Source organism: Eleutherodactylus coqui, chromosome 9, assembly GCF_035609145.1.
Source record: "Eleutherodactylus coqui strain aEleCoq1 chromosome 9, aEleCoq1.hap1, whole genome shotgun sequence".
Lineage (NCBI taxonomy): Eukaryota > Metazoa > Chordata > Amphibia > Anura > Eleutherodactylidae > Eleutherodactylus > Eleutherodactylus coqui.
Genome location: NC_089845.1, coordinates 32,185,791 through 32,329,969, shown reverse-complemented (window position 1 = coordinate 32,329,969; position 144,179 = coordinate 32,185,791). Strand labels below are relative to the sequence as shown.

The window sequence follows — 144,179 nt, the reverse complement described above, 5'->3', positions numbered from 1 at the left end:
TGCGAGACCGCCGTACCTCAGCAAGCTTATGAAGCCTCGCAGAGCGCCACTCTTTACACCCCATCCCCACCGCTGAGGTCAGGAAATACCCCAAAAAAGCATGGGTGGAGGAGGGACACCAGGTATTATTGCTCCATATGCCCATTCCAAACAGCCTCCGTAATTACCCCTGTCTTCGGACATACCACACAGTTTACATTATTGGTTTTATCTAAGATTTAGGGAATGGCAAAATAAATGGGGTATGGGGGGGAGGGATTATTTTTAGAGAGTTTTTTTTTTTTCTGCACAAGTGAGCAATGGGACCTGGAATTTATTCAATTGTGCCCTGAAATCCAATAGGTGTTCCCTCCATTATAGGCCTAGCCATGTGTCCTATTAGTAGATTGGGGCTTCAGTGGGTATGTTTCTCAACAGGGGATCAGCAAGGGGATCCATTTTGGGGTGAAACTCTTTGTTCATGTGTGTGCTGTACAAAAAAAAGCAACGTGTTTTTAAAATGACACAATTGCCAAAAAAAAGGCGTAATTTTTTCCTTCTGCTTTGTTTCGATTCATTCAAAAACTGTGGGGTAAAAATACGTAGTACACCCCTAGATGAATTCGTTAAGGGGTCTAGTTTTCAAAATGGGGTCATTTGTGGGGGTTCTGTCGTTTTGGCTGCTTAAGGGGTCTACAAGTGGGCAATGGGGCCTAAAAGTACTTCAAGCAAAATGTCTGTTCTGAAAGCTACCGGCTGCGCCTTTCGGTTTGGGCCCTGTTGTGCATATGGACATAATATTAAGGCCACAATGGGTAGGTTTCTGAACACAGGAGAAACAGGGTATCCATTTTGGGGTGTAAATCCTCATTTTCATATGCACTCTAGAAAAAAAACTGCCCTTAAAATGGCATATTTGCAAGAATAAGAAATTTTATTTTTTCTCCTCTAAATTGCATTCACTTCTGAAAAAAACCTGTGGGGTCAAAATACTCCTGACACCCTCAGTCAATATTAGTATTAGTATAGGGGTGTAGTTTTTAAAATGGGGTCATTCGTGGGGGTATCAGACACCTATGAGCCTTTGCAATGTTGGCTTGGTGTAGGAAAACAAAGTGTTCCTCAAAATGTTGACAATTAATGTTTAATTTGTACGTCTTCTAAATGGTTAAAAAAAAAAACGAAAGCTTTTCCAATGAGCGTCCAGAATAAAGTAAACAGATGGAAATATATCTCTTATCAAAAAATCTGTACGGTATGTTTGCACATTTGATATGTTACAGTTGAAAATGTGAAAAAAGACAACTTTTTAAAAAGAATTTTCCGAATTTTAACGCTTTTAATAAATATACACAAATTCTATCGAACTATCTTTACCACCTAAGTGAAGTACAACATGTGGCGAAAAAAAACAATGTCAGAATCACTTGGATATGCAAAACCTTTACGGAGTTATTCTATGTTAAAGTGACACGTTAGATTTCCAAAATTTGGCTTGGTCATTAAGGTGCAAACAGGCTTGGTCACTAAGGGGTTAAGGACCAAGGGATTTTCATCATTGCATTGCAAGAGCTGTAAATTGTTGACAGTCCTATGAAGGCTTGTTTGTTTTGGGATGAGTTGTGCTTTTTAATGGCCCCACTCTGGGGTACATAGAATATGTTGTATGACTTCTATTAAACTGTTTTGGAGGGGAGGTGCATAGAAATAAAACAACGGTCCAGAAATCGCACCATTGGATTTGGTCTTTGCTTTTACAACATCCACCATTCGGCAAATATAATATAACTTTCTTATCTGGATCAGAACGATTCCTACGACACCAAGTTCATATAATCCTTACATTTTTTTACTTTTACACAATAAGAATATGTTTAAGAAAAAAAAAAACCATTGACTGCCTCGTCACATTCTAAGATCCATAATATTATTTTTCTGGCTTGTCTTTTTGCAGAAGAGTTGTAATTTTTAGTGGTACCAGCTTGAGGTAGAGGTGACTTTCGGATTGCTTTAGATTACATTTTCTGGGAGAGAAAAGAAAAACAGCAATTGTGGCATTAATTTTATAAGTTACGTTTACGATGTTTACCACGCGCGATAAATCACAATAGTTTCAGAGTCATTGCAAACAGGGCAACACGTAGGTGGTGTAGGTTTTAAAAATATATATACCGTATATACCGGCGTATAAGACGACTTTTGAACCCCGAAAAATCTGCTCTGCAGTCGGGGGTCGTCTTATGCGCCGGTAATATAAAAAAAAAAAAAAGTGTAAAAAAAAAAAAAAATTTATTACTCACCTCCCCCGGCGTTCTGTCGCGCTCCGGCAGGATGTCGCTCGCTCCGGCAGGCTGTCGCTCGCTCCTCGTCCCCGGCGCAGCATAGCTTTCGGAATGCGGGGCTTGAAATCCCCGCTTCCAGAAAGCTAATACACACGCCGGCAGCCATAACAGCATTGAATGGCTGTGATTGGCTGAAGGCGCACGTGTTAGCAAATCACACCCATTCAATGATGTCATTGAATAGTGTGATTGGCTGAAGCCACGTGCGCCTTAGCCAATCACAGCCATTCAATGATGTCATGGCTGCCGGCGTGTGTATTAGCTTTCTGGAAGCGGGGATTTCAAGCCCCGCATTCCGAAAGCTATGCTGCGCCGGGGACGAGGAGCCAGCGACAGCCTGCCGGAGCGAGCGACATCCTGCCGGAGCGCGACAGAACGCCGGGGGAGGTGAGTAATAAATTTATTTTTTTTCTCCACTGTATACCGGCGTATAAGGTGACAGTTGGGGGGTCGTCTTATACGCCCCGTCGCCTTATACGCCGGTATATACGGTATATTTTTTTTTTCAGATTCGGCTAGCCTATGGCAGAGGAAGCCGTGCTCTGAGTGAGCTCCCGTGGCAACGGCCCGAAAAAGCACCTTACCGGCATCAAAAGCAGGCACTGGAAGGCAAGATGGGACGCAAAAGAGCCCAGAGCAACCCGGGGCACCCGCTGGCATGAGATAGAGGAGGGCTGGAGCACTTTCTCCGGCCGCAAAGAGAAGCTCCAGACCGCGGCGCTGAATCCAAGATGGCGCCGGTGGGAGGAGTGAGCGCGCGAAACGGCGGCGCGCCGGCTGCGGAAGGAAGGGCTCAAGCAGGGGCTCAAGAGGAAAGGAATTCCGAGATGGAGGGAACCGAACAGGAGGCAGCGGGGGCAGAAGCAGCACAGCACTCCCCACCACAGATGCCCTGCACAAAGCAGCAGATGGAGACCAGCAAACAGCCACAGGAGCAGCTGCACACAGGTCAGATTGTACCCACTCACTCCGCAGCCCACAGTCATCCAGCACAGATCCCAGTGAGGGGGGGGGGGATGAGCGGGAGACAGCAGACCCTGACCCTGTGAGATACCCATCAGCAGCAATACCTCATAATAAGAGACTGTCACAGGACTAAATGCAAGCAGGGCAGTCCAGGCCCATATACCCCGCAGCCCACAGATATGCAGAGCAAGAGGTCAGCCGGAGGGGGGACAGGAGTGAGTCCAGCAGCCCTCCACATTCTCCCTACAAAAATTCACATACTTCCAGGCAAAGAAGCAGTCCCCAGCTCAGCCCTGCAGACAATAGCAACACAGGAGAAGATTGGGACTGGAGGGCCCATTTAAGATCCCTACCCACTAAAGGCGACTTGGATGGTGCCTTACACAAGTTGGAGGCGTCCCACAAGAGAGACATTGCAGCATTACAAAAAGATATAGTCCACGTGGGCCAGCGCCTGACTGAGGTGGAAGATCTCCAAGACAAAATTCTAGAAACCACCGAATCTCATAGAAAAGTTATCCAGACGCAGGCAGCGCAGATAGAAGAGTTGTTTGTGCACCTGGATGATTTAGAGAACCGCCACAGGAGGAACAATCTGCGTATCAGAGGCCTAAGCGAAAAGGTGGAAAATGATCAGTTAGAGGCCTGGGCCCAAAAATTTTTCTATGGCATCTTACAGAGACCGGCGGACAAATTTATTGAAATAGATAGGATCCACCGTACGCTGGGCCCGAGAGCTTTAGACCCGGCGAGACCACGTGACGTGCTGTGCAGGATCCACTTTTTCCAGGAAAAGGAAATGATAATGCGCAAAGCCAGAGAGGCCGGGGAACTGAATTTTCAGGGTACCCCCATCCTCCTCCTGCAGGACTTATCACGCCGTACACTGCAGCTTAGAAAAGCGCTGAAACCACTGCTATTAGTCCTGAGAGAGAAAGAAATCCAATATCAGTGGGGATATCCGTTCCAGCTGATGGCACGAAAAGGAAACAAAAGGGTCTCCTTCAGAGCCCTGGGGGACTTGCCGGGCTTTTTGGGTGCACTGGGACTCCCAATGGTAGCTCTCCCGGACTGGCCACGTCAAGAGGGGACATTAGCTGCCGCCCTTCACTCCCCCTGGCAGAAAGTGGGAGCCAAAGATAAACGCTGACACTAAAAGTCTAAGTTCAAAGTGATGTAATGCCTGCCTGTTTGTCGGGTTCTTGTTTCCTTTTTGTTCTAGGTCCCAGCATGGCAAGAACTCCTCGTTAAACGTCATTGTACCACGCCGGTAATATGCTAATTTCTTATTGCATAATTTATGACATTTGGCTGAAGCCGCTAGGGAAAGTGGCTCTGTTGTTGGTTACCACCCCCCCACCCCCACCCCCATAGGGGTTATAGCCTATGTGCTATATTGAAATGGTATTTCATACTATTCTGTTGTTTAGTTTGAGAGGCCCTAAGCCTCACACTTTACTGTTTTTTTCTTTTTCTCTCCCCCTCCCCCTCCTTCCCCCCCGACACCCCAAAGGGACGTGGATGCCGGGACCCTATAAGCACTTATCCGCCACTCCCCCTGATGGCTAATGTATCAATGTGTACTTTCAATGTCAAGGGTCTCAATACCCCAGAGAAAAGAAATCAGATCCTTTATCATCTGCATAGAAAGAGGATCATGGTCGCCATGTTGCAGGAGACCCATTTTAAGGCAGACAGTGTCCCACACTTCTCCTCTAGATACTACCCAAAATGGTTCCATGGCCCCCACCCTACGAAAAAGGCAGGCGGCGTCTCAATAGCGCTACATAAATCCCTGCAGCACACTGTGGTAGACCACGAGATAGACCCGATAGGACGCTACGTATTTGTCAAACTGAAAGTTACGGGGGGTAATATTAACATTCGCCAACTTTTACTTCCCCAACCAGGGTCAAGTTCCGTTCGGGATAGCCACCCTGAGAAAGCTGGACGCATTCGCAGCCGGATCCAAGGTGATACTGGGAGGGGACCTTAACCTGGTAATGGATCCGGACCTGGATACATCGGTGGGTAAGTCCCCCATCTCACACACAGCATGAAGGGCACTGAAACGGGAGTTAGAGAGAATGCACCTAACAGACATGTGGAGGATCTTGCACCCGGGTGTCAGGGACTACAGCTTCCACTCGGCAGCCCATAATAGTTATAGCCGCATTGACCACATTCTAATCTCCCATGACCTCCTAGACCAGAGGCCGACGTGTTCAATAGGACCCTTCCTCTGGTCGGACCACGCCCCAATATATGGGGAAGTGTCAGACCTAGGTAGACGGCCACGCTCGAACCTATGGAGACTCAATGAGAACCTCCTTAATGACCCACTTTGCGTCGAAGACATCAAAAAAACAATAGAGGACTTTGAGGCTACCAACAGTAATGACACTACAGACCCCCCGGTTAAATGGGAAGCGCTTAAGTGCGTAATAAGGGGAGTATTCATTTCGCATGGGGCTCGCCTTAAGAAAATTAGATCAGCCAAGCTACAGAGGTTATTGGGAGAGCTGAACACAAAGGAATCCCTCAATAAAGGCCACCCCTCGGACGTAACAAAGGCAGAAATCACAGTGATTCGCCATCAAATCCTACAAATACTAGATCAGAGGTCCTTGGGGGCCAGAGAAAGACTACGCAGATGCGCCTTTGAATACGGGGATAAAAGCGGAAGGTGGCTATCAAGAACACTACACCCGAGAGCCCCCATAAACCACATCCCCAAAATTCAGAAACCAGGGGGCGTAGCTCACGCGACCTCCGAGATACTGGAGGTGTTCCGCACTTACTACAACGACCTATATAACATCAAACAAGAAACAGAGGGACCCAACGAGGAGGAGGAGGCCACCCGGGTATATCTAAATAGCTTTGCCCCAAAATTAGCGGACACAGACGAGCTCGGGGACCTGGAGGAGGATTTCTCGACCCCTGAGCTAACTGGTCTAATAAAAGAACTTAAAGCGGGTAAGAGCCCGGGCCCAGACGGGTTCTCCTCCAAGTTCTACAAAATATTCAGAAACGAAATTACCCCATGGTTGCTGGGAGCGTTTAAAGCGGTGAATGGGGGTTGCGCCTTCCCGGCTCAGGCTATGCAGGCTCACATAGTGGTTCTGCCAAAACCGGGGAAAGACCCTGCAGTCTGTAGCAACTACAGGCCCATATCACTTTTAAATATTGACATCAAGCTCTACGCCAAGTTAATCACGACCCGCCTGCAACCTTTCATCCCGTAACTGATCCATAAGGATCAGACGGGGTTTGTCCCGGGAAGGGAGGGTAGAGACAATGTCATCAAATCCATATCCTTGATCTCGAGAGCGCGGGAGGCGGGGACCCCACTCTGTCTCATGGCTGTTGATGCCGAAAAGGCGTTTGACAGGGTGAGATGGAGCTTCTTAGAGGCATCCCTGCGGAGCATGGGACTGGGACCCCGTATGAGAGAGAGAATAAAGGCCTTGTACACGAAACCCACAGCTAGGGTGAGGGTTAATGGGGTATTGTCGGACTCCTTCCCTATCCATAACGGAACTAGACAGGGATGCCCACTGTCACCCACCCTCTATATCTTAACGATGGAACCATTAGCCAACACGATTAGAGGTAATGAATCCATCAGAGGCGTCAGAGCAGGACACGGGGAGCATAAATTATCCTTATTCGCCGATGACCTCCTGATTTACCTATCATGCCCAAGTGTCGGCATCCCAGTCTTATTACAAGAATTTAACAGATTCAGTAAAATTAGCAACTTTAAAATTAATCTCCAGAAGACAGAGATTCTGAACGTTACGGTCCCTCGGGCGGAAGAACAAAGGCTGAAAGGACAATTCCCATTTAGGTGGCAAAATAGCGCCATAAAATACTTAGGCATCCAGCTCCCCGCCGACCCCTCCCACATATTCAACCTAAATTACAAACCATTTCTAGAGAGACTAGACAAAGACCTAAAAAACTGGAACCCCTTGTTCCTGTCTTGGAGCAGCAGAATTAACGCGGTTAAGATGGTCTCGTTGCCAAGGTTCCTGTACCTTTGTCAGGCCTTCCCCATACGCCTAAACAGACAATATTTGATGCATATTCGCTCCTTAATCACCAAATTCGTTTGGCGAGGGCGCAGGCCCAGATTAAAGCACAGCACGCTAGTCAGAACCAAAGAGAGGGGAGGTTTAGGCCTCCCGGATTTCGCCCTGTATTATAAGGCCAATATAACTAGGTGCGTACTTGATCTCCTTAAGCTCAGCAAGTCCAAAATCTGGGTGGAGATAGAGGTAGATCTGGAGCCGAACCTGACCCAAGGGATGTTCTGGATCCCAGGAGGCCTACTTAGAGACTCGCCTAGGGTATCCCCGTTGCTGAGACTACTGTCGGAGGCATGGTCGGGCTTCAACAGACGAGACGGGCTGATCTCGATTCCGAGACCCCTCACCCCACTCCTGGCGAACCCACAATTCACAGCTTTCGAGCATAACAGAAACTTGCTACTAACCCCCATAATCCAGGTACCCCGAATAAGGGACATATTAGGTCACTCAGGGATCAAAACCTTAACAGACTTTTTCAAGGAGACTAGGGCCCCGCCGGGAGCCTGGATGCTCTACTTACAGTTGAGGGGCTCACTGGACGCCCTGGCACCCGGGTCGGGTCTACACAAGGTCCTCACTCCCTTCGAGAAGTTATGTACGTCTCCCGAGGCCCCGGGACACCTAATCTCCTGGCTATACAAGTTAATGCTGGATCGTGAGATGGGGGACGAACTCCCGAGGTACACGAGAGTATGGGAGGACGAGCTGGGGAAGGACTTCTCCGCTGACCTATGGCAAAAGTCTTTCACCTTAACACACAAGGTCACAGTACACTCAAAACTGCACGACCTCAACTACAAGGTCCTTTCCCAGTGGAATACAACACCGGAAATAATGCATAAAATGTTTCCCCAATCCCCCAACCAGTGCTGGAGATGCGCAAGTTGGAGGGGAAACATGGTACATATTTGGTGGGAATGCCCTCCGGTGGCGACATTATGAAGAGATGTAGAGGCTCTATACAACAGGCTGTGTGGTACGGTTGTTGAGTTCACACCCGAAATGGCACTATTATCTATATTTCGGGAACCCACGAGCCACGTTAAAAAAGGGCTCCTAAGATACTTCATACTGTCCGTAAGGCAGATCATCCCAAGATTTTGGCGGGCCACTTCGGGGCCCACAAGGATCCACTGGGTAGAAGCTATTAACACCTTGGCCAGATATGAGGAAATGAGGGCAGAGGAGGAGGTAACGGTGGAGAGGTTTTATGCAATATGGCGACCGTGACTGGACTTCAGACTGTCGTCTGGATTGGGGGATTGGATCTCCCGGTAGGCAAATTTGAAGCAGCCCCGGGGTTACCCGATAATGCCGCATATGGAGGCTAGGGAACTCAGGCCCTCTGCTGGGGCCGAGGAGGATGGCGGAACAGCTGGTGGTTAAGCTCGCCCACCCTGGTGTGACACAAGTCTTTGCTCGCTGAACAATTAACTGGACCTACAAAAGGAAGGTCATTACTCCTCCCCGAGGTGTCCACCTCCTCCCCCCCACCCATCCCCACCCACACCCCCTCCCAGCTCGTCAGAGCTATTCTATTGGTTAATCCCTCTTTCACCCTTTCCTTTTCTTTCTATCTCTCTTATCCACGCCTCCTGGACCCCTACCCGGAGGTGGGGAAAATTTTTGTCGGTTATAGAAAAGTTAAAAAAAATTTGTGAACGAAAGCGGATATGACAGTCTCCACGGATTCATATGAGTGGAGCAGTTAGTGGGTGCAACTTAAATATGCTCATGTTACAAGGATTGCATTGTCGAATGTACACCTAATGTTGGCACGATTTATTGTATGCTTTCATACTCCAATAAAAATCTTATTGACTAAAAATATATATTTTTATCCATTTAAGGCTGCTTTTACACGGCTGAGAAAATTGCTCATGCGTATGACCCCATTCAAAAGAACGGGGCTGATATTTGGGCTAGATCTCACAACATGCAAGTGTTGTGTTGTGAACATGAGAGATTTTTTCATCCCAGCTGGGGGGTTGGTTGGGGGGGGGGGGGGGAATCGCAGCATGTCCTACCTTTGGGCATTTCTTCTGAATGCCTCGCCGATCATTTTCAATAGGAAAACACATCACATGGCGTACGAGGTGCAGCGACCGTGATGCGAGATTTTCCATTGAAAACAATGGGAAAAACTTGCTGCTCCTCCGTGCCACACCAAAGCATCGCAACAGTACTGAAGTGATGGGAGGCATTTAGACAGCTTGGACTTGGCCAAAATGTGTGTATCTGGGGCAGGAAGTGGCTCAAAGATAGAAAGTAGAGGGTGGTAATAAATGGTTCTTGCTCTGATTGGGCCACCATTGCTAGTGGGGGCCACAGGGTTCAGTATTGGGCCCCATTCTGTTTAATATATTTATTAATGACCTGATAGAGGGGCTGCACAGTAAAATATCAATATTTGCAAAGGATACAAAATTATACAAGGTAATTAATACAACACAGTACAATATGCAGCTCCAAACTGACCATGACAAGCTGGGGGCCTGGGCTGAAAAATGGCAAATGAAGTTCAATATTGATAAATGTAAGGTTCTGCACATGGGCAGGAGAAACGGATGTCACCAATATACACTAAATGGGATACTGCTAGGGAAAAGTGATATGGAAAAAGACCTGGGTGTACTAGTGGATTATAGATTAAACTAGAGTAACCAATGCCAGTCAGCTGCTGCAAAAGCAAATAAAGTATTGGGGAGCATTAAAAGAGGTATAGGGGTGAGGGACGAGAACATTATCCTCCCACTATATAAGGCACTTGTCAGGCCTCACATGGAATACTGCACACAGTTCTGGTCACCGGTGCTCAGGAAAGATGTTACAGTGCTTGAGGGGGTTCAAAGAAGGGCAACTAAACTAATAAATGGAATGAAGGGACTGGAATACCCAGAGAGGCACCAAAACTGGAATTATTCACTTTGGAAAAAGACGGCTAAGGGGCGACCAAATAACTCTGTATAAATACATGAGGGGACAGTACAAGGATCTCTCCCATGATCTGTTTATACCCAGGACTGCGACGGTAACAAGAGGGCATCCGCTACGTCTAGAAGAAAGCAGGTTTCATCACCAACATAGAAGGGGCATCTGCCTTTTTTTTGCCTTCCTTTGGATGAACAGGAGGGAGGGGGAGGGGGGTTTCAAAACAGGCTGAACTAGATGGCCAGAGTATGCTAGGCTGAATGAAGACAATGTTACTTTATGTTACATTAATTATGGCTGTTTTTAATCCACACTAATATTATAAATATGAAAGTAACTGTTTGTCTGTCTTGTTACCTTTTCATGGCTAAATTGCTAAAGTGATTTTGATTAAATCTGGCAGGGAGATAGCTTGCATCCCGAGGAAGGACATTGGCTACATTTTATCCCAAAAATGTATAGAGTTCTCTAGGGAGCGCGACAACACAGTCAGATTTATTTGGTAATGCGCAGGCGCACCTCCACTCCACAGTTGGTGCCGTGAGGCAGAGGGTAAGAGTGTGCACATCATACACTATGCCTACACAAATGGGCAGACACGTGAGGGCAGACGTAGTTGCTGCCCATATGCGATTATTAAGCTAGCAGGGATACCAGAGTTACCCGGGATTAAAACTTGAACAAAAGATACATTAACATGGATTGAGATTTCAAATAAAATCTGTGTTGCCCATAACAATTCAAAGGGCTGCAATTCCCTCTAAAACTTTCATTTACGATGACGATCAATAAGGCTCAAGGGCAAACACTTAAGGTAGCAGGTGTACATTTAGAAAAACCATGTTTTTCTCATGGGCAACTGTATGTGGCGGCTCACATGTATACAGCCCACAAAACCTTTATATCCTAGCAATAGACGACAAGACCAAAAATGTCCAGAACTGCTGGCAGCATACTACAGTTACATTCCTTTCACTATTTCAACTTTTTATGTTTCAATATACAGCAAAACACAGATTAGATTAAAAAAAAATACAAATTCCACGCGGACAAAGTCGCAAGTAACAATCAAGTTATCAAATACAGAAGAAACGGGTTAATCACTCATTGCAAAATTTTTTTTTATTATTATAAGTGTTGCACCTTTAGTTTACGACTTCTTCCTTCCAGTCCAGTTACTACGCCCCATTTCACACGGTTGTCGATTAGTGGACAGGCATCCCTAATAATGCAGCACCGCACATCACACTCTTTTTCTAAAATCTACTTCTCAGCCTAATAAAATAGTGTAAAACTCTTCAAAATATAAATCCGTTAAAAAAACCTACAAATCTGATGCATCTTCACGATATATCAAAATCATCAGATCAACGGTACTCGGCTTTCTTCGGTGTAGGAGGCCATTCTGACAGAGCGGGGCGGACTTGGCAGAAGACTGCAAATCTACAGTAAAGGTCAATATGAGCAACCACTGGGTGAAATATTTGTCAGATCTTCGGAACGCAGACATGAATAATCACATAAAAAGCAAAGGCAGCCAACGCCGTGAGCATGTCTATTGTCTTATTAACACGTCATTATTGAGGCCATTCCATTAATAGCGGACTTGTTTAACATTGTTGTTAGGGAAGAAAAAAAACATCAAATCAAGAATCACATTTAGTAGAAAACATGTAATTATACTGATGTGGAGTAAAATCCTTACGTGCTCGTTCCAGGATTGGAACACCCTTAGAATACGTAATAAGAACTCCACCACTCGGTGAAGCAATGCTGCCCCCTAAGGCTCATCTCTGATGCACACAGCCTCAGCAGGTGGAATTTAGTTTGCATAGCACCAATTATTACTGATACAACACAGGTCTTAACGCTGCAGCCCCTTTAAATGACCTGAATAGTAGGAACATGTCTAAGTGCGATGCAAACGATAACCTGGAAACCGATTTAATATTTACACTATGTAACACTATGTTATGAGCTCTGCATACTAGAAGCCCAGTGAAACCTCACACACATGTAATATGGACATCAAAACAGGAATTTTAATAGTGTTCCCTAGGGTACAGGCACACGGGTGTAAAAAAAAAAAAAAAAAGTTGGCTCATATGCAACTTGCATCAGACAGAACTGGGACATCCCATCCATGTGCTGTTGTGTGCGGAATACACATTGTCCAAAAATCAGACAGTAGGACATTTGTAAATTATTTTTTTTTACTCGGAGGAAAAAAAAAACAAAAAAAACAAAAATTCCTATGCACATACACACATACAAATGATGTGTGTATGTATATAGGTTTAGTGGATAAGTTCTGTGTCCATCTCGTAGCCAGCAAGGTCTTCTGAAACGAGAAGACATTTGTAAGTATACTTGAATCCCCATAATGGGGTAGGGAGTGGAGATCTCCATATTGGGCCTTTTTAGCAGTTGGTGGCAAGCTATATATATCGATCGCTGCTGGTTTATAGCAAAGGTGCAGTCAAACATATTTAGCTCTATTTATTCCAAATTGTAAAAAGCAGTTTTAGCCTTGCTAGTCTTCATCAATACAAGATATGGCAAGCACGAATTTATGACTTTAGGGCAGGAACTGGTTCTTCATAGCTACTAATTAGAGATGAGCGAACGTGCTCGTTTAGGACAATTATTCGATCGAGCACCGCTTTTTTAGAGTAACTGCCTGCTCGGGCGAAAAGATTCGGGGGGTGCTGGGGTCGAGTGTGGGGGAGCTCTTTCTCGCTTCCCCCCCCACTCCCAACCGCAACCCCCTGCTCACCCCCGGCGCCCCCCGAATGTTTTTGCCTGATTAGGCAGTTACTCAAAAAAAGCGATGCTTGATCGAGTAATTGCTCTAAACGAGCACGTTCGCTCATCTCTACTACTAATCCATCCAGACTCATACAAAGCAATTACTGGGCTTATAAGAGTTGAATAGACAAAAAACCCTCTGGGGAGGTTTTAGAATAAAGTTTGATTTCCTACAGTATCAAAGATCTTAGAACGGTTTGTCCGATAACGTTCTATGGTGTGACCAAAAATTTTATATTCACCAGAATTACGGTAAATCAACCAAAACCCAGTAATCATTTGAGCCAGGGTTAACAAGGGGGGTGAATGCGTCTTACTGCTCATCTCCTCCATCCTTTAGCAGCCAAAAAAACCTAAACTTCTAAATATACACAAAGTATTAACTCCCTGATTGATGAGTGGTGATAACATAAAAGCTCCTGTACCAGGGCTCCCCACCCCTAAAGAGTCACTGTAGGCGATGCAAGGGTCGATCAGATAATAAAGGTCCTTTTACATGCAGCCGATAATCAGGTGCATGACAGTCCATTCCTGGTGAGTGGGCCATGGAAACGTCAGCAGCCAAGTTGACATCCAATTACTTCTCCACACAAACGATGCAATCTGTAACATGTAAGGCTGCATTCAGACGAACGCATATCGGCTCGGTTTTCACGCCGAGCCGATATACGTTGTCCTGGTGTGCAGGGGGGGGGGAAGGATGGAAGAGCCGGGAGCAGGAACTGAGCTCCGGCCCCCTCTCTGCCTCCTCTCCGCCCCTCTGCACTATTTGCAATGAGGAAAGGCGGGGCGGGGCTAATTCTCCCCACTTAGCCCCGCCCCCGGCCCGCCTCTCCCCATTGCAAATAGTGCAGAGGGGCGGAGAGGAGGCAGAGAGGGGGGCCAGAGCTCAGTTCCTGCTCCTGGCTCTTCCATCCTCCCCCCCCCCTGCACACCAGGACAACCTACATCGGCTCGGCGTGAAAACCAAGCCGATATACGTTTGTCTGAATGCAGCCTAAGGCAGTAACCAGCACCCATCAACATGATATATTGTCAATCAGCGCTCAGAAAATATATCCAAATAAAAGGCCCCCAGGCTGTGATTGTTCTTCCAAAATTCCTTTCCTAATTAAATTGGTCTTTTTTATGTCATATCTCTTCTAAAATATTTTAGACCTCCACATAGTCTACATTGAAAAAAATCATAAAAAGTTAATTAAGTTAACTTTAATGTCAAAAACCGATACAGATTCTCCGAACAATCGACATTAGATACCAATAACTATTACGTTTTATAAGACAAAAATTTTCACTTTCTTCAATCAATTCCCGTTTTCAGCCGTTACCGGATCCGGAGGCAGAATGTTCTAGAACTTTATGGTTCTGCCTGAAGAAGGCTTTTGAATTCTAAGATAAGACGGCCCTTCCTTTAAGCAGCACCCTGTGTTCTCTGTGGGGTCTGCAAGAAACAATATAACCTCTCACATCTATGTTTACAGGGGCCTCTTACATACTTAGACCATTTTCCCCTCAGCTTTTCCTTTTATATCTTTAATCTCTTTGAATTCTCTCCAAGTTCTATTTTTTTTGTTTTAAGTAACCTGGTGCCCAAAACTGTTGGGCATACCCAAACGAGGTCGCACCGTTATAAGAGGGGACACCACCACTTTCTTCTTTAAATCAAAAAAATCAAATCATGGTATTTGTATAGCGCCAACTTATTCCGCAGCGCTTCCAGGTAAATATTATTTATTACCCCCCACCAAGCTGGGTTCTCATTTTACCGACCTCGGAAGGATGGAAGGCTGAGTAAACCTTGAGCCGGCTACCTGATTCATGCGGGGATCGAACTTGCAACCTTCAGGTCGTAGGCGAGAGCTTACACTCTGCACCACACAAGGCTCTTTAAGAAGAATTACACCAAAATCCACTGGAATGTCACAGCGTACGGGCTTGTTCACATCTGTGTGCATATGACCCTCTGCTTTTGTAATAAATACGTAGTGAAAATAACCCATTGATTTCAATAGGTTCATTTGCATATTAACGGCATGCCCTGTTTTGCTGCGTATTATGCACCACAATAGGCCAATGGGCGAGGTTTCCTGTGTATTTGCGCAGCTCATCATGGAGCTCTTCTGCGTTCTTTTATGCATGTGCAGATACACCATATATTTGTGTAGACAAACAGGCAAAATACGCGGGCAGAAGTGGTTTCCACTTGTGTAAAGTCAATGCGGGCCAAAACATATTTACGCCCCTGTGAACAAGTCCTAATAGAGCCTGCTGCAGTTATTAAAGAGATCCCATCACCTAAAGCTACACTACAGCACATTAATACCATACAGAACTAGAGATGAGCGAGCGTACTCGGAAAAGCACTACTCGCTCGAGTAATTTGCTTTATCCCAGTATCGCTGTGCTCGTCCCTGAAGATTCGGGTGCCGCTGCGGCTGACAGGTGAGTCGCAGCGGGGAGCAGGGGAGAGCGGGCGGGAGAGAAAGATCTCCCCTCCGTTCCTCCCCGCTCTCCCCTGCAGCTCCCCGCTCCATGCCGGCACCCGAATCTTCAGGGACGAGCACAGCGATACTCGGATAAAGCAAATTACTGGAGCGAGTAGTGCTTTTCCGAGTACGCTCGCTCATCTGTATACAGAACCCAAACTGATGAGTTTTCAAAAATGAAAGAGATAAGCTAGTTTGTAATAAATATGATGTGATTTAGGCAAATGCGGTCATCACTTCAGGAGTGGATGCTTTCTTGGAAAACTCAGAACTTTCAAAGTCAGCCAAGTGTTCCGCATAGCAACAGTTTGCAGTGCAAGATCTCTCAAGTAATTCATGCTTTATTGATCAATTACGGCCTCATTAACCCCATAGTGACCAGGCTTTTTTGCTTTTTTCCATTTTTGTTTTTTCCTACTCCCTTTTAAAAAATCATAGCTCCTTAATTTATCCATCGACGTCACTGTATGAGGGCTTGTTTTTTGCGGGATGAGTTGTATTTTTCAATGGCACTATTTATTGTACCATATAATTTACTGAAAAACTTTAAAAAAATTCTTAGCGAAGAGAAATGGAAAAAAAACGACATTCCATTATCTTTCGGTGCGTCCTGTTTCTACAGCACACAAATTGCAACAAAAACGACCTGATATTTTTATTCTATGGGTCAGTACGATTGCTACGATACCAAACTTGTATAGTATTTTTTTTGCTGTAGTACTTTTTTTTTTTTTTTAAGATATTAAATTTTTTTCTATTATTTTCTGCGGTCATTTTGTGCGTGCAATACCTTTTTTATTTTTTCGTCGACGTAGTTGAGCAAGAGCTCATTTTGCTGCGGGATGTCCTGTAGTTTCCGATAGTAGCAATTTGGAATACATACAACTTTTTGATCGCTTTTTATGGCGTTTTTTCTGGGAGACAGGGTAACTAAAAAAGTGTATTTCTGGCGTTCTTTATTTTTTTTTTCAGACGACGTTCACCGTGCGGGAAAAATAATGCCCTACTTTGATAGATCGGACTTTTACGGACGCGGCGATACCAAATACATATTTTTATTTTATGATTTTGATTTTTTTTAATAATGGATATGGCAAAAGGGGGGTGATTTAAACTTTTATAACTTTTTATTTTTAACAATTAAAAAAAACTTTATTGATTTTTTTTTTACATTACAATGAAGTCCCCCTGGGGAACTTTAACATGCGATGCTTTTATCGCTCCTGCAGTATGATGTAATGCTATAGCATTACGTCATACTGCTTTTTTACAGGCAGTCTTTCAAGCCACCCTGTGTGGATGGCTTGATAGGCAGTCTGCTAAGGCAGCCCTGGGGCCATTCATTAGGCCCCCAGCTGCCATGACACCTGCACGGCTCCCCCGATCTCACCGCGGGGGGGGCCGTGCGGGACCCCCGAACAGCGTTCGGGGCATTTAAAGGGTTAATAGCCGCTTAATCGGCCAGACGCAGCTATTGCCCGCGGGTGTCAGCTGTAATAAAAGGCTGATGCCCGCGCTGTATGGAGGGAGATAGCGCCGCTACCTCCCTCCATACACGTCCTGCAACAGAAGGACGTAGTTTTACGATAGGGCTGTCACTAAGGGGTTAAAAATCAGTAAATAACTTGCAAGATCTCATGTAACTAAATGGTCTGGTGCCAAGTGAGACAAAACCAGTAGTGCCTGACTGACTTTCTTGAAAAAGCCAGTGAAGTTACAGGGCAGTATTCAGCCTTTTCTAAAAGGATCCAATTAGTTAGTAACATTTTATTAAGCGGCGGAGGTGGGGCTTAAGAGTCTAATTAAAACAATTACCAACTTTTTCTAAATACTACTCACATGGTTATGGTTGTTCACAGGTTTTGTACATTTCTGGAAGGCCATCTTTAAAAGTGGTTGTCCAGTGGGGGAAAAATATCCTAGAAGAGTGGACTGTGGGGTCCCACGGCCCCATTAAAAACAACAAGGCTGCGATATGAGATCATGAAGCTAGATAGCACATGCTGCGATTGGTTTCCTGCATCACAGTGCTATGAGGGACAACATCGCTCATTTTTATGACTCAGTTCAAAAGAACAGGGTTCATATTTGTGCATCTCGCAACGCACAAATCTCACACGATTTTCTCAGCCGTGTGAAACTGGCCCAAGTCTCCAGCCACGGACACCACCGTCAGCGCCCAAACAAGACATGGATTCGTAGCTGAAGACAACGCTGTCCCACTCTGTAGCAGTTCAGCTTCTTTGTTCATAATACTACTGTAAAACGGATGTGATGGTGGATGTCAAAGGCAGCAGATATAAAGGGCACGGTGAGACCAAATGTCCTTCAGCCAACGGCCTGGGAATAGTTTCAAAAGAACTAGGGGCCTGTAACGATGGGGTTATCTGTCTCTGGACACTGAATCAAACAGTTTGAGCTTGTCTGATGATCAGACGATCTTCTCTACTGCTGGGCTGTCAAGGGAATTCTGATCTCGGTCATGTTGTTTACATGCTCCCACACATCCACTGGTTCCAACACCTCCTAACAGTCTGGTCAGATGCTCCTCTCTACTGGTGGTCTGTCGGGGGAGTCCCAAGTCCGGTCACCTTGTGTGCCCCCATCCACGGATCTCAACACTTCCTTACAGTCTGGTCAGACGCTCCTCTCTACTGCTGGTCTGTAGGGGGCATCCTCTGCCCGGTCACCTTGTGTGCCCTCACACATCCACTGATCCCAAAACCTCCTAACAGTCTGGACAGAAAGGCCCGGTGGGGGACAATTCATCGCTACGACCATCCAGCTTCTCACATGCTAATAATGCGCCCCCCTCAGATTCTGGGAATGGGATGAAATCTCTTCTCTGCATCAGAGACGTTGAGTGGTCAACAAGGTCTACACAAATGGAAGAGGTCACTAGGAGCCTCGGAGAGCCTTTTATAGGCCAAGGGGAGTGGTACGGGGGTGGGGGGAGAATAACCACTTTTAGGGTCTCGGGTGACAAAGGAGTAAATCTAATTAAGCCACAACTTTAAATAATTTGTAGATCTGCCAAATATGTACCATATTGTTCACTTTATCAGACACACTGGCAAAAATATTTTTAACTCCCCCAGGGACAGTGTAGGGGAAAGTGCCGGGCGACAGAGCAGCAGAGGTCTGAAATACCGGAGCTCTGTGTCACAGCGGTGCTTGTTCAGGAGGAAGAGAAGCAGCCGAGGGGTGGAGGTGGGGAAGGAGCAGCAGTTCCCGCCGGTGCTCACCGCCAATCAGCGGCACGTATGGGCGGCAGTGGGGAGGAGAAAGAACTGGTAATTGACAGCACATTTGTCAGCATTTTCGGCACACTCGCTTTTTAAGACGCATTAACCCCCCCCCCCCCCCCCCCTTCCACTTTGGGGGAAAGAAAAGTGCATCTTATAAAGCGAAATACAGTAAATGTATGCCAAGTTTTACAGCAAAACAGTAACTTCTTCTAGAGAAGGGATTGTTATGCACACAACCTTTCAAGCGCTGCGGAATAAGTTGGTGCTATACAAATAAAGATTATTATTATTATTTATAGTTAAAGAGCTGCTTGCTGTAAAGATATAGATATATATAATTCCATCCATCTTTACAGCAAGCAGCCCTGCTGCAGTCCTTCAGGGATGGCTGTGGTAGGAATGAAGAGGAAGAAGTCTATTTTTCTAACAGATGTTGAATGCCAATTATAGTCTCCTTTCCCCCCCCCCCCCCTAAATAAAGGAGCGTCTGAGCAGCAGGGAGGTGGGTGAGAGCACAGGAGCTGCTGAGACTAAGGAGGGAAGGAGGAACATGCAGGCAGGAGGGCAAGATCGCCAAGGAAGAGGTCCCAACGCCGAGATGCTGCTGTCATCGGCTGCTGGAGAGGAGACTGTGGCTGCTGCTGACAAGGGCTGTTAACCCCTTAAGGACCAGACACTTTTTAGGGATTTTACCCATGTGGCGGTTTTACTGCTCTATTTTTTTTCCTTTAGCTACCAAAATTATTTTTGCTGCGTTTTTTTTTCCGTGACATATAGGACTATTTTTTTAATATCTTTTTCACTGACTTTTTTTTCCGTTTTTTAGTTTTTTTGGGGGTAAAATGCTAAAAAAAATGATTTTTTTAACATTTATAGTTTTTAAAAAATTTTTTTTTATATTTACACTAAAATAAAGTATGGAAATGGGTTCCTCTATTTATTTCGGACGTTTTGATATATAGTATGTATGGTTTTGGTTTATAGGGCGCATACGGTGACGGTTTTTGTTGGCGTCTGCTTTGTGTTATTCTTTTTTTATGTATGTTTTGTTGTTTTATTCTGTTGTTTTGTTTTACTTATGTATGTAATTGTGTTTTTTACTATCTGTGTCCCCCATGACGTCATATAAGACCTCTGGGGGACACTCACTTTTTTTTTTTTTTTAACTTTGACATTTTCCCACTGTAGCTGGGCAGTCCATAGGACCCTCAGTTACAGGGGATAGCAACCCCTATGGTGACATTAGTCACCTGCAGAGCTGCCAGGGTCTAGTCTGATCCTCCAGCTCTGCAGTAGCAGGGAATCCCGGGAGGTCACATGACCCCCCGAGGCTCCCGTAGTGAAAGAACTTCTTACTTTCACTTTGTCCCGACAGTGTTCATTGAACACTGTATATCGGGGAAGCAGAAGGCAGGAAGGGTTAAAAACCCCTCCTGCCTTCTGCTCCAGGGTATCAGCTGTCACTAACAGCTGATAACCCGTACCTGCCTCTGACTGATTGCAGAGACAGGAGGCTTAGAGCACCGCCGTATTTTTACGATCGGTGGTCTTTTAAGCCCAGCACCAGCCGCCGTATATATACAGTGGCTGGTCGTAAATGGGTTAAGTATATTCGGTGTGTGTGTAAGTGTGAGCGAGGTGCAAGTGAAGCAGAATTGAGTGACTAAGTGAGAGCAAGCAGTGTGTGAGCGTAAAAAAAAAAAAAAAGAAGTTGAGTTGTGTTGAGTGTGATCTAGGTAATCTCCACTACTTCCAAAGTAAATTGTAGGTCCCTATTAAGATGAGCTCCATGCCTGGCAATGCCATCCAGTGTGCTACTTGTGCAATGTATACATTCCTTGATCAGCCAATCGAGGGTGCATACTGTTGCGCAAGATGCGTGCTCGTCCATTGATAAAATGGAAAGGAGTTTGCTGCTGGGTTAGAGACGGAGGCGGACGGTAGTACGGAAGAGCAAGCAAGAAGCTGGGTGACAGATAGAAGGAGGGGTAGAGGGAAGAGAACCAGGGAGGCTAGTCCTGAACTGGCACAACCCAACAAGTTTGCAAAATTGGCAGATGAGGGGGATATGCCATTACAGAGCTAGCACCGCTGCAGCATGACATGCCCTCTGAATGCCAGGGAGATGACTGCTCCAGTGAGACGGGGACGGGGAGCGCAGGGTAGGCTAGACAGGTCCTAGTGGTGGGGGACTCAATTATAAGGGACACAGACAGGGCAATCTGCCACAAAGACTGGGATCGTCAAACGATGTGTTGTCTTCCCGGCGCTCGAGTTCGACACATCATGGATCGGATTGACAGATTACTGGGAGAGGCTGGTGAGGATCCAGCAGTCATGGTGCACATTGGCACCAATGAACCAATTAGAGATCAATGGAGGGCCCACAAAAACGATTTCAGGGACCTAGGATCCAAGCTTAGGGCGAGGACCTCCAAGGCAAATCTATTAAATATTTTCTTTTCAAGTGTGTTCACGAACGAAAAAGAAACGTCACACGAGATGCAGGGGGATGAAACGAACTCCCTGCTAAATATTGCATACCTAACACAGTAGGAAGTACAGAGCCGATTAAAAGAAGATATATATATTTAAGAACAAAACAAAAACCGATAAATTGCCAGGCCCAGATGGAAGACACCCAAGGGTTCTAAGGGAACTAAATGATGCGATCGGGTCCATAAATATAAGAAATAAAGGTCTAACTATCAAGTCTGGAATTGTACCATTGGATTGGCACATTGCCAATGTGGTTCTAATATACAAAAAGGGGTCCAAAAGAGCTTGGTAACTACAGGCCGGTAAGTCTCACTTCAATAACTGGAAAACTATTTGAGGGGTTTCTGAGAGACACCATCCTAGAATACCTCAAAGTTAGCAATGGAATAACTCCTCATCAGCATGGGTTCATGAGGGGTCAATCATGTCAGACCAATGTGATCAGCTTTTATGATGAAGTAAGCTCTAGGCTGGACCCGGGAGAGTCTATTGATCTCGTATATCTGGACTTCTCTAAAGCATTTGACACTGTGCCGCATAATAGGCTAATATACAAAATGAGACAGCTCGGATTGGGTGAAAACGTATCTGGGTAAAGAACTGGCTCAGAGATAGAAACCGGGGGCTGGGGGTGGTGGTGGTAATAAATGGATCATACTCTGATTGGGCAACGGTTGGTAGTGGGGTGCCACAGGGCTCAGTATTAGGCCCAAACTAATAAATGGAATGAGAGGAATGGAATACCCAGAGAGGCTATCAAAATTAGGATTATTCACCCTGGAAAAAAGACGGCTAAAGGGCGATCAAATAACTATGTATAAATACATGAGGGGACAATACAAGGATCTCTCCCATGATCTGTTTATACCCAGGACTGCGTCGGTAATAAGAGGGCATCCGCTGCGTCTAGAAGAAAGCAGGTTTCATCACCAACATAGAAGGGAGTTCTTTACTGTAAGAGCAGTGAGGCTGTGGAACACTCTGCCTGAGGATGTGGTGATGGGGAAATCCATAGGGGAGTTTAAGAGGGGACTAGACGCCTTTCTAGAGCGCTATGATATTACAGGATATAGACATTAGGTGGTCAGTGGACTGTTGATCCGGGTCTTACATTCAGGTAGGAACTATCAAAGGTTGATCCAGGGATTAGTCTGACTGCCATTATGGAGTCGGGAAGGAATTTTTCTCCCCGAATGGGCTAATTGGCTTCTGCCTCTTGTTTTTTTTTGCCTTCCTCTGGATCAACAAGGGGGTTGAAACAGGCTGAACTAGATGAGCATTGTCTCCCTTCAGCCTAACATACTAGAGCGCTATGATACTACAGGATATAGACATTAGGTGACCAGTGCGTTTATCTCAAATGTTGATCCAGGGATTACTCTGGCTGTCATTATGGAGTCAGGAAGGAATTTTTCTTCCTCTATAGGCGCTAATTGGCTTGCTGTTTTTCTTTTGCCTTCCTCTGGACCAGCAGTTTTTTTCTAACCCATTTGAAACCCTCTCAGAAAATATGTTTCTATCAGACGCAAGAGATATTTAAATGCGAAAAAGGCAGGTCGCTTCTGCACTTGGGTTTGTTACAGAAACTATATAAAAGAGCAAGTGCAAAAGTTTAATTGGCATTTATTAGATTAACAGGATAACCTCTATTCAAAAGTGGAAGTTGTGAGCCATTAGCCTGCTGTAAAACCCTCTCCTCGTTACCGTTTCTTCTCCGATTGTAGAATTGGTCCAGCAGGGATGGCTTCTATAACAATCAGGGCGGTAGCTGGTAAAATGTAGATATGTAAAGCTAGAAAAACCCATCAGGAGACGCCGAACGGCTGTCATCTGTTACATCGCGTCGTCCTCCCTTTTGTGTACGTCTGTTACACGGAAATAAAGTAACTGCTACATGTAAAACAGAAGTCGAGTGCCGCTGCTGCATGGGCTCAGCTGGTGAGCAATGCCAGGAACGACCCATCATTGGCAGGAAAAAGGTTGAACAGCGCCGATTTTTTTCAGATTGGAAGGATGAAACAGATCCTTAAAAATGGGAGAATTAGGATCAAATATGTTACCAATTGGAACAGTTAAATGCCAATATACAAAAATGTACAGCAAAGAATTAGAAATGTGTCTAAAAACAACTTCTACTTAATGGCAATTTTTGATTAACGCAGCCAATAAATGTGAAATGATGATAGTCCAGCATCGGTAATATGGCAGCTGTGAACTTTATACATCTTTCAGGTGCCTTGCACGCAGCAGGAGGCGGCCGCCACTTAGTATGCTTTCCAGAAACTTGCTGCAAACTAAATGAGGGGGAATCACCCCAAAAACAGCAGTCTGTGTATGGTTATTCTGGCTTTGGCTCACAAATCCAAGTCATTGTCCTAATGATTTTTTTTTTTTTAAGTCTGACATTGACTTGCAGGTATGCTGCCTTCCAATAGGTGGCGCTGCAGAGATATTCTTCCATATTCCTTATTTCCGTCATGGAAGCAGTCTCACGCAACTTAGAAAGACACGGATAATAAAGTTCTGATTCTCACATGCTACTCTTCAACTTTACAAATGTGTTTCACTCCCTCTTGAGGGGGCACAACACAAATTAAAATCCATGTTCTGGGGTCGCCAAGGGCCTGTGTGCCACACCATCATGTAGAGCACCCATGCCTTCCTAGCCAAGTATGCCATTTCTGCGCTATAGTACAGCAGTATTGAGATATTGCAGTGAATCAGTCTTTTTGACTACACCCTGTATGTTTATTAATGACCTGGTTGAAGGATTGCACAGTAAGATACCAATATTTACAGAGGATACAAAACTGTGTAAGGAGGAGGCAAGGTGCTATAAAATGGCTCTGGAGAAGTAGGGGGGTGGGGTGGATAGAAAAGTAGCAAAAGCAGGTTTAACATTGAAAAATGTAAGGTTATGCACATGGGCAGAGGAAATACAGGGTTATTAAAAAACGGAGCAGCAGCGGAGATTTAATTATAAAACAAACTACAGAATACAGGAACACAATCTGCACATCAATGAAAATAGGAGAAAATGGAACTTACTGGTATCTCATAGAACGAAAAACTTTAAACCTTCCCACTTTTTCTGAACCCGCTCAAGCTGTGATGTCTTACGAGTACCGTGCCCAAAACTGTACACAATATTCTGGTTCTAGGACAACCAGTGGGTAAAACTTGGGGAGGGGGGACAAAGAAATTGTACCCGGAATACCCCTTTAACAGTGGCAACCAGTGTCAGGCAGCTGCTGCCAAGGCAAATAGAATCATGGGGGACATCAAAAGAGGTCTGGGGGCGCATGACAAGAACATTGTTCTTCCTTCTTACAAGTCACTGGTCAGACCACACATGGAATATTGTGGACAGTTTGGGGCAGCGGTACTCAAGAAGGACATATTAGAGCTTGAGCGGGTACAAAGGCGGCAACTAAAGTAATAAATGGAATGGGCGGACTACAATACCCAAAGAGAGACTGTAACAAGGGGGCGCCCTCTACATCGAGAGGAAAGGTTTCATCACCAACATAGAAGGGGGTTCTTTACTGTAAGAGCAGTGAGACTGTGGAACTCTCTGCCTGAGGACGTGGTGATGGTGAACTCAATAAAAGAGTACAAGTGGAATCTGGACGCCTTTCTTGAGTGTTACAAGTTATATCACTGATTACTTCAGAAGGGTCGGTGATCCGGGGATTACTCTGATTGTCAGATTTGGAGTCAGGAAGGAATTTTTTTTCCCCCAAAAGTGAGGAAAATTGGCTTCTACCTCAGTGGAAGTTTCTGCCTTCCTCTGAAACAAAGCAGGAGAATAGGCTGCACTGGATGGACAGCTGTCTTTTTCAGCCTTACATACTATATTGCTAATTTTAAACAAATCGTCTTTATTTGTAAGGACACTCACAATGGACTCGAGCTCTGTATGAACTCTGGCTGGAAAGTTTAAACCATACTTACAGAAATAAAAAAATTAAATGCAGTCAAAACCATAAAATGGAGACTTTCCCGACTGCACCGAGTGTTCATATTGTTAATGGCTCTCACGACTCGTGACATCGGCAGCAGATTCAGCCGCACAAGCCGAGTCTTCATCTCGCTTTCCATCACTGCAGACAATGTTCTCAGGTTCCAGATCCCCGTCTCCTGCCTCATCCGGCTCTTCCTTCATACAACCAAGGTCCACATCCTCAGGGTCCTGCTGGTCTAGTGAGGCTGCAGGATCCAGAGATGCATCATCGGTAGCTTCCTTGTTCTTGAAGACGTCGACTCCAATCATACTCAAGTAATGCACTCTCTCGTTCTTTGGCACAAAGGAACGAATGGATGTTTTACCCCGCCACCCGCACAGAACTATGGGGCACTGAAGAGTCTCAGGTTTCCTAAAAACAGATGGCACTTGTGTTTTACATTACAAGACAGAATGTAGATTATAAAAAAAGAATGTAAATAGGTCATCATATTGGGGTACATAGGTGATAACTTTTCAAAATCCCCACCCCCACCCCTCCATGGAGGGGTTGAAGTTTTCTTACTGCTCTGGATCAGCATGATTACTGCGATACAGCTTGTAGAGATTAGATTTTCTACTACTTTTGCACAATAAAAAAAAAAATTTTGAATCTCCGTCATTTTAAGTAAAAGTAAAATAGCAGTACCGGAAATGTAAAACTCTACAGCATTCGCTATGCACGGTAAATAAAATATTTTCCATGCCTGGGTCGTTACGGACACAGTAATATCTATTACATATTGAGGTTCTGAAAGTTGGGGGGTATTTTACCCATTTGAAAAGTTTTGGATTAAAAAACAAACAAACAAAAAAAAACTTTATTGATACCATTTTGTTTCTCAAAGGGGCTTGAAGATACTATTGTTCAATCATTAGGATAGTACACTGCATTACTTAAGTACTGCGTTCTACTAAGCCTATGGCAGAAGCTTATTAAACTATGCAAGAGGCAAGGTCTAATGAGCAGAGTTACATGGCAGCCATGGAGTCCTTTGTCATGATTCAGGCTGCTATTGGAGTCTTTGGATCAAATAGAAGGAGCCCCTTTCCCCTTTCATCTGCTTACATGCTATTGACTGTGGTATGGAAGGGGTTAAACTGCCAGGATCTGAGGTTCTCTGGTCCTGGTGGTTAGAACAGGAGCTGGGCTGTCAGTAGTCAGCCAAGACAGCGCCTTGAAAAGATGTATGTGGTGGTTGAACGTTCATTAATAACAGTCGTAAAAAGGTGTATTGGGCGTCACTAAGGGGTTAAAGCAAGAAAAGTGCACATAACATGGACATGCATTACAAATTCGGGTTACTTACTGTGGATCTGGTTCATATTTCAGGATTATACTTCCCATAGCTGAAAAGATTAAAATAAAACAAATCACTCTAAAAGTTTACAGTCCAGTTCACTTCCAGCCAATGAGAACGGTTCAGCGCTGGAGGCCTACAAGCTTCTAAACAAGTCTTGTGGAACGTCTATGAAAAGAGGAGTTCTATCGCAATTAGGGAGCATTGTGGTTATACAAGAGATTGGCACGCCGACAACACTTGACATTGACAAGAAGTGCTGGATGTGGCAGGCAGGAGGAAAGCAAACCTAGATTTCCCTTTTAATCCCGGGGCCTTCTGCTGCAGAGTCTTTAAGCTCTTGAACACCATTGTGTTACACAACAGCCGGGACGGACAGGATTGAGAAGCCGCAGGAAAAAGAACTGCATTTTGAACATTTCACAATACTTTAAAGAGGAGTCAATTAACCTAATCAGTAAGTCTTTACCAAGTGGGAGGAAATCCACAGGAGACCATTCAACAGCTTGTTACCAATATTGCCCTAGGACGGATGTGAACTGAAGAGCACCGTGCTGCAATGTAACAATGCCGACCAACGCAATGCTACTACTCTGCTACATCGTCTTCTAACAAGCATATGTAACGCACGCCAGGGACGTAAAAACAGAATACAGAGGGGAACCGATACCAGACGGCTGGTCTGAACTGCAGAGGTATTGCTCCATCTCCCTTATTTGTATATTCCCCAGGGGAGCATGAATGGCCTTATAAGTCTCCACACTCACCTTCTAGGTGCTCTCCCCAAGAAGAAAAGATGGTGTTCCTGACCCATGTCAAGCCAGAAACCTACTGCACACCGAGGAGGGGCAAACACCCCGAAACAGCTGTCTGTGTACGGATTCTGGCTTGGATTTCAATTTCCAGTCATTGTTACAAGGTTTGTATAAAGAGTCTAACATTCACTTGCAAGAATGCTGCCTTCCAATAGGTGGCACTGCAGAGGTATTATTCCATCTCTCTTATTTGGAAACTAACCCAACATGGGTGGTCTCCTAGACGCCTAACTATGCGGGTGCAGATGCATTATGGGGTACAGGACACCATCATACATAGAGGAAATAGCGAGTGTCAAAGTTTGGCAAAAAGACCCATATGTGGATATCCTATTGCCCGCTGCATTCTAGCAGATAGATAGATAGATAGATAGATAGATAGATAGATAGATATTCTATCTATCTATCTATATATATATATATATATATATATATATATATTATATATATATGTCCGGATATTCAAAATGTCATATCTTGGCCGTATAATCTGTGGAAAAACTATATATATCTTGGTAGTGACAGGACGGCGGCTGTATTACACATTATATCATTTTGGTGTAGTGGCAGGTTTACAGGCCATCGTGCCCCGGCGTAGTTTGTCTGCTAGTGGAGGGTGTAACTGAGAACGAATATGAGAGGCACAGGAGGAGGAGAGGCACAGGAGGAGGAGAGGCACAGGAGGAGGAGAGGCACAGGAGGAGGAGAGGCACAGGAGGAGGAGAGGCACAGGAGGAGGAGAGGCACAGGAGGAGGAGAGGCACAGGAGGAGGAGAGGCACAGGAGGAGGAGAGGCACAGGAGGAGGAGAGGCGCAGGAGGAGGAGAGGCGCAGGAGGAGGAGAGGCACAGGAGGAGGAGAGGCGCTCTTCAGCAGCCGGGATAGTATCTCCAGAATGATGTCCAAGAACTCTAGTCTGCCACCCACATGGGCGGCTGGTGAAGCTGAGCCCATCCCTCCTGCTCTAAGGCGGAGCAGCATATAGAGGGAAAATATCTGACAAAGTCGAAGGGAAGCAGTCACATCCCCACAGCACCATGAACTGAGGGGAGCCGGATGAGCAAATCTTTTAGGCTTTACGGGTGACAGCGATCTCGCCATGAGAAAAAAACGCAGCAATATTGCATCTGTCTTCTGTGTGAGATTGCTGCATTTTCTCAAGGCGACATCACAATTTTGTGGCGCTCTTTTGCCAGGATTTGTGACATCTAAGCCCCATTCCATAAAAAAGCCCTAGCTACATGTAGAAAAAAAAAAACAAAAAAGCAACACCTGACCTCACAGGCGCTGTCCTCTCCAACGCACTTCTCCTCCTGAAGCTCCGGCACTTGTCTTTAGTCTTCTGCCAGCGCTTCCTGCTCAGGGGTTTCAAAGACCCCGCCTCCAGGAAGCGCTGGCTCTGATCAGTTCTCGAGCGCAGAGGCTCAGCCAATCACTGCAGCGCTCGATGAACCAATTACAGCCCTCGCAATCAGAGACAGTGCTTCCTGAAGGTGGGATTTTTGAAACCCCCTGACCAGGAAGCGCTGGCTGGAGACTACAAGCAAGTGCCGCAGAACTGCCGGAGGAAAAGAAGTGCGGCGGAGTGGACAGCGCCTGTTAGCTGGTGTATTTTTTTATTTTTTTTAAGTTACATGTAGCTAGGGTTTATTTTAGGGACAAACAGTAGGACTTCCTACTGTAAAAGTTGCATCGCACCGCACGAAAACTGCATTTTTGTGCGATGCAACAGAAATGAAGGCTCCATAGGGAAACATGGGCTACAAGACATTACAAATCTGGGCTGTATAGAGCTTGCCGCTATTTTGTATTCTCACATTGTCACTCATGTGAAAGAACCCAATAGAAACCATGGGCTCCTCATATATGCAATTTGTAACACTGTCGCATCGCGAGAGAATCGCACGATTTTGTCGCCCGTGCCAAAGTGGCCTTACTCTGACCCTCTGTGATCCAGCGGCACTGCAAAATGTTACCCTCTTCAGAGTTCTGTGCGTGCTTCTCTCATTGACTTGTATAACAGCATGCGCATGGGACTCTAAAGAGTCAGGTTTTTCAATGCGCAGGATTTTAAGAGGGTGACAGCGCTGGATCGGGCGAGTATAAAAAAAAACACCAGGCTTCCTGTGCCGTGACAGCACCATAACGTAGTTTACAGCGCTGTAGAGAGGCGACAGGTTGCATTTCAGCCTTACTCACACAGCCATATATACTTGACTAATGTAGCCTTGTTGAGGAAGATGGGGGGGGGGGGCGGGGGGGAAAGAAGAAAAAAATAAAAAATAAAAAAAATCGCAACCCTCTGAAGCATTGGTTTCCAATGTATTCATTCAGATCAGCAACTTCTAGCCATGTAAAGTCACCACTTTGAGATTAACACGACTTCGGCGACTGATTTTACACGCTGTGTGAAAAGATAGGTCTTGCCCTATCTTTTGCCAAGATACGCTGGAGGCTCCCATAGAAAAAAAGGGAGGGGGAGGGAGTTGAGTTGCGTTCAACGCCGGGAAAGGAGGACAGCTGACCCTATTTAACCATTACAAGTCATTCCGAGTATTTCGGCCAACCGAGAGATTTCCACACTGCAGCGTGTCTTTTCGCCGATACGCAGCAGCCGTCCGCATGAATGGACGGGAAAATGCGGCTAAAGCTCCGACCTGATAGCGGCTATTCCTTCATTCATACGATTTTAAGCCCCGATCGGCCGAGTGTAAACGCATATGGTCGTGTAAAGAGGCCTGAACCCCTAGAACATAGTATCATACAAACCCTCAACCATTCTAGTGGTCATTAGTGCTGATGCACCCAAGTGATCTGCAGGTGGTCCCACAGCCCCCCCTCTCCTAAGCCAAACAGCGCCATGAGCGAGCAGTGGGAGGGGCATGCCCCGGGCCCCCCTGACCCAGTCCAGTGGGCTCCGCTACATACAGGGACTAGTAAGACACCGGTTTTTACCAACCTAAATCCTTCGTCTGCTTTTGTGTTTCGCTGCAGAATTTACTCATGAAGGGATTTTCCTGAGTGAGAAGAATCTTGATATCATCTACAGAAACGGTCACAACTCTGGACCTTATGAAAGGATAAATCGTATAGATTCCCTGGAAATGGGGGGGAAAAAAAGACAAAAACATGAATATCTGGAGCGTTTACACGTCAAGGCGTGAGCTGCGCAGTAATAAAGCAGGTCGCTTCACTGCTGGAGAACATTTACATACATAGTCACGGACACATTACCTCCTGCGCGAGGCGGTAGGCGCAGCCGTACTGCTCCCCGTCATTATTCCGACACAGCACCTTTATACCAGTATTTATTACCTGAAAACGGAGGCAAAACGATATTTTAGATGGTGGCTCAGTCACCCCTTAGTAGATCTGCATTTTCCTTGGCACCTAGTTTGTAGCATACAGGTAATGGACCCGCTGCTCCTTGTGCAGGTACAGCTGTGTGTCACTTTATGCTTTAATGTCTCACGGGAGAAGGGGTTTTCCAGGCAGTGTTGGCTGTTGGTGCCGGGCTATACCAGGATTGGAAGCTGCTGCTCCGACCCGTGTGTAGTGGCCGGCGCTCATAATTGTAGGTCAGCTCTCAATGATTTCAATGAGAGCTGCACCTGCAATTACAAGCGTGGGCCACTACACACGGGTCGGAGCAACAGCTTCCACTCTGACCCTTTGTAGCCCGGTTGCCTGGAAAACCTCTTTAAGCATTGCACAGGATCCACTGTAATCAAGGGGATGTCTGTGTAACGCAGGAGCGGTCCGCCAGAGCGAGACAGGCCTTTTGTAACTGCACACTACCGTGGCCAAGAGATGGGGATCCCAAACAGGGGATCCACCTATATTAACCCTTTCCAATCCATTTATTTTTTCTCACCCATTCTCCCCAGCTCCAAATAAATTGCAGCTGGGGAGAATGGGTGAGAAAAAAATACATTTCCCTGCACCCTCCTGAACTGACAGAGTTCAGGAGGGTGCAGGTGCTCACTGCACCGTGGGGGATCTTGCTTACCTGTCCGGCGTCTTCCACATTCTCCTTCTGCCTCCCGGCTCGGCGATCATGTGACCGCTGGGGTCAGGTGGCATCCAGCGGTCACATGATCGCCGAGCCGGGAGACAGAAGGGAGAATGCGGAAGACACCGGACAGGTAAGCAGGTTCCCCCACGGTGCCGGCTCCCGGCTCGGCGTTCATGTGACCGCTGGGGGTCAGGTAACACCGGCGGTCACATGATCGCCGGCCGGAATCTCTAGGCATTGCATAGCGCTAATTGAGCGCTATATAATATGTAAAGGAGAAGGCAGAAAGGGTTAAAAACCCTTTCTGGCTTCTCCTCGGGGGTCCTCGATGAGGACCAGTGCAGAAGTGGATCTGCACCTGATGTGTCTGACGATCGGGTGCAGATCCACTCCTGCACTGCAGTGTCGGGCCTTCCCCGACATCGGAGCTGTGGAGGGAAATTATGATGTCGGGGCAGGCCCGACATTGGATTGGAAAGGGTTAAAAGTAGACTTGTATAATAGGACATATGGAAAGGTTTTTGTTTTTTTCTAAACTGGACAAGCCCTTTAACTACTGCAGTCCTGAGTGCCAAAACCTACAGTGACGGGGCTGGAGCACTGGCTTATGGATTAGGGTCGTTAGTAATGGATTAGTAAAAACACATTTAAAAATGACACTTCTATTAAAAGGTACCGTCAGGAATCTTACATAATGACTAGAGATGAGCGAGCGTACTTGGAAAAGCACTACTCGCTCGAGTAATTTGCTTTATCCGAGTATCGCTGTGCTCGTCCCTGAAGATTCGGGTGCCGGCACGGAGCGGGGAGCTGCAGGGGAGAGCGGGGAGGAACGGAGGTAAGATCTTTCTCTCCCTCTCTCCCGCCCGCTCTGCCCCGCTCCCCGCTGCGACTCACCTGTCAGCCGCAGCGGCACCCGAATCTTCAGACCCGAGCACAGCGATACTCGGATAAAGCACATTACTCGAGCGAGTAGTACTTATCCGAGTATGCTCGCTCATCTCTCATAATGACCTATTCTAGCCATTCAGTGTAATGCAGCCGGGAAGTCCTGATGCACGGATATCCATCTACAAGTCATATAACATGAACGCCCCCAGATGAAGTGCACACAGCCATGGGGGCTGCACTGAGCGCCGAGCAGCACGGCGGAGGTACTTCTGCAGACGTCTATAATGTGTGTTGTCAGCTCTGTACTGGTGAGCAGTAGGTGCGCGTCGGTCACGCTGACCTCACAGTCAGGCAGTAATCACCCAACAAAAAACAAGACAAATTGGCACTTCTCCAGGCACCGCTGAACCCGCCGCTCGTCTACAGTTAGAGGAACAAACAGTTACTGGTTTCATAAGGCAATAATCGCCATCCCATCAGGAGACTTTTTCCTTCTTTTAGTGTTTGCGACTAGAAAGTCATCCAAATGGTCTGTATAATGCAAAAATCAGAAAAAAAACAAAAAAATAAAATAAAAAACTAAAACCGGACGGTCATCTCAGAGCAGCACCATCTCCCAACTCGCCGGACTCGAGAAATCTCTGGCAGTGACAGCTGACAGCAGATGACTGCTTTTAGAGAACAGGCAGTAAAGACGAAGCAACCACTTTAACCCCTTAAGGAATTGTACCCATGCGGTGGTTTTACTGACAGTTTTTCCCCTTCAGCTACATTTTTATTGCATTTTTTTCCGTGACATGTAGCGCTATTTTTTAATATATTTTTTTCACAGATTTTGTTTTTTTCAGTTTTAAGGGCGCCTTCAGATGGCCGTATATCAGCCGGGGCGCCAATATACGGCGTCCCTCTCTGCAGGGGGAGGAGGCTGGTAGAGCCGGGAGCAGCCTCCTTCCGATATACGGCCGTCTGAAGGCACCCTAAGGTTGTGTTAAGAATAAAAAGCTTACACTAAAATAAAGTATGGGAATGAATTCCTCATTTGGTTTCCAATGTCTTGATATATAACGTGTGTAGTTTTGGATTACAGGATGCAGACGGCGACAGTTTACTTTAGATTTCATTCTGTAGTTTTTTTAGTTATTTTTGTAAGTATTCTTTTTACCATCCATGTCCCCTGTGATGTCATAGGAGACCTCTGGGGGTCATTTACATTGTATTTCTATCAAATTAAAGCCCCAGGACCAAGCGCCGTATATTTACCATGCTTCGTCCTTAAGGGGTTAAAGATGGTGACAAGTCTCCACAGGGAAGAAGTATGAAAGAATACCTTCATCTTCTCACTGTTGTGAAGCAGCACGTTCCTCAGCTCCTTGGAGACCATGTAGAGTTGCTTCTTCTTCCCTTCTTGGGTACGAGTCAAGAGATTTTGCTGTGGAAAAGACGGATCTAGGGCATAAAATTTCCTGCCAATGAAAACGTAATTAGACTTCCCAAAAAATGTTGTGAAAGAGAGAGAATGCATCACAATTACAGATCTGCTCAAAGCCTGCAAAGATGTCCTCCGACCGCAGCCCGATGTGGCCACGGCGCCAAGGCGGGCACAGCAAGTAAGACTGTTGGGCAACAAACGTGTGGACTTCAATAGGCTACTTGTTGATGTATATGGATTAAAAACCAACATTGCCCGCGGCCCCCCGCTCTACAAGTGCCTGCAGACACGGCCGCGGTGGGCCCATACATTGTACTGAAAGCTCCAGAGACCTCCGATATGCCCAGTAGGTGTTTTGGAGCTTGCAGTACACCACGCTTTGTATGCGGCCTTCTTCGCCATGTGAGGGCCGAGTGCTGCGGCAAGGTTTTCACGCAGGAAGCGCGGCAGAACAGACCCCCCCATTTGTCCTCGTTTTTTTATATGATTCTGCTGCAAAAGCACAAAATAACGACTTACTGTATGATGGGGAATATCGGATCGTCCTTCGACAGAAAAACAAAAGGATCTTCCTTAAATCCAAATAACTTCATTTTCTTAGACGGTGGGGGCCTGCATACAGGAAAGCAGAACGGTGTGAGCGCAAATCGTGCGGTCAGCAACATTTTTTTATAAGTAGTATTTTTACAGTTTTTCAGCATTTGACATTTAAAATAAAAATCACAGAAGGCGCGATATTGTTAAAAAAAATTACCTGAAGGCGCTGCGGAATAAATGTGGGGGGGGGGGGCTATACAAATAAGCTTCTCTCCCCTTATAGAGGTTATCCCATCAAGATTATCACTTACACACAAGATAGGCGATTGATCACTGGGGGTCCGACCACCGACACCCCCAGGACACTTCTGGTCCGGAAGGTGAATGGAGAGGTGCTGGGCACGAGTGACCACCTTTCCATTCACTTCTATGGGACAAACACCTTGCTAAGCAGGATGCTCAGCTATCGCCATAGACTGTGCATAGCGCGGCGGCTACACATGCGCACTACCACTCCCCTCACCTGGTGGACTCGGAGGTGTGCTGTGCCCGTGATCCTTGGGGGTCCCAGCAGTCAGACCCCACAAATCAATCACTTAACATCTATCCGGGAGGCAATAAAATTATTTCATGGAATAACCTCTTTAATTTGATTCAGCTTGTACTGGACCGCAAAAACCCTAATACTATGGGAATCCGCGGCACAGTTCATACGGCATGACATAATTCTTGGAGGGACATCCGTCAGGCTGCTGCACGCCGGGGCTCGACCATGGACTAAACGGGCAGTGCCATGTTGGAAGAACCCAACAGGGATCCGGCGGTTCACATCCGGTGTCAGCAAGGCCTACGACTTACAGCGAGTGCCTTAATAACTCACCCGCACACGCTGTCCTTTTTAGTAGAATCATTCTCGCCACCGTGTGTAACCACTGCCGGCTCCTCGGAGGCGTCGGTGACATCTGCCGCAACTACCGGTACGGCTGGCACAATGGCAGGAGCTCTCCGCAGCGCCTGCAAGAAAGCAGCGCTGATCTCAGACTACAGCATTATAACAACACAAAGGAAGAAAGCATCACATCTTGTGGAGAGGAGAAGTAAATATCACAGGGCATTCAAGGATACATAAGTTATTCAGAGGGTCTTCAGAGACAATGGTGAATTACAGTAGGAAAGATGGGGGCGGCCGCTCTAACCTCCCGTGTTGTAACCCACCCAGTCCCGCTCTTAGAAGTCCTGTCGCTGGTAGAGGAAGGGGTTAGCGTGATTAATATACACATACAAGCTGCCCTCCGTTGCGCACTACCTTCCCAGTGTGGCGCCATCACTCCTCCCCAGGTCCAGTGCAATAGTCAGGAGCTAAAAGGGCCATGAGGAGTTCACTTGCCAAAATGCAAGTCAGTAGAGCCAGCTCTGTGCAGACACTGAACCAGCAGGAAATACTTGGAGATTCAACTTCTGAATCCTGCAGGCCGCGATGAAGATGAGCCAGAAGACCGGCTGTAACTCAGGACCATGTCACAATACGAATCAATGCATTTGCAAAGTTAGTCTTGACGTAGCTTCTGTTCTGAACAGGCTTTTGTAGTTTTTCTTTTCAAACCCCGAATTTGAAAACATAACTAAATTTCACCCAAAATTGCCATACTGTAAGCAACGGTGATAGTTTGGTAATTACATAGGTTTTACATTTACAAAGATATTAGCATTTCTCATTCAGCAGACTTTTAAGTGCGGCCTTATTGGTTGAAAGTTTCAAATCACTTTGTGACGACCCGACCATCAACCTCAGTACAAGACAGTCCCCAACCTGCCCCCCCTCCACACATCTGACCTACTCCCCAGTTACTCCTTTGCTCCTCACAGTCTCCAAGACGTCTCCCGTGTGTGCACCATGCTCTGAAACCCCTAATCAATTAGGCTCGCCCCACCTTCAAGGCAGTCAAAGTGAACCTGAAAACTCATCTCTTCAGAAAAGCCCATAACCTACACAACCCCGTGGCCGCTTTCAAGTTGACGTATTTGCGCACAAAATTTTGCATGCGCTATACACAGAAAATAGGGCATTTGTGCATGAAAAGAGCTTTTTAAACTCCTGAAACCAATGGGCCATCTCATTGGCGGAGGGCATCGGGACGGGTTATTTTGCATGTGCTTGCTCATGCAAAAAAAGTACAGCAAAAGTGCAGTTGTGCAAACAAATACGCAACACCCATTCCTCAAAAAACTGTTGCAAATGTGAATCCGGCCTTCTAGACAAACCTTGAGCAGGGCCGAGTTTAGAAAGCTTTAAAAGGTTCCATCTATCGCTTTTGCACAAATGGATTTGAAAAACACAAAGTTTCAGCTAAAGTTGACATAACTCTGAACATCGAGCTCCCCCGACATTCCAGTGCAGGTCACCTTGGGTTGTCTTCTGTTCCACGGCATCGGAGCCTTCTTTAGAAACACGGCTACAAAGAATCCACCGGTATTCTGATGATGGGGCAATATTCTTAAACTGAAACAGAAAAGGGAATTGGATGACGGAGTCCAAGACAGTTTCTCTATAGGTCATCTTAGACTTAGGAAAGTCCGATCAAACATCTGCCTCTTTAGTTGTGCCAAAACTCCAGCCCCCTGGTGAGCCCAAGATGGAAGAGTTTGATCTGTGGATCCCCAAGTCATTGGAAGCAGAACTAAGATACAAGAGGGGAGCGTTCTACCAGAGCTGAACCGTACGTCAGATTCTGTGGGTTAAAGCCGAAGCAAACTTACAACATCCTAGCCTCAAGGCAAATGAGCCATCTTCTAACGTCCGTTACTACATGATCCAACAAGTCACAGAACCAAGAACCGATCAGCATTCAACATCAACCAGCTATTAGAGCCAGAAACATGAGAGACCACCAATATTAATCTTATGAAGTTTACTTTTCTGCATAGTGCCATAGAAGCCGCCTACCAGCGCTGCAGGTTCATTTCCTTCATTTTCGCTTCATCTCGAGGAAACATTGTTGGTCGTATTTGAGTATGTCTACTTGTGGGCACATCTTCCCACTTGTCAAACCACTGGCCTTCTTTTGTCATTACCTGTTAAGAGAAAAGTTGTTTTACAATGCTGGCAACTGAAGTTTTCCTATTAGAATATACTTTGTAAAAAAAAAAAAAAAAGAAAAGGACAGCTTGTTGACCACTAGACGCCTCTACGACACAGAAGAGATGTCGCCCCGTTACCGGTTAGTCTGAGAGGAGCGCATTATTGGGATGTGAGAAGCTGGATGGTCGTATCCATAAATTGTCCCCCACCAGGTCGTTCTGTCCGGACGGTTAGGTGGTGTTGGGACCAGTGGATGTGTGAGGGCACACAAGGCGACCGGACTCAGGACGCCCCCTACAGACCACCAGTAGAGAGCAGCATCTGACCAGACTGTTAGGGGGTATTGGGACCGGTGGATGTATGGGGCCACACAAGGTGACCGGGCTCAGGACACCCCGACAGACCACCAGTAGAGAGGAGCGTCTGACCAGACTGTTAGGGGATGTTGGGTCCAGTGGATGTGTGAGGGCACACAAGGTGACCGGGCTCAGGACGCCCCCTACAGACCACCAGTAGAGAGGAGCGTCTGACCAGACTGTTAGGGGATGTTGGGTCCAGTGGATGTGTGGGGGCACACAAGGTGACCGGGCTCAGGGCCCCCGACAGACCACCAGTTGAGAGGAGCGTCTGACCAGACTGTTAGGAGGTGTTGGGACCAGTGGATGTGTAAGGGCAACTAGGCTCAGAAGGCGCTTGACAGACCACCAGTAGATGGGGATAGTCTGATCATTCACCACTAGAGGCTCTCAGGTCTGTCAGAACCATTTCCAGGCACTTGGCTGAAGGATATTTGCTTTCATGGTGCCCATTACATGTATTGCCTTTGACACCCACCTACTGTCTCCTTCGTTTGCAATGGTGTCACGAACAATAAGACGGGACAGCTACAGAGTGGAAACGAGTTGTCTTCAGTGACAAATCTACATTTACTTTGGGCCCCGACGACAGCCATGTTTGTCTGGAGAGCTACAGACAAGCACCTCAAACCAGCTTTTGCTGTGGAGCTGGCACACTGCCCCCTGCTGGTGTGAATGTCTGGGGATACATTGCATATGACAGTCGGTCCCCCCTAGTAGTGGTACGAGGGACAATGACAGCTCAGCGATATGTTTAGGACGTCCTGCAGCCACATGGGTTCCTCTCATGGCGGCTTCCAGCAGGATAATGCTTGGCTGCACACACAAGGGGGTCACAAATGTGCCCACAACATTGTCAGACCAGATTTATTGCCAACACATATGGGATCATGTGGGATGTCAAGGTCGACTACCTCTAGATTGTGCAAACTTATAGGCTAAGCAATATGCAGCTGGATACCATACGGGAGTTATATACCTCCATGCCCGGCCGTATCACATCTTACATCATAGCTAGACATGGCTCAACAGGGTACTAGAGCCTCCATGCCCGCCCGTATCACATCTTGTATCCAAGCTAGAGGCGGTACAGCAGGGTACTAGAGCCTCCATGCCCGCCCGTATCACATCTTGTATCCAAGCTAGAGGCGGTACAACAGGGTACTAGAGCCTCCATGCCCGCCCATATCACATCATGTATCCAAGCTAGAGGTGGTACAACAGGGTACTAGAGCCTCCATGCCTGCCCATATCACATCTTGAATCCAAGCCACAGGCGGTACAACAGGGTACTAGAGCCTCAATGCCCGTCCGTATCACATCTTGTATCCAAGCTAGAGGCAGTACAACAGGATACTAGAGCAATAGCAGCAGAATAGTGTGTTGTCCATATAAAGTTAAAAACACTTGCCTTCCAATGGATTATCCCAGGCATCCACTTTAAGCCAGGAAGCTCTGATGATACATCAACAAGCTCAAGAGATCCTAAAGAAAAGGAGAACGCCTTAAATTTTAACGCCTTATTTTTTCTAAAAAATATTATATATATATATATTACACACACACACACACACACACACACACACACACACACTTTATATTTTTTTTACGATATTAGACCAAGTCCCGCCTCAGCTGTGAGTGCCGCGTAGTACAGACCATGCTGAGCCTAGAGTGACTGATGTACCAGGAAGCCCTGACGACATGGAGGCTTCAGGTCACACAATTAACAGCATTTTGCATTGTCTTTTTTAAGCCAAAACTGGGAGTGCATCTTAAAGCACAGAAAACATTCCAGTGAAGCATTCAGACTTTTATCGTGTACTCCAAAATTGTGGCTTAACAAAGAGAAACACAAATGCAAAACTCAGATAAAATACACTAGGGGTCAATGAGATCCAACTGAAAAGATGGTCAAAAATGTTAATTGGGTGAGTGCTAAGCAACGCTACGATACATCCTATGGAATTAGCTAAAACTGCGTCTGCCTAGTCACTGGATGAACAAGGACGGCTTCATACGAGCACAGCGTATTTGTGGAATGAACGGGGGCTTTTTTTTGCGCGCATCGACGTATAATAAAAAAAAAAAAAAAAAAAAAAAAAGAGCACTGATGCTAAAAGCCATTGACATTGCTAATTAGTCTGCGTGCAAGAGGTGGTCTGCTACCTGCGCAATTATGCAGCCTTTTACGTATAGCGTATTGTGCGTGCATTTGCGCATACCCATTGACATCTAGAGGGCGTTTTGGTGCTCAAATGCGCTGGAAAAAAAACAAAAAACACGTGAATTTGTTGACGAGCCCATTGTAATCAATGGGTCCTATTCATATACAGCGGTGTGAAGCCGGCCTAAGAATGGATTACTATGGAGTGGCAAAACGCTCCACAGATCTAGTACAAGAGTACACCGCCCCTATCCTGTCCATACCAGATCAGGTTAAAATATGCTGACCGCTTCTCTAGCAATACTCATTACACGATACAGTCAGTGATAATGATCACTAGAGTCCTCATACCGAGGTGCTCTCCATAAGGGGAAACTATATCCTTCCTGACCCACGTCTATTAACCTCTCACTAGCCAAGCCAGAAACCTACAGCACACTGATGAGGGGCAATCACCCCGAAACAGCTGTCTTAATTCCCAGTCATTGTTACAAGGCTTGCTAAAAAGTCTAAGATTGACTTGCAAGAATGCTGCCTTCCAATAAGTGGCGCTGCAGAGGTATTGTTCCACCTTCACATTTGCATATTTCCCAGAGGATCATGGATGGCCTTATAAGTCTGCTCACTCTAGGTGCTCTCCCTAAGGAGAAACAATGCCCTTCCTGACATATCAGTAGAGAGTGTGCGATATATCTGTAATGGCTGGAGAAGCTTTCCAAAAAACATCGCTCACCGTCACCTAAATGATCAACAGAAAAAGTAATTTTGCCCACATCTAGACGGGCATTTCTCTGCCCACATTATGGACACCACACTCAAAACTGTTGCCTGTATGTAAAGTACTGAGTGGCATTTTGACTATGTGAAAGCGGCCTACTCTCAGAGTATATGGGTCCATGGGGGCAGAGTACAAAAACGTGGAGCATGCCCTGGCAACCGTAGCGTCCAACTACCCAATGCAGCAAACGCAGCATCGGCTCATCCAACATAGGAGGTCAACCAACGTAACCTAGGTCATAAGTGGGCTGTGGTAGCCCTATCAGACCCAATTAACACACAATATAGTGAAACACTAGACTGTCTACCGAGAAGCGTAACATCACAGCAGACGGATGAAGGCTATTCTCAGAACATTCTGACATTTCGTTCCCGGTCATTCGGATGGGTTACTTCTCTCTAAGACTGATAGTGTTTGGCCTTGCCTTCACTCTTCTCCAGCAGGGAGGCTATGACGGCTTCATCTTCAATGGGATTGAGCGAGCACGTTGAATACACCATCCTTCCCCCTTCCGCCAGCTGTTCCACACCACGGGTAGCAATCCTAATCTGTAACCTAGAAAAAGAAAAATGAAGGTTAACAACAACTTAAAGCAGATTTCAAAAGATTTCAGCAAAACACGACTGCAGGCTGCGAGTCTCATCTACCGACATCAACCGAATACATTAATAAATCAGCACTTCACATCAACAGAAGGGAATCAAAACCGGAACATTATCAATACAAAACAATCCTAATTATTTCTGGTGCAATTAGGGATCTCATTAATAGCTGGGGTGGTTTTGCCATACAGACGATATCATGGGCTATTAAAGATATGGATGACCTATCCTTAGCAGAAGTCAACTAGATCAGCTCAGTGGGGGGGGGGGGGGGGTGATCAGCTATCCGCAGTGGCCCTGTGGACTCACTCGAGAGCCGTAAGCCACTTCAGTGCATACCGGGCACAGCGCCTTACGGTTCAGAAATGGTCGACTCGAATTACTCAGAGTTCACTAATTACAAATCTATGAGTTATTTTATCCATGATAAAAGGTGTCAAAGTTAACCCTTTGCAATCCAGTTTTAGATTCAGGGTTTCCTAGGGGGCTCTCTCTTTCTGCCATTATACAATGGCACCATCTGCTGGCTAGAGCCAGTACTGCGGTATGTGACATGCTGGAAAGGCCCACAACAACAGAGCGGCCAGTAATCTACAGTAAGAATACCCTGCCGGACGTCTTCCGACATCAGAGCTGTGCAGCCTTCAATTAGAATGTCTGAAGACATCAGACAGTGGTTTGGAAAGGGTTCACCCCCTGATGATACAGAGTGTACATGTACACCCTCCAGTGGCGGGGTTGGTATTGACAGATATCGGGAGGTGATCCCGCTTCATACACTGTCAGTATCAAACATCTGTGACAGCGGACATCCGCCCGCAAGAGCTATGTTGATAGTGGCTGTAAACCCTCTAAATGCAGCTGTCAATTCTAACAGCTTGGTTGGTTTGCCAAATTTGGACAAAAAGTTTTAGGCTGGTCAGAATCAGATTTACACCGAACCTGAAATTCCCCAATCTCTCTAGACAGACAGTGTATACAGGGCCTTTAAGGCTGTTAAAACTGGTATGTAACAATATTAAGTCACTTGCATCCAACTACTTTTGAGCTGTTTAACCCTTTCCAATCCACTATCTGACATCTAAAGACATTCTGATTGAAGGCTGTACAGCTCCGATGTCGGAAGACGTCCAGCAGGGTATTCTTACTGTATATTACTGGCCACTCTGTTGTCAGGGGGCCTCTCCAGCATGTCCCATACCGCAGTACTGGCTCTAGCCAGCAGATGGCGCCATTGTATAATAGCAGAAAGAGAAAGACCCCTAGGAAACCCTGAATCCAAAATTGGATTGCAAAGGGTTAAAGTCAAAGCTAATGTCAAAGTTTCAGCAACGTATATGGGTATGGGTAAATGGAAGGTAACCGGTGGTAACTAACAGCTTGTTTTAATAAGCATTAAAATTTTGCTAGTACAGTGGGTTTTCAAAAAAAAAAAAAAAAAAAAAAAAAAAAACACAAAAAGAAGCAGCGCAGAAATTGACCATTTTTGGTGGCAGACGTCTGCCAGTGTTTATACAAAAATGGTCCAAATAAAAATGATCCTTTATGGGAGTAGCAATATGTTTTGCGCCTAGAAAGTGAATAGTAAGCAATGACTGTAACCCCTCTAAGGACTCCGCCTATTCTGGCCATAAGGACAACTATTGACATGGCCGTATACAGGCTTTTTTTGTGAGGCGACTATCTTTTCTATTGGTACCATTTTTTGGGTGCATATAATGTATTAAGGCTTTGAGAGCAGGGAGACAACACACATCAATTGCACCATTGTTTAATTTTATTTTTTACTGCGTCAATCATACAGCATAAAAAAAATAAATAAATCTCGTTATTGTATTGCACCAAATTATTTTGCAGCGCTTTCAGGTAATTTATTACCCCCCCAGTGAGGATAGAAGGTAGAGGCAACCTTGAGCCGGCTAATCAATGCGGGGATTGATCTGCTAACCTTCAGGTCGTGAGCGAGAGCTGAGGACCACATTTCTGCTGCCTTAACACCCTGCGCCACACGAGAGGATATGATGACAGAGGGATTACGCTCCCACTGAACTCTTTACATGCCGCGATCTACATAGATCGTGGCATGTAGGGGGCTTAACAGTGGTAGGGGTGGTGGGTGTGGGGGGATTGCCCCTCCCCGCCCCCATTGTATGGCAGTGGTTATTGTATTTACCTGTACCCACTGGCAGTCAATTCCTGGCGGTGGGGTGATGTGTGGAAGTCTTGGAGAAACAAGATTTCTCTTCTAATAGTCTGATACTGTGAAAGTGTATAGGGGCGAGGGGCAGATGGACAACCAGTACCGAGGTCATTCTCACACGGCACGATGTTCCATACAAGTACTCTGTAGAAGCGCCGTCCGGCCACCGCGCCCCTCCTGAAGGTCACACTTACCCATGCAGCTGCAAACTGTTCAGCGTTGTCCATTTTTTCCACACATCAATGTTTTTCCTCATCGTGCCATCGCCACTGTAACAAGAAAGGGCATCGAGGTCACAAGAGGAGAACGGCTGGCCGGCCGCAGAGTAGCCAGGCAGAACAAAGACCGAAATTTTATTATTTTTTTTAAATAAAATATTCCAACTAGCAGCAGCTTGTGGTGACCCAGCATCTCGTTAAGCCTCACGCACAGCGCTACATTACAGCGGCAGCCCGGTGTATAATTATGATTGAATACATACATTACAGGATTTGTGAAGCTTGAGAAGGAGTAATACAAGGACAACGGCGGCTGCACTGCAACGGGCCACTAGTGTGTAACGTTAGAAGAGCTAATGCAGACCCAGAAGGGAAGGAAGACCACCTACTGCTGCTACTATTTAAATCTACGGATCCCCTTGGGGAAGAAACACATTTTTTCCCCACTTAAAAACACATACACTTTGTAAATTAAAAAAAAAAAAAGTAAGAAATCCGCCCCCAGAAAAATGTATCGTTTTGCTGCAAAAGTCATCCTGCAGCTCCATCTCAGGCAGATCTGTAAATGATGAGAGTTGTGGTGATTAGATGGACGGTCTTGTCACCGGAGGCCCTAAAAGTGGTTCCCCCCTTGGCCTATAAGAGGCTCTCGGAGGCTCCTTGTGTGTAGTGACCTCTTCTCCCACTTGTAGAGCTTGTTGGCCACTAGACGCCTCTACGACACAGAGAAGAGATTTCAGCCCATTACCAGAGGGGGGCGCTTTATTGGGGTGTGAGAAGCTGGATGGTCGTATCGATGAATTGTTCCCCACCGGCCGTTCTGACCAGACTGTTAGGAGGTGTTAAGACCAGTGGATGGGGGCAAACAAGGCGACCGGGCTCAGGACGCCCCCTACAGACCACCAGTAGAGAGGAATGTCTGACCAGACTGTTAGGAGGTGTTGGGACCAGTGGATGGGGGCAAACAAGGTGACCGGACTCAGGACACCTCCTCCTACAGACCACCAGTAGAGAGGAGCGTCTGACCAGACTATTAGGAGGTGTTAGGACCAGTGGGTGTGTGAGGGCACACAAGGTGACCGGGCTCAGGACGCCCCCTACAGACCACCAGTAGAGAGGAGCGTCTGACAAGACTGTTAGGGAGTGTTGGGACCAGTGGGTGTGTGAGGGCACACAAGGTGACCGGGCTCAGGATGCCCCGACAGACCACCAGTAGAGAGGAGCGTCTGATTGCCCAACAAGCACGAGTGGCTCTGTTTAGTTGTCTGACATCCAGAGAGGGACGCCATCGTTACACCCCAGTGTCTGTCGGAGTCTTTTTGCAGCTGCTTGGCTGAAGGATATTTGGTTTCATGATGCCAATTATGTGCAGAGCCTTTGACACCCACAACTTCTAAGGGAGGGACTTTTAATTTTTTGTTTTGACAATGAGTATTTGAGGTTGACAATCATTTTTTTGCGAGTTTAACCCCTTCCCGCTCCAGGTCGTACATTTACTTCCTGGAGCGTCGGGGTACTCTATACTTTACCTCACTCTCCAAGGAGCCTGAAAACCCAGCTCTTCAGACAAGCCTACAACCTACAGTGACCCAGCAGGAGCACCTTCTACCCCCATATACTGTCTCCTTCCCTTGCATAGTGTAAGCCCTTCGTTTAGGCAGTCATTTAGTAGAAATTACTCCAGTCACGGTATACAGTATGGCCTGATGCCCACGGCTGGGTCGGATTCTGACTGCGGAATATCGCAGCGGAATCAGACACGGCGTCCCCCCAGAGACCCTATACTCACCTCACCAGATCTGTGGCAATGCAAATTCCCGTGATACTTCTGCTGCACTCACAACACGGAGTATCGGGATGGACGGCTTCCACTGACTGTAATGGAAGCCGCTGTGCATTTTTCCACACAAATTCGAACATGCTGCAATACTCCCCAGGGAAAGTGTGTGTGTGTGTGTGGGGGGGGGGGGGGGGGGCACAAAAAAAACCACCCGTTTTCCGCTTTACATGGCATGTCTATGGAGGGTTATTGCTGCAGAATTCGTGGCGGTACATCCATACACACATATACAAATCGCTCACCTCCAATCCTGAATTGAATAGAATATAAATCTATATTTTAAAAGCTGGAGTTGGTACATTTCCACCAAACTCCACCAAAATGGGACCGACTTCACAGCCCTGGCGGCTACACCCAGGGGTCAGGGCGGAAGCCGCTTCCCCACCCCGTAGTCGCTGGCACTTGTAACTACAGGAGTGGCTCCCATTGAATTCAATTACAGTTTTGCTTGCAGTTACAAGCACCGGCCACTACACAGGGATCAGAGCTGCTCCGATTACAGTACATCCCAGCACTGGCAACAGCTGCCCAATTAGAGGCTTGGCCGGAGTCTTGAATGGTAGGCCCCAGCCGATCAACTATTGATGACTTAACCCAGAGGAGAAGTTATCAGCAGCATTTTGGATCTCTTTAAAGTTTTCTGAGCATATGGCCCAAGGATATCCCATAGCTCAGTGTTCCCCAACTCCAGTCCTCAGGGACCCCCAACAGGTCATGTTTTCAGTATTTCCTCAGTATTGCACAGGTGATGTCATTATTGTCGGTGCCTCAGACATTGCCACAGGTGTTCTTACCATAGGATATCCTGAAAACATGACCTGTTGGTGGTCCCTGAGGACTGGAGTTGGGGGCCCCTGCCATAGAGCTCGTCCGTCCTACCAGCTATACCCCGTCAGGTACTGAACTAAATCAGTTTGTATGTAAGCAGTAGATAACAGACAAACATCTGATGTTGCGCCATACAGGCTATATGCAGAACGATAGTTCTAGGGAGAGTAAGACCGGAGCAAGGGACGCCGTAGAACAGACGTCAGCGCCAGTATAAGCACCTGGGTGAGCGCAGCATCCCCTAATGAACGTGACGAGAAAGTAATCTTACGGTAAGTTATACCAAAAACCTGTTTTCTCATCCATATCACTGGGGGACACAGCAAGACCGTGGGAGGCTCTAGAGCAGTACCCAGAAGGGAGGGGCCAGAAAAAAAAATAGACACTAGCCTGCTGCCAGAGGGCGCTAATAAGCACAGACTGCATCGCGGATAGCCATTAATGCTCGCTATCCCTTGTTAGACAAAGATAAGGCTGAAAGCGTTCCTGGCGTTCTAGGAAAGAAACAATTGCCGATGGAGAATTACAAGTGTTGTTCTAGGTCAAGGGAGTACGACTCGATCCCTACAGGAGTAAGGAACAGGCGAGAAAAGCCAAGAGGAAAGCACTGTGTGTTACTGCTAAAAGCAGGCAAACTACTAACCTGTGGGAACCTGACGCCCGGAATACCTGGGCTGTTCTAGAGAGGACGCAGACCCTCCATCCGTCCGCTGTCGGAGCTAAGGCTAAGAGGAACGTAACCTGGGATTAATCTCAGCACAAGTGGAATATAGCAGAGGGCCAATTATGGAGGAGCGATGACCGCAAATAAAAAGATAATTCAAAGGTAGGATACTTGAGAAGACTGTCCGGGACGCCGAGAGCCGGGATGCTGTGAACCTTGCCGGGGAACATTGAGGTTCAAAATGCTACTGAAAAACACTTAACATGTCTGCCTCCTGCAGACACTAAGCTAAAAACTGATTTAGTTCACTGCCTGAGGGGGTATAGCTGGTAGGAGGGACAAAGTTTTTTTGTGTCGCCTCTTAGTGGCATCAGCTATACCCAAGGTCTTGCTGTGTCCGCCAACCATACGGGCGAGAAATATAGAGGTTTCCCAATGTAATTAAATTAGGGAGTCTTCATACCTCCAAACAATTTCTTACCTGAGCCATAGAGAATGTGTAAAGCCACTTTTCTATTGTTGCAAGGAAGGCAGCTAGACAAGCGAATAGTTTTGTTTTATTCACATCTCCATCATATATGTATAGGTTTCCATCCAAAACCATTAACCTTACAGAGAGAAGACCCCACATACCTGCATGGCACGTCACACAATATTCGGTCATAGAACAAGACTTCTTGCACGCCATCGTTTTCCACCAAGAGTCGGGGAATGCTGGAGGCGTCGTGATTCACCACCATGACACAAGGACTATTCAGTCTCTTAGCTTGATGGACCAACAGGTAACACCGCTTGTTGTCTACATCGTTAGCAATGACAAACCCCTCTAAAAGAGCAGAAAAACAGCAACACTTTAATATTGGGCGTACTTAAGGGGAACCGGACACTTTTAAACGAACTGGCATCCAGATAGCAAAATCCATCACCTCTATTGAAAATTCATTAAAACATAAGTCAGACCAATGGGAAAAAAAATGGTTTCATGCCCATAGGCTGCCAGTATCCCCAACCAAGCACTCTTTGGAACGGAGCTTTCAGTGATCTCCAGTCTCGAGGCTCCTTGAAACATGGTTTTATGTAAGGGTTGTACCGCAATCAACTTTTACCACCACCCATATCACTGAAGACCCCCACCAGCCCTGAAAACGTGGGTTCCGCACCAGGTCTCCTCCTAACCACATGCCCCGCGACGAGGAGCACTTTGTACAAAGAGGCGGTCGGGCATGCGAGGTGCTGCACCATTCATCTTCAATGGCCGAAGGTAGCCGAGCGCTTGTACTCAGCCACGTCTGTCAGTCCCATTGGAGTGAGTCAAGTGGCAATGCCTATGTGTGACCACCACTCCAATCATGTCACCACAGTAGAGTGAAGCGAGCCTGAAGTGAGAAGGAGGGGTCATGGAGCCCCCAGTCTCAGGATCATGGGGGGGGGGGGTTCACTGGCAAGATCCTCCCCTACCTTAGGGATAGGCGATAAAGGGGGTTGTACCACAATGGACTTACAGCAAGTTCTTAGAAAGCTTAACTTAGAGAAGGGTGTAACTCTTGATGTCCAGTGATGTTGGGGCACACCAGGTCTGTCGTGACGTCATCCTTTTAAACTACAATTATCCCCATTTCTGGACTTTTTAATGTTTATTGGTTCTCATCACCAACCAGTGATTCTCTGATCATCATAAATACATACAACCCTGTTAGACAGTCACTGGTGGACAACAATCCCTCCAGCTCACGAATGACCAACGACTCCGGATCCGAAAGATGAAGTTAGAAACGCAGCGTCTTATGTGCTCTTTGGATCTTTTCCCATCTCACACGCCTATTACCAATGGCCGTTATACTCTCTACAAGGACATTAGCAGTGATGCTGATCAGAGGTCTGCCCACGTCCCTTCCCGTCTCCTACAATGAGCTCCCGCATACCCAGAGGCGAACTGCAGCACCCCAACATACATGTACAGGGGGTGTTAATGCAGAGGGATTCTGTACATAACCTGGTCTGCTCAACTCAATAGAAATGTTTAACCCTTTCCAATCCAATTTGTATCCTGGTTTTCCTAGGGGGCTTACTATTTTTCTGCCATTATACAACAGCACTATCTGCTGGCTAAAGCCAGTACTGCATGAGGTGACACGGTGGAAAGGCTCCGACAGCAGAGAGGCTGGCAATATACAGTAAGAGAACCCCGACAGGCGTCTTCCAAAATTGGAGCTGTACAGCCTTAAGTCATAATGTCTTCAGACGTCGGACAGTGGATTGGAAAGGGTTAACCTATTCACTCTTAAGTGGAAATCTGCAGGCTTTAGAGTTAGTAAAATAAGGGGTTTGTTTAGATCACTATTTTTAGGTTTAGTTTCGATGACATTTCCTTTAAAACAAGAAGGCAGAGTGAAGACGACAAGGGGAGGCGAGCGGGCCGGACCTACCGGGGAACGGGATGTCCATGTCCGCATGCAGCATCTCAATCAGCTGCTTAGTTTTCGATCCCGGGGCGGCACACATATCCAGGATCTAGGCACGGAAAACCATCATTAGGACCAACATCATGCGACGCTAAAACTACCGCAGAACACGATGCAAGAGGAGGCCGTCACAACACTCCCAAAAGAGCAGAAAAGCTCTTTAAGAGTCTCTACCAGATTATTGGGCTGCCTCTCACCTTATGATGCGGCTGCACGTTTAGGAGGACCGGAGGAATCATACTGACCGCCTCCTGACGACTAATATTGCCCTGAAAACAAAAAGGGAGATGGAAATTACCCTTTAAGACAAACGTGATTACATCTTCCATCCAACTCTCACAAAGTAACCATTTGTAGTAGAGTATATGTGTGAACACTGTACATCACTTCACATGTCCAAGAGAGAAAAGGGGTATAAAGAGAAGAAAGGGGGGGGGGGGGGGGTGATACTTTTTCCTTCTTTTCTTTACTGGCCCAGTTTAGCTCTCAACCTGCCTCCACCATTTCTCCAAATGTGCCAATTCTCCGTATGTTCAACATGTTATCATGCGACGGTGGGCGTCACTACTAAAGAAAGGGCGGCGGTGGCTCGTAACCCTGTTGCATGAGCTGTGACAGCGCGGTCCTGACCATGTTTATAGGACGTCACTGCGGTTTGCATGGTTTGGGGGCAGTGTATGATCTGCTGCGATTGAAGACGATGGTTCTCGCACAGCCACTGGACGGTGCATTCGTGGTGGCCCGTCTCGTCTTGTGTCAGCAGTATGAGAGCAGACAGCGAAGCGCCGGCACCGATCACCTACGAGCAAAGTGTTCAGCACGGGGCGCTTTACTGCTCTCTATTGCATACCAGTCATACATACAATGCATGGTGGTAGAATAAAGCTGCGGCGACCGGAGTGCGTCCTGTATACTGCGGGTGTGCAATAATGGGATGGAGCAGTAACACTGCCAAGAACGCCTTCAAGTCACAAGCGCCGGCCACATGTTCCCTCTTTGTATGGGTCTGGTTTAGTATATAAATGTGTATATTTTAGAGACACATTCTATCCATCTATATCATGTGGGGTATTTGGTTAGCCGGCCCGATATTGGCATTTGTATGATTATGATTTATGCTGTGTGTTGTAGGGATGCTGTAAAAGTTGTACCAATGTAAAGCCACAAACCAGGGAGTAAATGTGGTAGGAGGTGAATAGAGGACCAACGGACGATAATGAGGAAAAAGCGAAGTTCGCTTGGAAATGCGTCTGGATGAGAGATTTTAACAGTGGAGCGAAAATTGATGCTATGGGAAATCCACACCAATTCCGCTACTTGTGAACGCACCCTAAGGGGTATTCCGGTTATGCAAAGTTGCGGTCAAATTAATGCTAATCAAATATTATAGTTTGCAGTACATTTTGTCTGTCGCTCTCCAATTATCCCCTTCTACTCGCACTTCAAGTGTTTATTGTCATGCTGCCCTGGATACATCCTGTAGGCCAGCCTCCATTGCAATGGGAGTGAGGGAAATCTGGGCAGTTCATTGAAAGTGAAGCGCTGACCATACATTCAGTGACAGGACAGTGGTGCACAGACGTTCCATTCTCTAGATCAGCGGGGGTTTGCACAGCGAGCCCCCTACCGACGTTATTCTGCTAAAACCCCTTTAAAGGGGTTTAAAAAGAAGAAAAAAAAAATACAGCCCTCAATAAGCCAAAAAGGGGGGAAAAAAAACGAAAAGCTATTGGAAGGATGAGGGGGTGGGGAACAAATAAAAACCGCAACAGAAAATCTTTGATCTTTAAAAGTACATTAAACATTTTCTGAAACTTTCTTACCGACTCAGACTCACTAATAAGAAACTGATGAAACTTCTCTAGTTCAGGGGACTTGCGAATTATCTTTCTGCTCAAGTTGGTGTGCCAGGCCAGCTCATCGGGGTACCTGTGCGGAGGAAAGGAAGAACTTTGTGTTTAGCCACTTCATACCTTTTAGTCTGATCCATAGGAGACATTGCAGCACCATGTTGGGGAGGGGGGGGGGGGGTGTCACAAAGGCAAGTAAATAGCATAAAATATGCATTAATTGATCAACTCCACACTTTGTCTAATTCATAAGTCAACCCCAAGGACATGGAGAAAGTCTACCTCCCAGGATCTGCTCCCGGCACATAAAAAAAGCCGACTTCACACTGAAAAGAGTTGTTCACTCAACAGCCGTCCCATACAGTCACCCCCATTCATACATCCCCAGCCGTCCCATACAGTCACCCCCATTCATACATCCCCAGCCGTCCCATACAGTCCCCCCCATTCGTACATCCCCAGCCGTCCCATACAGTCCCCCCCATTCGTACATCCCCAGCCGTCCCATACAGTCCCCCCCATTCGTACATCCCCAGCCGTCCCATACAGTCCCCCCCATTCGTACATCCCCAGCCTTCCCATACAGTCCCCCCCATTCATACATCCCCAGCCGTCCCATACAGTCCCCCCCATTCATACATCCCCAGCCGTCCCATACAGTCCCCCCCATTCATACATCCCCAGCCGTCCCATACAGTCACCCCCATTCATACATCCCCAGCCGTCCCATACAGTCACCCCCATTCATACATCCCCAGCCGTCCCATACAGTCACCCCCATTCATACATCCCCAGCCGTCCCATACAGTCACCCCCATTCATATATCCACAAGTACTGAATGCAATCTAACACTCTCCATCTTTTTCCCAATGGCAGATATCCGGCCAACAGTTTGGCTATTTACCACAAGGTCAGTCGGTCCCCACAAGGTTTATGTAATGTGTTTAACGACCAGCCAATATCAGGCAACAGGACCGACTCAGGGGGGATTTTTTGCCACTTCAGCATGCTAGCAAATTATGCCCCAACAGGCCTTATGACAATCTTAAATAAGGCGAGCCCCGACACATCCACCGAGGGTTACAGTAACTCTACAGGCAGCTCTCACGGGGCACCACAGCCACTTACATCATTGTTTTTTTTCCAATTAGCGCCTCTCAACAAAGAGCCTAACGCGAACCTGTGAGGTCCCCTAAACCGCCAGGCTGTGGGCAACACGGTATAGCGGTACACAGATTTCAGTGGTCTCACACTTCTACCGGAAGGTTTAACACATCTGACTTCTAAAACTCTGCAGAGCTGGACTGGAGCAGAGTCCAATGAGGCTCATGAATATTCATATCTGAACACTTCCCCCTCCAGATGCCGATTGGCACGTCCTTCTGGGCACACAGAGACCTGACAATCAGCATCTGGATGGGCGAAGGTTAACAGTGAACAGACCCCCAACGGATCACATACTGGTTGTGTATCCTAGAGATATAAAATATCAGTAAAAGGCGTTTTCCAATTTTAGGTACAGGGTGATTACATTGAAAGTATCCCTATTTAGGGAGACCCAGACTTGTTAATAATACTATCTAGAGGAGTATGCTGAAGCAATCCATGGGAGAATAAAAATAAATAAAAAAACTGAAAATGGGTGGAGACAATCATCTTGGATTCAGCTCAAGAAACTTCAAGGAAAAGAGAGTCATGGGATACAGGATAGGTGGTCATTTTTTTCACTAAGGCAACCATTTTTGAGTTATAATCGATGTCATGTTGAGTATTAATAAAGTTATGTTGTATGGAAAACACTAATCACACGTCTTTTCAAGTACCAGAAGACGCAGTCAACAATCTGGGAAAGACTTGAGATCATCCTGAAGGTCGCTAGCAGAAGTTCACGAGGTGGCCAAGACTTACAATCAAGAACACCCAGGAAGACGCCAGTGAGGGCGCAAACTATCAGGAGACTGGTCCGGGAGTTCAGGGGAACTGAAGTGTCCAGGACACACCAAGAACTGGTTTTGACAGCTGTGCTGTTTTCAAGAAGAGTCCACATTAGGAGACTTGCACTGGAGCAACCAAGTGCCAAAAGGATCCACAAGACACTAGCGGCCTCATAGAAACTGCAGCAACATTGGAAGTGTATGAAGATGACTGACAGACGCTTGGACCCGTCAGTGGGCATTACAAGTGTTCAACAAGATGCACCATTCACAAGCTCCAGCTTTCTTGACGAGGCTCTCAATTCTGTCCTGATTGTTACCTCACCTCCTGGTACTTGAAGACATGTTAATAGTGGTTTCCATACCACAAAGCTCAACATACGTCGTCAGCCAGAACTCGAAGATGGTTACAGGTACTGAACAAAACGGACGGCACTAATCAGTTCTACCCTTAAACCATGTATCCCATAACCCCCCACTTCTATTGACATTTCTTGGTCTGAAGGCAAGATTGCTGCTACCAGCCATTTTGAACTTTCCTCCCCCACATGGATCCCTTCTGTATATCTTGGAGAGTATGAGCACCAGGTTTGCTTTAATTACCCCCACTAGATCTTCCTCTTGGCACGTCTTAGTGCGGATACTTGACTTCTGATCACCCACTACGTCAAAAATTTAAAAATTCCACTACAAAAATGTCTTACCAGTGAAGCGGTTGAGGAGCTTCTATCTTTTCGCCATCCACCTCTATATTCTGTAGCTCCTTGAAGTATTTCTCCTTCAGACAATGCAGGATTTCTTTTGCGTGACTAACAAAAAACAAGTGCAGATTTCAAAAAGGAAATATATATTAAAAAAACTAAAAAAAACACTAACGTTAAAAAAATGTACATCTCTTTTCATTCCATAAGGAAACAACTACATCATTCTAAAGAGGATGAATATACTTGTGAGAATATGCCTGTAGAGAAAAGAGGGGGAAAAAAAGGAAAAAAAAAAAGGAAAAACAACCCCCCACTACCCCCTAAAAAAAGAAAAAAAAGACAAACTTTTATTTAAATAACTGCACTTTAATTTTTTATTTTTTTAGTGTGCAGAATCGGTGCTAAGCATTTTTTTTCAATATGTTTTGCCTCTTCGGTACATTAGACCTCTAATCCGCTATACAGCTAGGAGAAGACTGTGCTGAGAAATCCATCTTCAGCTAACTGCACAGGACGCTCCGGCCTGCACTGCACGGTTATCTCTAGTGCCGCCGCAGCAGCTTACATAGTACAGTATAATAAAATGTCTGACACAAACACACAAACACACACACACACACACACACACACACACACACAATCGTGTCCACGTCTCTGACCGCTTCCGGCACAGTGCAGGGAACTTGCCATCCTGCGCTACAGACAGCTTCTCTTAGCGTGCCCATCCTCCGCCAGACCCCACGCGCTTTAAGGTCTCAATGCACCAAGACCCTGACAGCGCATGGAGTACGGCAGAGAATGTGCATGTTGTGAAGAGAACGCATGTGGGGGAAACCTGCAAGTTAATAAAGCACAAGGCAGACATTTTATTACGTGTTCCATGTAAGCTTCTGCACCTGCAGTAGAGGTAAGCGTGCCGACGCAGCCCGAGCTCCGTGTTCAGCTATGCGGTTTCTAAGTAATGTCTTCTAGCTGACTGGGGGAGGTGGGGGGGGGGGGGGTTTCTACAAAAAAAAAACGTACAGGATAGACTAATAAAACACATTGCAAAAAAGCTTCTAAGTCAGATTCAGAGGCAGTCAACCCGACACCCCATGGCCGGCTCTCGGTGTGATCCAGGAAATGTTTCCCCAGCTATATATTCTGGACTGAAGACTAATACATTGTAACAAAACACCAGAGGTTGCTGTGGGTGCCGCACTCATCTTACTGATCAGTACAGAAGATCCACAGTCATCCACCTTCTGCTTCTATGGTCTCCATGAGGACGGCGCACGGTCTGCCGGGACATCATAGCTTTCACCCTTAACCCAATAAGGGCCAAGCGCCGTAAACACACCCTGCTGCACTCTACAGGAGCGGGCCAGGATAGTTGAGGACCCGAAGGAGAAGGCAGAAGAGGTTGGAGAGCAAGTATAACCAAAAAGATGACAGGGCAAAGAGCTAGTCACGTACACCATGGGCAACTTCCCTTACTCACATAAGGCCGGCTGTACTGGGCAAATTTGAACTGTGGAATCCGGAGCGGGCGCCCCACTTCGGATTCCAAAGCAAATACTGCCCATAGCATGCAATGCAAGAGTGGTTCTTCATGCATACGAGCGGAAAACAATTACGGTTTCCGCTTGCAGATAAAAAACTAGCATGCTCCATTTTCCTCCAGATTCTGCACGGACGATTTCCATTGAAGGCAATGCAAGCTGACCAAACCGCGGCCCGTCCGAAATTGACAATGCAGACGGGTAGCGGATGTCGCTGGAAAAACAGGAGTTTAAAAAAAAAATCTATACTGCGCATGTCCGACTGCGAGCTGAGCGGACCAGCCGCAGTACAGGAAAGAAGAAAACACGGGTATGCGCGGATGCCAGCTGGGCACAGGGGCGGATCTACCGCATGCGGAACCCAACACTCCCGTGTGCAGCCGGCCTGAAGGCGAGGAGGCAGATATGTTACATTGTTCAGTCACTTTAGGGGGAAGATCATGACTGACCGATCCCGTGCGAGTTTGGTGTGTGTGAGAATGATCTTTCCCCCAGCCGTCTAGTTTTACCCGCCAACAATACTTCTGTCGTTGGCGATTACCTAGACAGACTGCAAAGGCCCATTTACACAAGACGAATGTCGGGCAAACGATGCCCAAGACTCGTCCCCGCACATACTCACTCCCATGCTGTCACAGGAGCGAGTATCACTGGCTCTCTGACAGAGCGGCTGGAGATATCACTCCTCGCTCTCCCCCGTCCCTCTCCATTCCCTGTAAGCAGCGGACGGTCAGTACTCTTCTGTGCATGGAGAGGGGTGAGGAAGAGCGAGGAGTGAAACCTCCTCCAGCTGCCCGCCCCCTGCTGAGCGCTCCCTCAGAGGGCCAGTGATACTCGCTCCTGTGTGACAGCATGGGAGGGAGTAAGTACAGGGGTGAGTCTTGGGCATCGCTTGCCCGATATTCGTCCCGTGTAAATGGGCCCTTAGAGGAGAGCCTGTGTGGATACAAATCATATTGTGTCTGTGAGTGGTGGGAAACAATCACTCAAGGTGTAGGATAAGATCCTCCTCCTTGACTGTTTCCATATTTTCCCCACTGCAGTGTTTAGAAGCTTTGCCCCTGCCCACCTGCATTGGGTCTCCATATACGGATGTGCACGCACCTCTTGTAGCCAGTAATCCTGATAGTGGCCGGCAGCGGCTCCCGCATGGCCGCCATGAAGGGCTCCCACTCGCCGTCCGGCACGATCTTCAGCTCCTGGTAGTAGCGCTCAAACAGCTCGTTCTCCTTGACGATTTCGGTGTAGCCGCTCTCCCAGGCCTTGGAGACAAACAACAGTCAGCTGACGGCAACGTCTGAAGACCCCCCCACCACCCAGCGGGGTCCGTTCTGTGTTCAGCGCAGCTCATCAGTGATAAAACCCGCTGTCAACCGCAAACGAAAGTGAAATCGTGGCGCCGCTGTGGGAGTGGCCTGACCGAGGGACGACAGAGTGCAGAGCCCTAAAAATTACATGGGGTCAGCGGCGTCCGCCCCGCAGATACACCTACCGACACTTACCTCTAGTCCCCAAGACCGCGGTAACGGTCACCGCGCGGAGACGTGGCGGCGCTCACATAGCGCTCACTAATGTTGTGCCACCCAACAGGCAGCGTTAAACGTCCCCTTCATCTGGAGATAGGAGGCGCGCCGCTGGGAAGACAGGAGGCCACCCCTCCCGCCGGCGTCCCGCACTGGCCGCCCCCTCCCACCCCGCCAGCGTCCCGCACTGGCCGCCCCCTCCCACCCCACCGGCGTCCCCTGTCCATTCTTCCGCTTTTCTGGATGTAAGAATGGCGCGGTCTCAGCGTTATTCGTTCATTCACATAAACATCAGCCTTATGGAAGTTTATGTTTGATTTGTATTTATCCCCCCCCCCCTCCCCCATTGATATTAGTTGGGGGAGACCCGGATGTTTCCTGCAGTCTCTGGCCTCCAAGGACCCCTGGCCTGGTGTCTCCTGTAGGCCCCACGGGCTGCCCGCTTACCGCCTGCTCTCTCGCCCGCCGCCTCTGCTCCTCCTCCTCGGGGGTTCTCTGCACCGCGGGGCGCTGCTCCCTCTTACGATTGCGCCAGTTTCTGCGCCCCATCACGCTGCGGGGTACTAAAAGGCAGCGCCGTGTGAAGCTCGTCAGCAGGACGGATAGAGCCAACTTAGAGGAGCCGCTAACACATGACTACCGGGTAACACGTGTGTACGGCGATCCCCCAGCGGGCACACGGCTGACGTCACTGCGGGCGGAAAGGCGAGCAGCAGCGGCCAATGAGAGCCGTTGTTTACTGACGTCAAAATCAGTGGACGCGGAGGCTGCGGCGGCCATCTTTCCTGAGGGCACAGTGTCCTCCTGCCAGGTGCTGTATAACTTACCTGGCTGCAGTAGAGGCGGTAGTTGTCCGGCTATCATGTGGCTTCAGGTTTTCAGGCTCAGTTTCTTTTTGAGTTGTACAAGTTCTGTAAATTCAGCCCCCATAAAGTAACATAACCGTCATATACACCCCATTCATATACTCCCTATTCACCAGACATACACTGTATACCCTATTCACTAGTCATATACACCCCATTCACCAGTCATATACACCCCATTCACCAGTCATATACACCCCATTCACCAGACATATACTCACCATTCACCAGACATATACTCCCCATTCACCAGACATATACTCCCCATTCACCATACATATACACCCCATTCACCAGACATATACACCCCATTCACCAGACATATACATTCCATTCACCAGACATATACTCCCCATTCACCAGTCACATACACCCTATTCACCAGACATATACTCCCCATTCACCATACATATACACCCCATTCACCAGACATATACATTCCATTCACTATACATATACACCCCATTCACCAGACATATACACCCCATTCACCAGACATATACACCCCATTCACCAGACATTTACACCCCATTCACCAGACATATACTCCCCATTCACCAGTCATATACACCCCATTCACCAGACATATACATTCCATTCACCATACATATACACCCCATTCACCAGACATATACACCCCGTTCACCAGACAAATACTCCCCATTCACCAGTCATATACACCCCATTCACCAGATATATATACTCCCCATTCACCAGTCATATACACCCCATTCACCAGACATATACTCCCCATTCACCAGACATATACTCCCCATTCACCAGACATATACTCCCCATTCACCAGACATATACTCCCCATTCACCAGACATATACACCCCATTCACCAGACATATACACCCCATTCACCAGACATATACTCACCATTCACCAGACATATACATCCCATTCACCAGACATATACACCCCATTCACCAGACATATACTCACCATTCACCCGACATATACACCCCATTCTGCCAGTCATATACTCACCATTCACCAGTCACATACTCCCCATTCACCATACATATACACCCCATTCACCAGACATATACACCCCATTCTGCCAGACATATACTCCCCATTCACCAGTCACATACACCCCATTCACCAGACATATACACCCCATTCACCAGACATATACACCCCATTCTGCCAGTCATATACACACCATTCAGCCAGTCATATACACCCTATTCACTAGACAGATACACCCCATTCACCAGACATATACGCTCCATTGACCGGACATAAACACCCCATTCACCAGTCATATACACCCTATTCTGCCAGACATAAACTCCCTATTTACCAGTCATATAGACTCTATTCACCAGACATATACACCCCATTCACCAGTCATATACACCCTATTCACTAGACACATACACCCCATTCACCAGCCATATACACCCTATTCACCAGACATAAACACTCCATTCACCAGACATATACATCCTATTTTGCCAGACATATACACCCCATTCACCAGACATATACACCCTATTCACTAGTCATATACTCCCCATTCACCAGACATATACACCCCATTCACCAGTCATATACACTCCATTCACCAGACATATACTCACCATTCACCAGTCATATACACCCCATTCTGCCAGACATATACACCCCATTCTGCCAGACATATACTCCCCATTCACCAGTCATATACACCCCATTCACCAGACATATACACCCCATTCACCAGACATATACTCCCCATTCACCATACATATACACCTCATTCACCAGACATATACATTCCATTCACCAGTCATATACACCCCATTCACCAGACATATACTTCCCATTCACCAGACATTTACACCCCATTCACCAGATATTTACACCCCATTCACCAGACATATACTCCCCATTCACCAGTCATATACACCCCATTCACCAGACATATACACCCCATTCACCAGACAAATACTCCCCATTCACCAGTCACATACACCCCATTCACCAGATATATACTCCCCATTCACCAGTCATATACACCCCATTCACCAGACATATACACCCCATTCACCAGACATATACTCCCCATTCACCAGACATATACTCCCCATTCACCAGTCATATACACCCCATTCACCAGACATATACATTCCATTCACCAGACATATACATTCCATTCACCAGACATATACACCCCATTCACCAGACATATACACCCCATTCACCAGACATATACACCCTATTCTGCCAGACATATACTCCCTATTTACCAGTCATATACACTCTATTCACCAGACATATACACCCCATTCACTAGACATACACACCCCATTCACTAGACATATACACCCCATTCACCAGACTTATACGCTCCATTCACCAGACATATACGCCCCATTCTGCCAGTCATATACACCCTATTCACCAGACATATACTCCCTATTTACCAGTCATATACACCCCATTCACCATCCATATGCACCTTATTCACCAGACATAAACACTCCATTCATCAGACATATACATCCTATTTTGCCAGACATATACACCCCATTCACCATACATATACACCCCATTCACCAGACATATACACCCCATTCACCAGACATATACTCCCCATTCACCAAACATATACTCCCCATTTACCAGTCATATACACCCCATTCACCAGTCATATACTCCCCATTCACCAGACATATACACTCCATTCACCAGTCATATACACTCTATTCACCAGACATATACATCCCATTCACCAGACATATACACCCCATTCACAAGACATATACACCCATTCACCATCCATATACACTCCATTCACCATACATATACACCCCATTCACCAGACACATACACCCCATTCACCAGACATATACACCCTATTCTGCCAGTCATATACACCCCATTCACCAGACATATAAACCCCATTCTACCAGTCATATACACCCTATTCACTAGACATATACACCCCATTCACCAGACATATACGCCCCATTCACCAGACAAATACTCCCCATTCTGCCAGTCATATACACCCTATTAACCAGACATATGCACCCCAATCTGACAGAAATATACACCCCATTCTGCCAGTCGTATACACCCCATTCACTAGTCATATACACCCTATTCACCAGTCATATACACCCCAATTACCAGACATATACACCCCATTTATCAGACATATACACCCCATTCACCAGACATATACACCCCATTCTGCCAGTCATATACACCCTATTGACTAGACATATACTTCCCATTCACCAGACATATACACCCCATTCACCAGATATTTACACCCCATTCACCAGACATATACTCCCCATTCACCAGTCATATACACCCCATTCACCAGACATATACACCCCATTCACCAGACAAATACTCCCCATTCACCAGTCACATACACCCCATTCACCAGATATATACTCCCCATTCACCAGTCATATACACCCCATTCACCAGACATATACACCCCATTCACCAGACATATACTCCCCATTCACCAGACATATACTCCCCATTCACCAGTCATATACACCCCATTCACCAGACATATACATTCCATTCACCAGACATATACATTCCATTCACCAGACATATACACCCCATTCACCAGACATATACACCCCATTCACCAGACATATACACCCTATTCTGCCAGACATATACACCCTATTCTGCCAGACATATACTCCCTATTTACCAGTCATATACACTCTATTCACCAGACATATACACCCCATTCACTAGACATACACACCCCATTCACTAGACATATACACCCCATTCACCAGACTTATACGCTCCATTCACCAGACATATACGCTCCATTCTGCCAGTCATATGCACCCTATTCACCAGACATATACTCCCTATTTACCAGTCATATACACCCCATTCACCATCCATATGCACCTTATTCACCAGACATAAACACTCCATTCATCAGACATATACATCCTATTTTGCCAGACATATACACCCCATTCACCATACATATACACCCCATTCACCAGACATATACACCCCATTCACCAGAGATATACTCCCCATTCACCAAACATATACTCCCCATTTACCAGTCATATACACCCCATTCACCAGTCATATACTCCCCATTCACCAGACATATACACTCCATTCACCAGTCATATACACTCTATTCACCAGACATATACATCCCATTCACCAGACATATACACCCCATTCACAAGACATATACACCCCATTCACCATCCATATACACTCCATTCACCATACATATACACCCCATTCACCAGACACATACACCCCATTCACCAGACATATACACCCTATTCTGCCAGTCATATACACCCCATTCACCAGACATATAAACCCCATTCTACCAGTCATATACACCCTATTCACTAGACATATACACCCCATTCACCAGACAAATACTCCCCATTCTGCCAGTCGTATACACCCTATTAACCAGACATATGCACCCCAATCTGACAGAAATATACACCCCATTCTGCCAGTCGTATACACCCCATTCACTAGTCATATACACCCTATTCACCAGTCATATACACCCCAATTACCAGACATATACACCCCATTTATCAGACATATACACCCCATTCACCAGACATATACACCCCATTCTGCCAGTCATATACACCCTATTGACTAGACATATACACCCCATTCACCAGACATATACATCCTATTCTGCCAGTTATATACACCCTATTCACCAGACATATACACCCCAATCTGACAGAAATTTACACCGTATTCTGCCAGACATATACCCCCCAATCTGCTAAGCATATACACCCCATTCTGCCAATGAACCGCCTGCTCATAGTGAGTGGAGGTGGGCGGCCAGAAGGGATCTCTGCCACGCTCCACCTCTGTTCATACTATACAACTATCACTTCTGTGTGGAAGCTCCGAAGCAATAGTCGTCGACAGCAGTTTGGCCCTATTCAAGCCTGTAATACTACATATCACCTGTAGTAGTCACTGCAGGGAAAATGTCCACTGGCCGTGACTTCCTCCGCCAAAACCAGCTCTTGGTTCGGGGTGCCGAGAGTAGGATCAGCTAAAACCCTACAATTTACTAAAAAAATATTTTAAAATGGCCAAAAATACCTAAGAAAGTATGTCTACCCGCTAAAGATAGCGCTCTCTTCCGACTCCCCATAAGTAAGCAAACACAACAACATGCGCACCGTTTATGTCAATGCAGAGGAGAATTAGGGTCCTCATTGACATTCGACTCTAGTCCATTGACCAGTCGGGGCTGGCAGATGCATTTAGGGGTAGGGGAAAGAATGATTGGGGACATTGAAATTCAACGCCTTGAGGCTCTTGTTCCAAAGGAGATAAGCCGCCAACACAGCTGTCTGGCTCAGCTTACCTCCCTAAACACATGAAGATTCAGCCAAGCCGAATGTTCATGTTTATGGGACAGCAGGGGAATCAGCGGTTGGGCGGATGTTTATTCATGTGACTTGTGTTGAATGGGCATGGGTAGCTTAGGAGGTGTCTGCGCTGCATCCTCCTGAACATGCAGGAACAGTAAGTAGGTCAGGTATATTGAAATCTCACAAACACAGTTGATCTTCTGCGTATCCTGCTGAAATCGGCTTCCGATGTTTTGGGGGCTTCCAATCTATAATGGGGTGTTTTTTCTGTGAGATGTCTTGGAGATGTGCTTGTGGATGTCTTATCTTGGTTGGTCTCTTGAGGCCTTCAATGTCTTTAGAGGTCTATTGGGGAGTCTCCAAATGTCTTTAGAGAACCTTATGTTTGTGAACCCCTATGGCCTCTGATGCTCTAGGCTTGATGGCTTACATTGTCTGAAAGGAGAGCTGCAATTAAAAATGATATATGTAAATTTGGAAAGTGTCCTGGGAGCCTTAAAGTGGTGGTCCGGTTACTGGACAGCCCATTTCCAATAAGACCCCCTCCGTAAAAATAATAAACAACAATATATTTGGCCCACTGCGGTCTCTGGGTTTGTTGTCACAGACGATATCACAGGAAATCACGTGAATGCACATTCTTGAACTCCTGGCATCACGGCACTCAGGATGTGAGCGGCGATGCCAGGAGAATGGGCGGTGATGCTGCGAGGCGAGAGTTTTCACTTGATCTCGCAGCGCAATGGAGAAAAAAACGCCAGTGGGTGTCCACCTTAAAGGTGCCGTAACACGTGACAGAATATTCTGCACATTGCTGCGGGGACCGCGGGGATGAAGGAATTCTCTGCCACAGCTGTAACAGCTGTGGCAGAATTGCAGCATGCTATCCCATTGCTTTCAATGAGATTGGCGCTGCTGCGGTCCCATTGAAAGCAGTGGTTTTTGGCAAACCCTGCTGTATGATTTTTGGGGAAGGGCTTGAAATATAAGCCCTTCCCTTAAAATAATAAGTGGTTAAAAAAGTTTAAAAAAAGTACTCACCTCTCCGCTGCTCACACGCATCCTCCGGCTGGCTCCCAGACACTGCTATCCAGCACTTTCCCCGCCTCCTGAAAGGGCTGTGCTGATTGGCTGAGCGCTCAGCCAATAACAGCTAGTGCTTAGCTATTGGCTGAGCGCTCAGACAATTACAGATAGTGCTTAGCTATTCATTCACCCCTTTGTCCAGGATCCGTTCATGGTGTACTTCTAAAATCTTGAAAATGTAACTCCTCGTCATTATAGAAAAATGCTGAAACTGAGAGCAATCGCTCTCCGTTTCAGCAGCTTTTTTTCACACGGGCGACAAAGTTGTGTGATTTTGTCGCGTTGCTACAACTCTCATGTATGTGAGGCCCATATGCTTTCCAATGGGTTAATTCACACATGCGATGTTTTGTAGCATGAGACAACCTGACACAAAAACCTTGCAGGTCCGGTGATGCCTGCAACTCGTGAGGTTTTGTAGCCCATGTTTCCCTATGGAGCATTCCTCTCTGTTGCATCGCATGAAAACACACTTTTATTGGGCAATGTGATGCAACTTTGATAGTAGGAAATCCTACTATCAAAGCCAAATCTAAGCCCTGGCTGCAGGAAAAAATAAAAAAATACACATACATCATCTTAGAAGCGCTGTCAGTCCGGCCGCATCTTCTCCCCGACACTATTCTCCTTCATTTCTTCCGGCCAGGGATTGAAAAATCCCTGCCTCCTGGAAACGCTGCCTCTGATTGGCTGATGCTTAGCCAATCACAGACAGTGCTCGATGAACCAATCACAGCCATTCATCAAGCGCTGGCTCTGATTGGCTAAGTGTCAGCCAATCACAGCCAGTGCTTCCAGGAGGTGAGAATTTTTCAATCCCCAGCCAGGAGAGATAAAAAACAGTGCCAGGGACCAGGGAGAAGCTGCAGCGGAGCCCCAGACAGCTCTTCTAAGGTGATGTATACTGTTTAATAAAAAAAAAAAAATCTGCAGCTGGGGCTTATTTTCGAGGTAGGGCTTATATTTCAAGCCCTCTACCCCTGGAAAATCCTCGCATGTGGCCCAGCCATTTAATATTGCTGCGATTGTCTCGCGGTGATGCCGTGTCGCCCGTGTGAACAGGCCTTAGCTCCATTCTATGACAGAAAGAAAAGCATGGTAAACTTCAATTTTCTTTCCTACACAGAATAGCGCAAATGAACGAAACCTGCTAAATAGTTTAACAGTTTTCTGTAATGAACAAGATAGATTCTGCCCAGTCTCCATCCAGGGGTTCTTTTTGCATCAGAGCAGCGCCCCCCGCTGTTAACCCCTTCCCTGCTGCGATCTATGTAGATCGCGGCATGGTGTTTACAGAGGGAGCGCACTCCCTCTGTGACATCATTGGACTCTCACAATATAATCGCAGAAAGCCTAACTAGTTGCCATGGTAACAAGACACCACCTACAGGTGTCCTGCCTTACCATTGCCTATGATCGCTGTAAGAAGCGATAAGGCATTGCAAGAGAGAAGTCCTGCAATGCTTTATCATAGCGATCATCGGTGCTATGATGTAAGTCCCCCAAAGGAACACAAATGGTGTAAAATTAAAAAAGATAAAAATAATGTACAATAAGGAATAGGATGCTATACACACAGACAATGGTCAGGCCGTACAGTGGCGGAATCGGGATGACTGCAGGCGGCGGTTGATTACGGCTAGCAGGGATTGCAGTCGGTAGGTCAGGGAGCATGTTATCAGGTGGAGTAAAGAAGGGTTTGGTTTAGGGGATATGGTATGCCTCCCTGAAGAGGTGCGTTTTTAGAGCACGCCTGAAGTTTATTGTGTCAGTGATTTCCCGGATATTTTTGAGGACCGGTGCTGCTCTGGAGAAGTCTTGGAGGCGGGAATGAGAGGTTCGAATTAAAGAGGGACTCAATCTCTATATATAAAGTACCACATCATACAAAAACGTAGGCACACTTTTACACATAAATATATACACCCTAGATATACTTTAACCCTTGTCACTGCCTTTTTTTCCCCATTTTGTTTTTTTCCTTCCCCTTTTAAAAAATCGTAGCTCCTTTATTTATCCATTGACGTCGCTGTAGAAGGGCTTGTTTTTTCCGGGATGAGTTGTATTTTTCAATGCTACTATTTTATTTACCATAAGATGTACTGAAAAACATTTTAAAAATTCTAAATGTAGTGAAATGAAAAAAAAAAATGACATTCCGCCATCTTTCATTGCGTCTTATTTCTATGGCGCACAAACTGCAACAAAAATGACATGAAACTTTATTCTATGGGTCAGTAAGATTACTACAATACCAAACTTATAATTAATTTTTTTTTGCTGTACTACTTTTACTTTTTTTCAAAGACATTTAATTTTTTTAAATTATTTTCGGGCGCCATCTGCTGCGCGCGACAACTGTTTTATTTTTCCATTGACATAGTTTTGAGAGGGATCATTTCTTACGGGTCGTCCATAGTTTGGTTAGTACCATTTTGGAATATATTTGACTTTTTGATCGCTTTTTATTGCATTTTTTCTGAGAGACAGGGTGATCAAAAAAGTGCATTTTTGGCGTTCTTTATTTTTTTTTTCGGACAACGTTCACCGTGCGGGGTAAATAATGCATTAACTTGATGGATTGGACTATTACAGATGCAGCGATATCAAATATGTATTTTTGTTTTATTATTTAGATTCTTGTATTGTAAATATGGCAAAAGGGGTGTTTTTTGACCTTTTTTAATATTTAGTAAAACTTTAAATTGTTCTGATTTTTACTTTTTTTTTTTTTTAGTCCCCACAATTAGTGATGACAACACAGTTTTAGACAACAATTAGCAATGCTTTGATCGCTCCTGCAGTATGATGTAATGCCACAGAATTATATCATACTACATCATACTGCATTGGGTAGGCAGTCTATCAAGCCACCCCATGGGAATGCCCTGATAGGCAGTCTGCTAAGACAGCCCTGGGGCCTTTCAGAAGGCCCCCGACTGCCATGAAGCCCACACAGATCCCTACGATGGGGATGGGGGCAGTACGGGACCCTCGAACATCATTCGGGGGATTTAAATGCCCCTGCCGTGCGGCTGATTGCAGTGATTGTCGCCGGGTGTCGGCTGTAATAAACAGCTGACGCCTGCGCTGTATGAAGAAAGGTCGCGCCGCGATCTCTCTTCATACATACCCCGACCCCGCAGGATGTAAATGTACGTCCTATAGTTGGAAGGGGTTAAAGAAACATTCCAGCTGCTTTTTTTGTCTTCTCTATTGTTAACTGACAGTTAATGAACAGTTGATTGACGGGGACCCGCCCCTCGGATCCCCACCAATCAGCTGATTCCCAGAGTGGCTGTCACTATGCATTGAATTCAATGGGAGCTGCGCTGCAGTACCAACTTGGGCCACTAAGCCATGATCAGAGTGATGGATCTTTGTAGGTCATCAATGGAGAAACCAATAAAAGCCCCAGAATACCCTTTTAATAGAGATGAGCGAGCACCCAAATGCTCGGGTCCGCCTTATTCGAATCGAGCTTTTCATAAAATTTGAGAGCTCTACTCGAGTAACGAACCCCATTGACTACAATGGGAGACTCGAGCATTTTTGTATGTGGGACGCCGGGTCCCGAGCTTTTTTTTTCCCCTAGGTTCGTCTCTCGCTCTCTGCCAATGACGCGCGCTGCGTTGCGGTGGGGAGGGGCCAAAACAGGCACGTCACAGTGGGGAGGAGCCAAAAACTGGGGCGGGGTTGAACACGGCTTGATGCTCCTTTGAGTAACGAGCACCATCGAGTACGCTAATACTCGAACGAGCATCAAGCTCGCCAGAGTATGTTCACTAGACTCTACCTTTTAACATGCATACATATATACAGACTTTTAAACACTGTATACTTTAGTACAAACACAAAAATGCTGTAGCGTCAAAGGTTTTAGAATACCTCAATTTTTCCAGTTTAGACAGTTTAATTTCTCACATGTACTTTGAAATTAAATGATAGAACACAAACACATTAAAGGGGTTGTCCCGCGAAAGCAAGTGGGTCTATACACTTCTGTATGGCCATATTAATGCACTTTGTAATGTACATTGTGCATTAATTATGAGCCATACAGAAGTTATCAGAAGTTTTTCACTTACCTGTTCCGTTGCTAGCGTCCTCGTTTCCATGGAGCCGTCTAATTTTCAGCGTCTAATCGCCGGATTAGACGCGCTTGCGCAGTCCGGGCTTCTTGTTTTCTCAATGGGGCCGCTCGTGCCGGAGACCGGCTCCTGGTAGCTCCGCCCCGTCACGTGCCGATTCCAGCCAATCAGGAGGCTGGAATCGGCAATGGACCGCACAGAAGCCCTGCGGTCCACCGAGAGAGAAGATCCCGGCGGCCATCTTCAGCAGGTAAGTAAGAAGTCACCGGAGCGCGGGGATTCAGGTAAGCGCTGTGCGGTGTTCTTTTTTAACCCCTGCATCGGGGTTGTCTCGCGCCGAATGGGGGGGGGGGGGTTGAAAAAAAAAAAACCCGTTTCGGCGCGGGACAACCCCTTTAAGCTGAATACAAATAATAGAATAACTATTTCACCAAATTAAATTTAGATTTTTGACTCTTCCCTGTCGCCCCCTGTAGCTGATATAACAGCTTTACACAATCCAGGCATTCTTTCCACAATAGCATTCAGATATTGTTCAGATATTTCTTCCCAATATTGTTGCAGAAGTTCCCACAAATGTGCTGCACTTGTAGGTTTCTTTGCTTTTATCCTTCTGTCCAGTTTATCCCAGGCAAGCTCAATGGGGTTTATGTCTGAAGACTGTGCAGACCATTCCATTCTTTAAAGCCTATCGACTTCTTCTTGTCTTTTTAAGTAGTTCTGACATAATCTAGAAGTATGTTTTGGATCATTCTCTTGCTGTAATAGGAACCCCTGACCAACTAGGTGTACACCAGAGGGTATTGCATGGTGTATCAAAATACTGTGGTAGCCCAGTGTGCCAGTTACCCTCTGCAAGGTGCCAACTCTGGATCCAGCAAAAAAGCCTCAGAACATCGTGCTTCCTCCTCCCTGTTTGATGGTTAATGTCACACACTCAGCATCTATCCTATCATCTATTAATCTATTCGTCAGAGTATAAAAACCATGCGTGATGTATCTGTAGTGGCCCAAGGGGTCCTCTAGAATAGCCACATATTCATAGTCATGTCACACTTTGCTATGTGCTTTCAGAAAACATAGAAAGTGCCTTACGTTGGAGGAACCTTGTTTTACCCTTCTAAGCTAGAAGCTTGGCAACAGCTGGCTGCTGATTGGCTGTATGTCATGTAGTTCAGAGCAGGAAAATCTACAGTGAGCCTGTATGCTGAGGGGGAGAAGAGAAAGTGCGGGAACAAGACAGGAAGTGAAGGAGAAGTTAGAGGGGGAGTCTGTTTAGAGAGTCGTCGTCGCAGGTTGTGTAGGAGGAGGTCAGCAGAGAGAGCAGCTAGAAGACGCTATATCTACAGGGACGCTAGGATTCATCAGCTCCCTAGTGTGCCAGCAGTGAGGAGGAGGGAAGCTGGGACCCGTTCCACTAAAACAGTAAGTTACACAAAACCCAGTGAAGTTAAAGCCAGGGATAGTCAAGAGGTTCATTGTAAATTTCAACTCAAATAACTGCATCACTAACTTTCAGTAAGCCCAACAGATAACTAGGCCTGTGGGAATTTCTACTGTGTAACCTCTAGAGATAGTTAGAGAGAGCGTTGAAGAGGAAACTGTGTTCATTCACATCCAACTGTATTGCAACGTGTTGTTTTACTGCAAGGCTGCCATTGTTATTGTATCATCAGGTTTAAGCTTCAGTAAAACTGTGCACTTCCAGTTTACTAATCAAAAGCTACCAGGACTCATGTCAAATTATTTCCGCCATTGACCCTTACAGTCCCGGATGAAGTGCTGGCATCACGTGACGAACCACCGTTCATTATAAAAGAAAATATATATATCTTTTGTGCCACTGTGCTATGACTGAGTAGGACACCTTTGTCGCCATTGTTGGGAGAGATTGTAATCCCCGTGGTCTCCCCCACTTTGGCACGTCTTGCTCTGGTGCTGCATATCAAAGATGTCAAACTTTGATTCATCGGACCGTAAGACCTTCCTCCACACTTCAGTAGTCCACTGGAGATGCTGCTTGGATAGGCAAGTCTTTTTTTATTTTGCAATCGTAGCAGTGTCTTTCTTAGGGTGCCTTCACAGTGGCGATGAAATCATACGATTTCCCAGTGGCTGAGAGAAGTCACAAAATTATGAAGCCAATGGTTCACGTCTCATTTGCGATGTTTTCACGCTTGCGATGCGGCGTGTAAACAAAATCTCAGCATGTCCATTCTTTTTGCGATCTCGCTCATTGTTTCCAAAAACCTCATGTGAGGATTCGAGCCTACGACCTCCATGCACTCAGAGCAGCAGCCCTACCTATTAAACTATTTCAGCATGCTAAATAGCTCCCTTGATTCTTAGTCCCGTGTTCCTTGTCTTCCGTTCCATCTTTTCCCTGTCTAGTCTACCCCACGTCTTGTACCTTGCCCAATGAGTTTCCTATATAAACCTGGCCCTGTTCCCTCTTTCCTTGTGTGTGTATTGTGCTTTGTGCCTGTAATCAAGCCTCTTCCATGCATACCTGCCTCTCTGTCAGCTGATGGTCCTCCTGTATTACCAGACATTGGCTACCTCCTGACTATTCTACTGCCTGAACCCCCTGTACTGCACCGCCATCTTGGGAACCAGACCTCGGCTTCTCCTTGACCTCCGACAGCGGGTTTTAATGCACCCCTTCGTTCTGATGGATGATGAGGTACGCTAATCACAGCAAAATAGAGCAGACAGTGCTCGAAAATCGTGGCAAGATTCGAGTGCGTCTGCAAGGCCCCATTAAAAATCAATGGGAGCGTTATACCGCGTTCAAAACCTAACTTTTTTAAACTGGATGACAAAAAGTGCCTTGTTTGTGTTCCTCCTTTTGTTGGATGGAGCGCTCACTGCGTGGGAGAAGAAATGTCATACTTTTCCAGATGCAGCGATACCAACTGGTTATTTTTTGTTGTGCTGATTGCTTTGAGGGGAGAATGCGGTGTTTTTGAATTTTTTACATTTTCCTTTAATTTCATCCCCTTAGGGGACTCGAGGTTGTGATTGTTTGATTGCTTCAACAATGTACTTCAGTACTGCGGGATATTGTATTCTTCACATTCACGGTATTAAAGGTTTACATACATAACAGCCCTGGGCAACCGTTGTCTGCCAACGAGCGCACCCGGCTGCCGTCATGCATCCATGTTCAGGAGTGACAGTGGATGCCCGCTAGCAAACTGCTGCAACTGGACCTCAGATCGCAGCTATTAGCAATGGATGCCCGCTAGCAAACTGCTGCAACTGGACCTCAGATCGCAGCTATTAGCAATGGATGCCCGCTAGCAAACCACTGCAACTGGACCTCAGATCGCAGCTATTAGCAATGGATGCCTGCTAGCAAACTGCTGCAACTGGACCTCAGATCGCAGCTATTAGCAATGGATGCCCGCTAGCAAACTGCTGCAACTGGACCTCAGATCGCAGCTATTAGCAATGGATGCCCGCTAGCAAACCGCTGCAACTGGACCTCAGATTGCAGCTATTAGCAATAGATGCCCGCTAGCAAACTGCTGCAACTGGACCTCAGATCGCAGCTATTAGCAATGGATGCCCGCTAGCAAACCACTGCAACTGGACCTCAGATCGCAGCTATTAGCAATGGATGTCCGCTAGCAAACTGCTGCAACTGGACCTCAGATCGCAGCTATTAGCAATGGATGGACGCTAGCAAACCACTGCAACTGGACCTCAGATCGCAGCTATTAGCAATGGATGTCCGCTAGCAAACCGCTGCAACTGGACCTCAGATCGCAGCTATTAGCAATGGATGTCCGCTAGCAAACCACTGCAACTGGACCTCAGATCGCAGCTATTAGCAATGGATGCCCGCTAGCAAACCACTGCAACTGGACCTCAGATCGCAGCTATTAGCAATGGATGCCCGCTAGCAAACCACTGCAACTGGACCTCAGATCGCAGCTATTAGCAATGGATGCCTGCTAGCAAACCACTGCAACTGGACCTCAGATCGCAGCTATTAGCAATGGATGCCTGCTAGCAAACCACTGCAACTGGACCTCAGATCGCAGCTATTAGCAATGGATGCCCGCTAGCAAACCGCTGCAACTGGACCTCAGATCGCAGCTATTAGCAATGGATGTCTGCTAGCAAACCACTGCAACTGGACCTCAGATCTCAGCTATTCGCAGTGGATGCCTGCTAGCAAACCACTGCAACTGGACCTCAGATCGCAGCTGTTAGCAATGCTACCCGGGAAAGGAGAAAGCAGAAGTGGCTAAAAAACACTTCTCCCTTCTCCTCTGGGTCCTCTGCTGTCTCTGACCTGCTGCTGCTTGATTGCAGGATCAGAGGTTTTAATCCTGCGACGTCCTTCTGCTATTGGCCGGGATTGAAGCCCAGGACCGTGCGCCGTATATTTAAAGGGTTAAGGACACACGTATGCAACAATTTTGGGGGATTTTCATCTCTACTTTTCCAAAGCCGTAACTTTATTTTTCCATTGATATGGCAGCATGAGGGCTTTTTCGTTGCGTGGTGAGCTGTAGCTTTTATTGGTACCATTTTGGGGTACATATCGTGTTCTGTGTAAAAAAAAAAAAAAAAAAAAAAAAAAAAATCGATTGTGGTATGGTTTTACAAAGGCAGTTTCAATCCAACTATATATTAGAGGAAATTTACTACGTGGACCCTTAGGCTAGAGATATTAAAATATAACCTTTATTCGACAATAGCTAAAAAGAAAAGGGGAAGAACAAACACACATATATCAAATCCGATAAAAAGCGGTAAGTTAGAATCTATGCCACTGTCCGTAGACAAATAAGGACCAATCAGGCTGAGTGAAGTTGTTACTCAACTATTTCGTATTATCGGTCTTGAAGGGAAATTGACTCAATAGTCCAAATTTATAGCGCGCACGTCATTCTAATCAAAAATTGACATGTGCAAGACAACTGAATGTTTCAAGCGTAACCCTACGCGTTTCCCCCACAAAGTGGGTTCTTCAGGGGTTTCGATACGCTAAATCCAGTGATATACTGGATGGTGGCTAAGAGAAATAGTGCATAATGAAGCCTCACAGTATCCAGAGTTGACTAAATGGATGAACATTGGATACAGAGGAGTCACATAGTGTAGATCTGTTGGTTCAGGCGACTACAACCATCCTAATAATTTTGTGGTTGTTACCAGGTGGTGAATGTCGCCTGACAGATCTATAATAACCCAGTTCCTATAATGGCAGTAATTCGGAATAGGGTAAGCTTAAAAAACAAATCTACTCTTTTGGATCAAGTTTGACCGTGATGATGTTCCACGGTACAAAGAAAGTTTTTTGCCGTCAGGTCGTAATGTACCAAGATAGCTATCTAGAAGCTCTCAGTTAATAATACCAAGATGGCTATCTAAAAGTTCTCAGTTAAAGGGGTTGTCCCGCGCCGAAACGGTTTTTTTTTTTTTCAACAGCCCCCCCGTTCGGCGCGAGACAAACCCGATGCAGGGACTTTAAAAAAAAGCCGCACAGCGCTTACCTGAATCCCCGCGCTCCGGTGACTTCTTACTTACCCGGTGAAGATGGCCGCCGGGATCTTCTCCCTCGGTGGACCGCAGGTCTTCTGTGCGGTCCATTGCCGATTCCAGCCTCCTGATTGGCTGGAATCGGCACGTGACGGGGCGGAGCTACACGGAGCCGCTCTCCGGCACGAGCGGCCCCATTGAGAAAAGAAGAAGACCCGGACTGCGCAAGCGCGTCTAATCCGGCGATTAGACGCTGAAAATTAGACGGCACCATGGAGACGAGGACGCCAGCAACGGAGCAGGTAAGTGAATAACTTCTGTATGGCTCATAATTAATGCACAATGTACATTACAAAGTGCATTAATATGGCCATACAGAAGTGTATAGACCCACTTGCTGCCGCGGGACAACCCCTTTAATAAGAGATACTGGCTCAAAGAAATAATTAGATAGAGTTTCTGAGACCTATACTAATCCCTCAGTAGAGTGGTCCCTAAGTCAGAGCTTTAGAAGACAAAACTGAAATCAAATAAATGAAAAAAACGGCGGCATGTCAGTCCTGGTGGTGGAGCAAAAGTTATATTTTAATATCTCTAGCCTAAGGGTCCACGTAGTGAATTGCCATTGTGGTATGAAAGACATAACTTTTTTCTGAGGGCCAGTATGAGTACAATACCAAAGTGGTATGTTTTTCCTTAAGTAGATTTTTTTTTTTTTACTATTTTTATTTATTTTTTAATGTCCCTGAACCTGCAATCCCATGATCACTCTGATAATATACAGCAGTACTTCTGTACTGCATCGCATTGTCTCTTTTCTCAGCTATCATAGCAGACCTAGAGGACATTGTCTCGCATCTGGTTGCCATGGCAACCCATCAACCCTTCAGGGCTGGATGGCGGAGGGTCGATGACCTCACCAAGGGAGCGCTAGTCCTCTGTTAACCCCTTACATGCCAATGTTAATAGTGGAATGTAAGCAGTTGACAGCAGGAATTGCAATCACGGGCGGGCATTTTGCAGCGCTGTCAGTTCATGCAAACAGGACTGCACTATATCCACCTCTCTATTCGTCCATCACCAGCGGCGGCCTTCATTCTGGAGTTAGGTAGAGGTCACAGAGGTGGGACTCGCATCTAGCAAACATTTCGGATATATGTTATGGAAATGTCCAACCTGAGAATACTTTTAACCCCTTATTGCCACAGGAGCTGGCAGGGTGGTAGTTGATATAACAGGGCATAATCTTACGTGGCAAGGGGAGGCGGAGGGGTCAGTAGTGAGCATGTGCATCCCACAGCTGTGACTGATAGCTGGCCTCCTGCTGTGATCAATGTACATTGTGGTATGTAAAGGGTTCACAGAAGGAGAGTGCTCCCTCTGTGATGTCATTGTAGTGGCCCAGAGTTGGTAGGGCCCCTCCATAATGTTCTATGTCTGTCTCTTGCCAATGTCTTGTTTGTGGAGTGCATTTGATTTATGTGTATTGCATGGCTGCAGGACTGAAAGTGTTAATGTCTGCTATGAACAGTCCTGTCTGAGAAATGTATCGTTTTGTGTGTGTCATGTGATGCGTCTATATCTATATGGAGAGAAAGAAGAAGGAAGAAAGACAGAGGACTGGCAGAGTGTAAGAGCCTGAGAGGAGCAAGTCGGTCTGTGTGAGGGACATGGAGGAGGCCGAGCGACTTGCCTGGCCCATACTACCCAGGAGGCTTCGGGGCTTCTGTTGAACGCTGAAGGAAGGAACAACCGCTATACAGTGAGAAGAAGAGAGAGAGAGTGTTTGCCGGGAAAGGAAGTTCACAGATAACTTGGACTGTGAGTGATCTGAATATCCCGTGAGCCCTCCATGCTGCACCACTATCATTTATCGTTTGTACAATTGACTGTTCCCGGTTCTTGTTCAGAAAACTACCCTGTGTGTGGAACACTTTACTATATCTGGAGATCCGCCGCAGAGGACGGAACGGTGGCGTCACGAGTGACAATTGGACTTAAGGTAACCCCCAGTTACAACCCCTTGATCTTCCCCAGTATCAGGGTTAAAATTCTAAGTACAGCACCAATCGGGCCCACCCCACTTGCCCGCTGCCAGCGGTAAAGAAAAAAACACCACACAGAGAGGTCTGGTATCATTCCTCACACGGGACATGGCTGCGCTGTGCCAACGTCGTGCTTTATTACAGATTACATGAGATCTTATACCCTTTTTCCCATCCCCACCAGGGGGTGATGGGCTCATAACCATATATGGGAAGTCCGGATTTGCGGACTGAGACAGTGAAAATCATATAACAGTCATTATCTTGATACTGGCGCCTCTGGCTTGTACAGAAAATCACGTATTCAATTAACTCCAGTGCAAAGAATCACCCACTCAATTCTAAGAAGTCCGGATTTCCGGCCTGAGACAGTGAAAATTATGTACATGGTTGAACATCTTGATATGGGCTTCTGGGAAAACAGCCAAGTACATGCGTCCTTCATGTCTGGTTCTTCTTTGCTGTGTTTAAGATACATTTTGTTCAAGATACGTTTTTGTCTTCGCCTGGCAAGGCCTCTTGGAATATCTGATGTAAGGCGACATATAAGTTTTTTTCACTTGGAATTGCATAAAACTTGCATACAGGTATAAAGCATAAAAAACATATGGCAATATATATATATACCCTCACACCAGTATTAACGGGGTGGGGTCCCGAGCTACCCCCAAGAAAGGAGATGGTAGAGCCCCGTGACAAGGTCCTTCTCTACCCCGCTGTCTCCTCAGCTCCTCGGATGCTGCATCATTGGCCCTCCAGGGCAACCAGCCACCACACACAGAGGTCGGAGCCTGCCAGGACCTGAGTTATAATGTATTATCATGGCAATCAGAACTTTTCTGGTTCAACTCCACTACAAGGGCGTAAAAAAATGTGAAACAGAAAATAAAAATAGTGCAAAAAGAACACAAAACACATACAAAAACTTTTTTGTGCTCTTTCCCGTTTGTATGAAATTTATTTTTAAAACCCTACATATTTGGTATCATGATATCCGTACAATAAAGTGAACACACTGCTTGTCATGCACGGCAAAAAATGTTTTAAAAAACCCTAAAATAACTGGCAAAATGCTTATTTTGTTAATTTTTCCTCCCTAAAATTGCAATAAAAACCGTAAGCCCCCCCAAAATTGTACCAATAAAAACTACAGCTTATCATGCAAAAAAACAGGCCCCCACAGTGCCGCGTCCGTGGAGAACGTTATGGAGCTTTGAGTGGGAGGGGTAACATCTCTCCTTAGGGAGAGCACCAAGAATGTGAGTGAGGAGACTTATTAGGCCATGCACGCTCCTCTGGGAAATATGTAAATAAGGAAGATGGAACAATCCCTCTGCAGCGCCACCTAGTGGATGGCAGCATTTCTTTAAGCCAATGCTTGTCCCTTAATACAGGTCTTTAGAGCAATGATTGGAAAACCAAGCCAGAATCCATACACAGACAGCTGTTTTGGGGTGTTTGAGGACTTTGATTGGAACGAAGTGAGGAAAAAATAAAAATCCTTTTGGAAATTTTTTTTATAGTATAAAAACCCAAAATTAAAAATTGGTATTGTCAGAATTACACCGACCCGCAGAAAAAAGGTGCCATAATGTTTATGCTGCATGATTAACGCATAAATGACTAAATAATGGCAGGATTGGTGCCGCTCCCTCCCTCTGCCCTCCAATACATTATATGCACCATTCGTCACACCCCACACAAGCCTCATACGGCCAAGGTACAGGGAAATCAGAGGGACGGGGTTTGAAAAGTGGAGATGAAAATCTAAAAAAAATAATTGCAACCTCATGGTCAAAATAGTCTGTCACTAAGGGGTTAAACGAAGTGAAACGTGGGAGAGCCAGAAAGTGTAACAAAATCCCAAGACTCCCCCCCCCCCCCCCCCTCCATATATGAGCGGCCCCGTCCCTCCACAGGTGGCAGGTTGGAGAAGGTCAGGGATAAGTGTGAGCGGCCCCGTTCCTCCACAGGTGACAGGTGGGAGGAGGACGGGACAGGTGTGAGAGGCCCTGTTCCTCCACAGGTGATAGGTAGGTGATGGTCAGGGACAGGTGTGAGCGGCCCCGTTCCTCCACAGGTGACAGGTAGAAGGTCAGGGACAGGTGTGAGCGGCCCCTGCAGGTGGGAGGAGGACAGGGACAGGTTTGAGCGGCCCTGTCTCTCCACAGGTGACAGGTGGGAGGAGGATGAGGATAGGTGTGAGTGGCCCCCACAGGTGGGAGGACGGCAGGTACAGGTGTGAGCGGTCCCATTCCTTGATAGGTGGAGGAGGACGGGGAGAGGTCTGAATGCCCCGTCTCTCCACAGGTGGGAGGAGGACGGGGGACAGGTGTGAGCAGCCTGTCCCTCCACAGTTTATAGGCAACCTCCCTCAGGACGCCCGCACACCCTACATTACCCACAATGCCTCACACCACCGTTCAGTGCAGCCGGTGGCTCCTCCCCCTACGAGCCGGACACGTGACCTCCGTCGCTACCTCAGCCGGTGCCCCTCCGTCTCCATAGCAGCAGCGGCCGAGAAGATGCCTGACGAGCGGCGCCTGCTGCAGCTCCTCTCCCTGCTCATGGTCCTGATGGGGGCGCTGTCGTTCGTCCTGCTGCGGTCCATCTGTATGCCGTACGGCCGCTACGCCAGCTCGGTGTTCGGGCCGCCGGTGCCGGCGAGGCTGGCCTGGTTGGTGCAGGAGCTGCCGTCCCTCGTCGTGCCGGTGTACTACCTGAGCAGCCACAGCGGGGTGGGGGCGCCCGAGAGGGCTCTGCTGGCTGCCTTCATCTGCCACTACCTGCATCGGTGAGGACTGCTGGGAGTTGTAGTTCTCTGCTGGTGGGACCGCGACTCCCACAATCGGGGCGCTTTCACACGGAGCGATTCCCGTCTGACGGAACGCGGGGACAATCTGTTCGTGTATCAGCCGCTGCGTCGTTACTGCTGGCGGTCTGTCACGTATGAGCGACTAACACTTGGGGGGGAACCCGACAGCCGTCCCGCGTACAACCGCCCTGAGGCTGCGTTCCCACGACCGCAGGCGAACTTAATCGCTGTGTTTTTGCGGAACGAGCGATGTGTTTTTGCGGCTGCATCCACGTATTTTACTGTACTTTTTGCGCCCAGCAGACATTTATACGCGGTAAACAAAGACGCACGGCGCCTCGTGTCCACGGGGAAATTATACGCAAATCTGCGCGTGAAAAACACGGCAAATCCGCGTCCCATAGGAAAGCAGTGACCATCCGCGGTTAATGAAATAGCCACGGATTGGATTTTAAGTGACTTGCGCCATTTTAGTGCGGCTCCGCGGGGCTCATTTGTCTTTTATCTCAGTTGATCTCCCACACATGCAAAAAAAAAAAAAAAAAAGAGAGCGTACATCCGCAGCAGAAATCCGTGCGGCCTGATTTCCCCCGTGGACATGAGGGTAACAATATGGGTGAATCGCGGCCCAATATCGCGCTCGCCAACATGCGTGTGTTTTTTTTTTTTCCCCTGCGGATGCGAGGCATTTTTATATCAAAACCGCATGGTTTTGTGGAAGCAGAGGGACTCCCATTGTCTTCAAATGGCGCAATGCTGCTGCCGGTCACAATGGGAGCGTTGTATGGCGATTAGCACGGTGCTGGAAGTCGCTGTGAGGGGGGAGGGGCTCTTATACAGTCATGTGACTGACCCTCTGGCTGTTTTTATTGGTACCCTCCTACTTCCGTGAGACTCATCGCTGTCTAATATCTACAGGAAGTAATATTTAGAAATGAAGCGGAACATCCCCCCCCCCCCCCCCCGATCTGTCCTATCATAATCCAACCCCCTCTGAACTGTCCTATTATGCTCCACACCCCCCTCCCCCTCTGATCCCTCCTATTATGATCCGTCCCCCTCTGATCCCTCCTATTATGATCCGTCCCCCTCTGATCCCTCCTATTATGATCCGTCCCCCTCTGATCCCTCCTATTATGATCCGTCCCCCTCTGATCCCTCCTATTATGATCCGTCCCCCTCTGATCCCTCCTATTATGATCCGTCCCCCTCTGATCCCTCCTATTATGATCCGTCCCCCTCTGATCCCTCCTATTATGATCCGTCCCCCTCTGATCCCTCCTATTATGATCCGTCCCCCTCTGATCCCTCCTATTATGATCCGTCCCCCTCCCCCTCTGAGCCATCCTATTATGATCCACCCTCCCCTGCACCATCCGATCATAATCCACTCCCTCCCCCCCCCTCTGATCCGTCCTATTATGATCAACCCTCCCCCCCCCCCCTCTGATCCGTCCTATTATGATCAACCCTCCCCCCCCCCCCTCTGATCCGTCCTATTATGATCAACCCTCCCCCCCCCCTCTGATCCGTCCTATTATGATCAACCCTCCCCCCCCCCCCTCTGATCCGTCCTATTATGATCAACCCTCCCCCCCCCCCTCTGATCCGTCCTATTATGATCAACCCTCCCCCCCCCCTCTGATCCGTCCTATTATGATCAACCCTCCCCCCCCTCTGATCCGTCCTATTATGATCAACCCTCCCCCCCCTCTGATCCGTCCTATTATGATCAACCCTCCCCCCCCTCTGATCCGTCCTATTATGATCAACCCTCCCCCCCTCTGATCCGTCCTATTATGATCAACCCCCCCCCCTCTGATCCGTCCTATTATGATCAACCCTCCCCCCCCCCCCCTCTGATCCGTCCTATTATGATCAACCCTCCCCCCCCTCTGATCCGTCCTATTATGATCAACCCTCCCCCCCCCTCTGATCCGTCCTATTATGATCAACCCCCCCCCCCCCTCTGATCCGTCCTATTATGATCAACCCCCCCCCCCCTCTGATCCGTCCTATTATGATCAACCCCCCCCCCCCTCTGATCCGTCCTATTATGATCAACCCCCCCCCCCTCTGATCCGTCCTATCATAATCCATCCCCATCCCCTCTGATCTGTCCTATTATGAGCCACCACCCCCGAACCGTCCTGTTATAATCCACCCTTCCCCCTCTGATCCATCCTATTATGATCCGCCCCCCGATCTGTCCTACTCTGATCCACCCTCCTACTCTTCTGATTCGTCCTAATATGATCCACCCCCTCTGATCCGTCCTAATATGATCCATCCCCCCACCCCCTCTGATCAGGCCTATTATGATCCACCCTCCCCCTCTGATCCGTCCTACTCTGATCCACCCCCCCCACCCCTCTGATCCGTCCTACTCTGATCCACCCCCCCCACCCCTCTGATCTGTCCTACTCTGATCCACCCCCCCCCCCACCCCTCTGATCTGTTCTACTCTGATCCACCCCCCCCCCACCCCTCTGATCTGTTCTACTCTGATCCACCCCCCCCCCACCCCTCTGATCTGCCCTACTCTGATCCACCCCCCCCGCCCCTCTGATCTGCCCTACTCTGATCCACCCCCCCGCCCCTCTGATCTGCCCTACTCTGATCCACCCCCCGCCCCTCTGATCTGTCTTACTCTGATCCACCCCCCCACCCCTCTGATCTGTCCTACTCTGATCCACCCCCCCACCCCTCTGATCCGTCCTATTATGATCCCCTCTAAACTGTCCTATTATGATCCACCCCCTTGCCCCTCTGATCTGTCCTACTCTGATCCACCCCCTTGCCCCTCTGATCTGTCCTACTCTGATCCACCCCCTTGCCCCTCTGATCTGTCCTACTCTGATCCACCCCCCACCCCCGCCCCTCTGATCTGTCCTACTCTGATCCACCCCCCCCCCCGCCCCTCTGATCTGTCCTTCTCTGATCCACCCCCCACCCCCGCCCCTCTGATCTGTCCTACTCTGATCCACCCCCCGCCCCTCTGATCTGTCCTACTCTGATCCACCCCTCCGCCCCTCTGATCTGTCCCACTCTGATCCACCCCCCCCCCCCGCCCCTCTGATCTGTCCTACTCTGATCCAACCCCCCCCCCGCCCCTCTGATCTGTCCTATAATGATTTATGCTCCCTCTGATCCGTCCTTTTAGGATCCACCCCTCCCCCTCTGATTCGTCCTATTATGATCAACCCTCCCCCCCCCCCTCTGATCCGTCCTATTATGATCAACCCTCCCCCCCTCTGATCCGTCCTATTATGATCAACCCTCCCCCCCTCTGATCCGTCCTATTATGATCAACCCTCCCCTCCTCTGATCCGTCCTATTATGATCAACCCTCCCCCCTCTGATCCGTCCTATTATGATCAACCCTCCCCCCCCCCCTCTGATCCGTCCTATTATGATCAACCCTCCCCCCCTCTGATCCGTCCTATTATGATCAACCCTCCCCCCCTCTGATCCGTCCTATTATGATCAACCCTCCCCCCCCTCTGATCCGTCCTATTATGATCAACCCTCCCCCCCTCTGATCCGTCCTATTATGATCAACCCCCCCCCCCCTCTGATCCGTCCTATTATGATCAACCCTCCCCCCCTCTGATCCGTCCTATTATGATCAACCCCCCCCCCCCTCTGATCCGTCCTATTATGATCAACCCTCCCTTCCCCCCCTCTGATCCGTCCTATTATGATCAACCCTCCCTTCCCCCCCTCTGATCCGTCCTATTATGATCAACCCTCCCCCCCTCTGATCCGTCCTATTATGATCAACCCTCCCCCCCTCTGATCCGTCCTATTATGATCAACCCTCCCCCCCTCTGATCCGTCCTATTATGATCAACCCCCCCCCCCCTCTGATCCGTCCTATCATAATCCATCCCCATCCCCTCTGATCTGTCCTATTATAAGCCACCACCCCCGAACCGTCCTGTTATAATCCACCCTTCCCCCTCTGATCCATCCTATTATGATCCGCCCCCCGATCTGTCCTACTCTGATCCACCCTCCTACTCTTCTGATTCGTCCTAATATGATCCACCCCCTCTGATCCGTCCTAATATGATCCATCCCCCCACCCCCTCTGATCAGGCCTATTATGATCCACCCTCCCCCCTCTGATCCGTCCTACTCTGATCCACCCCCCCCCACCCCTCTGATCCGTCCTACTCTGATCCACCCCCCCCACCCCTCTGATCTGTCCTACTCTGATCCACCCCCCCCCCACCCCTCTGATCTGTCCTACTCTGATCCACCCCCCCCCCCCCACCCCTCTGATCTGTCCTACTCTGATCCACCCCCCCCACCCCTCTGATCTGTCCTACTCTGATCCACCCCCCCACCCCTCTGATCTGTTCTACTCTGATCCACCCCCCCCACCCCTCTGATCTGTTCTACTCTGATCCACCCCCCCCGCCCCTCTGATCTGCCCTACTCTGATCCACCCCCCGCCCCTCTGATCTGCCCTACTCTGATCCACCCCCCAACCCCTCTGATCTGTCTTACTCTGATCCACCCCCCAACCCCTCTGATCTGTCTTACTCTGATCCACCCCCCAACCCCTCTGATCTGTCTTACTCTGATCCACCCCCCAACCCCTCTGATCTGTCTTACTCTTATCCACCCCCCCCACCCCTCTGATCTGTCTTACTCTGATCCACCCCCCAACCCCTCTGATCTGTCTTACTCTTATCCACCCCCCCACCCCTCTGATCTGTCTTACTCTGATCCACCCCCCCACCCCTCTGATCTGTCTTACTCTGATCCACCCCCCCACCCCTCTGATCTGTCCTACTCTGATCCACCCCTCTGATCCGTCCTATTATGATCCCCTCTAAACTGTCCTATTATGATCCACCCCCTTGCCCCTCTGATCTGTCCTACTCTGATCCACCCCGCCCCTCTGATCTGTCCTTCTCTGATCCACCCCCCCCCGCCCCTCTGATCTGTCCTACTCTGATCCACCCCCCGCCCCTCTGATCTGTCCTACTCTGATCCACCCCGCCCCTCTGATCTGTCCTTCTCTGATCCACCCCCCCGCCCCTCTGATCTGTCCTACTCTGATCCACCCTCCCGCCCCTCTGATCTGTCCTACTCTGATCCACCCCTCCGCCCCTCTGATCTGTCCCACTCTGATCCACCCCCCCCCGCCCCTCTGATCTGTCCTACTCTGATCCACCCCCCCCCCCCCCCCCGCCCCTCTGATCTGTCCTATAATGATTTATGCTCCCTCTGATCCGTCCTTTTAGGATCCACCCCTCCCCCTCTGATTCGTCCTATTATGATCCACCCCACCCTACCCCTCTGATTCGTCGTGCTTTGATCCTACCTCCCTGATCCATCCTATTATGAACTATCCCTCCTCCCCCTCTGATCCGTCCTATTATGAACTATCCCTCCTCCCCCTCTGATCCGTCCTATTATGATCCCCGTCTGGTCTGTCCCATTATGATTTCCCCCACCTCCCCCCTGTGATTACTATATAGTTAGATGACCTTGACCAATCATTGCGTCCCCTCTTTTATTCTTAGCATCACTTAGGCTGGTTGCACACGACTGGGTCGGATTCTGCATGGGAGCTCTCACAGCGGAGTCTGACCCTCTGACGGCGGCCGCACGTACCTGTCATTTCTTCTTTTTCTGCACTGCGGTAAATGGAAGCCGTCTGTGCAGAATCGGCACTGAAATAGAATATGCTGCGTTTTTTGTTTTTTTTCCTCTGAGTGGAAATTTGCGATTGATTTCAACTCATGTATAGAAAAACCCGCTATTATATGCTGTGGGCGGTATTTGCTGTGGAATCCACAGGCGGACGCCCACTACGGATTCCGCAATGCAAGTCTACCCGTGTGCAGCTGGCCTAACTTTCCTGTCCTTGGGTTGTAGAGCCTCTGCCTGTCTGCTAATCGGGATGACCACTTTGTGTCTCCACAGCACACTTATCTTCCCGCTGCTGATCCGCGGGGGCAAGCCCACACCGCTGCTCTCCTTCTGTCTTGCGCTGATCTTCTGCTGCTACAATGGCTACCTCCAGAGCAGCTACCTGTGCCAGTACGCCGACCTCCCGCCCGGCTGGACGCGGGACCCCAGATTCATCCTGGGTAAGATGGTCTGACTCCTGTAGTGCATTTACATACTGGTTAGTGCCATGTTATGGCCTCTGTGTTGTCTGTGGGCCACGGAGGTCTAGAACAAGTAACCCGGCTGGTTCCACGGCCGCCCGCAGACTCTCCCCCGTAGCTGCAGGGTTTGGGGCGTGGAGCATTTAATCCCTTAACACATTCATATTAAACTTGGAACAACCCGCCCAGAAATGCCGCCTTATCTTATTGTGGATTTATCTTATGTAAATATATTTGGCGCAGAGCTCAGTCGCTTTAAGGCGGTTTTTAACCCCTTATTAACGTAACTAATTTTGGCCTTGAGAACCAGTAAATTGTTTCCCCCTTCGTGTTCCAATAGTCATAACTTTATTTTTTCGTCGGCGTATCTGTACGCCGTCTTGTATTTTGCACACTAATGCCCATTAGCAGCTTATTGGCTTAATTTGCATGTAAATGAGCCTTCCTTCCCTGTACGCAGAGAACAGCAGGTGGTCTGTCATCTGCATTCAGCCCCTTTGTTCTGCTGCGGGGCTGCAGATGAAGACAGTGTTATCAGCGCTTCCGTGGAGAATCGCAGCGTGCGGTCCCTGATATCAACACTCTGGCCTAACAATGGATTTTATACTCAACAAAAAATCATTGTTCGGCCAACGATTATCGCTCAGAAGAAATCGTTTTAGTGATAATCATCCTGTGTAAATGGGGCTTAAGGGGAAAAAAATGTATTTGTTTTATTTTTTTAAATAATTTTTTGTAAAAAAATATAGCTGTTAGCAGCAAGTAGTTAAATAACTGAAGTCACACCTGATTGCAGCTACTTAATCTTCCTCTTATGTTACATCCATAAGAAAAATTAACAATTCTCTCACTTCTTACCTTACTGCACTACTTTGGCCTAGCCAATGAAAGCTATAATATCACAGGGATCTTGGAAGCTGAGGTTTGTGGTGCTGTTCGGATTCCGGATCCCACAACGGAGTGCGCCCCTGTGCCTGGCCGGTGACCCCGCATACATGCTGCGGACGGTCCGGACGGCTCGCCATTGAACATGTGTAGTACAGATAAAAATTTTTTTTTTTACTCCAGCTTTTCCCGCGTCCATTGCGGAAGGGCCGCGGGTTGGACGGCTTCCGTTGACCTCAATAAAAGCTATCCGCGCGGAATCCACTCAAAAATAGAGCATGCTGCCATTTTTTTTCCTTTTCTTCTCCACTAGTGGAAAATCGCAGTTGATTTCCGCTCGTATGCAGGAAAAAGCGCTTTTCCATAGAATGTTATGGACGACGGAATTTGCTGCGGAACCCGGGGGCGGACGCCCGTTCTGGATTCCTCAGTGCAAATCCGGTTGTGTGTAGCCGGCCTAAAGGGGCTTTGCAGTTAAAATGAAGCTTTGCCATCCGTACCTTACTCCACGCTGCCTACAAATTCCGCATTTGTGTTTCATATTCTTCTTGCCGGCGATCGCAGGATGGGTCACGTGACCAAATTCAGCACACTGTTCCTGGATCCACCGACATCGCATCAATATCTCTCTTCTACTTCCAGCGGGGCAGTCTGTTAAAGCGCACGCATGCGCCAGCCAGTAAATTTACGCCACTTTGGCTTGGGCTTAAATCCCGGCTGATAGTAAAAGTGCGGCGCAGGATAAAAACTTCTCTTCCTGCAATGTAGCAGGAGCACATCAGATCTTCAGCTGTCAGCTGAGGACCCGGAGGAGAAGGGAAAACTTTTTAAGAGCTGCAGCCTTTTCTTTTCCAGGCCATCTAGCACTCATTGAGTGCTAAGTGAAAGTAAGACTTCAGCTATTCGGCCCGGCAATCGCGTGACCACCAGATGCCCCCTGTCACTGCAGGGCGGTGTATTCCCCTTTAACTGGGGCTCCTCTGGATGCCCCAGCTACAGTGGTAAAATATTAAGTTAAAAAAATTACTATGTGAATGACCACCCCCATAGGTCTTGTATGATGTCGTGGGGGACATAAATGTGTTTAAAAGAAAAAATTGGAGACTAAAAAATATATACATAAAAACAAAATGACCCAACGTCAACCAAAACCGCCGTATGCGCCTTGTAATTCCGAGACTGTACAAATGAGGAACCCATTACTATACTTTATTGTAGTGTAAATGTACGAATTTTAAAGATAACTCTAAATGAGAAATCTTTTTTTACCTCCCAATAAAACCAAAAATCGGGGGTGGGGGGGGGGGGAGAGCGATGAAGAAATTATATAAAAAATAGCGCTGTATGTCACGGGGGGGGGGAAATTAACACAGCAAAAGTAATAGTGCAGTAAAACCACCACATGGGTAAAATGCCTAAAGTGTCTGGTCCTCAAGGGGTTAACGAAGGTTAACTTTTTCTGTCTATAGATGTCGCTCTCCGGATAGACTGACCGCAGCTTTACCTCTTACAGGGCTGATGCTGTTTACCTGTGGAATGCTCATCAACATCCATTCTGACCACATCCTCCGGAATCTGAGAAAACCCGGCGAGATGGGGTATAAAATACCCAGAGGTAAGTAGTTGGCCAACACATACCTCCGCTGTCATGTCTGTTACCCTGTTACATTGATTGGCACTGACACAAACACACGTAAAACAAAGTTGCAGCATGTCCTTTTTTGGGCCATACTAGCGCCTGAAATTGCCCATTAAAGACAATGGGATCGCGTAAATCCGCAGTGAGTATGTACGATACACGTGTAGTCACTGCATATGTATGCATGATGGCAGAGAAATCTAGGAGACCTTCTTGGTTTGGTTTTACCTTGCATACTTAAAAAATGCAGTGAAATACACGTTCGAAAAAACCCCACAAGGTCCAAATATATAGGGAACAGTTTCATTCCATGAATATGCTGCTTATTTCAAGGACCAAAACTGCATCCGCTTGTGTGAATGAGCCCTAAATGTGACTACTCTCCACCAAGGTTGTTGAGCTGTTGTCGGGCCACATAACATGGCTTAGCAAACTGGATTTGGCCTGCAGGCCTTGAATTTGACAAATGTGGTGCATAGCAACAGCCTGGGGCTTAAATAAGGCACCAAGAACTGTCCTTTTAGGGTGCTTATTAAGATGTATGTCTCAATAGATGCTCAGCTAGTAATGTATACAATGTACACATGTATTCCCATACACAGAGGTGTAACTATAGGGGATGCGGTTGCACCTGGGCCCAGGAGCCTTAGGGGGCCCATAAGGTCTCTCTTCTCCATATAGGGAGCCCAGTACTTTGAATAAAGCTTTATAGTTGGGGGCCCTATTACAGATTTTGCATTGGGGTCCCAGAGCTTCAAGTTACACCTCTGCCCACACATTATTATTATTATTATTATTATTATTTTTTCTAATGTGAAGTCCCCTAGGGGGACCAAAATTAATGTTTTATAAAGCTTTATTTAAAAAATTTCAAAATGTAAAAAAAAAAGAGAATTTTTAAAGAAAGTAGTGATAAACAAGAATTTGTAGCTAAAACTGAACTTTTTATCGTAAAATTTTAATCAAAATTATTTTGAACCGGCAGGTAGCGCATTTCGAGATACACAGACCTCTTTAGACCTATAGCAATGTGTCAATTCCTCAGGTACCGATGTGCAAAACAGTCATGATTGGTGGCCAGTGGTTCAGCATAGGCAGCCCAGGGTAGTCGGCGCTCTAACTGCTCTCAGCTGCCTATGCTGGCTGCCAGCTGTCTGATGAAGAGGTCTGTGCACCTCGAAGCGCATTATCTGTTGGTTCAAAATAAAGTACAATTTTTAATCCCCATCATTGGCTTGACTTTCCTTCCCATCACCACCTGCAACAGTCGCACCAGTCTCAGTTCACTTTGACCTCCCTTCATGGCTCCTCCTTGAACGGTGACACTGTATTTACAATGGCACTATTTTGAGTACCTATAATGTAATTGTTTTTTTGTGGGTTTTTTTTGCGGTGTGGGGGATAGAGAAAACTTTCAGGCATAAATGCACATATATAAATATTAGTTTGCTTCTTAGCTTAGGTGTTAAAAGGGTTTTTCAAGTTGTATTAAAAAAATAATAGGGGCCTGGCAGGAAATGCTGAGGAGTGCGGTTGTGTGATCTCAGTCTGCACAGACAGCCTTCTGCCAAAACTGCTCAAATCTCACTTCTGACGAATATCAGATTTGATCCCTTTCCAATGCAATTCCCCTGCCCCCCCCCCCCCCCCCCCCCCCCCGCACGCTCCCCGACTCCTATTTATTTTGCATGGGAAAGTGAGTTGTGGATTCCTTGGAATTACTCAACATAAACACACAAGAGCTGACCGTCACCGTCATGTTTATTTTATTACGGTAGCAATTTTTTGAAATTGAACAATTTCCAATCCGTGTTGGCCCCCATCCAACATAAAGACTTCCCTGCGTAGCTCCGATGTTCTGCATATGCAGCGCTGTCCTGTATATACTGTAACATACAGAACAGCCTCCGACATCCGAGCACTGTCCTGTATACTGTTAGAAATGTGTCGGACCTTGCCCGACATCGGAGCTATGTAGGGAGATCTAAATGTCGGACGAGAGCAGATACTGGATTGGAAGGGGTTAATATGTACTCTGATCTTTCTGCAACAACTTTAAGCCGTAAACAGGAATTCATGGCATCTACTAAACTCCTTCGAGAACGTGGGATCCCTCATAAAATTGAGGATCCTAGTAAAGCTTATAATCTGCTAAAATGGGTAAACACGTGCTCTTAAAGGGGTTTTAAACTATTGATAGACCCTCACTGATTTATTTATAGCCTATCCGCAAGATAGGCTATCGCCTGGGACCTCTACTGATCAGCTGTTTGCTTGGTAGGTGTGCTCATATAATGAGTTGATGTCTGCAATGAGTAAACAGCTCCATTCGCACTGCAGTGGCCAGGCTTGGTATTGCTGGCCAAGTTCCCATTTATTTCAATGGAAACTTTGCCTATAATACCAAGGCTGGCCACTGCAGTGGGAACAGAGTTGTCTGCTTCCTGCAGAAATCATCTCAGTGCAACAAGCACACAGACCTAGCGAACAGCTGATTGGAAGGGGTCCCTGGCAACGGATTAGATCTGCTATTGATCACCTACCCTGCTGATATGTCATCAATAGTTTACAACTGGACACCCCCTGTTAATACACCTAAAGAAGCTGCTAAATTGGTTTCTCAATTCGACTTCAATAATTTTACAACCCTCTCCTAAACAAAAAGCTTCCCCTCTTTCCCTGGAGTGGAAAAGAATGGATTCACCTGAAGGTACCAAGGATGGGTCTGATTGATTACTTTACTTTTTCAAGGAAATGACTTTCATTCACAGCTGGACTCTGATATCTCACTGAACTGCTTGTCTTCTCATCACCCTCCTCCTTTATTTTCCTTACTTCTACCCTCAACTAAATCCATATCCCGTCCTACCAACATCTCTGCACTCGCCGCCCTTTCTTAGGTTCTGCAGAGGACGGCTTTGTGGCCTGGACTAGGTCCCGGCTCTACAAAATAGAATTACCCAAGAACACCGGACTCTAAAATGAGAGATTTCCATGACATTTACAGAAGTAGTTTTCTTGCTTGACTGCTTTAGCTTCTAAGGCCTCATGTCCAGGGGGCAAATCAGGCCCGCAGCGGGTCCCTCCTTTCCCGCGGACATGAGGCCTAAACAGAAGAATTACTTACCTGTCTGGATGCTGCGGATCTGCCCTCCGTCGCGGCCGGATCTTCTTTCTTCGGCCTGGCGGATGTGCTCAGCACCCCTGCAGCGTGCTGCGCCGTGCACTCTATTTTTTTTTTTTTTTTTTTAACTCCTGCTCTTCCGCGCTGGAGAGCAGAAATTCAGCTGTGGGTGTGCTGCGGATCCGGACGGCTTCCATAGGCTTCAGAAGAAGCCTGCAGGAGCCCTGGACTAAAATGGAGCATGCTGCGGGTGTTTTCCTGCACACGCAATCCGCACCTCAAGGGAAAATGACATCCGCAGGTATTTAATTACCTGCGGGTGTCCAATGCATCCCTTTGGGGTGCGGGTCATGTGTGCGGGTGATCCGCTCCGGATTTTAAATGTTATTTTAGCCGTGGACATGAGGCCTAAATCTTCTTTGAAAGACATTTTGGTATTCAGTATTGGTGCAGTCAATATCAGAAGGACATGTACACGTGCTTCATAGACTACAGCAAAGCATCAGACTGCATTGAACACCACAAGCTGTGGAAATGTGCGAAGTGAATGGGCATCCTGGGGCATCTGGACGAATTGATACAATCCCTTTATGAGAACCAAGAAGCTGCAGTATGGAGAGCACTCGGCAGGACTGACTGGATCGAGAATGAGACGGGCATCTGACAAGGCTGCATCCTATCACCGTCTCTGTTCAATCTGTACGCCGAGACGATGCCTGGGGCTGTACCTCTACATAAGGAAAGCAAAGCTAATGGCAGCTAGTAATGGGACAATTTCCAGCGAGGAAATTGAAGCGGTTTAAAGATTTCCTCTTCTTCAGATCCAAGATTGACAGCAATGGAGAATCGGAACCAGAAATCAAACAAAGAATTACATTTGGCTGAAGTGCAATGCAAGGAACGGCAAGGATATGGAAGAGCGAAGATGTTAGCATTGCTACAAAGATCCGAATGATCAATGCCATCGTGGTACTGATCTCCATATACATATGCGATAAATTGGACACTCAGGAAGGCAGATAGAAGGAATATTGGTGCTTTTGAACTCCGATGCTTGAGAATTATGCTGTGTATGCCTCAGTGGGCAATGGTCACTAACAAGATGGTCCTAGAGTGCATCAAACAAAAAAAAATTGCTAGAGGGCAAATCACCGAACAGCAGCTCTCATACTTTGGACATGTCATGCGGGCCCATTCTCTGGAAACAACATTGATGCTCGGCAAAGTCAATGGGTCATGGAGAAGAGGACGACAAAGAACATGCTAGCTGGACACAATCAAGGTGGATACAAACACGTACATGGAGGAACTGAAAGACGCGGTTGGGAAACCAGTTGTCTACAATTCCATTGAAGAAGAAACAGATCTTTTAGGGTGGAACAAAAAGGTTGCATATCTTTGCCCTCTCTTCCTTGCAAAAGCACTCCAAATCTGTCAGACTGCCAGTGCATTTCATGTGTAGCACCTTCTTCGGGTCATCCTACTTGGGCCATTCCAAAACGTTGATCTTCTGGTGAAGCCATTCTTTTGTTGGTTTAGAGGTCTGCTTTGGGTTGTTGTACTGAAAGGTGGAATTCATATTCAGATTTTTAGCTGAGGCCTGTTGGTTTTGTGCCAAAATGGACTGATATTTGGAACTGTTCATAATTCCCTCCCCCTTGACTAAAGCCCCAGCCCCACCAGCAGAACAGCCCCCACATAATACTGCCTCCCACCATCTTCACTGCGGGTCTGGTGGGCTTCTGGTGGTGGCAGAGTTGTTCCAAACATACCTTTTTGGAATTATAGCCAAAAAGTTCGCCCTCGGTCTCATCAGACAGAACACGTTCTCCCACAGACTTGGTATAGGCTTTGGCAAAACATAGTGGGCTTGGATATATATCTAAGAAAAGGCTTCCATTTGGCCCCCTTATAGGAGAGCGTGCGCTTAGGACTCTGAAAAGAGTCTGATTATCAGCAGGTAAGTGCTTCATGTGGGCACCATGCGAACCTGGAAGCGGGTGAGTATGAAAATACAACCCCTGGCTCCCTGTCACCTGCCTTTAAGAGTACCGTAAGTAATTTTATGGTTCTTCCGGCAAGTGACAGGTTCCCTTTAAGGCTCACAAGGTGATTTATTTATTTATTTTTTTTCTCGATAACACATAAACACTATTCACACACCCACGTGCCAGGAAACAAACGCCGTGTCTGGCGAGTTCATATCGAAGTACTGCAATCTAAATGCAAATTCGGTACTACCAGAATATCCATCCCGATCACTGAAGTAATAATCTGTTAAAATCATATGCTTTATTAAATTCATTAATATATTCAGACAAACCAAACAGACGTAATAGATTCCATATATCAGTGTCGGCAATAACTGTGGATGAGGTGCGAAAACTGAAGAACTAGATTCTCCCAGAAAATTGCACACAGCAAGTCATCTGCCATAAAGAGTGCTACACACACTGCAGAATGACAGACTCCATCCTAATCAGAGACCTCCAAAAATAGAGCCGTCTCCTATATTTCACCAAGGTGGTAGCAGGTACATGGAACATCTCGCCCCTCCAGTATGAATAGAACTTGTAGAATCCTATTGGACCATTTAAGCTGGAGATCACAATAACTGGCGGTTGGTAGGACCTCGCTGATGACGATCACCAGTGCTCCCTTTTCTTCATCTACTTCCAAGTTGTTAGCAATTCAATTGGTAGGCATTTCCATAGAATTGTATTAACTGATGCTCATCCTAAGCTGTCCACTATCATACCCTGCCTGACTGTGGGGTAGTCGTCCTGATAAAGACAGTAGTATCACCCCCTGCGGCTGTCGCCTGTTCGTTACCTAGAATACCCTATTAGGCCTCCCTCACACAGGGCGTTTGCAGAAACGCAGCGTTTTCGAACGCTGCGTTACTGCAGATTCCGCCCCGTTTCAGCAGCGCTGGCATAAAAGCCAGCGTTTTGGCTGCGGTTTCAGCTCGGCTGAAAACGCAGCCAAGAATGCTGAAAAGAAAAAAAAAAAAAAGTAATACTCACCTAGCCGCTGCAGTCCGGGTCGCGGCCGCTGGTCTCTGCCGCTGATCTAAGCTTCCTCGGCACTCCCCAGTCTATTGCCGGAGGCCAGGTTTGAGAACCCGGCCTCCGGCAATAGAGTGCTGTGATTGGTTGTCGGTGCTTGCTCGATGCCCTTCATTGACTGTCTCAGCCAATCAGAGCTTGCCGGCGCTGATTGGCTGAGACAGTCAATGAAGGGCTGTGATTGGGCATCGAGCGTGCCGATAACCAATCACAGCACTCTATTGCCGGAGGCGGGGTTCTCAAACCTGGCCTACGGCAATAGACTTGTGAATGCAGGGGAAGCCCGAATCAGCGGCAGAGACCAGCGGCCGCGACCCGGACTGCAGCGGCTAGGTGAGTATTAACTTTATTTTTTTCTCTCTACCTAGCTGGGGCAGATTTTCGGGGTAGGGCTTCTATTGCAAGCCCTCACCCCGAAAATCGGCGAGCGGTTAACGCTGCCAAAAACGTGGCACCAAGTGTTGCCGCGTTTTCAGCAGTGTTAAAACCGCTGCCCATTCATTTCAATGAGCGACGCAGGGCTGAAAACGCCCCAAAATAGAACTTGCATCGCTGTCAGAGCGCAGCGTTGCAAGGCGCTGCGTTATTAGCCCTGTGTGAGCAGCCCCATTGAAATGAATGGGAGTGTTGTACAGCGTTTAGCGCTGGGCTGAAAAGGCAGCGCTAAACGCTGTACAAAACGCCCTGTGTGAGGGAGGCCTTATTGTCACACATAACTAAAAACCCTTCTCAGTTTTCCCATGCCTGGTAAAGCAGGGATAATCGGGGGCATCAAGAAGAGCACAAAAGGGACAGGTTTCTACACAACATAGAAGGGGGTTCTTTACTGTAAGAGCAGTGAGACTGTGGAACTCTCTGCCTGAGGATGTGGTGATGGGGAACTCCTCCATAAAAGCCCCTCCATAAGTGGGGCCTAAACACCTTTCTTACATAGTAACATAGTTCGTTAGGCCGAATGAAGACAATGTCCATCTAGTCCAGCCTGTCTATCCTCCTGTGTTGATCCAGAGGAAGGCAAAAAAAACCCCAAGAGCAGAAGCCAATTAGCCCTTTTGGGGAAAAAATTCCTTCCCGACTCCCTAATGGCAATCAGACTAATCCCTGGATCAACCCCTAATAGTTCCTACCTGTCTGTATACCCGGATTAACAATTAACCTAAGATTTATATCCTGTAATATCCTTCCTCTCCAGAAAGACATCAAGTCCTCTTTTAAACTCCTCTATTGATTTTGCCATCACCACATCCTCCGGTAGAGAGTTCCACAGTCTAACTGCTCTTACAGTAAAGAACCCCCTTCTATGTTGGTGATGAAACCTTCTTTCCTCTAGACGTAGCGGATGTCCTCTTGTTACCGTTGCAGTCCTGGGTATAAGCAGATCATGGGAGAGATCCTTGTATTGTCCCCTCATGTATTTATACATAGTTATTTGATCACCCCTTAGCCGTCTTTTTTCTAGAGTAAATAGTCCCAATTTTGATGCCTCTCTGGGTATTCCAGTCCCTTCATTCCATGTATTAGTTTAGTTGCCCTTCTTTGAACCCCGTCCAGTACTGTAACATCTTTCCTGAGCACCGGTGTCCAGAATTGTATGCAGTATTCCATGTGGGGCCTGACAAGTGCCTTATATAGTGGAAGGATAATGTTCTCGTCCTTCGCCCCTATACCTCTTTTAATGCACCCCAAGACTTTATTAGCTTTTGCAGCAGCTGACTGGCATTGGTTACTACAGTTTAGTCTACAATCCACTAGTACCCCCCAGGTCCTTTTCCATATCACTTATCCCTAGTGGTACCCCATTAAGTGTATATTTGTGACATCCGTTCCTCCTGCCCATGTGCATAACCTTACATTTATGCAGATTGAACTTCATTTGCCATTTTTCTCCCCAAGCCCCCGGCTTATCCAGGTCCGTTTGTAGCCGCACATTGTCCTCTGTTGCATTAATTATATTGTATACTTTTGTGTCATCTGCAAATATTGATATTTTACTGTGCAGCCCCTCTATCAGGTCATTGATAAATATATTGAACAGAATGGGACCTAATGCTGAGCCCTGTGGTACCCCGCTAGCGACTGTGGTCCAATCAGAGTACGCACCATTTATTGCCACCCTTTGCTTTCTATCATTGAGCCAATTTTTTACCCAATTACACACGTTTTCACCCAATCCGAGCTGTCTCATTTTGGTTATTAGCCTATTATGTGGCACGGTGTCAAAGGCTTTAGAGAAGTCCAGATATACGAGATCAATAGATTCTCCCAGGTCCAGCTTAGAGCTTACTTCGTCGTAGAAACTGATCAGATTTGTCTGACATGAGCGACCCTTCATGAATCCATGCTGGTGAGGAGTTATTCCCTTGTTCTCCTTGAGGTACTCATCGATGGCGTCTTTCAGAATCCCCTCAAAGTTTTCCCATTATTGAAGTGAGACTTACTGGCCTGTAGTTACCAGGCTCACTTTTTCTCCCCTTTTTATAAATTTGAACCACGTTGGCAATGCGCCAATCCAATGGTACTACACCGGTCTTGATAGTGTCTAGAAATATTAGATATAGCGGCCTAGCTATCTCTTCACTTAGTTCTCTTAGTATCCTTGGGTGTATTCCATCTGGGCCTGGCGATTTATCTATTTTTTTTTTTATTTTTTTTTAATCTTCTTTAACCGGTTCCGCACTTCCTCCTGCGTTAGGCATGACAATGACATATTTTGTGAGGGGTTCATTTTATTCCCCTGCATCTCGTGTGGCATTTCCTTTTCGTTTGTGAATACGCTTGAAAAGAAACTATTTAATAGATTTGCCTTCCCTCCATCATCTTCACCGATTTTTTTTATTTTTTTTTATTTTTTTTTTTATTTTTATTTTTTTTAAATTTATTTATTTTTTATTTTTTTTCCCCCCTGCATTATTTGTTAAAGGGCCAGTGCTCTCCCTGCAAATCCTTTTGCTGTTAATATAGTTGAAGAATAGTTTCAGGTTGTTTTTGCTCTCTTTGGCGATCCGTCTTTCTGCTTCCTCTTTGGCAATTTTGATCCTATCTTTGCATAGTTTGTTTTTCTCCCTGTACGATTTTAGTGCTTCTCCGCTGCCTTCTTGCTTTAGTAGTTTGAACGCTTTCTTTTTTTCGTGTATTGCCCCTCTCACCGTCTTGTCGAGCCACATTGGTTTCCTTTTAGTTGAGTTTCTTTTATTTTTAAAGGGAATGAACTGCTCACATGAGGTGATTAGGATCCTTTTAAACTTTTCCCATTTTTCCTCCGTACTGATATTTTTGAGGATGTTGTCCCAATTAATGTTACCGATAGTAGTTCTAAGCTCATTACATTTTGCTTTACTAAAGTTTAGTTTCTTTGTTGCTCCCTGATAAGGCTTCCTATTGAATGACAGCTGGAAGTTGATTATATTGTGGTCACTGTTCCCCAAGTGCCCCTCAACCTGCACCCCCTTTATACGGTCCGGTTTGTTAGTTAATACTAAGTCCAGAATGGCCCTCCCTCTTGTTGGTTCCTGCACAAGTTGGATAAAGTAGTTATCTTTAATTGTTCTCAAGAACGTATCACTCCTATGAGATTTGCAGGTTTCGTTCTCCCATATTATATCCGGATAATTAAAATCCCCCATGATAATTACTTCGTTGCGCTTTGACACCTCTTCTATCTGCCTTAGTAGTAAGTTTTCAGTTTCTTCTGTTGCTTTTGGTGGTCTATAGAAAACCCCTATCAGGATTTTGTTATTTCTTCCTCCCTGTATTTCTACCCACAGAGATTCCACCTGTTCATCTCCTACTCCTATATACTCCCGTAGTCTCGGATTTAAGTTCGATTTGATGTACAGACATACCCCTCCCCCTTTCTGGTTCCTTCGGTCTCTTCTGAAGAGATTGTAACCCTGCAAATTCGCCGCCCAATCACACTTCTCATCAAGCCATGTTTCCGTTATTCCGACTATATCATAGTTTTCATCAGACATTCTCGCTTCAAGCTCACCCACTTTACCAATCAGACTTCTTGCATTCGTGGTCATACAATTTATATCGTTTTTTTTTTTGTTAAAATTCTTGAGCGATACAATATTACATGTTATATCACTGATTATTCAGAAGTGATGAAGTCGGTGATTCAGCCTCACCTACTATGTTACTATAACTGCCGCCATGGAGTGGAGCCGTCCTGATTGGGTCGACTACCCATTAGTCATTTACACTTGTGCGTGTCCTTTTTAAGTGCATATAGCACTTTTTTGGGCAGATGACATGCTGCATGCAATTTTCTGCAAAAAAAAAAAATAAATAAATTTTTTTCTCCAGCCCCACATCTACAGTTATTTCTGACATTTGATGTATTGACTCAATTATCTGTTTTGTTTGTCTGGGTATTTTAAGGAATTTAATAAAGTATATAATTTAAGGTTTTATTACTTCAGTGATGGTGAGTTCACGTTGAACACAATTTATGACATTTTTTATATTGTTTTATTTATTTGGTTTACTTGGTTTTTGTGTGTTAGCAGAATGCACCCTGCAAGACGTGACAAATTTTTATTTTTTTTTTTAAAGACTTTTCATAACCTTTTGTTTTTACAAGTATATAGGGTCTTGGTGGCATTATGTGCCCCTATTAGTATGTCTGCCAATGATTTCACAACATCATCCCTTTTTTATGTTTAACTCCTTAGTGACCAAGCCTGTTTACGCCTTAAGGACCAGGCCAAATTTTGGAAATCTGACATATGTCACTTTTAACATAGAATAACTCCGTAAAAGTTTTACTTATCAAAGTGATTCTGGCATTTTTTTTAGCCACATATTGTACTTCATTTTAGTGGTAAAAATAGCCCGTAGAATTTGTGTATTTATTAAAAGCGGCAAAATTGGGAATTTTTTTTAAATCACATTTTCAACTGCAATATCGCAAATATGTGCAAACATACTGTACAAATTTTTGATAAGATATATATATATTTCCATCTGTTCACTTTTTATTCTGGATGCACATTTGAAAAACTTTTTTTTTTCTTGACCATTTAGGTGCTGTACAAATTTTACAATAATTATTAACCTTTTGAGGAACACCAAGCCAACTTTACAAAGGCTCATGGGTGTCACAATGATGGATACCCCCACAAATTACACCATTTTACAAAATACACATTTTAATGTATTCACTGAGGGTAGTCAGGAGTATTGGGACCCCACCGTTTCTTTACAGGAGTTAATGCAATTACAGGAGAAAAAATAACATTTCATATTTTTGCAAATATGTCATTTGAAAGGCAGTTTTTTTTTCTATAGTGCACATGAAAATGAGGATTTACACCCCACAATGGATACCCCTGTTTGCTCTGTTTTCAGAAATATACCCATTGTGGCCCTAATATTATGTACGTATGCACAACGGGGCCCAAACTGAAAAGAGCAGCCGGTGGCTTTCAGAACAGACATTTTACTTGAGGGTGATTTAAGCCCTTGAGCGGCCGAAACGATAAAGACCCCCCACAAATGACCCCATTTTGAAAACTAGACCCCTTAAAGGGGTTGTCCCGCGGCAGCAAGTGGGTCTATACACTTCTGTATGGCCATATTAATGCACTTTGTAATGTACATTGTGTATTAATTATGAGCCATACAGAAGTTATCAAAAGTTATTCACTTACCTGCTCCGTTGCTGGCGTCCTCGTCTCCATGGTTGCCGTCTAATTTTCGCCGTCTAATGGCCAAATTAGACGCGCTTGCGCAGTCCGGGTCTTCTGCTTTTCTCAATGGGGCTCCGTGTAGCTCCGCCCCGTCACGTGCCGATTCCAGCCAATCAGGAGGCTGGAATCGGCAATGGACCGCACAGAAGCCCTGCGGTCCACCGAGGGAGAAGATGCCGGCGGCCATCTTCAGCAGGTAAGTAAGAAGTCACCGGAGCGCGGGGATTCAGGTAAGCGCTGTCCGGTGTTCTTTTTTAACCCCTGCATCGGGGTTGTCTCGCGCCGAACAGGGGGGGGGGGGTTGAAGAAAAAAAACCCCGTTTCGGCGCGGGGCAACCCCTTTAAGGAATTCATCTATTTTGACCCCATAGTTTTTGAATTTATTTTTTTGCCAATTGTTTCATTTTAAAAACTTTTTTTTTTGTACAGCACACATATGAATGAAGTGGCTGCTCCAGGCTCTCGGCTACCTTCAGGAGCAAGCAGATTTTACCCAGGCTCTCCCCAGCTTCTGTGCCTGCGTCCGCCATTTTGGCGATTGGGCGCATGTGCTGAAGCTGGGGAAAAGTCCACGGATAAGAATCCCATTGGGGGACATCGCTGGAGACTGCTGTTATCCAATGGATAACGGCGATAATGTTACCAGGATCGTATACCGCAAACCCAGATAAAAACTTCAGGCTCTCAGGTACGCTTGCTTAGTAGCCAGGAGCTAAGAGATTTTAAATTACCCCGGCAATCTGCGAATTTTGCGCATGCGTCCACCATTCTGGAGCCAGGGTAAGGTCCGCTGATAAATCCATGATCCTTAAGTATGTAATTTCATCTCCCCTCCGGATATGATACATGGGGGCAGATGAAACAAACATATATTTTTTTACTTTTACGTGATCGCTGTTATCCATTGGATAACAGCAATCATGTGACCGAGACCGCATACAGCAGATCCCGGTGACAGCTCCCTGCTCTCGGCTACTCATACTAGCCGGGAGCAGGGAGTTTTAAAATTTCCCGGGCCTCCCAGCCATCTGCGCATGACGTACTGACATCTGGTGCTTAGACGCCGGCCTCAGGACCTGGAAGACCAGAACTCTGCAGGACATTGCGGAGGACGGGGGTGAGTACTCTCTGCTCCCCACACGGATCCGAACTGTGAGAAGAGCTGAAATTTTAACTTTTTTAAACTTTGTATTTACTTTAATGCAATCACCCGTATCCGGTGGATACTGGCGATCGCATGACCGGGGGAAGGCTTCCCTTGGCCCCCATGACAGTTCCAGGGTGTCGGCTACTTCCGGTAACCATCAGCATGGAGCTGCCACGTCCACAGCCTGCAGGGCTTTAATCCCCAGAGAAAGCGTATTTTTACAGCCCTGGGGATTAAAGCCTAGCAAACCGGAACGTAAAAACACAATGGGGTGGTTACTAAGGGGTTAAAAATTGTGTTTTAAAATATTGACTTTAAATGTATAGGGTCTTATCAGTCCCTTTTTAAAAGGTTTCTACTTTTGAGAGTAAATCTCTAAACTGTGATTATTTTGTGTGCCCAGTAGAGATGAGCGAGCGTACTCGGAAAAGCACTACTCGCTCGAGTAATTTGCTTTATCCGAGTATCGCTGTGCTCGTCCCTGAAGATTCGGGTGCCGGCACGGAGCGGGGAGCTGCAGGGGAGAGCGGGGAGGAACGGAGGTAAGATCTTTCTCTCCCTCTCTCCCGCCCGCTCTCCCCTGCTCCCCGCTGCGACTCACCTGTCAGCCGCAGCGGCACCCGAATCTTCAGACCCGAGCACAGCGATACTTGGATAAAGCACATTACTCGAGCGAGTAGTGCTTTTCCGAGTACGCTCGCTCATCTCTAGTGCCCAGGAAACTCCCTTTCTGGAGAAAGAGTCTCATAGCGTTAAACATAAGGACTTTCCCTACATTTACTGTACTCCAATAAATGCAAAAAAGGGGCATGCTTGCCATCAAAGACCCCTAGATTTCAACATGACAAAACTATTGATACTCCCCAACCTGCGAACGTTTAATATACGAACAAACCTGTCCTGCAGTATGATGTAATGCTATGGTTTCATCAATCACCAAGAGGCATAGCTGGGATCCCTCGCAACTGGCTGTCGGCACTAGGGACATGGATTTTATTATGTTGTCTCTATCCTCTCTCCCAGAAATAAGGCCAGCTTGGTCTCTATGAATCACCGCCGGGATACAGGGCTGTAGTCGGGTTGCTATTATCTGTTTGGCATAGAGTTTTATGCCTAAGTCTATGAGCGAGATGGGCCAATAGTGACCGCAGACCGATGCGTCCTTTCCTGGTTTAGACAAAACTACTAGATGAGCCTGTAAGACTTGTATGGGAAAAACTCCTGGATATTGCATTGAAGGAAAGGGTCTATTTCATCCTTAAAGAGTTTATAGAATTTGGTGGAGAAGCCGTCTGGGTCCGGGCTTTTGCATGATTTTTAACTCTTAAATTAATTCTAGGGTTTCAGAGGAGATAGAGTCCTCCTCAACCCCCTGGATCTATGGGCTCTGGGCGATATTTATCGAGTTAGATGGCCATCTCCCAGACCCATCTCTTTTCAATAACTGGTGTGCACATAAGGTCCTTAGAGGTTATTTCATGAAATTATCCTCTGTTAACCCTTTCCAACCCACTGTGACGTCTGAAGACATTCTCATTGAAGCCTGTACAGCTCTGATGTCGGAAGACATCCGGCAGGGTGTTCTTACTGTAGATTACTGGCCTTTCTGTTGTCGGGGGGCCTCTCCAGCATGTCACATACCGCAGTACTGGCTCTAGCCAGCAGATGGCGCCATTGTATAGTGGCAGAAAGAGAAAGCCCCCTAGGAAACCCTGAATCTAAAATTAGATTGCAAAGGGTGAAAAAGAACAGGCAAATTAAAACAAGAGTTATTAAATAAAATTAGCACTCGGACAATACTAATAAATCAAGAGTTTCAAAAACTCTGAATGAGAAAAGCTTAGACACCAGCTACAGAAATATTACACTACTAATATTCAAAGAAATAAAATAGTGTACTGTTGGCGGGGAATAAAGCCCGACGGCTAGACAGTAAATTAAAATATAAAATATGGTAAAGCAACAGTCATTCATAAGAGCAAAAAATAAAAAATTCTCAATCCTTAAGAAATAAACACATTGGCTGAATATTACAAGAAGCTCTGTCACTTAAAAGATGACCCGGGTAATAAATCTTCCACAATAGATATTGAAAAGTTTCCCCAAAACCTGAATTCTCGAACATTCAGACAAAACTACATTAGATGTTATTAATTTCCCTATCTCACAGTATGAGATAAAAATGGTTCTAAACCAACTCAAATGCAGTAAGTCCTTGGGAGCCGGGGGCCGGACCAATGAGGATTACAGAAAAGCTTCACACATTACTATTGTTTCTCAAAAAGAGCAAATTTTCAATCCTATCATTTTTAAACAGGATGTTCTTCAAAGGATCCAGACCATAATATCCAAATCGGGTAAATCTCCAGATAGAACAGAGAACTTTAGACCAATCTCATTACTAAATAGTGATCCTAAGATGTATTCCAAGATTGTGGCCAATAGGCTGATTGAATCTCCCTGTTTTGGTCAAAAACCATTAAGTAAATGGCACTAGAAGATTAATAAATATTACTTGATATTTTAAAGTGAAGCGAGGGCCTCCTCTGCTTTTTTTCGGACGCAAAGAAAGCATTTGATAGGACCCATTGGGGATACCTGGAGGCCGTAGGCAGTACTGCAGAAATTTGGTTTTGAGGGATCAATTTTGACAGTTATTTTGGCCCTGATTAAAAACCCTTCAGCTATGTTCCTCCCTCCTCTATTTCACATAAGGAATGGAACACGACAGGGATGCCCCTTATTCCCTCTGATTTTTATTATTTTTTTCTCTGACTACAGAACCGCTGGCTGAGAAACTTTAGAACTCCCCCCCCCCCCAATAGTTAAAGGAATATAATTTTGGCTTTCAGGAGCATCGACTCTTTACTGATGATGCAACAATGACCCGTTCATTCCCCGTAACTACATTCTCAGAAATAACCAAAATGGTTTCCAACTGTAGTAATATTTCTTACCACAAGATTAATGAGTCTAAGTCGTTAATTCTAAATTTTAGGATTACCCAAGACGGCATTGTATCTCTTCCTGTTTCCTTGTAAGTGGGTAACCAACACCCTTCCTTATCTCGGAATGAATATCCCCTCGCGCGGAGAACAATTTATGTGATGCAAATGATTTGCCCTTATTAAAGAAATGTAGAATGTTTTATCTCAATATAAGACGCTGAGGTTATAAGGGTCGGGCAGGACAGCAGCGAACAAAGATGTTAATTCCTAAAATCATGTACTCTTTCCTTTAGACATATTCCTACACTCCTACCAATTACGTAGAAACCTCCTAACTTCTATTCCGCATTATATTTAGAAAAGGTCTAGACCTAGAGTGAGAGCGGAAAGGACCGTTAGAGACAGCGTCCGCCCTCCAATTATATAATATTATTGGGCAGCTATTCTAGACGGAGTGAGATCGTTATGTCAGAATGATCAGCCTAAAATCACAGGTTTCTATTGAAACCCGTTTGGAAAACCTGTAATCTGATATTCTTCAAGGGGCGCCATTGTTGTCACTCCCCGTGCTTTAAGGCAATCGTGGCTTTACGGTGCTGCACAATCGCAGCGCTATGTGTTCCATTGAAAAGTTGGAAACCTAATGGAACAGAAGCAAAGTAAAAGCTTCCCATGTGTGGTTTTTTTTTTTTTTGAAAACTCATTGAAATCGGTAGATAAAAACAGAAACTTGTAATTCTGGTCTTCCGTTGCAGAAACTTTAACGCTTTAAGGCCCCATACACACGGCCTGCACGGAATCAAACCATGACTGCGGCGGGTGACCCTGCATACCTGTGTGTGCAGGCGGTGGCGTCCACACGGACCTCTCTTCTTCCGGCTTCTCTATACTGCAGACGGTCTGCATGGACATACGCATTTCCTTTTTTTTTAAACTCCTGTTTTTCCAGCGGAATTAACATTGCGGACAGCCGCAGGTCGGATGGCTTCTATTGACTTCAATGGAAGCTGTCTGTATGGTAATCGCAGAAAAATGGAGCAGAAACCGCAATTTGTTTTTGCTGATGTGCATGAAGACTTTTTTATTTTTTTTGCATTGCATACTATAGAGGGTTATTGCTTCGGAGTTTAGAAGTGGATGCCCGTTCCGGATTCTGCAGCAAAAATCCACCCGTGTGCGTTGGCCTATCGCTGATTTTGAATGAGCCCTAAATGAATATACCATGTATTTGGTTACAGAGATGGGAAGGATGAAATGACACCCCTGCATCCATCTTGCATGTTAAGAGATATTGATGCTTTAGATTGGGATCTGTCTCTGTAGATGCCCCCTAATGCCCTGCAGAACTCGCATGTGACCAGCCGCCGTCTTACTTGGGGTTTATAGCTCCCCTTCTTGTCTTTACACCATGATGTGTTTAATGGAGCCACTGAAATGTAATCCACATGCTGCTTCAGACCCCATTGCTTATATGTTTATTGTATTTTAAGGTGGGCTCTTTGAATATGTTTCCGGTGCAAACTTTCTTGGTGAAATAATGGAATGGTCCGGATTTGCTGTTGCTGGTTGGTCCGTCCCCGGAGCAGCTTTTGCTATATTCACATTACTGGTGCTTTCCTCTCGAGCTCAGCAACATCATCAGTAAGTATGGTTTTTGCTTTTCTCACAGGCCTACAGTGTATAGGAGTCGTAAGGAGCTGTTACACTGTCACATAGGATATATAGCACTGTTCATGCTTGCATTGCCAAGGATATACTGTATGTAATACGTCATGACTTTAATCCCTTCCCAGCCACGTAACGTAAATGTCATGTCCTAACGGGTGTAAGGAGCAGGTTTGGGAACAGAGTGCACTTCATACCCATAAGTTGAGTTGGCTCTGCTTGTGTCTGCTAACTAATTAGAGCTCATAGTCAAAGCTTCCCGCGCATCCAAGCAGTCATCCGAATGGAGGGTAACCCCTCAGGTGCGCCATCGGCACTTTTCTTGTTACATGAATGCATGGTGCCGATGGGTTAGCATGGCAGCCCAGGGCCCAACTAAGGCTCTGATGGCTGCTATGCATCGATGCCTATTTAAAAGGCAGTACCAAAATCTAACGTTATTTCCAGAGCGTCATCCCGACGGCCCCATTACATATGGAGGTTGCCCTCTGACCCAGGTAGGGACAGGAAGAGTTTAAAAGCACCTCCCTTTCCACCCATGCTTCAGTGTCTTCCTGTCCCTACGGTGGGACAGAGGAGCAGCTCCAGAGCTGCAGGAGATAGGAAGCTGCGGAGGCAAGAAGACTTACCGCAAAGAAATACTTACCGCACGCTGTGCGGCCCCCCTGGAGGGGTAGAGGTCGGGGCCGCACACTCAAGAGTCCCTGCATCCCCGACCTGCGCTGCCGACGGAGCCGTCAGTCGCCCAGTAGCGCTGGTCTCCCTCGCGCGGATCGCATGTTCGGGCCGCCGCTGCTGTGATGGGATAGTTCCTCCTGGCAGGGGAACGGCAGCGGCGGCCTCCCTGGACCTCGGGCGCATAGCGGTGACGTCATCCGGCGTGGTGACGTCACGCGCACAACGTAGGGGGCGTGGCTACCGGCGAAAACCCGGAAATGGCGCCAAATTTGAAAATCCTCCCCATAAAAGCAGGCTAAACTCCATGGAGGTTCCTGCTGACTGCCAGACAAGTGTATGTGAGTATGTCTACCCGCGACAGCTCAGCACGTGAGGGAGAGATTGACACCCTACCAACTGTAAGTAGGCTATACGCCAAAACATGCGCAAATGGTCACTTGTACAGCGGATGCATATATGTTCCCTTTCTTGTCTCCCCTCTCCCCCACTTTCATGGGTAGATGGATAAGGAGGGTCCAAAGAAAATGGACCCGAGGAAAAAATCGAAAAAATGCGTCCTCTGCAACAAAAGGCTCGAGGAGAGCTATAAAAAACCCCTATGCGAGGAGTGAGTGTATTACCGCAAGTAATGCTCCTGAATCCAACGCTTGCACTGCTATAACAGTGAATTGCTCTGCCTTCACAGATGCACGGGGAAAATTCTCGCAGAGGAGAAAGCAGCATTCAAATCCGATATCCGCTGCATGATAAGGGAAGAGCTGCAGGCTTCCATGGCGTCCCTTCCCCAGGCCCAGCCAGGTCCGTCACGGGTCCCTAAAAGACCTAGACAGACCGAGTCGGCGAGTTCGATCTCCGGTGAATCGCTGGAGCTCCTGTCCGAAGGGGAATTAGAGGACCCACCAGTTCCCATAGAAGACGAGAAGAAATATTACTTCTCATCAAGCGACATTGCGCACCTCATCAAGGCGGTGAGGGAAACAATGCAAATTGAGGAAGATAACCCGCCGAGAACAATCCAGGATGAGATGTTTGGCGGCCTCCGATCTAGAAGAAAGATCATGTTCCCAGTCAACCAGACGCTGCAGCAAGTGATCACAGATGAATGGCAGGAACCGGAAAAAAGGATCACTGTTCCAAAAGAGATCCGAAACCGGCTCGCATTCGCTACCGAGGACGTCCGCCTGTACAGGGAAACCCCCAAGGTGGACATCCAGATCGCAAAAGTGGCCAAGAAGACCCTCTTGCCCTTCGAGGACACCTCCCAGCTATCCGATCCGATGGATAAAAAAATCGACGGATTAATGAAGAAAGCCTGGGAGGCAACATCCCTCACCATCGAGGCTAACATAGCCTCAACCTCAGTGGCTAGATCCATGGCGCTCTGGCTAAACAGGCTAGAAGCCTCCATAAAGGATCGGGCCCCCAGAGAGGAGTTGGCCAGCTGTCTCCCCCTCTTAAAAATGGCTACCGCCTTCCTGGCTGACGCATCAGCGGAAACGGTAAGATACGGGGCAAAAACCGGAGTCCTCAGCAACTCAGCGAGAAGGGCACTATGGCTGAAGACTTGGGCCGCAGACATTACATCCAAAAATAAGCTCTGCGCCATCCCCTTCCAAGGGGAATATATGTTTGGGCCCGTCCTGGACAAAATCCTGGAAAAAGTCGGCGACAAGAGTAAAACCCTGCCTGACAGACAACCTTTCAGGAAACCATCCTTCCCGAAGAGGATGCGCCAGCCTCCTCCCGAAGTTAAAGGGAAAGGGAAGACTGGAAGATGGTCGTACCCCAAGGGAGGTCGGGGTAAGGAAGTCCAACCCTCCCCTGAACAAACAGGGGGTAGATTAGCGGGCTATCTAAGCCAGTGGCAAGGGGTAACGTCTAACCCCTGGGTACTCCGAATAATCGAAGCAGGGTACCAAATTGAATTCCACTCGCTACCCCCTAGGAGATTCCTTATAACCTCCCCGGGGTCCCTACAGGAACAAGGGAACCTCATAAAAGGCGTTCAGGAACTTAAGGACCTAGGGGTCATTACACAAGTCCCCGATTACGAAAGGGGTGAGGGATTCTATTCCCCCCTATTTCTAATAAAAAAACCGAATGGTTCCATTAGGACCATATTTAATCTTAAAGCCCTAAATCAATTTATCTCGTACAAAAAATTCAAGATGGAAACAGTAAGATCCATCGTCCCACTAATAGATCGAGATAGTGTAATGTGCACCATAGATCTTAAAGATGCATATTACCATGTCCCAATAACGGCAGCCCATCACAAGTACCTGAGGTTTGCTCTGCGGGAGGGAGACAAGATCCAACATTACCAATTCACGGCCCTTCCATTCGGAATCTCCACCGCCCCTCGGGTATTCACGAAAATCGTTATAGAGATGGTAGCCTACTTCAGGCGGAATCAGATCCGCATATTTCCGTATCTGGATGACTTTTTGTTGGTGTCAAGGACGGAGAAGACCATGCGTATAGACCTATCCATGGTCTTATCCACCCTAAACAGTTTAGGGTGGATAGTTAACAAGCAGAAGTCCGACTTGAACCCTGGTACACAAAAGGTGTACCTGGGAGTATTACTAGACTCCCACATCCAGGAATCCCGGCTTCCATCATCTAGGAAGGAAGACCTCACCCAAAGAGTAAAATCCTTCTGTCAGGCTACGGCGGTTTCCATTAGAGAAACAATGAAGGTGCTGGGCATCCTGACGGCTTGCATTCAGATAGTCCCATGGGCACAGGCCCATACCCGGCAATTACAAGGATTTATCCTTGCCAACTGGGACAAACGGCAGACATCCCTGGATAAGAAGGTGAGCCTGTCCGTCCGAGTCAAAGAGTCCCTACGCTGGTGGACCTCACAGAGGAACCTAAGCAAAGGTACCTCTTGGTCACAAGAATCTACCGTACCCATCACAACAGATGCCAGCAAAACGGGATGGGGAGCCCAAGTAGCCGACCAAAATCTACAGGGGATTTGGGACCCCCAAGTAGCTAAACGCTCATCCAATTTCAGAGAACTAAGGGCAATCTGGGAAGCCCTTCAGGCGGCAGAACCCCTTATAAAAGGAAGGCATGTCAAAATCCTAACCGATAATATGACAGCTCTGTCATTTGTTCGTCACCAGGGGGGAACGCGACACCCGCACCTGCAACGACTGGCAACAGAGATACTCCGCTGGGCGGAATCCAACGTGCTGTCCCTCTCAGCGATCCACTTAAAAGGGTCCACAAACGTCGCTGCCGACTTCCTGAGCAGACAGAGCATCCATCCAGGAGAATGGGGACTGAATCAGCGAGTCTTCGACCAACTAATCTGCCAGTGGGGAGAACCGCAGATAGACCTGTTCGCCACGAAGAGAAATTCAAAGTGCCAGGACTTTTACTCGCTGAACCCCAGAGACAATCCACGCGGGGTAGACGCCCTGTCCCAAAGCTGGGACATGGACCTAGCCTACGCCTTTCCTCCCTTCCCACTGATCCCCCGCACCCTCAGGAAAATCCAAACCAGCCGGGCGTCAGTCATACTAGTTGCCCCTATGTGGGACAAAAGGCCCTGGTATCCCCTGCTAAAAGCCTTGGCGATCCAGGGTCCATTCCTACTACCAGCCGTAGAAGATCTTCTCCTCCAGGGCCCACTAACATACCCAGGGGTCGAGAAATTGAAGCTAGCAGCATGGATGCTGAAAGCATGATACTGCGTGGGAAGGGACTCTCCCATAATGTAATTACTACCCTAACAAAAAGCCGTAAACCTATCACGATAGCCATCTACGATAGGATATGGAAAAAATTCACAGAGTTCTGTAAAATAGAGCCAGGGAAAATCCCAGGAATTGACATTCCCGTAATCCTGGAATTTTTGCAGGCAGGCCTAGAAAAAGGCCTTAGTCCTAGAACCCTTAAAGTCCATACAGCAGCACTAGGGTCCTATCTAGATTTTCCCTTGGCAGAACACCGCTGGGTGCGTAGGTTTCTCAAAGGGGCAGAACGGCTTCGACCCTTTGTTAGAGAAACCTTTCCTACCTGGGACCTAAATATAGTCTTAACTAGCTTTTGCCAATCCCCCTTCGAACCCCTCTCACAACTCTCCTTGAGGCTGCTCACACTAAAAGTTACCCTTTTAGTTGCCATAACATCGGCTCGGAGAATAGGGGAATTGCAAGCATTACAATGTATTGAACCATACATGGTAATACAAGACGACAGGATTACCTTCAAACTAGACCCAGCCTTCCTTCCGAAGGTAGTGTCAAAATTTCATAGGGAGCAGACGATCACTCTGCCCTCCTTCTGTCAAAATCCCCGTAACGAGAAAGAGAGAGAATTTCATAACCTAGACGTTAGGAGAGCTGTTCTAGCGTACCTAGAGGCCACCCGCTCTTTCCGTAAAAATAATAACCTCTTCATTCAATTTCAGGGGCCGGCAAAAGGAAAGACGGCAACTAAGAGCACCATCGCGAGGTGGATCAAGACCGCCATCCAAGAGGCATATAAAGCCAGGGGTCTCGACCCTCCGGGAAAAATTAGAGCTCACTCCACTCGCTCTCTTTCCTCCTCTTGGGCAGAAAAAGGCCAGGCGTCTGCCGAGCAGATCTGCAAGGCGGCGACCTGGTCGAGTATACATACATTTACCCGACATTACAGGGTTAACGTCCAGTCGGACAAAGACCTGAGTTACGGACGTAAAGTCCTTCAGGCAGTAGTCCCACCCTAGGGCCACGTATAATTTGGTATACTCCATATGTAATGGGGCCGTCGGGATGACGCTCTGGAAGGACACGGATTACTTACCGGTAGTCCCTTTTCCAGGAGTCATCACGACGGCCCATAGTTCCCTCCCCTTTAAGAATAATTTATGTTCTTCAAATGTAAATATGACCGAATAAAGGTAAAATTTGGTTTAGTAAACATTGTCCACCGTAATGATTTATAAGTCACTGAAGCATGGGTGGAAAGGGAGGTGCTTTTAAACTCTTCCTGTCCCTACCTGGGTCAGAGGGCAACCTCCATATGTAATGGGGCCGTCGTGATGACTCCTGGAAAAGGGACTACCGGTAAGTAATCCGTGTCCTTCCCCTGCGGAAAGGGAATGACTTTATGATCATGGGGGTTTAACCGCTGAGACCCTCCCTGATCCCAAGAATAAGGTTCCCAAAGTTTCCGTGTGAATGGAGTGGTGGTGCACATGTGTGTCCTCCCAAAAAAATGGGAGCCTTGATAGTCCTTGCATGAATGGAGTGATCAGTGGGGTCCGAGTGGTTGAACCCCACCAATGATGAAGTTAATCCCAACCCTGTAGATAGGATTGTACCAGAATCTAAAGTTATGTCTTTCTGAGTTCTGGCTGCGGCAGGGGTTAATAGGCAACAGTAAAAGAGTACTACAGTACTGTGTGGGGAGAATGCTGCAAAATAGGAGTGCCTTCAGAAATAGAAGGGTTTTTTAATTTGTCAATTAAGTGAATGCAAAGCGAATGAACTAAAGGGATCCAAATCAAATCATTATGTGGTGTGACGCCCTTTGCCTTCAAAATAGCATCCATTCTTCTAGATACACTTGCACACAGTTTGAGAAGGAACTCAGCAGGGACGTTTTTTCAAACCCCTTGGAGAACAAAGCGCAGATCTTCTGTCGATGTCGGCTTGCATAAATCCTTCTATTTTCATGTAGTCCCATGTGAACACAGCCTAAGGCCCCCTGTCCACGGGTGTTGCGGTATCCCGCGGCGGAGCTCCGCTGTGGGAGCGGCCGCCCAGGAGCAGGAGCCGCAGACGGATCTCCGCTGTCAGCCTATTCTGACAGATAGGCTGACCGTGGAGAATCTCGGCAATTCGCAGCATGCTGCGATTTGCAGGCCGCGAGTGGAGAATTGCAATGATTCTTTGCTCCTGGACATGGGGCCAGCGCTTTTCATGGCAAGCTATGGAAAGCTTCAGACGGCGTGATTTGCTGGCGATTTACCGCCGGCGAAATCACGTCTGTGGACAGGGGGCCTTTGTGATGCAAACTGTAGTTTGTTTTGAGATATAAAAAGAAATCGGTGTAACCCAAAATTGTAATGGTAATTGTTTTAGCTTGATGTCCGGTGTGAGATGGACGTTCTTGCATGAATCGCTCTTTAATACTCCCCCTCTGACTCGTTCCTGTTCTTCCAGATGGTATCTTGAGAGATTTGAAGACTATCCAAAAGCCAGGAAAATCCTCATTCCATTCATATATTGAGTTCTACGGAACTAAGACCAAAGTGCCTTCTGGACGGTTCAGTCTTCCATCACTATGGTGCTGCCCTCGTTATATCTGAGGCAAGGAGCTTTACTGGAATCCTCCATGTTTTGTTCAGTTTGATTATTTTAATGTATTTTATGGTGTTCTGACCACTTGAAAAGGTTCTACCTCATTTTATTGTTCTGATATATTGCCTTGTTTACCACCTCGAGAATGTTCCGGCAGTACCTGTTTTATCCACAAGAGTTTCTTGTATCCTTATATCTGATTTCGAATAAATCACCAAAAATGTTCTTGTTTGAGTCTGTTTTCTGCTGCACTTGGACAACGCTTGTATTAAAGAAGAACCGTTCTGCTGTCCCAGTGATGCCGAGGCTACTGATCTGATCAGTCATAGCACTAGGCCACATGCACACGGGCGGGTCAGATTCCAAATGCGGGACCCTGCAGCAGAATCTGACCCTGTGCCCGGCTGGCATCCGCGCACCTGTATTTTCTTCTTTTCTGTACTGCGGCTGGTTCGCATGGCTCGCCATCTGACTTGTGCAGAACAGATTTTTTTTTTTAAACTCCTGCTTCTCCTGCGGAATCCACGACCTGTTCGTGATGTCTATTACGGGCGGTCCCGAGGTCGGACGGCTTCCATTCACTTCAATGGAAGCTGTCCATGTGGAAACCACAGGAAAATTGAGCATGCTGCGATTTTGTATTTATTTATTTTTTGATTTTATTTTTTCTCATCCCCAGTCAGAAACCACTAGTGAACACGAGGAATCCGGTTTGCATTGCATGCTATGGGCAGTATTCGCTGCGGAGACCGGAGGTGGGCGCTCCGGATTCCGCAAATCAAATCCTCTTGTGTGCATTCACCCCTATAGAAGAGAAGTAAATGCTGGCAGGTGTTGAGGCGTGTGGAGATATGCTGAATATAAGGTTATTACAAATGATCTTCCCGATCTGAAACCCTCATATCTCCTGTTTAGTGACACTTAAATACAGAAATTTGATATCAATGGAAACAGAAAGTCAAAATTCTGTTGCACAACATCAAAACTGTCTTCGCCATCAGAGGTGATCAGTGTGTCCCCCTTTGTCGACTCACAGAGCCTGCAGTCAGGTTCCTACCATACCGATGTAGTGTATTACAACTGACTGATGCCATTGCTTCTGGGATGCGTCCTCAGGTCATACATGGTGGGTGGTAAGGGTGGCATGTAGACTATCTTCAACCCTCCCCAAGAGAAAAATAATCACAGGGAGTAAGGAGGCATGCGGAGGCCACGGAAGAAGATTTGCAAACTGCACAGCCAATCCATCTGTTCATTAGCTGCCAATCACTTCCAACTTCACTGGGAAAATGGGGGAGTGGGGCGCCCCTTCATGTTCGAAGGAGTAACCTGGGTTTTCCTGTTCCTGCTGCGGAAGAAGCCATATCTGTAGCGTCCAGGTACGAAATCCCCGGGATAGTTCACACATGGAAGAAGAAAGGGGGCCGTCTGATTTCCTACAGGTTATAGCGTTCAACACGTTCAGCTTGGGGCATTCTTCAACAAGTATAGAGAGGCCGCTCTCGCACAAGGCGTCTGACAGCGTTGGCGGTTCAAACGCCGTGCTAAGCGCTGTAAGACTCCTCCTTTGCAGACTAACGTTTGACCGTGGCGTTTCTAGTGCCACAATTTTTTGAAAGACGTCTACTCTATTTTAGTGCGTTTTAACGCAACTCTTCACCCATTGTAATGATTCGGTGCATTAAACCCCTCAAACGCGTTTGAAAATGCGTTCCACTGACACGTTTCAGTAGACGCTCATGTGAGAGCAGCCTAATAATATTATATCTACCTTTTGTAGAGGCCAGGCTCACAGGAGCGTGTGGGAGGCAGGATACCGGCGCATGTGGCAGCGGATCTCATGCATGCTGTCCGGGCTGTTGGACTTGTGTCATTGGTCTTTTAGATTTTGCGCTCTGTCATATAAATACTGCTTCTCATGAGGCATTTAAAAGTGATTCCTGGTAGTTCTGCTGACAGGGATTTCAGGGCTGCGGCAGAATTTCGCTGCACTACGCAATGGCGAAAAGATTCCGAATATTAGCCGCAACTTGGTCAGTCACAGCAATTTTTCGTCAGAAATGCGGTCAGCGTTAAATCTTGACGCTTGGGTGACAGAGGCCTTAGTGTGAAGCTATTCTCTGCCCACCTCTACTACAAGGTCAGGTCTTCGAGCAGAAATCTCACGCAGCGTCATCCATAGTTATAAGTCACTGCAGACCAAGGAAGAGGGGAGATCACCATGGAAGGGTGCTTGAAGTCTATGTATGACTTCTAGGGTTGATGACCAACCTCCCCCCGATGAATGCCAAGTATAATGCATTGTGTTGCTGATACACCATTTCTATACCCGGTTTTGTATCTTTTTTGATATCTTGAATATATATCAAGTTCCATCACTTTATGTAAACTTGATTCCTATTTGGCCTGTGTGTCTGTGAACCCGTAGAACCCACCATATAACACTACTGTGAATTCATCTGCACTTCTAGAGGGGTTTGTACCTGTGACAATTTCACATTAAAAACACTGGAATGAGCGATGTCTGTAGCGCCGTGCCGTGGTCTGTGTCATCCATAACCGCACTGTGTACAGGGGAACTTGTCAAAACTCTCAAAGATGTAATTCCAAAGATGTTGGCACAATGAAGCGCCTGTACTGTACGCTTCTCACATTGAATGTAGACAAATACCACAATTTGCCACGATCGGCAATATTCCAGATGATGACTAAGGCAAAAATAAATGTTTTCTGATTATATAAAGTTCTGCCATGTTTTCAACTTTAAAAATATTCCATGCGTGTACTACGGAGCTCAAAATCCCACTTCTTTGTATAGTTTAAGCTTGATGAGTTATGAAACGTTAAAATGATCATTTTTTAGTAAATGTGGGCATAGATTATTCTTCTCCCAATTTCTTCATATACAGTAGACTAGTAATTATTAGGGAATTATAGCACCAATGTTTCTGGTGGTGCAATGCACCACACAGCTCTGGTACATGCACGTCACAGACACACATAGCTCTGGTACATGCACGTCCCACAGACACACACAGCTCTGCTACATGCACGTCACATACACAGCTCTGCTACATACATTTTTTTTCCCCATACAACAGGCATCACAAGCAGCATAGCAGAGTCCTGAACACACTGATCACTCCCTAGTCATGTGACCCCAGACTCCTCCCATACAGGTGACTGATTACATGACGGTGACATCATGACAGCTGCTGTAAGTACATGGCTGCTGTCTGGCTCTGACAGTTTTTAATAAAGTGAAGGACCTATGATGATGTCACCATCATGTAATCAGGGGTGGAGGTCAGAGCCCTGGTCACTGATCCCATAATGGTGACATCGTCACATGTAACTCATACAGTCACTCATAGACAGGTGGTTGTTAGTATTCCATAACAACTGAGGCTTCCGGGGTTTGTAGGGTATGTAGTCTGCCTGTAATCTGCACAGGGATGAAGGATCTGTGATAACATCACCGTCGTGATCAGGACTGGAGCATGTAACTCACTCATGGACAGGTGGTTGTTATTATCTGCACAGGGGTGAAGGACCTGTAATAATGTCACTATCATGTGATCAGAGGCAGAGCATGTAACTCACGGATGGACAAGTGGTCATTAGTATTTTGATATGACATCACAAGTGCAATTAGTTATGCATATGAACCTCATTCAGACAAAAAAAAAAGAATTAACCCCCAACACCACTATACTGACATCATCAAACTATTAATGACCACTTGACCGTGAGTATGTATGTATGTTTGTGTGTGGATGCTTCTCATGCTCCACCCCTGGTGATGTCATTGCTCCCACCCCCCACCCCCTAGGGACATCCTCACAGGCCCTACAACATATATAAAACGCAGAGCCTGTCCGACAGAAGTACAACAAAGTTAGGGGTCTTGGAAGAGGAGGACAAAAATAACAAAATGAGAACACAATTAAGCCGTTCTTATCTCAGACACAACTCAGCGGTCCTGATAGGAGACACTGACCTACCTCCACCACAGAGATCCAGTGGGCTGAAGGACCTGCGGTGACGTCACTGCTGTGGGAGGAGCCATTGTGCAGTTTGGTAGAAACTACTGTATACTGGATAAACCAACAGAAACTACTACCAGGATCTGTGTGTGTGGGGCCATGATAGATGTAGTAGAGCTGTGTGTGATGATCATAATGGATGTACCATGTAGCAGAGCTGTGTGGCGCATTACACCACCAGATACACTGGTACTACAATTTCCTAATAATTACTAGTATACTAATATAGGCCAGCTGCACACGGGCGGATTTGCATTGTGGAATCCAGATCAGGTGTCTGCCTCCGAGTTCCGCAGCAGATAACACCCATAGCATGCTATGGAAAAGTGATTGTTCCTTTACAAGAGCGGTAACCAATTGCGGTTTCCACTTGTGGAGGACAAATCGCTGCATGCTTCATTTTTGAGTGGATTCCGCTAGGGCGGCTTCCATTGAAGTCAATGGAAGCCGTCCAATTCATGGCCTGTCTGCGATTGACATTGCAGGAAGGTCAGGATGCCGTGTCATCGCCTAGCAGGAGGGAAAACAGGAGTTAAAAAAAAAATCTGTACTGTGCACGTCAGACGGCGAGCCGTGTGGACCATCCGCAGTACAGATGAAGAGAAAAGAAAGCAGGTACACGCGGACCCCAGCTGATTAACTATTAGTGGTCCATCCTGAGGACAGGTCATCAATAGTATTTGCATGGAAAACCCTATTAAGGTGGCGTCCACACGTTGTGGAAACAGAAAAACCGCAAGTTAGAGCTACAGCAGAAAATCCACAACAGTTTTGCCCTGAAAGCCCAATGTCCACGTGCGGATTATCCACATGTACATCCGCGCAGAAAACCCCTCACAACCTACGATCACCCGCAAGCATTTAAAAATCATTTAATAGATGATTCGCAGTGCGTCTGCATTGAAATCACTGCGTGCCGCGGACATTGGGCCTCAGGAATGGTGAGGAATGCCGAAACTACCATGCCGGAGCCCCTTTCCCCTCCCTATCGCAGGCTCACCTCTATTCTCCTCCCCACTCGTTCTTTGCAATCGGAGGGGGCGGAGCTAAGCACAGTCCCGTCTCCTCCCATTGATGGCTATGGACAAGGGGCGGGAAAAGGGCAGGTGCTTAGCACCGCGCCCCTCCCATTGCAAAGAACGAGCGTGGAGGAGAGCATAGGAGCCCATGCAGCGGCCGACGTGTTCCGTCCCAAAACATAGTTCCAGGACTATCTTTTGGGCCTGGCGTTAAAACGCCCAGCGCTATATTGGCCTGGCCGGGCGCTTTCACGTCTCAGGAATACGGCCATGTGATCTGATGCATTGGAATCCAAAGCATCAGATCACAGCGTATATCAGATGGCCAGCTGATATACGCTCGTGGGAAAGAGGCCTCACATGGATGCATTTGCACGTGAAATACACAGAGAATAATGTCTCTTTTACATGGGCGACAGCGATATCGCCGCTACAACATAGCAGCGATGTCGCAGCTTTAACCATGCAATTTTGTAGCGTTTTCCTGTGAAAAATGGCACATCGCATCGCTGCTGCCCGCAAGACACTCATGTAAATTTTATTGCAAGAAGGTTAAGCCCTACCCCGAAAATAAGCCCTAGCTGCATTCCATTAAAAATAAAAGGAATACTTACCTAGCAGGTGCAGTCCGGGTCCTCCCGCTACTCTCCTGAGCCCCGCCGTGTGTCCTGCAGTCCTCATTTGCCCACAGAAGATCCCTTCCTGGTTGTGGGATATATAAATCCCGCCTCCAGGAAGGGACAGCTGTCATTGGTTCATGCAGTGCTGCATTGATAGGCTGAGCAGCAGCCGAAGAATTAATCACAGCCATCACTTTGTGGCCTTGGGATTTATGAATTGGCCAATCAATGCCGCCGCTGAGCAAATTCATAAATCCCACTTTCACAACACACTGACTGTTGATTGGTTCTTTGGCTGTTGCTCAGCCAATCAATGCAGTGCTGGATGACCCAATCACAGTCATCGCATTGGTTCATCCAATGCTGCATTGATTGACTGCCCAGCGTTGGTTGACTGAGCACTGATGAACCAATCGGAGCCATCGCTTCCTGGAGGCGGGATTTAGGAATCCTAAAACCTTGAAGTGATCTACTATTGACGAACGAGGACCGCAGGATGCACGGCGGAGCACCGGAGAACCCGGGGGGACTCGGACCCAGCCTGCTAGGTAACCATTTTTTTATGGAGTGCAGCTTGGGCTTATTTTCTAATGTTAAAGTTACATTGCATCGCACTAAAACCGCGATTTTGTGCGTTGGCTCCATAGGGAAACATGAGCTACAAAAAAAACGCAAATCGCTGCAATACAGGGCATGCTGCCATTTTTTTTCTCGCAAGATAGCATCAGAGAAAACATGGCTCATGTGAAGAAACCCATTGGAATGCACAGGCTTCACATACATGCGTTTTCTCCCGCTATCACATCACAAAATTGCGCGATTTTGTCGCCCCTGTGAAAGCGGCCTCAAACTCATTGATTTCAATGGGCTCGTTCTTGTTCTCACTTATTATTGTGCCGCTCACACGATACGCATGAAATAAACGCACAAAATCAAATGTGGCATGTCCTATCTTGGCACATATTCCATGCGCATACATGCCAGGATAAGCTATGGGGTTTGAAAGTATAGGGCATTCACGCAAGAATCTACGTGCGTAATACGCGCTTTATTGAGTGAGGCCTTTGGCTTTCTTTACAATACCACTGTTTTGTGGTCTTTTTCGGCTTGAATACATAATACCATGATTTTCATGCATTTCTGATGGCGCCACATATGACGTAGGTGCAATTACATGAGTAGCCACAAGGGGGTCAGCACAACGGATCGCAAGGTCTCTTTGTCTCTTGGGCTTCATTTACATTTTTAACCTTTAGATTAATAACCCCAAATTTGGAGACGACAACAAGTAAGTCCTCCACCGGCTGCCCCCCCGACCCCGGCTGCTAATGAAAAGGGAAGGCAGCAGAATTCTGGCTCAAATCACAATAAAAAAAACGTATTATGTGTTTTACACACTTTTTACGCCATTTCTAGAAAGTAAGACTGGCTCCACAGGGGCGATCGCGATTTTTCAGTGAGAAAGTCGTGGCAAAATCACATTTTCATTCACTGCGATTTGTGAGCGCCAGCAATGTATTTCTGGAGAATAATCTCGCCTCGCACCGCTGCTGCCTGGGATAAATTCGCGCTACAAATTTGCGCAATTTTTTATTGCATAAGACAATGGGACTTTGTAATGTTAAAATCGCAAATCGTGTTTGTAGCGTTGCAATGCGATAAAAAGAAGCTTCCGTTGGAATACATGGGGGATGAAAAAAATTTTTAAATTGCACATCGCAGAAAGGTAGAGCGCGCCACGATTTTTTTATCCTCTCTCCATCGCATCAGTGAAAACATTGCAGATGGGAAGGAAACCGTTGTAAATCATTGGTTCCATATTCTGCTTTTTTACTGGCTATTGCATCAGGCGAAAATCGCGCGAAAATTGCACAATTTTCTCGCCCGTGTGGATGCAGCCTCAGTGCTCTTTCACACGGAATACGAAATCTCGCTACAAAACATCGATAATGTGAAAAAGAACCGATTAGAAACTGCGGGCTTCACATTGTAGCGATGATTTAGTAGCGACATTTTGAAGCGCATGCGGATGCGGCCTTTATAAAGCATGCTAGTCAACAAGTGTAGCAAGATGTGCCAAGTTAAGCATGCAGGGCATCCCCCGGTAGTAAGGGTGGCAGTTACTGACAGGCATGCAGGGCCCTCCCCGTTGGTAAGGGCGGCAGCTCCTGACAGGTATGCAGGGCACCCTCCAGTGGTAAGGGCAGCAGCTCCTGACAAGCATGCAGGGCGCCCCCCGGTGGTAAGGGCAGCAGCTCCTCACAGGCATGCAGGGCGCCCCCGGTGGTAAGGGTGGCAGTTCCTGACAGGCATGCAGGGCGCCCCCCGGTGGTAAGAGCGGCAGTTCCTCACAGTTCCATCTTCTTTTAGTCTGTCTAATTTTAGTATTCAGAAATGTCTTCCAAAATCAAGAGGAAAAGCCGAACCGCATTGCTTGTTACAATGCAATTTCTCAATCTACCACAAGAGGGTACAATAATCCCATCCTCCCCTCAGTAAAGATTAACCCCTTAGGGATCAGCTAGTATTCATTATTTGATTCCTACCCTTCATGAGCCCTGACTATTCTGTACTTGGGCACAGCTGTAGGAGGGCTTGTTCTTGTGATGGCACCATGTAATATATCATATGATGTGCTGAGAAACTTGTCTATAAACTTTTGGTTGAATGGGAAAAAAATGTAATTGTACTATGGGGTTTTTTTGTTTCATTTTTGCCGTGATCATGGTGCAGTAAAAATGGCATCATACCTTTATTCCGTGGATCGCTATGGTTACAGCACTGCCAAGCTTTATGTGTTACTACTTGTACTAAGTAAAAAGGCCCATTTAGACACAACGATTATCGCTCAAAAATCACTCAAAGCCGTCTTTTGAACAATAATCGCTCTGTGTAACGACGCTGACATCCTGCAGTTTTCGTTCTCCTGTCGCTCATCGTTGTCACAGCGGGATACAGCTGATACTATTGTTTCAGCTGTATCCCGCTCCCTGCTGATAGGCAGGGTATGAAGAACACAGCGGTCCAGCTCTGTTCTCCATACCCGCACAAGGCGCTCGGCTGTATAACAGAATATCCATGCAGAAATCAGCTGGATGCAGAAGACAAGTGGGGGGAGGGGGGGGGGGTCTTGGTTATCGGAGACAGCCCATACCCGCCATGTATGAAGAGGGTTCGGCTCCCGAGCCGCCCCATACACGGCATATACATGGGATATATGCAGCTATATAGTCATATGTAGGGCGGGAAGGGGTTAAGCTACAAATCTAATGACTGATCTCTACTTTTTGAGCCCCACATTTTCCTCATAGAATAAAGGGAATCATTTTTTTAAATATAGATTTTGGCACAGAAAATGTAAAAAAAAAATGACCAAAAATGAATTAAAAATGTCAGATTAACAAGAAATACAGCAGGTCTTTTTCTGAGCATGTTGCTTTAAGGGACATTAACCCTCAGATGTCACATCATTGTCATTAGTTTTGCAACATGAGTCAAGGCCAGGGTGGAGCTATTGTAATGGCCCACAGTTAACGGGGCCCCTCCATAAGTATGAATGCGTTTGTCTTGTGCATTTGTATTGTCAGTGTCTTCTATGTGTGTGCATCTGTGATGTGTATTGTACCTCTGCAGCACTGAATAGGGTTAACGTCTGGGTTATGTCTGGAAAATGTATCTTGTTGTGTGTCACGTGGTCATATTTCATATATGTCTATGCAAGGCCGCTGTGCGGTCAGTCAGTCTACTTCAGTCTGAGGCTGAGGCTGAGCCTAAGGCCTAATGTCCATGGGAGGATTTCTTTGTGGCACGTGCGGGAGGAAATCACAGCATGCTCCATTTTTCTGCGGATCCAGCGGGATGGCTTACATTAAAGTCAATGGAAGCCGTCCAATTCGCAACACTGCCACAACTGTCACTGTGAATGTGTCGCGGATCTGTGGGAAAGCAGGAGATTAAAAAAAAAATGCAATGCACATGCGTCCGGCATGTCGTCGGCGCTGTGCTGAAGAAAGAAGATCCAGCCGGCACGGAGGAGACTCGCTTTGGATCTGGACAGGTAAGAAAATGTATTTTTCCTGTCCATGTCTGCGGGCGCGGTTGGATTCTGCTGCGGGATTCAGCAGATGGAATCTATGTGTGCAAGTGAGCATTGGGCTGAAGTCTAGGACAGTCCACGCAAGTTTGCAGGTTGGTTGGAGTGAGAACCTCTTAGTGAGTAGGAGAAACTGCGCCTCGTCCTATGAGGATCCCCAGGATTGCAGAGGCTGAGCACTGGCCTAATGTATACCCTGGGCCCAATCCACCCGGGTCTCCCTGGGAGGACGGTGAGCGAGAGTGAGAGGAGCCGCCATGCAGCGCTGAGTGCTACCCCTAAATGTGACTGTTGACCCCGTAGAGAGCTGGAGAGAGTGAAGGAGAGTGTCCGGGAGCAGAACCCCACAGATAACTGGGACTGTGGACCCGTCTGACATCCACATATCAATCAACTATTTGAATTACTTGGTCACAAGATATTTTGATGCATAATAAGCCTGATACCGCATGGGACAGAAGAATCTGCTACACATCCCTTGGTGGATGTCACCCTTCTACATTGATATGAGTGAAATCCACTGTGAAAATCCACAGCAGAATTTGACATGCTTTAGACCGTTTTCACACAGGCGACAAAATCACGCAATTTTCTTGTGATGCGACAGCGCTACAGATCCCATGTATGTGCAGCCCATGCTTTCCAATGGGTTCCTTCACATGAGCGATGTTTTGTAGGCTGCTACATTGTGAGAAAAAAATTTGCAGCATGCTGAATATTGCCGCGATTTGCGATGTTTAGTAACTCATGTTTCTTTATGGAGCCTTCCCTTCTATTGCATCGCATCGCGCCAAAACACGGTTTTCATAAGGTGCGATGCAACTCTTACGGTAAGAAATCCTACTATTTCCCCTAAAATAAGCCCTATCTGCATTAAGAAAAACAATACATTACCTAACAGGCGCTGTTCACTCCGCCGCACCTCCGACACACTTGTTGGTAGTTTTCAGCCAGCGCTTTCTGGCAGGGGGTTCAAAAATCCCGCCTCCAGGAAGCGCTGGCTCTGATTGGCTGAGCCGCGGCGCTCAAGAAACAATCACTACAGCACTTGATGAACCAATCTCAGCCATTCAATGCGATGGCTGTGATTGGTTCATTGAGCGCTGCAGTGATTGGATGAGCCGTGGCGATCGAGAACCAATCAGAGCCAGAACTTCCTGGAGGCAGGGTTTTTGAAACCCCTAATGAGGAAGCATTGGCTGAAGGCTACAAACAAGTGTGCCAGATCTGGAGGAGCAGAAGTTCGGTGGAGTGGACAGCGCCTGTTAGGTAATGTAATGTATTGTTTTATTGTTTTCTTTCTAAGGCCGATAGGGCTTATTTTCAGGGTAGGGCTTATAATTCAAGCCCCCCAAAAATCCCAGCAAAAGAGCGCTACAAAGTTGTGTGACTTTGTAGCAACACAAAATCGTGATATTGCAGCGAGAAAGCACAGCAATATCGCAAAGAACACAGCTGGAATATCGCTGTCGCCCGTGTGAAAAAAGCATTAGATTTAAAAATCTGCCCTGCAATTCAATCTCTGTGCACGAACGCTCCTCAGCATGAGCCTCAGATTCATTGAGCGCTGGTGGAAATACTCTGGACTGTCATTAGTAGTAAATCTCCCATGCCCGAACACACAGGGATATTTTACAACCTTTCTGTTACATGTTGGAGGTAAATAAAATAAATCTTGTTAACCCCCTTCCCCAGCCAGCTGGGTAATTATTCTACCGACCTTGGAACGGAAGGCTGAGGCAACCTTGAGCTGGCTACCTGAACCAAACGTAATTACACATTTGACTAAGGGTTCATTCACACCATTTGTCAATCGTTGATTTCCACAACAGATCCGTTCGACCAGGGGTGCCGTTTTACTGTTCCCCGAGCAGGGTAGAAAACCAGAACTCCCGAACGCTGATGTGAGCGAGTCCTAACTTTGTCAGGAATCCTATTAACCTTTTCCAATCCAATTTGTATCCTGGTTTTCCTAGGGGGCTTACCCTTTTCTGCCGTTATACAACAGCGCTATCTGCTGGCTAAAGACAGTACTGCATGAGGTGACACATTGGATAGGTCAGCAGAGAGGCTGGCAATATACAGTAAGAGAACCCCGATCGATGAGGAGCAACCTAATAACCATGTATAATATATTAGGGGTCAGTACAGAGATTTCTCCCATCATCTATTTTTACCCAATACTATAACAAGGGGGCGCTCTAATAACTATGTATAGATATATCAGGGGGCAATACAGAGATCTGTCCCATCATCTATTATACCCAGGACTGTAACAGGGAGAGCTGCCAGTTAGACTTACCGGCCTGTAGTTTCCAGGTTCACTTTTTGGCCCCTTTTTGAATATCATTGTTGCAGCAGGCTTTAGTTTTCATTCACAGAGGTTTGGTTTATGCTAGTGCTGTTTTGGATATTCCTCTCAGTTTTTTCTAGCACTGGAGTTGAATGTTCATAGGAGGGTTCTACTACCTGTTGCACCTGTCTAGCATTTAGGGAGGGCTTATATTCCTGGCTTGGCTGTGGTTCTGTGCTGATTATTTGCAGTCTTCATCTGATGGTGCATGGAATCAGAGCTGGACCTTGGTTTGCTATTTTTTCCTGCTCATCTCAAGCTAAGGACTTTGGTTACTGGTGGTAGTTGTATTCTTACTTAGTTGTTTACCTCTGTCCCAGATGGGGACATGAGTGGGCGAAGATCTTGGGTCGGCTACTTTCTTATCAAGAAAGAATATCTGTTATATGTAGGTACAGTCTCTTCTTCTGAGTCATCTAGGGAAAGTTTCCCTCTCCATCTGTTATTCCACATGCTACCTGTGGTGGTTTATGTTCTTAGTTCCATGGTGTAAACATAGCTGTTCGGCGGATCGGCTTCGCTACATCCTGGTAAGATGTGATAATCAACACCACATTGCCTATGCACCAATCCAATGGAACAGACTCAGTTACTAAAGTGTCCTTAAATATAAGTAACAAGGGTCTTGTAACGTCTAAACATACGTGAACTAGAAAGCTGTGAATGGGACTCATGAGCACACATGACACAATGACTGTCAAACACCCAAAACACTCACCTAACCTACCTGCACGCATAAACAGATGGAATCGCTACAGTACGTACCAGGTATTGGTTCATATTTTGGCCAATATATTTAAGCCTCTATGTTTCTTCCTGGGTACTGGAGCCTCCATGCCCGCCTGTATAATATTTTGTGTCCAAGCTAGAGGTGGTACAACAAGGTACTAGAGCCTCCATGCCCATCCGTATCACATCTTGTATCCAAGCTAGAGGCGGTACAACAGGATACTAGAGCCTACATGCCCCCATGCATCACATCTTGTATCCAAGCTAGAGGTGGTACAACAGGATACTAGAGCCTCCATGCCGGCCTGTATCACATCTTGTATCCAAGCTAGAGGCGGTACAACAGGGTACTAGAGCCCCCATGCCCACCTCTATCACATCTTGTATCAAAGGTAGAGGCGGTACAACAAGGTACTAGAGCCCCCATGCCCCCTGTATCACATCTTGTATCCAAGCTAGAGGCGGTACAACAGGGTACTAGAGCCTCCATGCCCCCCATGTATCACATCTTGTATCCAAGCTAAAGGTGGCCCAACAGGGCAGGGTAGTAGAGCCTTTGTGACCACCTGTATCACATCTTGTATCCAAGCTAGAGGCGGTACAACAAGGTATTAGAGCCTTCATGCCTGCCTGCATCACATATTGTATCCAAGCTAGAGGCGGTACAACAGGGTACTAGAGTCTTGATGTTTCCAGTATCACATCTTGTACCCAAGCTAGAGATAGTACAACAGGGTACTAGAGGCTCCATGCCCGCCCATATCACATCTTGTATCCAAGCTAGAGGCGGTACAACAGGGTACTAGAGCCCCCATGCCCACCCGTATCACATCTTGTATCCAAGCTAGAGGCAGTACAACAGGGTACTAGAGCCCCCATGCCCACCCGTATCACATCTTGTATCCAAGCTAGAGGCAGTACAACAGGGTACTAGAGCCTCCATGCCTGCCTGTATCACATCTTGTATCCAAGCTAGAGATAGTACAACAGGGTACTAGAGGCTCCATGCCCGCCCATATCACATCTTGTATCCAAGCTAGAGGCGGTACAACAGGGTACTAGAGGCTCCATGCCCGCCCATATCACATCTTGTATCTAAGCTAGAGGCAGTACAACAGGGTACTAGAGCCCCCATGCCCACCCGTATCACATCTTGTATCCAAGCTAGAGGCAGTACAACAGGGTACTAGAGCCTCCATGCCTGCCTGTATCACATCTTGTATCCAAGCTAGAGGCAGTACAACAGGGTACTAGAGCCTTATATCAACTTATATCAACATTACAATCACAGTGAAACTCATTCCACCCAAAAACTTCTTTTAGGTACATGATTTTTTTTGCCAATGATTATGTGTGCATCCTAAGGATAAAGTCACATCTGCGCTAGGGATTCCATTATGGATTCACAGCTCATAACGGAACCAAACTATAATGGCGTCTGTTCGGTTCCTCTACCTGTCCTGCATGCTTGACTTCTTTGCCCGACATTTCATACCAGATCTGCGCCGGAGGTTTTGCGCGGAGCCTTTGAAGTACATGTGAGCAGAGCCTATCAGATTGCTCTACCCATTGGCACATTGAATAGACATGGTGACTCACCACTGAACTTGTTGTAACTGATGCTGCAATTCTGCTGACCTACAACTTCTCAGAGGAGAATTATTGCCATGGGACCCAGCAGTCCTCGTCTCCTCTGTATTACTCATGAATCATGAAATAGGCAGTAATTCACTGTCATTAGTTATGAGATGCAAGCAATAAGTGGATTGCATTGTGCAGCGTCTTCAGCTGATAATAGGAGCCAGAGTACTTTAGGTATTGTGCTATAATTTATTCTTTGCTGGTGAGATTAATGAAGCATTATTCAGTTGGATGTGTTAAATTGAAATATTTTCAAGTTACTTTAAGTAATTTTAAAGGTTAGTAAACCAGGATAGATCTTGCAGGTTCTCCAAAAAATGTATACCAGTTGTACCATATGCCTATCTCATGGCATGTCGGTAGGATATGCCATGACTTTTAATGATCGTGGGGCTTTGACCTCTGGGACCTCCACCAATCCAGAGAACGAAGGATCCGCAGCACGTCGGACAACCGCTATGCAAGGTAACTGCAGCAGAACCTCATACAACGCCAGAGAAAAAGCATGAATGGACTGTAGCACTGAATCAGTACTGCGGCCCTCTATTGGTAGGATTGGTGGAGGTCAGACCCTCACCGGTCAGAAGCCTACAAATATGTCATCGTTCTATGAAATTGGAATAACCATGTAATTTTCATGTGCAATTGTGTCATACAGCATTAACGGTGGCCACAATGTGACTCTGAAGCCATATTGATCCCTCAGATACCTTTCGTGCAGGTTATGACTACCCAATCCCAATGCCAAAGAGTGCGGGATAACCAAAACTCATTCACATAAAGGCGCAGCTCCCAAGGGGCAGATTGATATTGATTAACAACTCTTGACATACAACACGTTTCGGGAACTGGAGATCCCTTTCTCAAGTGTTAATGATGCTTAGGAAAGGGTACCCCAGTTCCCAAAATGCGTTGCATGTCGTGAGTTGTTAATGTTGATCTGCATGTTGGAAACAGCGCTTTTACGTGAGCACGTTTTGGCATCCTGCACTATGTCATGACCTGGATGGGGTTGGCATCCATGATCTTGGGACTGTTCACGTTGGCAGTGTTTCCTGGAATGTATTATCATAAAGTATTGCAATAGTGCTGTGCCTATAGTATAACTCCATCAACTGACCCTCCATCATTCACAACGAATGGTTGTTTAATCATGGGAGACGTATTTAGTCTATGTAGCGCTTTTCTTCTTTTCCTTTAGTGAGCCATACTGTGCCAACAAGGGGATCGAGCATGACCGAAAAAGTCCGCGAGTCACAGAGTCCTGTACCTTATCTTCTTTGTGATATGTATAAAGTGTGTTCGAAAGGGTCACGATACTCATCAGTGTACCATGTACCCTTTGTTGTACAAGTCGCGTAATTCATATTAGAATTTGTTTAACCCTTTGCAATCCAATTTTGGATTCAGGGTTTCCTAGGGGGTTTTCTCTTTCTGCCATTATACAATAGCGCCATCTGCTGGCTAGGGCCAGTACTGCGGTATGGGACATGCTTGAGAGGCCCCCCCGACAACAGAGCAGCCAGTAATATACAGTAATACTACCCTGCCGGACGTCTTCTGACATCGGAGCTGTACAGCCTTCAATCAGAATGTCTTTAGACGTCAGACAGTGGATTGGAAAGGGTTAAAGGTGCATATACACTGTAAAGGGGTATTCTGGTGATAGACGTTGGGGCATATCGATTGGATAAGCCAACAGTGTCTGCTCAGTAGATCCACAGGGATAACGTTAGTCAGCAATTTTCTTTTCATAACATGGTTTTTTTGAAAACTAATTTTGGGGTGTTGGGGTTTTTTTTTGGAATTGTATTTAACCCCTTAGTGATGGCGTAATAGTGTTTTTATGTCCTGCCATTGCAGGGCGTGTATAGAGGGAGATGGCGCTGCTAATACAGTGCGGGCGTCAGCTGTTTATTACAGCTGACACCTGCTGGCAATAGCTGCACTTGGCCGCACGGCCAATTGCAGCTACTAACCCTTTGAATGCCGCTGACAATTCTGATAGCGGCATTTAAATCCCCGACCAATGTTTGTGGGTCCTGTACAGCCCCCTCCCCCCGTGGTGAGAATGGGGAAGCTGTGCAGGTGTCATGGCGGCCCGGGGCCTTTTGAAAGGCCCCATGGCTGTCTTGGTGGACTACCCATCAAGGCATCCCCGTGGGGTGGCTTGATAGACTGCCTGTCAGAATGCAGTATGATGTAATGCTATAGCATTACATCATACTGCAGGAGTGATCAAAGCATGGCTGGTTGTGGTCCTCTAGGAGGACTAAAAGAAAGTGTATAAAATAAAAACAATAAAGCTTTACTAATTATTTTAAAAAAAGTAATAAAAGTTAAAAGAAAAACCCTTTTGCCATATTTGCAATAAAAGAATCTAAATAATAAAGCAAAAATACGTATTTGGTATCGCTGCGTCTGTAAAAATCCAATCAATCAAAGTAATGCATTAGTTACCGCGCACGCTGAACATCATCCGAAAAGAATGCCAGAAATGCACTTATTACAGCATGTGTTTTTCTTGCTAACCCGACAATTACGGGGTTAAAATGATAAATACCAGATTTACATATCACTGCAAATGAGGCAGCAAAAAAGTGGTTCATTTTCTTCTCTTCTGTGTCCTTTTGTCCTGCAAAAACCAGCAGTGATGACTCCTCAATGAGAGATCCCACCGGCCGTGATACCTTTCCTCCGTTGTTCGGATGTCTTGGTGGAACCATTCACCTTGTTCATCGCTGATTGCTACTATGTGGTCATGAAGGAAACCTAAATGGGAATCAAGGAAATGTGTTTTTAAGGACATTCGGCACCCAAAGTTTTTATAGTTCTTGAGAAAGTCTTGAGTAACCTGTTGGCAGCTTTCCTCTTTGTGGCTCCTAGAGATCGCTTAGCCACAAGTATGAATGATTGCCAAGTGGTGCTCAGCTTGTTGTTCAGCTTCTCAAAGAATCCCTCCATAGTTTCCTTATCTTAGGACCATAAAGATTATTTCTTTGAGTTTTGTATCACTTATGTAATTTTTTTCCTTTAAGTCTAAGAAACCTGAACCTGATTGGTCCAAAGCCGTTATCAGCCCCAGTTTAATATGAAATGGTGGAAGCAAAGCATCAGAGGGATTACCTGGAGACTTGTGGCCAACATTGCTCTCTTCAACAGGAGCAACATCTTGTTTAGGCCGGTCTTTCTTCATCGGTCTACCCCCGTTCCGCCCCCTTCCATTGCAAACAGCCGGCAAGGGGCGGAGAGGAGCAGGGAAGGGGGTGGGAGCTTAGCAGTTACACTGCTAAACTCCCTCCCACCTCCCTTCTCCGGCAGCTGTCATAGGCTCCCATAAGAGTCTATGCAGCCGCCGCTAGTGTGAAAGTGCCCGGCCACGGAAATATGCCCATGTGCTCTGATGCATTGTAAACCAATGCATCAGGGGGCAGCGTATATTGGCCGGGCACGAAAACCCGGCCAATATAGACCTTTGTGAATCCAGCCTAAGAGCACTAGCTTTGAAAAATAGTAAATACATTTAAAGGGGTTGTCCCGCGCCGAAACGGTTTTTTTTTTTTTTCAAACCCCCCCCCCCCCCCCGTTCGGCGCGAGACAACCCCGATGCAGGGACTGAAAAAAAGAACAGCACAGCGCTTACCTGAATCCCGGCGCTCCGGTGACTTCTATACTTACCGGTGAAGATGGCCGCCGGGATCCTCTACCTCCGTGGACCGCAGCTCTTCTGTGCGGTCCATTGCCGATTCCAGCCTCCTGATTGGCTGGAATCGGCACGTGATGGGGCGGAGCTACACGGAGCTACACGGAGCCCCATAGAGAACAGCAGAAGACCCGGACTGCGCAAGCGCGGCTAATTTGGCCATCGGAGGGCGAAAATTAGTCGGCTCCATGGGAACGAGGACGCTAGCAACGGAGCAGGTAAGTAAAAAACTTTTTATAACTTCTGTATGGCTCATAATTAATGCACAATGTACATTACAAAGTGCATTATTATGGCCATACAGAAGTGTATAGACCCACTTGCTGCCTCGGGACAACCCCTTTAATGTCCAATAACTAAAAAAGACTTGATGTTGTGGCCATTTTTAAGGTCATATCTGAAATCAGAACTCTCAATATTATGTTAAAAACAGCTATATCTGTTTAAGTTATAAAAACTTTGTAAAAAAGTGTATTTTAACCTCTTAATGCTACAAGACGTGAGTTTACATCCTGGCTGGGGGGCACTTAACGTAACAGGGCATAAACATACATTCTCTGGATGTCGCGGAATCAGCAGTGAGCCTGCACCATCGAACAGAGGGAGACGGCAGTGACTGATAGCTAGCCTCCTGCTGCAACAGTAGGGATCGATGAAAACATTGAACCACGCTTTTAACCCTTTATATGCCACGCTCAATGTAATCGCAGAGGACTGATGGGTTGTCATGGTAACCAGACGCATTTCACCGCCATTGCGCACTTTCTCCTAATTCTATAAAATCTTTAATAACCCACATATTTGATATCATCGTATCTGTAATTATCTGTGCACAGCAAAAACCATTAGAAAGCAAAACGGAGGCAAAATGCTTATTTTGTTAATTTTGCCTCCCAAACAAATGCAGTAAAAGTGATCAAAAGAGCCGCCTGTACCCCAAAATGATAACAATAAAAACTGCAGCTTGCACACAAAAAAACTGTCTCTCACAGAGCTCCGTCCATGGAAAAATAAAAAAGTTGAGGGACTTTGAATGCAATGATGATGAGATGAGCGAGCGTACTCGTCCAAGCTTGATGCTCGTTCGAGTATTAGGGTGTTCGAGATGCTCGTTACGCGAGACGAGCACCACGCGGTACTCGACTCCAATACATTTCCTTCCCTGAGAAATTTGCGCACTTTTCTGGCCAATAGAAACACAGGGAAGGCATTACAACTTCCTCCTGTGACGTTCCAGCCCTATACCACCCCCCTGCTGTGAGTGGCTGGCGAGATCAGGTGTCACCTGAGTATTTAAATCAGCCCCGCCCGCGGCTCGCCACAGATGCATGCTGACAGAGATCAGGGAAAGTGCTGTCTTGGTGGAGTTGCTATAGGGAGAGCGTTAGGAGTTATTTTAGGCTTCAAGAACCCCAACGGTCCTTCTTAGGGCCACATCTGACTGTGTGCAGTACTGTTGAGGCTGCTTTTAGCAGTGTTGCACAATTTTTTTTTTTTGTATATCGGGCGTGCAGACCATGGCGTCCTCAGTCTGCAGTCATTTTACAGAGTATAGGGGCAGTACTGGTGAGGCAGGGAAAGAGGTATACTGGCTATATAGGCAGTGGGCTTTTTCCCAAAAAGTGGAAAAATATACTATATTTGGCCTGGCAGTGACCGTCTTCAGTTTACGCCGTGTCTGCTGGGGGGAGTAGTCGCTGATTAATACCCAGCCTTGCGCATAATTGTTTCCTGGCTCTGCTGTGCGTTCCGTAAGCGAAGTCAGCCTCCAACAGGGAAATCCAAATACAGTGTATATCAGAGGCAGTGGGCTTTTTCCCAAAAAGTTGAAAAATATACTATATGTGGCCTGGCAGTGACCGTCTTCAGTTTACGCCATGTCTGCTGGAGGGAGTAGTCGCTGATTAATACCCAGCCTTGCGCATAATTGTTTCCTGGCTCTGCTGTGCGTTCCGTAAGCGAAGTCAGCCTCCAACAGGGAAATCCAAATACAGTGTATATCAGAGGCAGTGGGCTTTTTCCCAAAAAGTTGAAAAATATACTATATTTGGCCTGGCAGTGACCGTCTTCAGTTTACGCCGTGTCTGCTGGGGGGAGTAGTCGCTGATTAATACCCAGCCTTGCGTATAATTGTTTCCTGGCTCTGCTATGCGTTCCGTAAGCGAAGTCAGCCTCCAACCACAGGCCAATAAGCGGCACATTTAATTACAGCGTTCTGTTTCTGCTCTACTCATAATACACCATGCTGAGGGGTAGGGGTAGGCCTAGAGGACGTGGACGGGGGCGAGGATGCGGAGGCCCAAGTCAGGGTGTGGGCACAGGCCGAGCTCCTGGTCCAGGTGTATGACTGCTGCGGGATTAGGAGAGAGGCAAGTTTCTGGGGTCCCCAGATTCATCTCACAATTGATGGGTCCACGCGGTAGACCTTTATTAGAAACTGAGCAGTGTGAGCAGGTCCTGTCATGGATGGCAGAAAGTGCATCCAGCAATCTATCGACCACCCAGTCTTCTACGCCGTCCACAGCTGCAACTCTGAATCCTCTGGCTGCTGCTCCTCCTTCCTCCCAGCCTCCTTACTCCATGAAAATGACACATTCTGAGGAGCAGGCAGACTCCCAGGAACTGTTCTCGGGCCCCTGCCCAGATTGGGCAGCAATGGTTCCTCTCCCACCGGAGGAGTTTGTTGTGAGCGATGCCCAACCTTTCGAAAGTTCCCGGGGTCCGGGGGATGAGACTGGGGACTTCCGACAACTGTCTCAAGAGCTTTCAGTGGGTGAGGAGGACGATGACGATGAGACACAGTTGTCTATCAGTGAGGTAGTAGTAAGGGGACTTCCGGCAACTGTCTCAAAAGCTTTCAGTGGGTGAGGAGGACGATGACGATGAGACACAGTTGTCTATCAGTGAGGTAGTAGTAAGGGCAGTAAGTCCGAGGGAGGAGCGTACAGAGGATTCGAAGGAAGAGCAACTGGACATTGAGGTGACTGACCCCACCTGGTTTGCTAAGCCTACTGAGGACAGGTCTTCAGAGGGGGAGGCAAGTGCAGCAGCAGGGCAGGTTGGAAGAAGCAGTGCGGTGGCCAGGGGTAGAGGCAGGGCCAGACCGAAAAATCCACCAACTGTTTCCCAAAGCACCCCCTCGCGCCATGCCACCCTGCAGAGGCCGAGGTGCTCAAAGGTGTGGCAGTTTTTCACTGAGAGTGCAGACGACCGACGAACTGTGGTGTGCAAGGTTTGTCGCGCCAAGATCAGCCGGGGAGCCACCACCACCAGCCTCACCACCACCAGCATGCGCAGACATATGATGGCCAAGCACCCCACAAGGTTGGACGAAGGCCATTCACCGTCTCCGGTTTGCACCACTGCCTTTCCCCCTGTGCCCCAACCTGCCACTGAGATCCAACCCCCCTCTCAGGACACAGGCACGACCGTCTCCCGGCCTGCACCCACACCCTCACCTCCGCTGTCCTCAGCCCCATGCAGCAATGTCTCTCAGCGTAGCGTCCAGCTGTCGCTAGTGCAACTGTTTGAGCGCAAGTACGACGCCACGCACCCGCACACTCAAGCGTTAAACGTGCACATAGCCAAATTGATCAGCCTGGAGATGCTGCCGTATAGGCTTGTGGAAACGGAGGCCTTCAAAAACATGATGGCGGCGGCGGCCCCGCGCTACTCGGTTCCCAGTCGCCACTACTTTTCCCGATGTGCCGTCCCAGCCCTGCACGACCACGTCTCCCGCAACATTGTACGCGCCCTCACCAACGCGGTTACTGCCAAGGTCCACCTAACAACGGACACGTGGACAAGCACAGGCGGGCAGGGCCACTATATCTCCCTGACGGCACATTGGGTGAATTTAGTGGAGGCTGGGACTGAGTCAGAGCCTGGGACCGCTCACGTCCTACCCACCCCCAGAATTGCGGGCCCCAGCTCGGTGCTGGTATCTGCGGCGGTGTATGCTTCCTCCACTAAACCACCCTCCTCCTCCTACGCAACCTCTGTCTCGCAATCAAGATGTGTTAGCAGCAGCACGTTGCCAGCAGTCGGTGTCGCACTGCGTGGCAGCACAGCGGTGGGCAAGCGTCAGCAGGCCGTGCTGAAACTACTCAGCTTAGGAGAGAAGAGGCACACGGCCCACGAACTGCTGCAGGGTCTGACAGAGCAGACCGACCGCTGGCTTTTGCCGCTGAGCCTCCAACCGGGCATGGTCGTGTGTGACAACGGCCGTAACCTGGTGGCGGCTCTGCAGCTCGGCAGCCTCACGCACATGCCATGCCTGGCCCACGTCTTTAATTTGGTGGTTCAGCGCTTTCTGAAAAGCTACCCACACTTGTCATACCTGCTCAGAAAGGTGCGCCGGGTCAGCGCACATTTCCGCAAGTCCAACATGGACGCTGCCACCCTGCGGACCCTGCAACATGGGTTTAATCTGCCAGTGCACCGACTGCTGTGCGACGTGCCCACACGGTGGAACTCTACGCTCCACATGTTGGCCAGGCTCTATAAGCAGCGTAGAGCTATAGTGGAATACCAACTCCAACATGGGCGGCGTAGTGGGAGTCAGCCTCCTCAATTCTTTACAGAAGTGTGGGCCTGGTTGGCAGACATCTGCCAGGTCCTTGGAAACTTTGAGGAGTCTACCCAGATGGTGAGCGGCGATGCTGCAATCATTAGCGTCACCATTCCTCTGCTATGCCTCTTGAGAAGTTGCCTGCAAAGCATAAAGGCAGACGCTTTGCGCTCGGAAACGGAGGCGGGGGAAGACAGTATGTTGCTGGATAGTCAGAGCACCCTCATGTCTATATCTCAGCGCGTTGAGGAGGAGGAGGAAGAAGAGGTGGAGGGGAGGTGCATGAGGAGCAGGGGGAAGAGAAAGCCGGGCCCACTGCTGAGGGTACCCATGCTGCTTGTTATCCTTTCAGCGTGTATGGCCTGAGGAGGAGGAGGATCCTGAAAGTGATCTTCCTAGTGAGGACAGCCATGTGTTGCGTACAGGTACCCTGGCACACATGGCTGACTTCATGTTATGATGCCTTTTTTCGTGACCCTCACGTTACACGCATTCTGGCCACTACAGATTACTGGGTGTACACACTGCTCGACCCACGGTATAAGGAGAACCTTTCCACTCTCATACCCGAAGAGGAAAGCCGTTTGAGAGTGATGCTATACCACAGGACCCTGGTGGACAAACTGATAGTAAAACTCTCATCCGACAGCGCTAGTGGTAAAAGGCGCAGTTCCGAGGGCCAGGTAGCAGGGGAGGCGCGGAGATCAGGCAGCATGTACAGCGCAGGCAGGGCAACACTCTCCAAGGCCTTTGCCAGCTTTATGGCTCCCCAGCAAGACTGTGTCACCGCTCCCCAGTCAAGGCTGAGTCGGCGGGAGCACTGTAAAAGGATGGTGAGAGAGTACTAGCCGATCGCACGACCGTCCTCCGTGACGCCTCTGCTCCGTACAACTACTGGGTGTCGAAGCTGGACACGTGGCCTGAACTCGCGCTGTATGCCCTGGAGGTGCTTGCTTGCCCTGCGGCTAGCGTCTTGTCAGAGAGGGTGTTTAGTGCGGCTGGGGGAATCATCACGGATTAGCGTAGCCGCCTGTCAACTGACAGTGCCGACAGGCTTACACTCATAAAGATGAACAAAGCCTGGATTTCCCCAGACTTCTCTTCTCCACCAGCGGACAGCAGCGGTACCTAAACAATATGTAGGCTGCACCCGCGGATGGAAGCATCGTTCTCTATCACCATAAAAAACGGGGACCATTTAGCTTCATCAATCTGTGTATTATATTCATCCTCCTGCTCCTCCTCCTGAAACCTCACGTAATCACGCCGAACGGGCAATTTTGCTTAGGCCCACAAGGCTCAGTCATATTACTTTTGTAAACAATGTTTATACATTTCAATTCTCATTAAAGCGTTGAAACTTGCACCTGAACCAATTTTTATTTTAATTGGGCTGCCTCCAGGCCTAGTTACAAATTAAGCCACATTAACCAAAGCGATTAATGGGTTTCACCTGCTCTCTTGCTTGGGCATGGGCAATTTTTCTGAGGTACATTAGTACTGTTGGTACACCAATTTTTTTGGGCCCTCGCCTACAGTGTAATCCTACTAATTTTTATGGGCTTCGCATGCACTCATGGTACAGCAAGGTGTGTGGGGTTGGCCTACACTTTTGCTACATAAATGTAACTGGGGCCTTGTCTATACTGCAACTACTGAAATGTGAAAGAGACTGTTATCTCCCTAAACTGCTGCAACGGGAATGTTACTGTGGCCTGTCTTGACTGCTACTACTACTGAAATGGAACTAAGACTGCGCTCCCCCTATACTGCTGCTTCGGAATTGTTACTGGGGCCTGTCTTGAGTGCTACTATTACTGAAATGGAACTAATACTGTGCTCCCCCTATACTGCTGCTTCGGAATTGTTACTGGGGCCTGTCTTCAGTGCTACTATTACTGAAATGGAACTAAGACTGTGCTCCCCCTATACTGCTGCTTCGGAGTTGTTACTGGGGCCTGTCTTGACAGCTACTACTACTGAAATGGAACTAAGACTGTGCTCTCCCTATAGTGCTGCTTCGGAATTGTTACTGGGGCCTGTCTTGACTGCTACTACTACTGAAATGGAACTAATACTGTGCTCCCCCTATACTGCTGCTTCGGAATTGTTACTGGGGCCTGTCTTGACTGCTACTACTACTGAAATGGAACTAATACTGTGCTCCCCCTATACTGCTGCTAGTGATATGTTACTGGGGCCTGTCTTCAGTGCTACTATTACTGAAATGGAACTAAGACTGCGCTCCCCCTATACTGCTGCTTCGGAATTGTTACTGGGGCCTGTCTTGACTGCTACTATTACTGAAATGGAACTAAGACTGTGCTCCCCCTATACTGCTGCTTCGGAATTGTTACTGTGGCCTGTCTTGACTGCTACTATTACTAAAATGGAACTAAGACTGCGCTCCCCCTATACTGCTGCTTCGGAATTGTTACTGGGGCCTGTCTTGAGTGCTACTATTACTGAAATGGAACTAATACTGTGCTCCCCCTATACTGCTGCTTCGGAATTGTTACTGGGGCCTGTCTAGACTGCTACTATTACTGAAATGGAACTAAGACTGTGCTCCCCCTATACTGCTGCTTCGGAATTGTTACTGTGGCCTGTCTTGACTGCTACTATTACTAAAATGGAACTAAGACTGCGCTCCCCCTATACTGCTGCTTCGGAATTGTTACTGGGGCCTGTCTTGAGTGCTACTATTACTGAAATGGAACTAATACTGTGCTCCCCCTATACTGCTGCCTCGGAATTGTTACTGGGGCCTGTCTTCAGTGCTACTACTACTGAAATAGAACTAATACTGTGCTCCCCCTATAATGCTGCTAGTAATATGTTACTGGGGCCTGTCCCTAATGCTACCGCTGAAATGTTACTAATTCTGGGATCTGCCTATACCGCTGCTAATGCTATGTCACTGGGGTGTGGAAACGGAGGCTTCCCAAAGACATGATGGCGGCGAGGCCATTTCCCACCAACGCGGTTACTGTTAAGGTGCATATAACCACGGACACGTGGAGAGGACACGTAGTGCCTCAAAAACATCCCCCTCCTCCTCCAACAATGAAAACATTCTTGGCAAATACCTTTGCATTGGTCCGTCTGGTGGCAGTCCAAGAATTTCACCTTTAACGACACAACAAGAGAGGCCCCCCACCATCCCCCCGCCACGGCCCACTTAATCCTGGCCACATTCCGAAAACCAACTAAATAAAACCGCGCTACTAGGTCCGCAGTCGCCACCACATTCCCACCAACGCGGTTACTGTTAAGGTACATATTACCAGTCTGACTGGGGCATGCACTGTGGGCCGAAGCCCACCTGTATTGTATCTGACGTTAGCTATGCTGTCCAGGGCACTGCAATGGGATACATTTATGTACCGCCGATGGGTTCCAGGGAGCCACCCATGCTTTGGGTCCACACGGACTTCACATTAGGGATTTGTACCTGCCAGTGTCTATGTATTAAAAACCCCGGTCAGACTGGGGCATGCAGTGTGGGCCGAAGCCCACCTGCATTTAATCTGACGTTACCTCAGCTGTGCTGGGCAATGCAATGGAATTTATTTATGTAACACCTGTGGCTTCCTGGGACCCACCCATGCTGTCGGTCCACACGGAGTTGTACCTGCCTGTGTCTACTTATAAAGAACCCCAGTCTGACTGGGGCATGCAGTGTGGGCCGAAGCCCACCTGTATTTAATCTGACATTAGCTCTACTATCCGGGGCACTGCATTGGGACAAACTACAGGAGCAATACAGCGCTAATAAGACGTGCACAGCTATGCTAGCATTGGAGTCCGCTGTAGGCCCGCGATTGCTGAGGGTTTGTGCAGAGGCCTATGTCCTGGGTGCAGTGAAAGTCCGCTTCCAGCCTAGGATTGCTGAATCTGTGGGCCGAGGCCTATGCCGTGGGCGCGGTGCAAGTCTGCCATGTTTGGCCGCTCAGATCAATTTTTTGTTCATGTCTTGGGTTTCCTAGGACCCACCTATGCTGTTGGTGCAAACTTAGTTCCCATTGCGGTGCTTGACCTGTCTGGCACAAAGGCACTGACTGACTTGGGTAGGGGGCAGAGCGCTGACGGCTTTCCCCTTGCAGTGTGGATTGAGCTATGCGACACCTTGACAGAATGAATACTGTGTGGCACATGGATTCCCCATTGCTATGCCCACGTTTGCAGCTCCTGACGGAGGTGGCACAGGATTGGAGTTCTCATTGCTTCTGTACAGCATTGTGGGCTATCGCCCCGCCCCTTTTAAAGAGGGTCGCTGCCTGGCTCTGCCAACCCTCTGCAGTGTGTGCCTGCAGTTCCTCCTCATGGCAGACGCACTTATAAATAGACATGAGGGTGGTGTGGCTATGAGGCCAGCGTGTGGCATGAGGGCGCCTGAAGGCTGCGCAGGGACACTTTGGTGTGCGCTGTGGACACTGGGTCGTGCGGGGGGGGGGGGGGGTTGGACAGCATGTAACCCAGGAGAAGTGGCAGCGGAGTGTCATGCAGGCAGTGATTGTGCTTTGTTGGAGGTAGTGTGGTGCTTAGCTAAGGTATGCATTGCTAATGAGGGTTTGTCCGAAGTAAAAATTGGTAGGGGGGGGGGGCCCACTCTTGCAGCTATTGTGGCTTAATAGTGAGACCTGGGAACCTGAAATGCAGCCCAACACGTAGCCCCTCGCCTGCCCTATCCGTTTCTTTGTCGTTCCCATCACTTTCTTGAATTTCCCAGATTTTCACAAATGAAAACCTTAGCGAGCATCGGCGATATATAAAAATGCTCGAGTCGCCCATTGACTTCAATGGGGTTCATTACTCGAAACGAACCCTCGAGCATCGCGAAAAGTTCGTCCCGAATAACGAGCACCCGAGCATTTTGGTGCTCGCTCATCTCTAGTAAGGGCGGCAGCTCCTGACAGGTATGCAGGGCACCCTCCAGTGGTAAGGGCAGCAGCTCCTGACAAGCATGCAGGGCGCCCCCCGGTGGTAAGGGCAGCAGCTCCTCACAGGCATGCAGGGCGCCCCCGGTGGTAAGGGTGGCAGTTCCTGACAGCCATGCAGGGCGCCCCACGGTGGTAAAAGCGGCAGTTCCTGACAGGCATGCAGGGCGCCCCCCGTGGTAAGGGCGGCAGTTCCTGACAGGCATGCATTTTGGTGCTCGCTCATCTCCAATTTTTATTGTGCAGAAATGGAAAAACCTAAAAAAAATCATTTTGGTATTGTAGTAATTGTATGAGCCTGCAGAAAATGTATCATGTCATTTATGCTGCATGATTCACGCTGTAAACATAAAAAAATGGCACAATTCCTCTCCCTGCCCTCTAAAACAAAAGGTAAGAGTTTTACAATATAGTCTTATGTACCCAAAAATGGCACCAATAAAAACTTCAGTTCGCCGGGCAAAAAACAAGCCCTCATGCGGCCGTGTCAACTGAAAAATAAAAAGTTAAGGCTTTTGAAATGTGGAGATGAAAATCCCCCCAAAATCGTTGTGTCCTCATGGCCATAATAGGCCACGTCACTAAGGGGTTAAACAAAGGAGCTGCCGCCTCTGAATCTCACAGTTTGGTTCCTCCTTATCTAATCAGACATATAATAATCGCACTCCGTAAAACCCAAATAATATTACAGGCTACAAGCATACAACTAAAAACACACAAGCCTGAATGTATGGAGTGCTCAAGTGTATCATTAGCCAGTGGAGCCTGTACATAATATTCCCCATGCGCTATAATACCGTGTTTCCCCATAAATAGGACACTGCCTTATATTAATTTTTGCCTCAAAAGAGGCACAGTGTCTTATTTTCAGGGGGTGTCTAATAATACTTACCTAGCAGCCAGAGTTCGGACTGACATCATTGAATGGCTGTGATTGGTTAATTCAGCGCCAGCTTTCATTGGTTGATGCGGTGCTCGATTAACCAATCTGAACATTAGCTTGCTAGAGGTGGGGTATTCAAGGCCTGCTACCAGGAAGAACTGCTCTGTCAACATACAGGAGGACACGGAGGCCCGCAGCTGCACCACAGCCCAGCGTGAGGGAAGCGAACGCCGGCTACTAGGTGAGTATTGTTTTTTTTTTTTACATGTAGCCTAGCTAGGTCTTATTATCAGGGTTGGGTTTATTATCAGGATAGGTCTTATCAGGATATGTGTTATTATTGGGGTAGCACTTATTATTAGTGTAGGTCTTATTATTGGGGTAGGTCTTATAATCAGGGTAGGGATTATTATCAGAGTAGGACTTATTATCAATGTAGGTTTATTATCGAGATAGGGCTTATTATCAGGATATGTCTTATTATCACGTAGGGTTTATTATATGGCTAGGCTTTATTATCAGGGTATGTCTTGTGGTTGGGGTAAGGCTTATTATAATGGTAGGTCTTATTATTGGGGTAGGGCTTTTTATCAGGATAGGGCTTATTATCTGGAAAACAGGGTAACCTCTATATAAATCCAGCTGGAATAGACAGCAGCCTCAAATATATCTATCCGAACATTATAATCCGAGCAATTATCCGCTGCCCTTCCCATTCCTATCCAGTGGATTTCATGATTGTAGCGCCCCACAACACGGACAACAATGTAACTCCGGCTGATACTTCAACACTATAAATAAACTGCTGTGCTGTTATTTCTGTAGTGTAAATCCATGTAATCCACACCAGGCTTGTAAGAATGAAGCCAGGTAACACATGAGCAGATACTGTTCCCTTGTTTCTAAAATGCATGACATCACGGAAATAATAGGACTTTCTTCTACAACCTATTAACGACACAAACTGCGCCGATTGGAACCTAAGGATCTGATGCCTCAGGAGGAGTTTAATGTCCAGTAGATTCCAAGCAGTATATTACATAACGATCCGCAGAGAGAGGAAGCCGAGAGATGGTTGCAGCACCGACTTCATCACGTAATACTCCGAGATAATTGCAGCTTGGCCGCCGTGCAGAATTCATTTCCTCTTCCTTTACATTCTTGTCAGTTGTGTTAATTAAGAGAGCCTTCACTAGAACTCTGTTTAGGCTCCGTATCTAATAATAACATGACATTTCCGACTCGCTATCACTGAAGTATCGAGCAGCACAGTAATATTATACGGAACTTTATGTATCCATTACTGTGCTGGAGAGAGAAAGACGAGAAAATGACTGGTTTGGGGCAAAAGTAAATCTCTGACTTGGGTATATAGTTAGGAGCCGGACATCTTTGCAGAGGTTCCTGCACACTGGCGAGAGCAATATTGGGCCGCTATCACCCTTACAATCCTTCTGAAAACCCCTGGATGCGAGGTGTTTTCACATGGAGACAGCTGGCATCCCTGCAGGGGTTCCCTTCTGTGACAGATCGCGATCTTCTCCCATTGTTTTCAATGGGGCCGGCACTGCTGCCGGTAGCCCCATTGAAAACATGAAGCCCCTGGATGCAACAAACTCACATCACTGCGTGGCTGAAGGAATCCCCTGTTGCAGATGTTACAGCTATGGCAGGGGATCGCGATGTTCTTCCTTTGTATTCAATGGGGCAGCGCTACTATTGATGACAATGGGTGATATTGCAAAAGGAAAGGATAGTCTGCGTTTTTTTCCCCCCGCAGTACCAGAGTGAAAATATTCGATATCGCTGCATTTTTTTAATGTGCATGTGAATAGGACTTTCTAATGGTAAAAACGCATAGCACAAAAATCGCAAAGCAAAACTTATGATTTTTGTATGAGGCAGAAAAAATGCCCACATTTTGGTTTTATACTGAGGATCTAAAAGTGTGGCTATCCAGTAGGCATCTTTGCTTTATGCTAACATGGCTGTCAGCACAAGCAGTAAAGCATACAGCCCACCAGAGCTTCCCAGTGCCCACTTGGTTCCAACTCTACCCCATACTGTCATGGTTGTTCATCATCATGGTCATCATCATCATTCTCATTATTTGGCCAACTTCCTAGACTTGCCTTCACTCTGTTGTTTTTGGCATCATCCTGATTTTTCTATTACATGAACTGCTGCACACTTTTTGCCAGCACATCAGGACTTTACTTCTCCAGTGCTCTCAGCTCAGCTGTAGGGCATGGGCAATTACCTCCCTATTTAGCTGAGCTGGGAATCCTCCCTCATTGCCTCAGTGTTGGTGTGTGTTTGTCTCAGACACCCAACATAGGTCTTCTACTACTTTGTCTGCTCTTACTCTGTATTTATATCTGTATTTTCTGCCTCCCTGTCATTGTTCAGATCCTGTCTCTCACCTCGTTGTCTCTCCCTCTGTCTTTTGCCATTGTCTTTGTGTGCTTGTTCATTGCCTTCCTGTCCATGCACCGATTCCTGTCCCTGCAATTTTTTCCCTCCAAATGAACTAGATGGACATTGTCTCCCTTCAGCCTAACATACTATGTTACTATGAGTGTAAGCTATGCTCTTCCCTGTTGTCGATAGGAAGATATCCATTGAGGAGGACATGGAGGAGGGGAAGGAGGTGAAGTGCCTAGTCAGTCGTTGAACCAGGCGGCACAATCCTGGAGGTGTCAGTAATGCCTGGCTTTGTTGTAGTGGTTAATCGTACTACAAATTATTGACCCAGTCGGCCATGAAAGACACATACTGTCCTTGGTCATAGTTGCTGCTCCACATGTCGACAGTGGCATATAACTTACTGCACACCAACAATCACAGAAACTGGCCCATCTACTCCTCCATGTGATTGCACAAAGCAGGGCCAGTTTTCTTGGAGAAGAAATAGTGGCTAGTTATTTGCCACCTAGGCTCAGTGCATGCCGTCTAAAGGGGTGGCCTCGACCAGGTGTTATGGCAGCAAGTACCCAAACAACAACTTGGCCAGGTGTGAGTTCAGACGCAGAACAACTGGATGACTGGGCACATAGTGTTGCTTGTTGGCTATAGATTCCATTATGAAAAACTGATGAGACAGTGAGGATGATGATGACAACGAGACTGCCTGTGGATGAGGGCTGGCTACTAGATAGATGACAGGGGTTCATAGCAGCAGCAAGGTCTCTCGATCACACTGTGGGACAATTTTATTGTTTCATATGGCCTTGTGATGTTGTTTCATTGGCTTATGTAGAGCTCTAGTTTCAAAATTTTTGCCCTGGCTATGCCTTATTTTCTACTTGTAGATTATGTTTCATCCCTCCAAGGAGGTACAGAAGAATTGCTACATGGCAGCGTACTGGAAGGAACTTACCCCTACCACCCGAACCTGTCCCTCCTGTGGCAGGCTTTCTTCTGGAGCCTA

The 144,179-nt window shown here is 47.0% G+C and overlaps 2 protein-coding genes across 2 annotated transcripts; one reads left to right on the top strand and one right to left on the bottom strand.

Annotated features, from left to right (window-relative positions):
- Nucleotides 1-22,954: 22,954 nt before the first annotated feature.
- NSUN2 (NOP2/Sun RNA methyltransferase 2) lies at nt 22,955-57,787 on the bottom strand. Its single transcript, XM_066579209.1, has 19 exons — nt 57,542-57,787; nt 56,676-56,833; nt 54,031-54,135; nt 51,365-51,470; nt 49,739-49,810; nt 49,506-49,590; nt 47,713-47,905; nt 43,724-43,798; nt 41,152-41,282; nt 39,194-39,267; nt 37,292-37,419; nt 36,751-36,847; nt 35,228-35,361; nt 34,330-34,422; nt 33,709-33,844; nt 30,710-30,790; nt 30,435-30,573; nt 26,670-26,709; nt 22,955-25,732 (listed from the first exon to the last, which is right to left on the bottom strand). Exons 1-19 carry the CDS (start codon nt 57,641-57,643, stop codon nt 25,384-25,386), a joined length of 2,298 nt encoding a protein of 765 aa, XP_066435306.1. The 5' UTR covers nt 57,644-57,787; the 3' UTR covers nt 22,955-25,383.
- Nucleotides 57,788-78,330: 20,543 nt separating this feature from the next.
- SRD5A1 (steroid 5 alpha-reductase 1) lies at nt 78,331-112,377 on the top strand. The gene is made up of 5 exons (XM_066579208.1): nt 78,331-78,848; nt 84,813-84,979; nt 87,399-87,500; nt 104,995-105,145; nt 112,015-112,377. The coding sequence occupies exons 1-5, from the start codon at nt 78,346-78,348 to the stop codon at nt 112,079-112,081; spliced, it is 990 nt and encodes a 329-aa protein (XP_066435305.1). The 5' UTR covers nt 78,331-78,345; the 3' UTR covers nt 112,082-112,377.
- The last annotated feature ends 31,802 nt before the right edge of the window (nt 112,378-144,179 follow it).

Bases quoted from the DNA above. Each gene is read 5' to 3' on its own strand.
- NSUN2 (XM_066579209.1), bottom strand. From the start codon at position 57,643: ATGGGGCGCAGAAACTGGCGCAATCGTAAGAGGGAGCAGCGCCCCGCG. The intron at 41,283-43,723 runs GTAAGTGTGACC...TTCTTTTTCTAG, and splicing joins AACAGTTTGCAGCTGCATGG to GTTACAGATTAGGATTGCTA. The intron at 36,848-37,291 runs GTAGGCGGCTTC...TTTCTGTTTCAG, and splicing joins GAAATGAACCTGCAGCGCTG to TTTAAGAATATTGCCCCATC.
- SRD5A1 (XM_066579208.1), top strand. From the start codon at position 78,346: ATGCCCCGTCTCTCCACAGGTGGGAGGAGGACGGGGGACAGGTGTGAG. The intron at 84,980-87,398 runs GTAAGATGGTCT...TACCTCTTACAG, and splicing joins GGACCCCAGATTCATCCTGG to GGCTGATGCTGTTTACCTGT. The intron at 105,146-112,014 runs GTAAGTATGGTT...CTGTTCTTCCAG, and splicing joins CGAGCTCAGCAACATCATCA to ATGGTATCTTGAGAGATTTG.